The sequence below is a fragment of the Chelonia mydas genome, chromosome 9 (assembly GCF_015237465.2).
Source record: "Chelonia mydas isolate rCheMyd1 chromosome 9, rCheMyd1.pri.v2, whole genome shotgun sequence".
Lineage (NCBI taxonomy): Eukaryota > Metazoa > Chordata > Testudines > Cheloniidae > Chelonia > Chelonia mydas.
Window position 1 is genome coordinate 57,156,346 of NC_057855.1, and position 118,182 is coordinate 57,274,527.

General features: G+C 47.6%; 1 protein-coding gene across 2 annotated transcripts; it reads right to left on the minus strand.

The window, feature by feature from the left end:
• Positions 1 to 582: 582 nt before the first annotated feature.
• On the minus strand, positions 583 to 80,368 carry F8 (coagulation factor VIII). 2 transcript variants are annotated; one of them, XM_007056233.4, is made up of 26 exons: positions 79,774 to 80,368; positions 61,481 to 61,605; positions 59,161 to 59,283; positions 58,232 to 58,444; positions 57,097 to 57,168; positions 54,217 to 54,312; positions 52,364 to 52,585; positions 50,581 to 50,848; positions 48,026 to 48,200; positions 42,750 to 42,843; positions 39,510 to 39,721; positions 36,765 to 36,915; positions 36,202 to 36,411; positions 27,064 to 30,445; positions 25,425 to 25,590; positions 22,222 to 22,434; positions 20,772 to 21,000; positions 20,352 to 20,534; positions 19,193 to 19,309; positions 15,825 to 15,896; positions 14,756 to 14,841; positions 11,650 to 11,805; positions 10,694 to 10,838; positions 9,586 to 9,734; positions 8,317 to 8,493; positions 583 to 2,634 (listed from the first exon to the last, which is right to left on the minus strand). In XM_007056233.4, exons 1-26 carry the CDS (start codon positions 79,932 to 79,934, stop codon positions 2,479 to 2,481), a joined length of 7,353 nt encoding a protein of 2,450 aa, XP_007056295.2. In that variant the 5' UTR covers positions 79,935 to 80,368; the 3' UTR covers positions 583 to 2,478. The 2 variants fall into 2 exon arrangements, with proteins under 2 accessions (XP_007056295.2, XP_043378444.1); XM_043522509.1 differs by lacking the exons at positions 583 to 2,634; positions 8,317 to 8,493; positions 9,586 to 9,734; positions 10,694 to 10,838 and adding an exon at positions 11,370 to 11,471 and having other exon boundaries at positions 79,774 to 80,302.
• Positions 80,369 to 118,182: the final 37,814 nt, after the last annotated feature.

Consider the following 118,182-nt stretch of genomic DNA (forward strand, 5'->3'; position numbering starts at 1 on the left):
TGCTGAATTGGAATCAATTTGCAAATTGGATACAATTAACTTAGGCTTGAATAGAGACTGGGAGTGGTTGAGTCATTATACAAAGTAAAACTATTTCCCCTTGTTTATTCCTTCCCCTCCACCCCTCCACCCCCCCCCCCCCCCACACTGTTCCTCAGACGTTCTTGTTAACTTCTGGAAATGTGCTGGAAATGGCCCACCTTGATTATCACTTCAAAAGGTTTTCTCTCCCCCCACCCCACTCTCCTGCTGGTAATAGCTCATCTTAAGTGATCACTCTCCTTACAATGTGTATGGTAAACATCCATTTTTGCATGGTCTGTGTGTATATAAATCTCCTCACTGTATTTTCCACTTTATGCATTCGATGAAGTGAGCTATAGCTCACGAAAGCTTATGCTCAAATAAACTGGTTAGTCTCTAAGGTGCCACAAGTACTCCTTTTCTTTTTAAAAATATTTTGCTGCTAAACTTTACTCGGGGGTGAGAGCTTTTATGTGGTCTGCATTGCTGGCATTGGCTTCCAGTAGCGAGTGCTTGGATTGGTCGCAAACCCTGAAAGCAAGCACAGTGCCATCTGGCTGGAGTCTGGACTTTATTAGGATTACATCAGTAAGATCGATTTTATTTTTGTTCAGTTCAATTTAAACAATGTCTGTACAGTTTGGGGATTTGGTAGTTGTAACACCCCAAAAAAATGTGCCGGGGGAAGAAGTGAAAAGGTCATTGTAGGTGGGCACCCATCTGAAAACACCAGAACCCACACCAGGACCATAATACTGAGGGGTCCATGCCTGCTCTTTGACTGGCTGTGCTCCAGAGGTGGGGTCAGTCCGTCTCTGTGCCTGTCACAGGCTCGCAGTGTTTGACTGAAATACTCCACCCTGGTGACCCTGCTGGGAAAGGGTTAATTGTGTTCTGCTGAGTCCCCAAGGCAGGTAACTCATTACCCCACTTGGCTATAAGGGAGGTAGGACGGGCCCTCTGGGGACCAAGAATCTGGGGTATAGGCTGAGTAGTCAAGAAGGAGGAGCCTTAGGAGCAGCCAAGCCAGGGGAGAAGGTTTGAGCTGAACATTATCTTATTGTGGCCTTGTTAATAAAGCCAACTCTCAGGAGGCGGCGAGTTTGGATTCTACACAGTGTGTGGCCAGTGTCTATAGTGCAGCCTGGGAAAGGGACTGGATCACAGCCTGGCAGTCTAGTCCAATCATAGAGCTCCAAGCACTGTTGTTTCTAATATGCTGGCAGCAGACACTAGCATAAGCCGAGGTGGGCCCAAGTCCCGCGGTTTGGATCCAGGCCCAGTCTACCTAAAATTAATGGGAAAGCAGCCACTGGGTTCAGCCAAAGCAGAGAAAGAGCATAACAGCCAAATCCAGCTCCCACTCCAGATTCCCCTAACGTACGGGGCTCAGTGTGAAGAAGCAATCTGGGCTAGATGGCCTTACTGTAAAATGTCCCCAACCTCCAGTGGCCCCTGGCCTGACAGAGCCTCTGGGCGGGGGTGGGTATATGTGTGCGACAGGAAGTATCCTTGTTTGTGACAATCTGAGAGCCTGCCTGGGCTGCACTCTACGTGGTGTCGGCATGAAGGGCCAAAGTCCCATAGCAGGCTACCGAGAGCACAGAAAGGGAGAAAAGCCCCAGGAGGAGGAGGGTTTGCTCCAGGAGATGACTGCCAACAAGAAAGCAACTTGCTGAAGACAGAATGGTGGCACTGGGCCATGACAGTGCAGGAGCACTATTGACTCAGCAAAGGAAGGGAAACAAAAGGGCATGTGGGGCAAATCCCACAGCCCTGAGTCAGGCTGCATGGCTGCTGGCTTCAGGCATTGCGCCAAGCTAGCACAGCCCCAGCCTGGACTCTGGCAGGGGCCACTGGGTGTGCTGAACCCCAGCTGACTGCAAAACGTGGCCCTTGGGCGACGTTCTTATCTCTCCCTCCAGACCACACCCTCCATCACTTGTGCTGGGGCCATGGCCAGGGCCAGGTCACTGAGAGTTTATGGAAAATAACAAAGCAGATCTCAGCGGCTAATTAATTATTAGCTGCTATGAATGCTGACTCTAAGCCCCATGGGGATTTCAAGGCTGGCTGAGCTGGGGAAGACAGGGGTGGGGGTTGGCGGCAGATGTTTGCTGGAAAATTACTGTTTAATTATTTAGTGCTATGTTCCGATTATATGGCACACAGTATATGAGAAAGAGAAAGACAGGGGAAGGGCAGGCGACCCATAAACCTTTGCAGGCCCCTTTCTTCCGACCACTCGGAGTGCTCTGTGCCACATTCCCAACCCAGCTAGTGTAAATGCATAAAACTCCACGGAAGTGAATGGTGCTGCTTCTGCTTAGACCTGCAGTGAATGTAGCCCTTCATATGGGCTTTGGAAGATCTTCCTCTTTGGATCGCTCCAGGCTTGGTGATGGTTCAGTGTCCAGCCAAAGCTAGGTCCTTTAATCCAAAGCTATCAGCCCATCAGTATGTTTGCTGGGCGTCGCAGCCTAAGAACTCCATCCTCAGGGCAATGTGGTTTTGCCACCGGCGGGGGTGTATCCTTAGATACCGGGCAAAGAGCGGAGGATCCAGGGAGTTCACCACGGTGCTGAAGTGATTTTGGTTGCCCTTGAAGATCTGAAAGGAGGAAGAAATAGTTGGCACTTTCTCTGCTCTGCCATGTCAGGGCTGCTCACTCCCCCAGTGGGGAAAGATTCAGAGATTCATCCCAGGAACCAGCCCCTGGATGTCAGTGGAGTTACTCTAGGTGGGAATCTCACTCAGCTGAGGGTAGAACAATGCTAAGGAAGGCGATCCCTGTATCTGAAGGGCACAGGAGGGGAATTATTTCAGGTGGTGCAAGCAGAGGATATACCTGGGAGGAGTGGGAAGAAAGGAAGCAAAGAAAGATCACAGCGGAGGGGGAGGGTTCTAAACAACAGGGTCTATCAGATTGCAGCAGAGATTCCCAAGGAAAGGGGTAGAAGCTTCATCACTTGGGAAATTTAAAAATAAACAGGACAAAGATCTGGAGAATAAACTAGAGGAATCAATTCTGCACTGGCTTGGGTGCAGACAGCTAATTGCTCTAATAGGCTTTCTCTATCATTCTGTTACAGCCCAGGTCTACTATATGGGGAGGCAGTGTATGGGGTGGTGTTTAACATCTTTATTAATGACTTGGATGTAGGTATGGAGAGCATACTGATGAAATGTGCAGATGACTCAAAGCTGGGGGGCGGGGTGCCAACACTTTTGAGGATAGAGCTAAAATTCAGAAGGATCTTGATAAGTTGGAGAACTGGGCTATAGACAACAAAATGAAATTCAACAAAGACAAATGGAAGGTGCTGCACTTAGGGAAGAAAAGCCAAATGTACAGATACAGAATGGTGGATAACTGGCTTGGCAGCAGCACTGCTGAGAAAGATCTGGGAGCTGTGATGTATCACAACCTCAACATAAGTCAGCAATGCAATGCTGTTGCAAAAAAAGCAAATGCAATTTTAGGTTGCATTAACAGAGGCATAGCATGCAAGTCACGGGAGATGACAGTACCGCTCTACTCGGCGCTGGTTAGGCCTCAGCTGGAGTACTGTGTCCAGTTTTGGTCACCAATGTATAGAAAAAAAAGGAATACTTGTGGCACCTTAGAGACTAACACATTTATTTGAACATAAGCTTTCGTGAGCTACTTATGCTCAAATAAATTTGTTAGTCCCTAAGGTGCCACAAGTACTCCTTTTCTTTTTGCGAATACAGACTAACACGGCTGCTGCTCTGAAATGTATAGAAAGGATTTAGTGAAACTGGAAGGGATCCAGAGGTGAGCGACAAAGATAATCAAAGGGATGGAATGTAAGCTGTAGGAGCACAGGCTGCAGGAACTGCATATGTTTAGTTTGGAAGAGAAGAGATTGCGGGGGGGAAGTGATTGCGGTCTTCAAATATTTGAAAGCTGCCATTAAAAAGATGGAGAAAATTTGTTCTCTCTTGCCACAGATGGCAGGACAAGAGGCAACGGGTTCAAACTACAGCACAGCAGATTTAGATTAAGTCTCAGGAGAAACTTCCTAGCTGTAAGAACAGTAGGACAATGGAACAGACTCTTCGGGAGGTTGTGGAAGCTCTTTCACTGGAGGTTTTCAAAAGAAGGCTGGATAGTCTTGAATGGGTCAGACACAACAAATCCTGCATCATGGTAGGGGGTTAGATCAGATGGCCTCTGCAGTCCCTTCTAACCCTCTGGGTCTATGATTCTATGATTCTTAGACACAGAGGGAATACACATACTAATAGACTGTTGCTGTATCATGAGTTCTTCCCATCTCCCAGCTGCTGCAGTACACACGGTAATCAGTTCTCCTCCATTATCCCCATCCCCCAGGGCCATTGCACAGTCAGGATTTTACAAAGCCCCTTATTCTGGCCTGCAGGTTTCTAATTTGTGGGTGATGCGTGTTTTCAACAAGTCCCTGTACTTTGCTTTCTGACGGACCAGGTGGCACAAGGGCTGATGCAGTTACAAGCAGGCCTGATGGAATTCTGCGCCATTGCAAGGCTTCATACTGGAGCAAGCACCAATGGGCACAATGGCAGGAAACCATACCTTAGAGCTGGGTGAAATTTTTTGGACAAAACTCTCTCACCTCAAAACTCATGCATTTGTGTCAAATTCTCTGAATTGTTCTGGTCAAGAAAAAAAATGGAAAAAAATGGAAAATAGATAGTTCGATTCAAAATGACTTTTTGTTTCAAATTTTGCTTCAATTTTATTTTTAAAGGGTTAGAAAATCTTTGGAACAAATGGAAAAGTTTTGGTTGGGTGAGGTATTTTCAAATGGGGAAATATATGCCCAGCCCTGCAACAAGGCTATCCTCCCTCTGCCTCCAGCAGCACTGTGCTATGCTATCCACATGCAGGAACCACCCCAGGCACTCCTAGCGAGTGCAACTCAGGAAATGTTTGTTTGCCAAGTGGGGTTGCTGCACCTCTCCTTGGCTAGTGCCCTGAGAAGACAGTTTTGTTTCAATGGTAGAGCAGATGAATTACCGTAGTCCCATAGCACCCTGCAGCACACTCAGGCTATGTCTGCCCTTTAAAGCACCATAGTGCATCAGTGTAGACAGCACCTTCACTGATGGGAGGGGCTCTCCAATCACTGCAGTAAATCCACCTCCCTGAGAGGCTGTAGCTAGGTCGACGGAAGAATTCATCCATTGATTTAGGCCTGGTCTACACTACAGAGTTAGGTTGACACACACAAGGCAGCTTGGCCTAACTCTAAGCGTCTACACTAAAATTTTGCTCCCATTGATGGAACTGCCCCATTACACTGACTCCATGAGAGGCGTAGAGTCAATGTTGATGTAGTTAGGTTGACGCAGGTCAGTGTGGAGCTTACATTGACTGTTACTGGCTTTCAGAAGCCATCCCACAATGCCCCACACTGACAGTACAATTGGTACAACCGCTCCTGGGGAGGACATGCACCGCCAACACAAGGAGCAAAAGTGATTTAATTACTGTGCAATTACTTGGTACATAACTAAGGCTTGGTCTACACTACATCAGAGGTGCAAGTAAGCCAGTACGCCCCGGTACAGCCTACCGGCAAGAGCTGGTGCACCGTACCGGGGTGGATCGGCTTCCCCAGGCGCAATTTAAAGGGCCTGCAGCTCTCAGCAGCGGCTGGAGCCCCTGGGACTTTAAATTGCTGCCAGAGCCCTGGGGTAGTGGCGGCGGGGCTGGGGCGGCGATTTAAAGGGCCCGGGGCGGTAGCAGGCTCTGGGGACGATTTAAAGGGCCCGGGGCAGTAGTGGCGGCTGGAGCCCTGTCCCCGGAGCCCTGCTGCCGGAGCCCTGGAGAAGCGGTGGTGGGGCTCTGGGGACGATTTAAAGGGCCCAGGGCTCGGTCGCCGCTACCGCCCTGGGCCCTTTAAACCGTTGCCAGAGCCCCCGGCTGCTGCTGTTACCCCGGCGGGGGGAGGGGAGGGGGAAGGAGGCACTTACTGGTACAGGGTGGCTCGGGGCTGGCTCTGACCCCCCAGTCCCGTCCCTTCCGCCTGAGGCCCTGCCCCTTCCAGGGGCCAGAGCCGGCCCGAGCCCCGTACCGATAAGTCCCTAGACTTACTTTCACCCCTCCACTACATATTTACTTCAATATAACTACGTGAAAAATACACCCGCCCTGAGTGACGTAGTTCTACCAACCTGTGTAGACAGGGCTATGTCAAGGGGAGAGCTTCTCCTGCCGACACAGTGACCACCTTTCACGGAGGTGGAGTTATTAAGCTGACGGGGAGCTCTCTCCCATCGGCTTAGAACATCTTCACCAGACAGGCTGGAGCTGCGCCAATGTAAATTTGTAATGTAGACTTGCTCTTAGGTCGACATAAATTTGTAGTGTAGCGCTGTCTACAAAGGGACTTTTAGATTGGCTTAACTGGTCACTCAAGGATTTTTCACACCCCTGAGGAACGTTTGACTAATTTTCGAGTGTAGACTAGCTTACAGCTGGCTGAGGGGGGCTGAAAGCTACTGATGGCTCTGACTAATGAGTCTGATCCAAAGCAAATACAGATCCTGGTAAAGCCAATGGTTGTCCCAAGCGCTCTTTTCTAGGCTCAACGGAAGGAGCAAACAACACCCTTTATGCAGCAGAGACAATGGAGGGCTTGCCCAAAGTACTTGGCAGTTCAGTGGGCTGAGTACAAACTCAGGGGCTAGGAGACTGGTTTGGAAGCCTGTGTGTGTTAGCGGAAGAAAGCCAGCAGGATGACTGGAGAAGCTGTGAGTGTGATCCTGAGAGGAAGCTGAGCTCACTGGAGGATAAGAAACCAGCTGTCCAGTATTAAACCAGGCAGTCCTGCTTTTCTAGGGTATGTGCCACTTCTGCACAGAAAAAAACGGACTTGGTTTTGTTCGGATGGGGGACGCCCTTCTGAAGAGCAGTGTGCTCTTAACAATGGCCTGTCCCCCGCTGCCCCATGCAGCATGACCTTGTGTGCACTGTGCGTCCAAGGTCCGACCAGTGCGGGTAGGGTCATGCTGGCAGGGGCAGGGTCACGCCATTCCCAGAAGTACTGGAATGTCCAGTATTCAGGAATGAGTGAGTGACCCCCTACTGGAGGGGCAGACATGGGAATTTTACAGCCAAGAAACTGCTTGCTGTTGTTTCTTTCTACCTTTTGAGAGAACCAGGACTGTGTGTGCGTTCTTGGTAGATAAACAGGATTGCACCAAGAACAGACCTGACTCCTAGCACCAACTTCTCATCCTAGCAGAAAAAACCCTGCAAGGCCCCAAACACTGACTAATTGCTCCATCCAAAGAGACACCATCACAACCCTGGCAGCACATCACTGCCAAGTGGTCCTTGAGTTGCCCATGACAAAAGACCCAGGAGTTGCTGTTGGTTAAATAAAGGATACAGAGGGGTTGCAAGCCCCTCTCCAAGTGTGAGCCAGCAGGGCCATCCTTAGGATTTATGGGGCTCTATGCAGTATTATTAAACTGGTGCCCTATGCCCGATGGCAGCTAGGGCTTGCATATATATTTTAGAAAAGGTGGTCTTTTGAAGGATTTATTAAAAAAATTATATGCCTGAAGATCCAAGCATTTAAGGCTAAAGATGAATACCAGATTGTGCATCTAAAAATATGTGCAAGGATTTTTTAGAGATGTGATTTTATAATCTTCAGCAACACACTAATGAAATATTTTTAAAGCAAATTTTAAACTAAGGTCCTGTAGACTAACATGTTCTGAGTAAATATTACAGTAATGCACAACTGTTTTTGTCAGTAAAATTCAGAAATTGACAGTATATACCTGGGGTTTGGCAAATGCCTGTTAAATTGCTTCATTACCACTTGAATGGCTCTTTAACAGATTCAGTGTTGTCCTAATAGGTCTGGCAGGCTGGAAGGCTTTTCATAGAATCATAGAATATCAGGGTTGGAAGGGACTTCAGGAGGTCATGTAGTCCAACCCCCTGCTCAAAGCAGGACCGATCCCCGACTAAATCATCCCAGCCAGGGCTTTGTCAAGCCTGATCTTTTTCACTTTTAAGTACTAGATCCTCTCCAGAGGAAGATTCACCAGGCTGCAGCAGCCAGCTGTGGTCAGAGCCTGCAGGAAGGGTCAGAACAGGGATAGGAAGAGGTAGCGGGTGGACACTAAAACCCAGGGGTGCCCCATATTTTTGGATGTCCTATGCAGCATAGCTGGGTATGCCTAAGGACAACCCTAAGTACCAGATTCTGTGATCCCTTGGGCTTTCCCTGGTATCCCAGGCACCAGCCTGGATCTGTTTACCTTCTCCTCACCATCCTGGAGAACTGGAGTCCAACGCGAGCCGTCCTGACTGCTGGAGACAGCAAACTCCTTCACGAACATTTTACTGAAGATGAATTTGGCGCCCTGGGTTACAATTCCAGTGACTCTCATGATCTTCTCAAAGTCCACCTGCAGCCACTCATTGGGGCTGTTCACCTGGGGAATGACACACCAGCCTTCATGTCCCCTTCAGAAATACCCACCAGACACAGTGCAAATGGTCCCCTCAGCTCTCAACATGTCAGAACTTTTACTTAGCCATGTCCAGTCCCTCCCACTACTCTCAGAATATCTTCAGCTCCAGGGAGCAGACAGGCCAAAACCCTTTCTATGCTGTAACCTTGAACCAAGTTGGTAACCATCTCTGGACATGGTTGGTGCTAAAACTTCGGAACAATCTCAGCTAACCAGGTGTTGCCCTGCTAGACTGGCACATAGCATGCTCCTGGAACCAAATGAGGACACTTATTTCCTTGTATGGGTAGGATCTCCTGACAGCATCTGTGTCACCAGGTTGGCCAGCCCTCCTTCCCAGACTCTTTGCAGTTGGGCATCCCAAAATGCATTGCTTCATGTGCTCCGCTGAGGCATTGTGGGATAGCTACCCTGATTTTCCCACAGTGCCCTGATACAAACATGGCAAGGAGCATGATCGGTGCAGATACACAAACCCATTGGAGACACGTGTGTTGCGAAAAAGGCTGCTGTGTGGACACAACTCAGCCTGGTGTGTTGTAAGCATGGCAGACAAGAGTGTCGCAGTCACAGTTTACTTGTATTGTGGATGGGGCCTTAATGTTCTACAAGGAGCTGCTGGATCCAAAGAGACTTTGAACTGAACTGGCCTCACTCTCAGAGGGGCTGAGCCTCTGCAGGTCCCACTAATGTCAGTGGGAAGGAATGGTGAGTGCTCAACATTTCTGAACATCAGGCCAGGGATCACAGCTCATGCTAAGTGCACTCACTGTTCCTACTCTCATCTCTATAGCGCATCCTGCTTGGAGAGGCCAGAACTGGAGTAGTTATGATCTGACCCACAGCCAGACCTCCTGCACCCTGCCATACAGCACCTCCTGCTCAGACTGGAGCAGCTATGATTGACCCACAGCTACTGCTCCTCTACCACTCTCCACAGGGACTCCTGTCAGGAGAGGTGGGGAGTGTGGCGAGCCAGTGCTCTGTCACTAGCTCAGTGCTCCTGTGGGCTGGGAAACCCCCATTTAAAAGTGGGGCACGCCCCATGGTTACCTTTGGCTTCCAGGCATTAGTCCTCTCCTGCAGGTTAAGTCGGGCTTGGGAGGGAGCCCAGCTGGAGAACATGTTCTCACTGTAGGAGGAGGCGGAGATCTGCTGGTTGGAGATACCTTTGTTCTCCATTCCTAAAGGCATGGAGCAGCCTGGAAGAGAGTTGAAGCAATAGAAACCAAGATGCCTTCTGATTGCCCATACTCCCATTTGGTGGCCTACTGGCCAACATATAGGAGGCAGCATCTGTTATCACATCAAGACCACCTGTCACAGTCCTGCTGTGCACGTACCTTACCTGGCTATATTTCAGCTTCTGCAATTCCCTGCCAGCCCAGCTCCCATATCTCCAGAACAGTCCTGTGCATGGGACACACACCCAATACCCAAAGCAGCTCCTGCTCCCTCCAGCCTGCTTTCGCCGGGAGGGAGAGGGGGTCTGTTCTCCTTGAGTCACTCAGGAGGAAATAGAACAAGGAGTACTTGTGGCACCTTAGAGGGTACTCCTTGTTCTTTTTGCTGATACAGACTAACATGGCTACCACTCTGAAACCTGTCAGGGGGAAATGTCCTTCACTCCCCAGCGTGCCTCCACATATCCAGCCCCAGTGTGTGTGGGAGGGGGGGACTCCATCTGCTCACCTGATCCCCATCACTCCCCTAGACTGAAATGGCAGCTGACTAAAAACCAAAAGCAAACAGGGTTCCTTAAAACAGGTGAGGATCAGACACTCTTTCTAGGAGGGCACTCTCAGCGTGGCTAACACACCCACCCACAGCTGCAGCGTCAGCACCGAGACTAGCTCTGCGCTCTTCCCAGGATCGCCATAGCCCTCAGCCAATAAGGAGATTTTCAAGCATCACTTACCTACCAGATGTCACTCCCTCTTCCTGTCCCCTGCAGCTAATCTTGGTGTGTCTGGTGCCAGCCCCACCACCAAAATGCTCTAACCCTGCCAGGCCCTGAGCACCCTCGTCTCTCACTGAAATCAGCAGGAGTTGAGAGTTTAGCGCCTCACAGGTGCAGGCCCCTGTCCCCCTCTGCTCCAGTGTTAGATTTTAGAGGGCATGAGGAAGAGCCAGGAGCAGAGGGCCTCATGGTGGGACTTACTGTTCAGATCACAGCCAATGAGTTCCATGCGCAGAGTGGTCCGAATGCTGTAGTGTGTGGGGTGGAGGCGGATATACCGGGCTATGATTGGGGGATTGAAACGATTATCTTTCACCCCTGTTGCATCCACATTCCCAAAGAACACCTGCAGGAAGGGAACAGATGGGGCCCTGTTTCTCCAGCGCTTGCGGAAGGAAGAGGACAGAGGTCTACAAAATAATCATAGCATCATAGAATATCAGGGTTGGAAGGGACCTCAGGAGGTCATCTAGTCCAACCCCCTGCTCAAAGCAGGACCAATCCCCAACTAAATCATCCCAGCCAGGGCTTTGTCAAGTCTGACCTTAAAAACCCCAAAGGAAGGAGATTCCACCACCTCGCTAGGTAACGCATTCCAGTGCTTCACCACCCTCCTAGTGAAAAAGTTTTTCCTAATATCCAACCTAAACCTCCCCCACTGCAACTTCAGACCATTACCAATAATGAGTGGCAAGGAGATGGTCACTTCAGTCTGGTACTTATTAACTTTACCAGCTTCATAACACAAGAGTAAGGGCTCAATGAAATAAATATGAAACACCATCCAAATGGATATTAATAAATACTATTATACACAACCCAAAATTAACCTCTGGAACTCACTGCCACATGATGTCACTGAAGAGTAGGTTTACAAATGGTCAGACACTTATATGGACAAAAACATCTGCCATGACATGAACTTGGATGCAATTACTGGAGCAATGAATCCTCATGCTTCAGGGTAGAAATGTGTCACCTGCTGGGATTAGGAAGATATTTACCCCCTGAGACAACATTGTATAATTATATGAATTGAAAGGGGTTCCGGCCGCTGCAGAAGACAGGATGCCTGCCTTCATCACATCCTGGCCTATCAGTCAGTTCTAGAAAGATGCAGCATCCTTTTCAGATCCTATCCTCTCTCCTTTACTCACCATCTGGGAGCTGGTGGCATTCCCCTTGTATCTCTTCCACCTCTCCCCATCAAGACCATAGAAGATGATAAACTGGGAGATGTAGAGGCTGGAGAACTTTTGCCGGGCCCCCTGGGTCTTTATGCCATGAAGGATCATGGGACGCAGCAGATCCACCTACCGAGGGAATATAGAGATTCTTTTCCCATAGGATGATTGCCATTTGGTATCCACTCCCAACAATAGTGCAACTTGCACACCGGGTTTGACTCCTCCCAGGTTTGGGGTTGGGGAGGAGCTTCCCTCCCTGATATATCCTGGGAGGGTGTTGCAGAACCCTGGCTCATTGAGCAAGGATAATTTGTCAGGACCAGGCTGGGGTATCCCACACCATCAGTGATTGCAGGGGCCACTGGGAGACCTCAGTCCACCCTCTCATCATCTTCCCCTCTGCTACTCAAACCAAAACAACCTTCTGCAATGGCACTGACAGCCCCTAAGAAATGTGCCAATCTACCTCTCTACATGCACCTGCAGCCCCAGTGGCCCCAGTCTCTCACAGCCAGCACGGATATTAACCAGCATTAGGAAAATCACACCCACCAGTATGGGTTGAATGGACCAAAGATTACTACCGCTTTTGGGGAAAGAGGAGCCTCAAAGGGAGGGGACATGGTCTTTGGGTTTAAAAAAACAGGGAAGCGACTCAGGACTCATGCTCTACCAAACCTGCGAGTAACCATAGGCAAGTCACTTCAAGCCTCGGTTTCCCCATCCATACAGTAGGGATAATATACAGGGTTGCTAAAAGGTTGAATGATTATTTGTGAAGCATTCTGAGATCCTTGGATGGAGCATGCTATAAGAGTATTATTATTGTGTGTGTATTGTCAGGAGATTATCACAGACACTGTGCTGGCACATTACAGTTTTATTTGCTTTGTTATAATTATCTTAACATGACAGTGACTTTTGTGGGTTTACATTTCCCTTCACATTTTCACAGAATAGTTTTGGGCACTCAATGCAATTGAAAAGGGATGAATTTAACACTGGTAAAAGGAAACAGTCGATCATTAACCTTTGGAACTCATTGCCACAAGATACGATGGAGTCCAAGTGTGTAGCAGGATTGATAAAAGGATTAGACATTTATATTAATAATAAGAATACCCAAAGTTATATTAGATGGGATAAAATAGTATAAGGAATATCAACTTTGAGACTTCAGGGCACAAGTCAACCCCTAACTGATAAGGGTCAGGAAGATTCTTCCCTTATGGCTAGGTTATTCCAAAGCTGTCTGGTAGGGGATTTTGCACCTTCCTATGAAGCAGCTGGTACTGGTCACTGTTGGAGACAGGATACCAGGGGGAGGGATAGCTCAGTGGTTTGAACATTAGCCTGCTAAATCCAGGGTTGTGAGCTCAATCCTTGAGGGGGCCATTTAGGGACCTGGGCCAAAAATTGGGGATTAGTCCTGCTTTAAGCAGGGGGTTGGACTAGATGACCTTCTGACCCCGATATTCTATGATTCCTGTTTACATGTGAGGGTTGATCTGGTGTTTATGTGAATCGGGGATGATTAGTGCTGACTAAAGCAAGGCTGGCTACAATACTTGTCAAGATTTTAACTATTAAAGCTGGGGGATTGCTCCCATTCTTAGGGCTAGCATCCTCACACACAGCAGTTTGAGCTGAGAATCCACTTTGAGGGTTGCAATGTTACAGTGCACCACTTAACCACTGTTATGCATGTTACATCAATGCAGGAAAATCCACATTAAAAATAAACATGGAGGGCAGCTCATCTGTTCTGTTCATTAATAGGAAACTTCTCACCAAAAGGGAATCTGCTATTTTTCTCTCTGTGCAACATGAAATATTCTTGTTTTCTCCATCCGAGGGAGGCAGATACTACTGACTTCACCAGCCTGCGGGTGAGATGCTAGGCACAAGGTGCAGGGAGGGAGTAGGCAGGGGGAGGGGACCCTTTCTGAGGCACTGGGAGTCATGTGCTATTTCTCACTCCAGCAGCAGACCCGTCTGGGGGCACTGAGGTTAGCTCCAGAGGGTGCAGAACATGCGGCACCAGACATTGAGGTCAGAATGGGGGCACAGAGTCTGGCAGGAGGGGACAAGTGGGGAAAAGGGTAACCTGAACCTGCAGGGAAAAGTGTGCGTGTGTGTGTGTGGAGGGGGTTTGGAGGGGTGTGTGTCTATGTGTGTGTAGGGGGTTTGGAGGGGGGTGTGTGTGTGTGTGTGTGTAGGGGGTTTGGAGGGGTGCATGTGGGTGTGTATGTGTGGAGGGGGTTTGGAGCGGAGTGTGTGTGTGTGTGTAGGGGGTTTGGAGGGGTGTGTGTGTGTGTGTGTAGGGGATTTGGAGGGGTGCGTGCATGTGTGTGTATGTGTGGAGGGGGCGTGTGTGTGTGTGGAGGGGGTTTGGACAGATGGATGTATATGCATGTGTGTAGGGGGTTTGGAGGGGTGTGTGTGTGTGTGTGTGTGTGTGTGTAGGGAGTTAGAGGGGTGCATGTGGGTGTGTGTGTGTGTAGGGGGTTTGGAGGGGTGCATGCATGTGTATGTATGTGTGGAGGGGGCATGTGTGTGTGTGTGTGTGTGTGTGTGTGTGTGTGTGTGGAGGGGGTTTGGAGGGATGGGTGTATATCCGTGTGTGTAGGGGGTTTGGAGGGGTGCGTGTGTGTGTATAGGAGGTTCGGAGGGGTGCGTGCATGTGTGTGTATGTGTGGAGGGGGCTTGGAAGGGGCGTTTGTGTGTATGTGTGTAGGGGTTTGGAGGGGCGTGTGTGTGCGTGTAGGGGGTTTGGAGGGGTGAGTGAGTGTGTATGTGTGTCTGTGCGTGTAGGGGGTTTGGAGGGGTGTGCTTGTGTGTGTGTGTGTAGGGAGTTTGGAGGGAGGGGTGAAACATCCCAGTCTGGCAATGGCCTGAATAGCCTGAGGGCACTGTAGATGTGGTGGTGGATAAACTGAGGGGCTTGCCCAGACTGAATTGCTCACTGCCTCTTTCTGTAGCTCATCCACAGCGCAAATGGCTGGTGCCTGCAGGCATCAGAGGCTACTATTAATTTCACTTAACAATGTCTCCTTCCTCCCTAAGTGAAACCTACCTGAATCCAGGAGTTGCCGCTGTCAGTGCTCCAAGCATTGACAGACCCAGAATGATCTAACCGGGCCAGCCTAGGCGCCCATTGACCTGTGGAAGAACACAAGAGAGATGAGGAAGCCATTGGGTGAGTTCACTCACTGACATGGACAGACAGGTGTGATGACTACAGCACCAGCAGCAGAGTCAGAGCACGTCCCTCAGTGGGCCTGTCTGCCTGCCCCTCACTGTTCAGACCTGGTTCACTGTCAGATGGGAAGTGCAGGTATCAGAGAGCTCTGCGCTGGTAAAATCTGGGCTCAGATTAAAAAGACAGAGAAACACAGAGTCTGGGTAACCCCACTCAGGCATCCTTGTGTGACAGAGACCTACTTCTCCCGTTTACCCTCTCTTTAACAGTGGTCACCATCCTGCCAAGGGACAGGGTCTCCCTGTGTATCACATGCTGTCTGGACTGTAAGGGGCCATATCTTCTTGTGTAGAGAAAAAAGCATCTTGGCCACACTTCTGCTATAACAATGGCTAAAAAATGGATTCCCACTGGACTCCTCTGGGGGCTGGAGGAGGTTGCTCTCAGCTGACAGAAGAGGTGTTCGCTGGCCACCGCAGGCAGGGAGAGCTGAACTTGAGATGAAGTAGTGAACTAAACAGCAAGGATGTTTTAAGGCACCAGTCTATTGCAGATGCCTCATCTAACTGTGGTTACAATGGAATCATCCCAGGCATAGAAGGCAAGGGATAAAATCACCAAGGCAAAGCAATGCAGCATGTTGAGGCCTCTAGGAATCAAGAAAGGGTTTGAAACCCAGTTGAATGGGCCCAGGGAAGAAGGCATTCTAGAGCTGGGCCCTCAGAGCCAATGGTATGGCCTTTGCCAGCCCGTCTGCTCCCTCCACAACTCCTTCAATGCCGGGATGGTATCCGGCGGGAAGCAGGAACGACTCCATAAAAAAGGCTTTGTCTCGACTAGGAAAGTTGATTAAGTAGGTCAGGCCTTGCCAGCATGTGTTGGCTAAGCCTGATGAAAACTTGACCTTCTTCCTGGTCACAAGGCCAAAAAGTCCAGCACTCACCATACTGCCCTGAAGCTGTGATCTGAGCATCCGCAATATTCCCGGAAGCTAGGCCAACAGGGTTCTGGCACTCTGCAACAAAGGGGAAGAGAGAGGAAAAAAGATTTATGGGCTATTTCATTTGGCCTTTGAAGCTAAGGCCTAGGTGAGCCTTCAGTCTTGGACGCTGAGTTAGGTTCCCAAGTCTGGTTTGGCACAGCAGCCAGGGAGCCCACGCAGCACTGCCTTGGAGCCTTCCCTGGGGCTGGTGGCCATTGTACTCAGGTGACATCACCTGCCATAAGGGCGCTCAGTTAGTGCTGGGCCAGCCTTTCAGAACAAACCCACAACCCAGGACAAGTGTGGGCTTGTTACCAACCCAGAGGTCAGGCCAGGCTTGCTGAAAGGTGCACCAAGTTCTGTGGGGCTTCGTGTGAACCTGGGCCAAGTTTCCAGCCACTGCTAGGCTTTGGGGGTGGGCCGTTCAAGATCTGGAGAGTAAATCACATGATACCTAGTAGTTTCAACTAGGAACCAGGCCAACTTGGCAGATTCAGTTGAGCATCATTGAACTTCTTGATTCACTGAAACCTGGATTCCAAATTGAAACTCAGGATGTGGGGACCCACATGAACCAAGACAGACAACGGCTTGTGCCAACACTGGAGAATTCAAATGGCCAAGTTCCCCCCCCATCTCAGTTCTGACCAGGTCCTGCTATCTGTGACCTACCACCCTGCGCAGCAAGGGTATTGAAAGCATCCCAGGATGGCAATATCCTTAGAGCCAATGCCACTTCATTGTGCTACAATGTCGCCATGTGACGATGCGATGCTGCAGATCAATTGTATTAATAGTCACTGTGCAGTGCAGATGTCAAGAGGCATCACAGTGCAGTGACATGACAAGTCTCTCCTGGAAGTTTTGACAGGTGTTGAATTTAAACATAGTGTCAGAGATCTTAAACTCGCTTTAAAGGGGAGATAGAACCATGAACCCTGTTTTTTTGCTAGCACCGTAGGGACAATCCTAAATATAGCAAGAGCTGCAAAATGAGAGAACACCTCCATCCAGCCTTAGCTGTTAGTGACCCTAACTGCTACAGCTATCACAGGAGGACTCCAAAAGCCTGAACTCAGGTACTGGCATGTAAGTAAGGCAGGAGTTGATTTTCTAGCATTTTAAAAAATTCTTTGCAAATTTTTAAATCTGCCCTTACAGACCCTTGTTCCTAATTTTGACGCTTGCGGGTGATATCAGCTTTTATTATTGGTTTATAAGCCAATCCGGGATGGTATATATTACAATTCACAGCCGCCTCTCAGAGAGTCCTCTGATACATCTCCTCTCTTTGGGTCACTGGTGTGACAGCTGTGTTGACAAATGTCTCTTCTGTGTACTGATGTCTGGCTCCCAGGCCTGTGTTGCTAGGCAGTGTCTTTTAAACACAAATCTTCATGTTTCTAAGAACATCTTGGCTGACACCTCCTATTTTTTAAAGTCCCTTTGCTGATCTGTGGAGCACTGGGCTGTTTATTTCCATTATAACTTAGACTCTTAAAAAATCATAGTACTTGACACTGTCTTTTCACGTCAAGCCCTTTCTAGTAAAAAGTGGATTTTGAATCTTAAGCGGCTTTTTAATTTATCTTTAAACAAAGCTTTTCTGGCTCACATTTAATGCTCCTTTAAGAAGAGGAAAAAGACCTTTACTATGTAAAGCCAACTATCCTACATCTTGGCAGAAGGTTAGACTAGATGACCCTTGTGATTCTATGATTCTCTTAAGTATAACAAATCAATCCTTTCCTTCTGTTTTGAAACTAGTATTTAAAATGAGGTGGAAACTGATTTACACTCTTGAGCTGGCAAAGATTTTACTGCAATTCCCAACAGATTTTGCACCACTTTACATGGTAAAGAGTGTTGCTGAACATGACCACCTGTGGCCAGCCTCTGTGACCCTTGGCAAGTCACGTTGCCTCTTTGTGCCTCAGTTTACCGATCTACAAATGGGTATTTCCCTATTCCGTTAGCCAGTTGGGTGGGCGCATGCAGGCGTGATGATAAGAGTATGCACATTTTTGTGCGTGGCCCATAGCGTCTTAGGGTTTGAAAATCAGGCTGCTGGGGGCAAATTTTTCAAGGTGGTTCAAGCCGGCCTCCAGTTTTGCACCCACAGTCACATGCCCCCTCTTAGATGGGGGTGTAATTCACTGCAGGTGTGAATGATGGCAGTTAGCTATCCTGCTGTCTCTTCCGTAGGCTTGGTCAGGTGGTTCGATTGTTCAGCGCTGTAACTCTCATTCGCCCAGAGCTGACTGAGGGTGAAAACCGGTGTGTCCAAGTTTGAGGGCCATGAGGGTAAAATTTTCAAAAGCACCTAAGTGACCGGTGTTAGGATATAGATATTCAGGCCTGTCTGTAAAGGCCTGTACTTTAAGAATTTAGGGGTATTCTTATTACTTGGCTAGTTCTAGAGGTATAAAAGAAAGAATCAAAATCACTGTCTGCTGGTGTAAGGGCCTTCTCTTACTGTGACAGTTTGAGGCCCTGTTCTTAGGCTAAGGCCTTTGGCTAAGCAGCAGAGGCAGCCATAAGCCAGGAAGCGAACAGTCACATCCTCACATTCCAAACTAGCCACATTGAAAGAAGGTGCTATTGGGCTGTTAGGAATACAATCCTGTCCTGAATACAATCCTGTCCTGATAATTCCTATCACCTCCAAAGAAAGGGAAGTGCCTAGAAAATGTAAAAGGAAACTTAGTTTGATAGCATCCTGTCTGGCAAGAACTCACTTATCAATAGCTGGGATGTGAAATCCTCACTTCTGTATTGTTTTCCCACTTTGCTATTGTTTGTCTGTATAATCTCTGTCTGGTTCTGTGATTGTTCCTGTCTGCTGTATAATTAATTTTGCTGGGTGTAATCTAATTAAGGTGGTGGGATATAATTGGTTAGCTAATCATGTTACAATATGTTAGGATTGGTTAGTTAAATTTCAGTAGAATGATTGGTTAAGGTATAGCTAAGAATATTACTATATAAATTAGGGGCAAACAGGAAGTAAGTTGGGATTCGAAAATAAGGAAAAGGAACTTGTATTTAAGCTTGCTGGAAGTTCACCCCAATAAACATCGAATTGTTTGCACCTTTGGACTTCGGGTATTGTTGCTCTCTGTTCATGCGAGAAGGACCAGGGAAGTGGGAGAGTGAAGGAATAAGCTCTCTAACAACCGGAGGAGCCTGAGCCCTGTTCTCCAGAGTGCCTTAGGCGGGTACTTCTGCACCTGTGAAAATGCTGCCCCCAGCTGTCTAACATGAAATTCTCGGGAGCTGAATGAAGAGTCAGTGAAGGCAACTGTAGAACAAGGAAAAGAGTCACTCACTCGGGTCATACACAAGGAACAGGGCGCTCATTCCAGCCTGCTGGTGCTCTCCAACCTCGCATTCCACCCGCCAGATCCCCGGGTGGGAGGGGCGCATTTCCACCGTTCCAAAGACACCTGGGTGAGAAGAAGGGGAGGGAGGGCAGAACAAAGGATTATTTATTTCTAGCGGTTAAAAGAGAAGCCTGTGGTGGCTACACCCACTCCTGCTTCACTCATGCTGAGGGCAGATTGTGCCGCCATGATGCCAATTGCACTGGACTACTCATAGAGTAAAGTACTGCCCAAGGTGGGTATGGGTGCCAGGCTGCTTCCTGAGCCTTAACAGCACACTGACTGGGTCAAATTGTTCCCTGGTGTAACTTCATCAAAGCCGGTACCGTTAGACAGGAATGAGTTTGGCCCAATAAATGCACTTGAATTTGATAATAATAATTAACAAAAATATGAATTGTTTGTATTACTTTGCACTTAGGAGCAGGGGCACTGGAATGGGAGAGCCAGGGGGCCATGGCCCCATCACTTTTTACCAGCCGTAGAGCTGAGCAACAGGGGCAAGGTGGTGGAGAGGAGTGAGTGTGGGCTAGGGTCTTGGGGGAAGAGGCAGTGCAGGGGAGGGGGCAGTGTGAGGGCAGGGGCTCATGGAGAAGGGACTGTGTGAGGGTGGGGCTTCGGGGGGAATGGGTGGTGCAAGGGCAGAGCTTCGGGTGGGAAGGGCCGGTGCAGGGGCTGGGCCTGGGGGTAGTGCAGCTCTGGGATGGGGCCATGGTTTGGGGACCTGTGGCCCGCCCCACTTTTAGGACACTTCCACCACTCATTCCTAGGAGCCCTAGTCACGGACAAGGAGCTCATTGTGCGAAGTGCTGGACAAACAGAACAAGACTCTTCAAAGCCAGTAAGGCGTCACTAGCTAATGGCCATTTGGATCCAACTATTTGAGGCAGTGTTGGTCCAGGGCTATTTCTCAGGCTGAGAGGCACTCGTCTATTTAGCTACCCTTTGATGTCAGGTTGATGCCATGTCCACCCTAATCAGAGTGCATCAGCTGCGCTAAGCTAGGTGGGCACTCTTTGGAGCTAGGCTGCTGGCATGCCTGCTTCTCCTGCATCAGTCCTCTCCAGGAGACAGGTTAGCTCCCAGCACCTGGGTCAACTCTTACCGGGATAGAGGTTGTAGACTCCCATTCGATACTCATGGTTCGTCCTAATGGCAAACAGTTGCCCATGAAAATAGACTGAGTGGATGTCCTCAGTGCCGCCCACATTCAGCAGGTACCATCGCACCCTTTGGTGCTGAGCCATCACCAGCCCAGGCAGTGCGTCCATCACGTAGCCGTTGATAGCTGGAGGAGAAGAGCACACTTGGGACATGCTGTGGCAGGGGAGAGGTTCAAAGTCTGCAGACAGCAGTAGCCATGCTGGAGTGGGCTGAGGTCACTCTTGCTGTTACCCAGGGGATGGGCAAGGAAGGGAATTCTGAAGCCCTTGATCTGAAGCTCTGCTCTAACAGCAGACCCTACAGAGTTTCCCTTCTATGTGGGATGGCTGGGTAGGGAGGGGAGAGGAGCTGGAGCTCTTACCAGGGAAGCAGCTGCTTCTTCTAAAATCAGGATCGTCTGGCTGGATCTGGCAGAGGGGTGGGCAGTTCCTCTCCATGTTCTCGGCGAGGTACCAGCTTTTGGTCTCATCAAAGATAGTGAAGAGCAGAGAGAACTCCTGCACCGCCAGCTGCCTCCCGAAGGCAGGGCTCAAGATGCCGGGGCGGCAGATAAGCAGTGGCCCAACCAGGCCAGAGTGCAGATCCTTCTCCTAGGAGGGGAAAATAACCAGAGTGTAATGGGAATGTAGAGTCCACTCCTAACTTCCACCCCATCCACAATGCCACAATGTGGCTACTCAGAACAACATTAACCACCGTCAGGCAGGACTTTGGAAGCGTGTGCTTCGTCCCAGGGCAGCTCTCTCTGTGCCTGTCAGACTCCAGCACCGCCCTGTGAGTGCCAACCACAACTCCAGCAGCATGTGTGGCCTCAGACTAGACAGACAGGGGAAGAGGCCTTGGCTATGAATGCTCCCAGCTCACAGCTGAAAAGCCAAAAATGAGAGGAGCAAGGTGTGTGCAGAGCCTGACACTGGTGCTGGGAGTTGGAGAGGCATGCTGGGTTTCAGAAGGGGGCAGAAGCCCCCTTCCTCTCTGATCTCAATCTGACATGGGGGAGGAATGCACACTTAGAATTGCTCTGATTTGATTTGTAGTTCTGACTCGCTGGGTTCCCTTCCCAGCTCTGCTGCTGACGCAGTGCCTGACCTCGGGCAAGTCACTTAATCCTGCTGTGCCTCAGTTGCCCCACCTGAAACACTTTGGACAACGGTACAGGATGTTGTGAGCATTAGTCAGTCTGTGGCTGAGAAGGACTAGATTTTTAAGTCTGATGGCTGTTCTATCCATAGCCTGCATGGGGCCAGTCACATCACAGACTGCCAGGGCATAACGATGCCCCAGACATCCCCCCTGAGTGGCTCTGCACTGCCTAAGGCATCACCAAGGCAGGGGCAGTTTTGTACCTCTGGGTCCCACAAGCAGCCAGAGAGGGGCTGAGGATCTGGCCTGTGAAATGAGACTTATCCAGGTGGTAGGAAAAGCTTTCTAACTCTCAGGGTGATTAAGCTCTGGAACAGGCCCCCATGGGAGGTTGTGGGATCCCCATCACTGGAGGTCTTTAAGACCAGGTTGAACTAACACCTGATCTAGAGTTCCTTGGTCCTACAGGGGCCTGGACTTGATGACCTGTCGAGGTCCCTTCCATCCCTACATTTCTATTTCTATACACTCTCGGACCCATTCACAAATGGCCTGATGAAAGCCCCCATCAATGTGTCACAGAAATATCCTATGCAGTAGTGTCCCAGGCACCAATCCCGTTGGGTCTGCATGGAACAGGGGAGCTGGGATTCTGGTTGAGAGGCAGCTGAGGGCAGAGATGGCTAGCAGAGAGACCAACAGGTTTCTCATAAATGGTTCCCACCTACCAGGTTAACGCTGGAGAAGTAAGCCCAAGCCTTGCAGTCAAACTCATTGACAGTGGGTGCCATCTGGGGCAGCACCTTCCAGGAGTATTCGCGGAGCTCGCCAGGCTGCACGGCTTCCTGGCTGGGTGTGCTGTTTTCCCCCAGGCCTCCTTGGTAGGGCAGGAGGTTGGAATGGAAGGAGTAAGGCCGGGAAGCTAGGTTCTTGAAGCTAACCTGCACCGTGGAGGGAAAGAAGCAAAGAGAAGGGTTACATTCCTTGTGGGGGGAAAACTTGGAGCTGGGGCCCTGCCTACACTCCTTCCCTGGGTGGGGCACTGGCTATGCCCGATACCCTTCCTGCTGTTGTTCTTTAGTGAAGCTCAGTGAGACAGATCCTAGCGTCAGTTCTGCTTGTGCATCCCTCACTGGAGTTGCTGGGAAAGGTACATGTGTTTTTATGGGCAAGATGTGTGTTTTCTCCACAGTGTCAGTCAAACACAGGCCAGTCCTTGCCATTGCCTTTTCCCCCAGCTCCAGCCTTCTGAGTCCATATTATCTGGTCTTTTCTTCCTCCCCAGTTCAGGGTTGTGCCACCCCCTATTGTATGTGTAAACAGAGTCTGAATGAACTCTCCCCTGACATTTAGTGGTGAGCTGTGGAAAAGGACTTCAGGAGCTGATCTCATTTGCATGGACACACCCACCCTGCCTAGGTGCTCAGCATGATGTGATCATGGACTAGATGACCTCCTGAGGTCTCTTCCAACCCTAATCTTCTATGATTGCTTGTCCAAATGATCACTTGTGGCTGGTGTTGGATCCCCAGTCTCCTTGTTATTGGGGCAGGAGTAATAAAGGACTCACTCTCAACTCAACAGCACTTGCTAGGCAGGGAACATGGCTTCCAAAGCCCAAGGAGTTGAGAAAGGGTGGTGAGAGGTACTTGTATTTGGTGGTGTGGGTCTTGTTTAAACGTCCTAAGCACCACTTGACCCTTTTTTTCTCCCTGGTATAATAAAAGAGCTAATTTAGACTCAGTTGAGAGTTTTATTATGTGCTACAGAGCTGAAATCACTGATACCTAGGTCTAAGTATTAGACCTACTTTGGGACAGTGTCTCTAAAGACTGCCCAGTGTGCACCAGCAGTGATGCCCTCCTGCTAACAGCTGAAATCACTGAGAGCTGTGTTAAGTGGTGGGCCCTGAAGATATCTTGGTGAGTGGCCAGCTGGGTGACTGGTGGAGAGGCATGGAAAGCAGCCAGCAGTGTGGCTGGCAGAGAGGACCAGAGCAAAGCCCTGCAGAGAGGTGTGGCAATTGGCTAGCAGGGTGACAAGCGAGTGCCTGAGCAGCGGAGCGTGTAAGGTGCCTCCTTATCCCCCCTTCCACCCAGGGTGGGAGGTAAACTCTGCAGATGAACCTCTGAACTCTGAGGCTGCACTGGCCAAAAGACAGCAACTTGAGTGGGGTGCAGAGAAGGGACGAGCATGTTAAAGGGACTTTTGGGTTGCTGGACTTGAGAACCTGAGGGAAAAAGGACACTGCCCAACTTACTTGGAGGTGGGTCTTTTGCTCATGGTTTATGTTTATGAACCCTAGTTGTGGGGTTTTCCCAAATTAAGGCTGAGTTACTTCCCTCCTTTTATTAAAAGTTTTTGCTACACTCAGAGTCTGTGCTTATGAGACAGGAAGTATTTCCTCTTAAAGGTGCCCAGGGGGTGTTGTGTAATTGTCCCAGGAAACGGGTGGGGGCTTGAGATGGTTCTTTGTTGTATTGTTGAAAAGGAACCCCTAGATACTGAACCTGGCACACACCTGGTTGCTGCTGGCTCCACCTGGCAGAAGGGTTACATATGCTAAGAACTTCCCTCTTCCTTGATACATATGATGAGTACAGGTCCAATCCACACTGGACTGGGGTGTATCTTTGGACTCAGTTTCAGCCGGTCAGCAAGAATGGACCCCAGCCTGAGTCCCAGCTGTGCACACTGCCCAGCCAAACTCACACTATCACCCAGCTCAGCTGGAGCTGTGTGGGAAAAGAGGCCTTGTCTGCATGAGCAAATTGTACTGTTTAGCCTAAGGTGTGAACTGAAGCTGATCCAGTTTCAAACTCTTTTGTGGATGCTGTTATTTGGTTTTAGCTTGAGTCCAGTTGGGACAAGGAGCTGCTAAACTGAAACAGGCCCCTCTCAAACCAAAATAAGAGTGTCCACACAGGAGTCTGCATTAAATAGAAAGGTTTAGCAATCTATTAAACCGATGCAGTTTGCCATGGGGGGGAGGGATAGCTTAGTGGTTTGAGCATTGGCCTGCTAAGGGTTGTGAGCTCAGTCCTTGAGGGGGCCATTTAGGGATCTGGGGCAAAAATTGTGGATTGGCCCTGCTTTGAGCAGGGATTTGGACTAGATGACCTCCTGAGGTCCCTTCCAACCCTGATAATCTATGATTCTATAAGGCCTGAGTTTATACACAGTTCCTCAGTTTGGTCTCCTGCTCTTTAGGGAGGATGAATCAGAGCCTGATTGAACTTGGGGACTCGTGTGTCTCCCGTGGGAGCCATTCTGAATCCCAGTTAGCTTTCTTCCCTTCCCACCTCCTTCTGCATTTTCAGAGGCTCTTTCCCAGAAGTGCCATGTGGTATTTCTACAGAGACTGCTTTTGTGATGAGGAGACCCTCATCTGTGACTTGGACCTGCTAAATGATCTTGGCTGAGCCACTTCCCTGCTCTGTACCTCAGTTTCCCCTCTCAGCCTTTGTCTATGTGCATTGTGAGCTCTTTGGAGCAGGGACCATCTCTCGCTCTCAGCAGCACAAAGGGGCCCTGATCTCAGCGGGGGCCTCTAGGTACCACAGCCCAGCTCCTCACAGCTATCTAGGTGCTGATCAATGGGAGTTAGGTGCCTGAACACCTTAGGGAGCTGGGATGGTGTTAGCATAAATAATAATTCCCCACAGAATATCCTTGCATTGTCAGTGCAATGAGAGACAACATACCCAAGGAACCACAAGGGAGTCAAGTGAATGTGACAGATCTCAGCCATGGCCCTTAGTTGGCAGTTTTCTAACTGCAGCCTATGGTATAAGACAGGCCTTTAGTGCTAACGGGTCCCAGCACAAGAGGTAGCAGGAAGACCCACCTAGAACTAGAGGGGCAGCTTTGCACTGGGAACGTCCTAACTCCTTTTAAGGAAATGGGGATTTTCCTTTTCAGTCTGACTCACCATTATAACATCATCAACTTCCGCCCTGATGTATGGCCCTAGGATTCCCAAGTGTTCGTCCAGCTCCCCACGTGCCAGCGGCTGGGTGAAAGAGTTGTCCAGGTACCCTCGGAAAACCACTTTCTTGTATCGCTGGAAGGGCTTCCTCCAGCCCCTACTTGGGCCTCTGCAAGAACAAGAAAGGACCACATCCTGTGGGAAGGCACCAGCCATGCTCACTGAGTGGAAGGCTTGAGGCATGGACATTGGAGTCTGGGCTCTAATGCCTCTCATCACCCCAACTCCTATCACCGCTCTAGTCCCTCTGCTAACGCCCCAAATGAGCACCTCGGTTGGCATCGTGATCTCAAGCTACATACCTGCTCAGGCAGAGAGTCTGAATGTAGAGCCAAGCCAGGAGCCACCAAAGGGCTCCGACTGGCCTTCAAGAGGCAAAGCATGAGCTGACTGTGACAGAGAGATCTATGTAGCTGCCAAGACATATTGGTAGAGCCCTGCAAATCTGTGGATATCCGCTTTATATCCACGGACTGTTTTGCGGATACAAATTGTATCAGCACGGAGCTCTACATGTTGGCATAGTCTCTCTGGTGCAGCTCTTCTTTGACTGGACCCCATTCAGAAGCCCAGGGGCTGAGGTACAGCCAGGTACTTACAGAAGCTCCAGCCTTTGCTGTCTTGGACCCTCTCTAGATTCTTAGTGTTTAGTGCTCATAGCCATGCTGGAGAGCAATCCAAGTGGGGTAGCACTCAGACTGAGAGCAGAGGAGGTATCTGAGAGTGCCCCTATCTTCATCTCGCTGGCTCCTCCTCTGAGTTGATTATTTTGGACGTGGCTGTGGCCAGCTCAGCAGCCACACAGCGCTTCACGGACGATGGTCCCTTTGGAGTCCCCCAGCAGTGTGGACAAACTGTCAAGTAGGGGACTAACCACAGACCAAGATGTTGGTCATTCCTCTCCTACATCTCCTTAGCACTGCCAGGTCTATAGGAAGCCAATGACTAAGTCTGTGGCTCCAACTCCTGCCCCTCACCTGGTAAGGCAAACTGATATTGCAAACCACTGGGAGGACACATTAGAGCCAGAATCTTTGAGATCAAGCTAGGGAGGACCTGAACTCCTCAACACAGTGGAGTAGCAGGGCACAGCTCAGTTGACTGCTGCCAGCTGGGCTGCTACACTTCGAAGGAAGATCAAGGACTCAAGAGGAAGACAAGACTCTACTGGGGTGGAGCGCTGTAAGTAGGACAGGCTGGGCTGGAATTCAATGTCTGTCTCGTGGTGAGGCCTGTACCCTGGATGGATCTAAGTCCGTGGTTCTCAAACTGGGGGTAGGGACCCCTCAGGAGGTCTCAAGCTTACTACATGGGGGGTCACAAGCTATCGGCCTCCCTCCCAAACCCTGCTTTGCCTCCAGCATTTATAATGGTGTTAAATATATTAAAAAGTGTTTTTAATTTATAAGGGGGGGTCACACTCAGAGGCTTGCTATGTGAAAGCGGTCACCAGTACAAAAGTTTGAGAACCACTGATCTAAGCCTTGTCTGTTCATCCATGCTGCTCTATAGAAGGGAAAGCAATCAGTAGGGTGGGAAAGATGTCTCGTGGAAGGGGAAGGATGTGTCTGGTAAAACTTACTTCAATTTTAGAAAGTGCTGGGGTCTCTGGCTCTCATATTCCCACAGCACCTCGACAGCTGCAATGAAATACTGCTGGACCCTCCCAGTGAAGGTGCGCAAATCTTGGTTCTCCTCCCCATAGATGTCAAACTCGTCAGTGTCTCTCTCGGGTTTGCTGTAGTCGTCATAGTCTGATTTTTCCTTCTGGGGCATTGAGATGTTGGACTTGACCATGTTGTTTAGGGCATTGGGTTCTCCAGAGGTGTCAAAATATTCTTCGGATCCAGGAGAGGAGCTCCTGTTCTTTGCTTTGCTGATGCTTTCCCTGCTGCTCTGTGTCCCATCTACCCCCTGCACCACCTCCTTCCATTCTGGTGTCTGTATTTTACTACCTGAGAGGGGAATGGCATCTTCTTCTTTAAACACTTGATTTTCTTGCTGGCTGTGCTTCAGCTTCCATTGGTCCCCTTTAAGAGTCTGGTTGAGAGCCACGCCATCTTGGGGAAGTGGATAGTTTTCTTTGGAGGCCCGTTTTGTCAGGATCTCTGAGACCTCTTTGCTTGCTGGAAAATCCCTAGATTCAGTTCCTAATACTTGGTCCTTAACAGCACTAGATTCAATATCCTGCTGCAGTTTACTGAAGATCCACATTTCCTTCAGCTCCAGCTGGTCCAAGGTGCTCACTTCCCCATCTGTCACATTTCCCTTGGGCTGCAAGCTCAAATGTGCCTCCCAATCAACACCCCTTTTACGCTGCATTGCAGTTACTGCAGGTGTCTTAATTCCACTCACTTGCCCCACAACCTGTGTTGAGATGGGGACCATACTTGTTGTTCGCTCTACTGCTGATGCAGTGGGCTTTGTGTCTGCCTCAGTTCCTACCTCCTGTTCCTCTTTGGTAGTTTTCTCACTTGAATAGGCAGAGGTAGTACTAGTTTTCTCCTCCTCTGACTCTTCCACCTTCAGAAAGGAGTTACCTCCTCTCTGAGCTGTAACACTTTCACCTTGGTTGTCCTGGTGTCCCTCTACTGCTGGTGGCTCATGACTGCTGGCAGGGTATGATAGTGCATCCGCCAGGCTAGGGCTTGATGGAAGAGAGGCTGACACACCCCTAATGTATCCTGTGGGGTTATCAGTGCCAGTTGCTCCATGATCTCTTGCTGTTGTGTCTACCAAGAGTGGCCTAGCAGCAAGGTGGTTTGCTCTGTCATTGTAGATTATCTTGATAGTGGCTCTGAGCACATCTCCAGTTCCTCCTGTATGTTTACCAGAGCTCTGCCTTCCCTTCAATGCTCTGGCTTTATCCTCCAGTCCTTGCTGCACCTGTGTTTCTTCCAGTGAAGTTCCATGTGATTCCAGGGACCTCTTTTTTACATGAGTGCTGCATCCCTGAGAGTTTTGATCACAGGGCTTGAAAGCTGTCCTTTGCACTAGCTTTCCAGGGGTCTGGCTGTCCGAGTCCAGCTCCATTCTCTTACTTTTATGGAGTGTTCCTTCTTTGTCTGATGAATTGGCCTCCAGGAGATGTGTACCATTTATCAAGTCCACTAGCTCTGCTGGAGGCACTTTCCCGTTGAGATAAACTTCCTCATTATCTAATAAGCTGTTGTCTTCATTTGTTGGCCCATCTAAACTTAGCACAGTAACCTTGTGTTTCAGAAATGTGTCCTTGCTGCTTTGTAAAGGGGCCTTTTCGAGCTTCCTCTCGTTGGCCATAACATTTAATTTGAGTAAGTCAACATTCTCCATTTCAGACATTTCTTCGTTTTCTGTAGCTTCTTGAAACTTTTCCCCCAATATTAATTCATCGCTTTCTTGTGTAGTAACATAGCTGGTGGCAAAAATGTCATTGCGGCCCAGAAATGTTGTTTCTAGAAGCCTTGTACCATTGGTAAGTTTATCTGGGGCTAGCCTGATGCTACTTTCTGCAGACAAGGAATGTTCTACATTTGAAAGACCCAGGCCATCACCAGATTTATCCTGTCCTAGTGATGTAACACTCCTTGTCTCATGGTCCAATGGATGGTTTCCTGCAAGCCTCAGATCTGCTGTATCATTGATATCTAACAGCGATACGTTAGTCCTACCAAGGAGAAGATCTTCCTGATGTGGTGCAGGGGTCCTTTGAATTCCTGTATCATTTGAAGACTTCTCTACAGTCTTTTCAAAGAATACGTCTCCATTTGTAGTGGATGTGTTCTCTTGAAGCATGGTATCATGTGCTGGGCTATTTAACTTTCCTTCTTGAGAAGTTTCATAAAAGCCCAGCGAAGCCTCTTCTTGAAGCCTGGTGTCATTTTCTAACCTAATCGGTGCACCATTGCTTTTAAGAAATGCTTTCCCATTGTTCACATAGGTGATGTCACGTATACGTGTGTTATCTGCTAACTTGTCTAATGATGCTGAAGTACTATTCCCTTTAAGGAAAGTGTTATCTGTAGTTATTGTATCATTCAGTGGTATGTGTGGCTTTAAAGATGTAATATTCAATTCTAGAGGCATTTCTTCATCTAATGGAATCCTTTCTTGAAACCTAGAATCATGTTTTGAGTCATTCAGTTGCAGTGAACTATCATTCCCTTGAAGACCAGTTTCTTCAGCATTAAAGGAAGGTTCCTGATGGCCCATCACACGTGCTGACTCTTTTAATTGTGCCAAAGTAATATTCCCTTTAAGAAATTTTTCTAAGCTGGCTAATGGAGCAGTTGGTTGGAACATTACATTGTCCACTGACTTGTGCAGCTCTAAATTCTCTTTAACCATCTCTACAGCTTGAATTGGTCTACGCTTTCCAAAGAAGAGAGCATCTCCTTCTGGATATGAGCCAGCTGCTGCAGCGCTGGCTGAGCGTGTGTTATGATGGACTATGTCACTTAAGCTTGTTGAGTTTCCTTCAGGAGACGGGTGTCCAAATTCTTGGTCAGGGCTGATCATTTCTGACAAACCTGCCTCTTCTGAGAAGGAATCATAAGATACTGGCTCAAAGTTAGACTCTGTTTGAGAAGATAGTGAAAGGCCATGTAGATCGGACAGCACTGATGTGCTGTTGAAAGAGGGGTCCATGGAATTATTCCTGCTGTTTTGAAGTCTGTTATTGAATTTGAGGGGCTGGCTGGATTTTCTCAAGCAGAGTGTTAGCTGCGGGTTAAGCGTCTCTGTTTCCTTTTTGGGAGAGGTGACATTATGATGCTTCCTCAGACACAGCCTGCGCCATCTCTTATTCTTGGGGAAGCCCCTAGGTTGAAGGCCATTGGCCTCATTTGTCAAGTATTCCGGTATCAAATCATAATCTTCCCCATAGGAATACAGTTCTGGATCAGTGTTACATTCAGAGACTGTGAACTTTGCCCACATTCCTCTGTCTCTGAAGTCAGGATTCAGGCATGCCAGCATCCATACGCCTATCCCAGAAAAGGACAAAAGAACAGCATTAGTTCAACATACCAGGAAATTTCAAGAGTTATCACCCAGCTGGTGCTCCCTCATTAGCAAGTTCTGTATTTTAAGAATGCTTCCGACATAAGCCAATTACATTCTTGTTTCCACTCCCACTGAAATCTATCACACACTGGGTTCACCTGTCATGCATGTCTCCATGTGCTGCAACATTTCTGGCAGTGTTTAGAATTATCCCTGGCAAGGATTTTTATCTGCTTTAATGCTCCCTAACACACCTAATGAATTGAATGCATCCCTGGTACCATCACCTTTACCTGGTATGTCCCCACAATGGCTTCAGTGGAGAGTAGCTATGAAGTGGCCAATAAAATGGCTGCAACTTTACATGTAAGTGCCAGTGGGATTCCAGAATCAACCCATCAAAGGTTTGGTTGGTGCTGTCAGATACGCTATACTGGTTCTATGGTATAATGGTCACCATTCTGGATTTTGAATCCAGTCATCTGAGTTCACAAATCTCAGAAGAGCCAATACTTGGTTTGTTGTCCATGGGTGGCAGTGGATTCTCCATCACTGGCAATTTTTAAATCAAGACGGTCAGTTTTTCTAAAAGATCTGCTCTAGTTCAAACAGGAATATTATGTGGCAGTTCTCTGGCCTATGTTCTGCAGGAGGGCCTTTGAATCTGTGGTGCAGAATGTCTTCTGCACATGCTGATCTCTTGAGTCCCAGTCACCATTTCTCTCCTGCTCAAAGTAAAAGACATCAAAGCCCCTCTATCACAACGCCCCTCTTCCCACCCCTCTGCTCTGACCAGCTCATTCCTGCCTGGTCAACTCTGAACTGTCAAGACTGGATATATCAACAATAATCTAGGTTTAGATAATTCTCCCCATGAACTGTTGATTTCTGGGTTCCCCCTCCCCCCTTCACTAGAGAAGACAGGGCCTTCTCTTGCTTTCGGGGGCTGTGCTCATCCTGGTCACCAAATAGGCTGGTGCCATTCACTCGTTCTAAATTCACTTACATAAATACAGTTATGCCACTTTCTTACTCTCCCCAGGGTGGACAAAGGGCCAAGGGTTAAAGCCACAAGCACAACTCTGAGTTGCCAGTGCCCATGTGGCTGTTTCAAATCAGAAACAGGAAAAAGCTCAAGGGCAGCTGTCATTGATTGCACAGCACACTAGCATCATAACAGGCCTAACCCAACTCCCATAAAACTCTGTGACTAGACTCCTCTGGGAGTGTCTGACCCAGCGAGTGTGACAGGCAGGTTAGGGATGAGGACGAAGAAAGGCCAGCAGGTAAATTCTGAGATTAAACGATTGAGTTAAATATGTGGGCTGAGATCTGACTAGTTGCCTACAGGATGTGGACACTGGATTGGCATTCATTCCAATGGAACCTTGGTGTGGCTTTGGCAATCTCAGCCATGATCCATGATGGGGATTATAGTTACTACATTCAAGCTGTTCAGTGACTTCTATTTTAACAGCTCAGCAGATACATTTCATCTGTCAGTGTATATGGAGGAAACTGGACTGCAGCGCCGAGATGCACCAGACAGAATTAGGCTCATTCCACAGAACTGTTCCCAGCAGTGTTTCCATCCCTCGCTTTGAGTGATTTTTCTTGACACCAGCAGAAAGCCACAGGCCCAGCACGTTGGGATTCACTATCATTTGGGAACTGGGTTGGGAGGCTGGAACAAACTTGACAGAGCGTATATGGAAAGATTTGCATGCATTATAACAGAACAAAAACACTTAAAATCTCAACTGGGCACTAAAATATAGTCTGTTCTCCAGCCAGACATATTGTCAGTAAGATTTGTTCTGAGTTTTTAAAAGGCAGCACCCAACATTCGTGCAGCCTTTTAAAATTTAAATCTGTGGACATGTGCTATGCTGGGCTGATCTCCCTGCAGTGTCATGCAATGGCATGACTCATACCGGTAAAAATGTGGTGGTAATCTACCTAGGCTCTGCCCACAACTACAGAAAAGCTGAAATTCTGCTAAAACGATCAGCAGTGAAACAGTTAATGATGCTGGCCTTGCAAAACCAGCAGAAACCATAGCTGACTTTAAAAACTTCAAGGCCTTCTCTATAAATGATAAGGGGGGGGGGGCGGGAAGGCACAAGCCTAATTTTAAAAAGAATAATGTGCAGATCACTTTGACAAGAAACAAACAAATTATTGAATAGAAACAGCACCCCCTGATGGTGAAACCTTGTCTACCATGACTCAGTCCAGATGTATTTTTTAAACCATTTTTAATACAGTTTTAAGTACATTTGATGGGGGTGAAAGGTGCCAGATTGACAGCCCTGGGAATTGAAGGCCTGTATTTATTATAGACAAGATACAGTATAGGCAGAGGCAGCATATGCTTCTTCCACACTGTCCTTGTCAATGTATCCCAGAGAGGCGCCCCTAGAAGGGAAAGGTATGTTCATTCTTTCCAGCTCATTTAGGCCCTGATCTTGCCAGGTCTATGTGGGCAGATTCTTACACCCTTGCATAGTCCCAGGGAAGTCAATGAGGCTGTGCACAGACAGAGCTCCTCCCTCGTGGATCAAGGCCTGAGTCATTTGTCTCTGTGCTCAGATGGCCACCAAGGAGGCTAGTGCTGAGGGTAGCTTTTTATTGCCACTAGAAATGGGACTGAAGCCATCTGGGCACTTCACATAGGACAGCAGATCACCATTAGATGGTGTCATAAACATACAGCTAAGGGTAGCATAAAATCCTTCCTCCACCTGTAAGGGGAGGGATAGCTCAGTGGTTTGAGCATTGGCCTGCTACAGCCAAGGTTGTGAGTTCAATCCTTAAGGGGGCCATTTAGGGATCTGGGGCAAAAAATGGGGCTTAGTCCCGCTTTGAGCAGGGGGTTGGACTAGGTGACCTCCTGAGGTCCCTTCCAACCCTGATATTCTATGATTAAGCTCAAATAACCTGGTTGGTACCGGACCAATAAGGGAAGAAGAGCCTTTCAAATCTGTGGGGTGAGGTTTTGTTGGGCTCTCTTTGTTGCTCTCTCCAGGACAGAGCCGGAACCAGGGCATGAAAAAAACATCTCCTAAAACCCTACCTGAAATAAGCATCTAAGATTACAAAATTGTACGTAATAGCGAGGAAATGCATTAGATTATCTTCTGGTTTAGCTTGTGAATTTTCCCTATGCTAACAGGGAGGTTTATTCCTGTTTTTTGTAACTTTAAAGTTTTGCCTAGAGGGGAATCCCCTGTGTTTAAATCTAATTACCCTGTAAAATTACCTTCCATCCTGATTTTACAGAGGTGCTTCTTTTACTTTATTATAAAGAAAAAAGTTCTCTTTTTTAAAGAACCTGATTGGTTTTTAGTGTCCTAAAAACCCAAGGGTCTGCTCTGTGCTCACCTTGTTTACCTATTTGGTTGGTATATTATTCTCAAGCCTCCCCAGGAAAGGGGGTGCTTGGGGGGGGGGATATTTTGGGGAAACAGGAACTCCAAGTGGTCCTTTTCCTGAATCTTTGTCTAACTCACTTGGTGCTAGTAGCAATACCGTCTAAGGAGCGGGAACAAATTGTGCCTTGGGGAAGTTTTTAACCTAAGCCGGTAGAAATAAGCTTAGGGGATCTTTCATGCAGGTCCCCACATCTGTACCCTAGAGTTCAGAGTGGGGAGGGAACCCTGACAGATGGTAACAGTATTTACCATGTCAAACCAGTCCCCTTGAGGAAGAAGGCTCTGCGTCCCATCACCCATCCCACATGGGATTCTGTAGGAGTGGAACAGTCTAGTTTTGCAGCTCAGGGAGTAGTGATGGCAAATTAAGGGTTGTAATGATGCTGGTTCTGGTGGGACCCAACTGAGAGTGCCAATTCAGAACAAATTGCTTAAAGCAGGGCAGTTACAGTCCAAGGCTGGGGTTTCTATGCACACCAAGGCAAACCAAACCAGCCAAACAGAGAAGGCTTTGGTTTTACCCCACTGGCTAACCACAAGTGTCACAAGCAATTCCCTTAGACACTCCAGTTTCCCAGTATCACCACCAGTACCACTTGTTATGGGGACAAATGGTTATGAAAACCAATACCCCAGTAAAAGAAAAAAGGTTCTCTTGATCCCAAAGGATCAAGCCCCTGACCCAGATCAATATGCAAATCAGATCTTACTCACAAATCATGCTGTTGCCAATCCTTTAGAATCTAAAATCTAAAGGTTTATTTATAAAAGGAAAAAGATATAGATGAGAGCAAGAATTGGTTAAATGGAATCAACTACATACGGTAATGGCAAAGTTTTTGGTTCAGGCTTGCAGCAGTGATGGAATAACCTGCAGGTATAAATCAAGTCTCTGGAAAACATCCACAGCTTGGATGGGTCTTTCAGTCCTTGGTTCAAAGCTTCAGTGTAGTAAAGTTCCTCCAGAGGTATGAAGCAGGACTGAAGACAAGATGGAGGAGCTGCAGCAGCTTTTTATATTCTCTTGCCATGTGGTCTTTCTTTCTTTGTTCCAAAGACAAGCTGTCCATGACATGGCCTGGAAAAACCTCAGAGTTCTCTCCATAGGCATGTCCCTGCATACCTTGCTGAGTCGCAAGGCGTGTCTGCCTTCTCTCAATGGGTCATTTGTATAGCTGATGGTCCTTAATGGGACATCAAGCAGGCTAGGCAGAGCTGACACCAACTTATCTGGGGTGTCACCCAGGAGCATAGCACAAGTTTGAAATACAGACAGTATAGCGCCGATATTCATAACTTTAACTACAAAAATGATACACACATAGACAGCATAATCATAACCAGCAAACCATAACCTTGTCTTAGACACCTCATTTGACCCCCTTTATAAAAGGTTTGGTGCCACTACAGGAGCTGGGTTGCAACCATGTTCTATATGGTCCCAGTTCAAGTCAATAACTTGACAAGGGTGCTTGTTGCATTCCATAAGGGGGGAATTAGAGTGGCCAAAAGAGAGATTGTGGCTCTTTTAAAGTCTTTTGGGAATGACCAATCAGCTTCTGCCTCTGGCACCTGAATAAAATACTGTGGGAATTACTCTGAGTTCCTTGTTCAAAAAAAAAAGTTTAAAAGTTTAACTATTTTTTAAATTTAGAGTTTTTATAGGGGTAACTTCACAATAACATTACATATCTCAGCATTCTTCACATCATTCGTTAATGTCCAAAATAGGCACAAAATGTGAACGTGTCTTGTATTTCTCAGCTCTGCTCTCTTGTTTCTCTGGAACAGGTCACACCCAAGAAAGGTTTCACAGACTGGAGATGAGGTCCTTCTCTGAATCTATAATGTGTAGGATTTGACTGTGGGTAGCACACAATACTGAATATGATTTTGCTTCATCTATACACTGGGCACCAGGTCATGGTCAGCATCAGGCCAGCAAGGCTGATTCTTCACAACCATGTTCAAACGTGGCAAACTTCTGTAAGATAGCCACACCGTAAGAGTTTGTTCTGATGATGTAACTTGATAGCTAGCTGGAGAGCTCTGTTGCAGGGGGAGTGTGAGTGGGGGTGAGGAACCAGATGCACCTGGAATTGCCATTTACTTGCTCATGCAGTTTCAGTTGAGTTTTGATTCATTTATCTCTTTTTCTCTTAATAAAGCTGGTTATTTTTCTAGCTGATCCCTACAGTCATGCACGTAAAATGCTCCTAACGGAACATGCTGACCTGTCTTTGTCAACATATACTAAACAGCAGCTGGGCAAAGTAATTTATAAAACAACTAAAGTTACTAACCTGGCTTTTCCATGCTCATGAAGACGGTTTCTCCAGAAAGTGGAAAGAGGGTGAGTGTGTCCTTAAAGACCATGTTGTGTTTGAAGGTGTTTCCAGAGAAGAAAACAGACAGGAAGTCTGTCTGGGCACCGACACTTAAGACATACCAGTACACCACTTGATGCAGGCAAAGTTTCAGGTGCAGGTTGTCAAAGACGTACCCATTAATACCTGGAAGAGGCATGGGGTGTGAGAAGTTTTATCAGTGCTTTGGTCTCACATGACGGCTAACCTTTTATATTTTAGTTGGGTGTGACAATACAGTTAAGACTTCAGTTCATTCCCTGACAACAAGCAGGTGTTGAACACATTCCCGCTCCAGAAGGAGCCCAGATCACGACAGTCACGACCAGCTTACAATCAAGAAAGAACCCAAGATCAGGTCATTCATTGCTAGCTAGTATCAGCTAACACTGATCTACCATAACTGTGCTGAGTCAATAAATCAGATAGGTCCTTATGTATGGATAATCCTGTTTTTTCCTTCAGTCCTTCACTTACAGCTCCCACCCTGGGATACTCACTGTGCATAACATTTGAAGCATAGAATTCAGGATCCTGGGGGTTCACTGTAGCTGCATCTGTGCAGAACCGCTGTATATTTTCTTCCAGGTACCAGCTGTGGTTTTCATCAAAGACCGAAAACAGCACAAACCTCGTCTCATCTGACATCATCTGGGAATCACAGAGGAAGGGGGTTATTCATAATCTGGGATGGCTCTGGCCAGAATGTAAACTTATACTCAGAGGTCACAGTGTGCCTGCCAACTACCACGCAAGACTGGGCAGGACGTTGGTACTGCACCCAGGCCCACCAGGTGGCAGCCTTAGCTGTTGTGCCCAGCAATGCATTTAATCCCTTCCCTGACCAACAGCCTGATTGCTAAAGGCCTACGGGCCCCTGATTGGAGGGACAGGAGAACTCTCACTGGGTACCTGGACTGTAGAAAGGCCCCAACAGGAAGAGGAAGCTGTCTGAGCAACATACCATTGTCTGCTGGTTGCTGCCTCACGCAACCCTGCCTTGTTGCCTTGCCTGACCTCATCTCCCCAACCCACTGACCCAGCGCTGGGGCTTGGCTCTTTCGCCTACTGACCCCCAGAAAGCTCTGACCATTGTCCTGGCTGCCTCTGATGCAGTCTGACCTGCCGCTACCCCATCACCATGCACACATTTGACTCCAGCTCTGGCCTGCCCCCTTGCTGCCTCAGCCAGTGGGCATGACAGCGCTCTCAGCCAGCTAGCGGAGTCCTGTGGCTGCACGTCCTGTGCGTGCATGTATCCGGCATATGGCTGCTGCCAAACTCCAACCTAGAGCCTCACGGTATGTAGGCAGCAGCTATATTAGGTGAGTTCAGAGATGGTAGATTCCAGAGTGAGCCACAGTAGCCAGGCTGAGCATGATTCTTCTTTGTGTTCTTGTTACAATCAGGGTTGGGAGAAGCTCTTTGCAGAAAGGACAACTCATGCCTCAACCCAAAGAGAAGCACTGGAAATGCACCGTGAAAGCTTGTTCTTGCAAGTCTCCTTGCCCAGGAGTGGGCTCTGGAGGAGCAGACATGTGCTAGATGCTCATCCAAAGCAAACATCTGAACCTTTGGGGCCAAATTCTACCTTCACTGACACCAATGCAACCCTGGCAGTAGCCAAAAGCCCTGTCACTGACCATATGTATTGGGGATTTAAGAAAACGTCAATAGATTTTGTTGTCAGAGCTCATTAATTTTAACTCCCAGTGTCTTAAAAGGGGTCAGCACTCTGTAGGACTGGGCCCTTGCTCAGGGCCACAGAGACAGAACCAGAACAAAAACAAATCCTCTGTCTCATGAACAGGGTATGTGATACTCTGGGGAGATGGGGCCAGCCCCACCTGTGCGATAAGGGATTTGCTGCTTCCCAGCCTGAGGGGGCAGGACTCAGGGGGCCAGGTGACAGTGGGCCTCATCAAAGGGTTGACAGAGCTCAGTCTGGGATGTGCAATCCCAGGGAGTGGTATGGCCATGAGCCAGGGTTTGCAGAAGGCCGGGTTCTCCAGGGGCACCAGCCTGGGACCGAGTGCCCTCTGTTGGAGCAGGGAAGACACCAAAATAACCCAGAAAGGGGCTGGGACCAGGACGCAAAGAGTAGGCTAAAAAGACTCCCATGGAGGGCAGAAGAACCTTTTTGTTTGTTGGGACTTTTAGCTGGATTGTTGTTACCCCGGAAGGGGTCATGTTCATTGTGACACGGCTGGAGGGCCAAGCCCCACATCTCCAGCATAGACCTATGTTGGAGAGCTGAGGAGATCCACCTCAGGGAAGGAAACTGAGGCAGGGAGTGCTGGCAGTGCCATGCTTGGGCAAAAGGGAGTGCTATGGGGTGGTCATGCTTTATAACACACTCCCTCGCTCTTAATGTTGCTGTTACACTACTATGCACCTGGTGCCATGGATATGTTAGTGACCTATGCACTTATGAGGCTGTTTCCTCTCAGGCAGTGCAGTCTAGTGGACAGAGCACTAGACTGCAATTTAGGAGATCTGGGTTCTTTTCCCAGCTCTGCCACTGGCCTGCTGGGTGACCTTGGCCAAGTCACTTCCCCTCCCTGTGTCTCACTTTCCCCATCTGTGCAATGGGGATAATGATCATGACTCCTTTGTAAAGTGCTTTGAGATCTATGGATGAAAAGAGCTAGGTATTATTATGATTATTATTCCAGAATCATTGAGATCCTTCAGTGGCAGGAGAGCATAGGTGTGAGTTACAATATGAATCATTTCATATAACCCAGCTGCTGCGTTTCTGTAACCTCAGCTCTGATCTCAAATATAAGGGCATCCCTTAGTAATGTAAGTTACCCATCATATGGATATATGACCAGGCACCTGACAGCAGAACCAGCTGTTCAGAGCAGGTAACCATATGTCTACACTGAAATCCAGGGGACAGACACGTGTTTTGTCAGTTCCGATTAATATTGGTGTCATGGAAAGTAAAGACTAAATTCTGCAGCCCTTTAACCAAGCAAACCTCCCACATGAGCCAATGGGAGATTTGCCTACATAAGGGCTTTGGGATCTGTCCCTAAGGATGAAAAATTAGCAAGCAATGATGCATTATCACCATGGGAAAATTCAAATGTTGGGAAGCTGTGGTGCAGTGTCACTATGTCGCACTGCAATGGCTCTGTCCTGCAGCTCAAACAGACAAGGAATGGGACTCCAGCACACTTTGGCCACACCTCCACCTCCGCAATGGCAAGTGGTTACGCTGAAAGGGAAGAGCTCACCTGATTCCCTCTCTGATCCATCGATTCTTTAGAGCAGATCAATAGGGGGCCGATGAGCCCCGAGGCCATGTCTCGGACTGGGTTGATGGAGCTGTAGTAGAAATGGGTCAGGCAACGAGGATCTGAGCCAGTTGGCCCATCCTCAGTCGTCACTTTCCAGCTGTACTTGAATGACTGGCCAGGCTCAATAGGTATATCCTTCACATCTTTATCTGGTAACAGACAACCCCCAAAAGCAATTCATTAGCATTTATTCGGTGGAGGGGGTAATCCTACTTATAAAATGGGCTGCAGGAAGGAAGGGATTGAATGGGTCAAGTAGGAATCAAGATCATACAAGCATCCTGTAGAAGCAACAGAAGGTCAAGGACGAGCATCTAGGTCCAGAAGCAACAGTGCTTAGATTCCATGATTGGGGCTTCTTTTGTGGGGACTGCTGGCCCAACCCCAATCAGAGCTCCTGAAATCTCATGAGAAAGCCTGATCCCACAACACTTTCAGCCCAAGGCCATGAGCCAACAAAGCACTCCCCTTCAGGAAGGGCACTTAAAGTTCAGCACACGCTTTGGTGCTTTCCTGAATCAGGACCACATTTGCAAACCCAAAAGGCCTGTACAGTATGGCGGGAAGGTATGGAGACTTCTCTGGAGGTGCTAGTACTTGCCTGAGCCAAACAGAGCCAGGGATGAAAGGGAAGGTTTGTGCCTAATTTTGAAACCGCTTATGAATATCATGGGCTGAATCTGATCTGAACTCAAATTTATCTGGGTTGTGTCTTGCTGAGTGGGGATTATAGGTGAAATGGCAAGGGAATAGATAGCGTGAAGAGTGATGCAGAGAAGGACAGAATGACAAACAAATACAGAATAACTGTGAGAAAAGAAGTTTGGCTAGAAGACAGAAAACGCTAACATCAAATAAATACCGTGATGATACCTCCTCAGGGCAATTGCTTATGCCCAATATGCTTCTGAAGGGGGCTCATCCACTCCTAATTAAGAGCCCAACTTCCTAGAAAAACTTGGATTTAATTGATCACCCTTAAATTATGGCACAACAATTGTTAGGCAGAGATCCACAAAGATAGGTGAGTGTTCTGCCAAATTTATAGCTGGGGAAACGGAGCCACCAAGCATGGACGTGACTTGCCAACAGTCACGCAGTGAGTCTGTGGCTGAGCCGGGAACAGAACCTAGCTGTCCTGGAGGAAGGCACTAGCTTAAATTAAATAATAGGGGGGGAAAAAGGGGGGGCTTGCAAATCTGATCTAGTTTTATGAAACCTGAAGCCACTGGTTCCTCTCCTCTTCTTGGAGGTTCCCATCCCAGCTAGAAGCAGCAGCAGAGGAGCTTGTTCATGCACTGCGATTGTTGCCCTAGATAGTTTTAATCCTTAAGGAAGAAAGAGGAAGGGAGACAGAAGCCGCATGATGCCCACCCAAGAATCAGGATGGTTCCTAAGTAACAGTGTCTCCCAAAGATTCCCACCAGGCAGCAGTCCAGCAGTGGTTGGAAGGCCAGGTGGTAACCTAGCAACTGTACAGAGGAAAACAAGAAGCAGTACCAGGAGGATAAGTTGAACCAGAGGGAAACCCCAAATTAAAGCAGAGCAGGAGAGCGCTTGTGTGCCCAGCTCACCCATCCTGGCAGCATCAGAATGGAGGATTCCTGCCCAGGGAGAATTTCACTGATGCCACAAAGGGCCTGATTCTGCCACCCTCACACTAACTTTACAACAGTGTTACTCTGCTGACTTCAGTGCAATTACTCCTGATTTACACTGGTATAAATGAAATAAGATTCCAATCCACTGAGCAGCATCTGACTGCGAAGCAGTCCTGTTGATTTCAGTACTGGTCACTGGGAAGGTGGCATAACTGGGTGGTTGTATTAAGTAAAATGGCAGGAGGAGGAGGATTAGTGATTATCATTGTCCCCAGTCAGATGGTCCAGCAGCTAGGGCACTAGCCAAGGGCTTGGGAGACCTTGGTTCAATTTTGCCACATATTTCCTGGGTGACCTGGGGCAAGTTGCTCAGTGCCTCAGTTTCCCATGAGTACAATGGGGATAATAGCATGGCCCTGCCTCACACAGCTGTGTGCAGTTAAATACATTAAAAACTGTGAAATGCTTTGAGATCTACTGCTGAAAAGAGCTAGGCATTGATTATATAATAAAAATATTGCATTATCCTACAGCAATGGCTCAAAACACTGCAGCTGACAGCCATGTCACTACCTTACTACACCACTGCTAATAGAGCAGTGTTTTATGTTAAGGAATGTTGTGATAAATGCCAATTGATCATTCAAAACACTTTTAGAACTACACAAGTTTATTTAGTTGACTTTGCTTTAAGCTACCATTTAAACCCCATTTTATAGCTGTGTGGTTCCAGGAAGGTTTTTGGAAGGGCTGGTCAGTACGAAATGCCCAAGGAATGAGGAGAAAGTGAAATATACAAGGCATATGCTGATCACTGTGCATGGGATGGGAACGAATTCCCCCAGTGCACGTATCCGGCATCGCTCAATAGAAGGTGCATTATAGCAGTGGGTATTTCCTTCCTACGAAGCATTGCTGGCCACAGCCAGAGGGGGATACTGACTTGGATGATCTGATATGCTAAAGAAATCCTGTGTAAAGACAAGGACGTCTGAGGCTCGGTGATTCCTCTGTTACTGATGAAGAACAGCAGCAGAGGGATCGGTTCTGTTGTCTGGAAACATCATGAGGGAACATGAGACCATAGACTGATCGTACATTGCAGAACCTCTGCAGAGGCAAGAAAACCCCATGAGGTTCCCTTTGTACAGCCTCCTCTGAATTCTGCCGTTGTGGGGCAGGGTTGGCCTCTCAGTGGAAGCAGCAGGAGATCTGGACTCCAGAACATGTAGATCTTCTCAGATCTTGGGGGCCCTAGAGAGGCCAGAGCTATCTGCATGAGGGAGGACTCCACACTGCCTCCTGGACCCCTTTGGCTGACCCTCAGTTCCCTGTTCAACAGGACCTCTCCTGTCAGCCCCTGTCCTCAAAACCTCCCTGTAAGAGAGGGTTCCACAGTGCAGAGGGGTCTCTCCCCAAGAGTTAATGCAGTCTGAGAGGACATAAGTACCCAAGTACTTCGAATAGGTAAAACAACCCATTTACTGTGGGCTTCACAAAACTCTCCTGTTCTGAGGTATGTGATCTTTGTCAACAGCTCTGCTAAATTCCAGTGTCCTTCCTCAGCCAATCTCACCTTCAGAAGACTTCACTGGGTGATAGGAACTTATGCTGGTGAGCCCATGAGGGTAGATGTTGTAAGGCCGACTTGCTAGATTCTTGAACACAATCTGAAATGACAACACACAACAATAACACTTAGCCCTCTATAGCCCTGTGTCTTCAAAGCTTTCCTTGTGGTCATTCACAGGCTCTGGTTCTAATGGGGGACTTCAATCACCCTGACATCTGCTGGGAGAACAATACAGCAGTGCACAGACAATCCAGGAAGTTTTTGGAGAGTGCTGGGGACAACTTCCTGGTACGAGTGCTGGAGGAACTGACTAGGGGCCGTGTGTGACGGGTTGTATCACAGAAATCCCTTTGGGACTGCCACCTGATGTGCTTAGCCTACTTCAGAGCCTGTTTTCCCTGCCAGCTTGGGACTTCAGTGCCCTGCCTGGCTTGAGCTAGACATGCTAACCTGTTACAAACACAGACCCAGGTCTGAACTACGTCCCCCAAAAGCTGCGGGCTTAACTAAAAATAGCTTAAGAAGTGCTCCTGCCTCCAGCACTCAGATACTCAACTCCCAATGGGGTCCAAACTCCAAATAAATCCGTTTTATCCTGTATAAAGCTTATACAGGGTAAACTCATACATTGTTTGCCCTCTGTAACACTGATAGAGAGATATGCATAGCTGTTGCCCCCCCCCAGGTATGAATACATACTGTGGGTTAATTAATAAGTTAAAAATGATTTTATTAAATACAAAAAGCAGGATTTAAGTGGTTCCAAGTAATAACAGACAGAACAAAGTGAATTACCAAACAAAATAAAATAAAACACGCAAGTCTAAGCCTAATACAGTAAGAAAGTGATTACAGATGAAATCTCACCCTCAGAGATGTTCCAGTAAGCTTCATTTACAGACTAGTCTCCTTCTACTCTGGGTCCAGCAATCACTCACACCCCTGTGGTTACTGTCCTTTGTTCCAGTTTCTTTCAGGTATCCTTTGGGGGTGGAGAGGCTATCTCTTGAGCCAGCTGAAGACAAAATGGAGGGGTCTCCCAGGGCTTTATATAGTTTCTCTCTTGTGGGTGGAACCCCCTCCCTCCCCCTGTGTAGAATCCCCTCTACAAGATGGAATTTTGGAGTCACCTGGGCAAGTCACATGTCCATGCATGACATAGTTCTCTACAGGAATGTTCCCAGGAAAGCTCAGATGTGGATTGGCATCTATCAAAGTCTATTGTCAGCTTAAGTGTTTCTTGATTGGGCACTTACTCAATAAGCTGAGCAAATGCTTCACTGAGGCTACTTAAAACAAACAAACAAGTACACAGTACACAGCTAATATTCATAACTTTAAATACAAAAATGATACATACATACAAATAGGATGAATATATTCAGTAGATCATAACCTTTGCAGAGATATGTTACATGGCATACGTAGCATAAAACATATTCCAGTTATGTTATATTTACATTCATAAGCATATTTCTACAAAGCATTATGGGGTGCAACGTCACACTGTGCTCCTCTTGAGTAGGAGAGTAGCAAAATATGGACTCTGGACTTCAGAAAAGCAGACTTTGACTCCCTTAGGGAGCTGATGGGCAGGATCCCCTGCGAGGCTAATATGAGGGGGCAAGGAGCCCAGGAGAGCTCGCTGTATTTTAAAGAAGCCTTGTTGAGGATGCAGGAACAAACCATCCTGATGTGAAGAAAGAATAGGAAATATGGCAGGAGACCAGCTTGGCTTAACAGTGAAATCCTTGCTGCTCTTAAATACAAAAAAGAAGCTTACAAGAAGTGGAAGATTGGACAAATGACCAGGGATGAGTATAAAGATATTGCTTGGGCTTGCAGGAATGAAATCAGGAAGGCCAAATCACACCTGGAGTTGCAGCTAGCAAGAGATGTTAAGAGTAACAAGAAGGGTTTCTTCAGGTATGTTAGCAACAAGAAGAAAGTCAAGGAAAGTGTGGGCCCCTTACTGAATGAGGGAGGCAACCTCGTGACAGAGGATGTGGAAAAAGCTAATGTACTCAGTGCTTTCTTTGCCTCTGTCTTCACGAACAAGGTCAGCTCCCAGACTACTGCACTGGGCAGCACAGCATGGGGAGGAGGTGACCAGCCCTCTGTGGAGAAAGAAGTGGTTCGGGACTATTTAGAAAAGCTGGGCGACCACAAGTCCACGGGGCCGGATGCTTTGCATCCGAGAGTGCTAAAGGAGTTGGCGGATGTGATTGCAGAGCCATTGGCCATTATCTTTGAAAACTCATGGCAATCGGGGGAGGTCCCAGATGTCTGGAAAAAGGCTAATGTAGTGCCCATCTTTAAAAAAGGGAAGAAGGAGGATCCTGGGAACTACAGGCCAGTCAGCCTCGCCTCAGTCCCTGGAAAAATCATGGAGCAGGTCCTCAAGGAATCAATTCTGAAGCACTTAGAGGAGAGGAAAGTGATCAGGAACAGCCAGCATGTATTCACCAAGGGAAAGCCATGACTGACTAATCTAATTGCCTTCTATGACGAGATAACTGGCTCTGTGGATGAAGGGAAAGCAGTGGACGTGTTGTTGCTTGACTTTAGCAAAGCTTTTGACACGGTCTCCCACAGTATTCTTGCCAGCAAGTTAAAGAAGTATGGGCTGGATGAATGGACTATAAGGTGGATAGAAAGCTGGCTAGATTGTCAGGCTCAACGGGTAGTGATCAATGGCTCCATATCTAGTTGGCAGCCGGTATCAAGTGAGTGCCCCAGGGGTCGGTCCTGGGGCCAGTTTTGTTCAATATCTTCATAAATGATCTGGAAGATGGTGTGGATTTCACCCTCAGCAAGTTTGCAGATGACACTAAACTGGGAAGAGTGGTAGATATGCTGGAGGGTAGGGATAGGATACAGAGGGACCTAGACAAATTAGAGGATTGGGCCAAAAGAAATCTGATGAGGTTCAACAAGGACAAGTGCAAAGTTCTGCACTTAGGACGGAAGAATCCAATGCACCGCTACAGACTAGGGACTGAATGGCTCGGCAGCAGTTCTGCAGAAAAGGACCTAGGGGTTACAGTGGATGAGAAGTTGGATATGAGTCAACAGTGTGCCCTTGTTGCCAAGAAGGCCAATGGCATTTTGGGATGTATAAGTAGGGGCATTGCCAGCAGATCGAGGGACGTGATCGTTCCCCTCTATTCGACATTGGTGAGGCCTCATCTGGAGTACTGTGTCCAGTTTTGGGCCCCACACTACAAGAAGGATGTGGAAAAATTGGAAAGAGTCCAGCGGAGGGCAACAAAAATGATTAGGGGACTGGAACACATGACTTATGAGGAGAGGCTGAGGGAACTGGGGATGTTTAGTCTTCAGAAGAGAAGAATGAGCGAGGATTTGATAGCTGCTTTCAACTATCTGAAAGGGGGTTCCAAAGAGGATGGCTCTAGACTGTTCTCAGTGGTACCAGATGACAGAACAAGGAGTAATGGTCTCGAGTTGCAGTGGGGGAGATTTAGGTTGGATATTAGGAAAAACTTTTTCACTAGGAGGGTGGTGAAACACTGGAATGCGTTACCTAGGGAGGTGGTGGAATCTCCTTCCCTAGAAGTTTTTAACGTCAGGCTTGACAAAGCCCTGGCTGGGATGATTTAGTCGGGGATCGGTCCTGCTTTGAGCAGGGGGTTGGACTTGATGACCTCCTGAGGTCCCTTTCAACCCTGATATTCTATGATTCTATGATTCTATGATTCTATGAACTGGGCTTGTTTAGTCTGCAGAAGAGAAGAGTGAGGGGGGATTTCATAGCAGCCTTCAATTACCTGAAGGGGGGTTCCAAAGAGGATGGAGCTAGGCTGTTCTCAGTGGTGGCAGGTGACAGAACAAGAAGCAATGGTCTCAAGTTGCAGTGGGGGAGGTCTAGGTTGGATATTAGGAAACACTATTTCACTAGGAGGGTGGTGAAGCACTGGAATGGGTTACCTAGGGAGGAGGTGGAATCTCCATCCTTACAGGTTTTTAAGGCCCGGCTTGACAAAGTCTTGGATGGGATGATTTAGTTCGTGTCGGTCCTGCTTTGAGCAGGGGATTGGACTAGATGACCTCCTGAGGTCTCTTCCAACCCTAATACTCTATGATTCTATGATCTTCAGCATTGTCTCCATCTTTTCTGGATTGGTCTTAGGCACACTTTGCCTTGCTATTGCAGGGGGCCTCGGGCACTGGTGCACCTCAGTCCCTCCTGTTCTCTGTCTGTGGCACATAACAGTCTAGTCTCCTGTGGGCTGTGATACTTTGGTCTCATTTCAGTTGTCGGGTTTAGTGTGGGAGCGCTGGGTGGTGCTGGTGGCCTCTGATGGCTGAAGGTCAGACTAGATGATCCAGTGGGTCTCTTCTGGCCTTAAACTCTATGATCCTGACTTTCTTTGAGGTCCCAGTTTCAGTCCATCCGTGGAAGAGCATGGAAATGGCAGAATTATTAGAGGGTAGGTAAATATTATTTAGACCCTATTTTACAGATGGGAAAAGTGAGCCCCAGAGTGGCTGAGACTGATTTTTTAAAACATGGGTGCCCATAATTGGACACTGAATTCATAAGAGACTTGAGTAAGTGGCCTGATTCACAGAGGTGCTGAGCACCCACAACTGCCATCCACCTCAAATGGGTGTGTGGCGTTTCTGAACATCTGCCCAATCAAATAAATATGGAGATAAGTGCCACCCGAGTTTGAAGTCTTTGGCCTCAGCTCCTTGCGGTCAGCTACACAGCAAATCAAAGAGACTAGAACTAGAATCCGCTGAATCATAACCTGTTTTCACCAGAAACCCACTCTGCCTCTTGCTAATGATAAACAAGTCAAGCAGCTGGATAATAAAAGGGTACAGTGAGATAGGCTGTGCATATAAAGCAGCCTCCCCCAGGTACTGTACATCCTAAATTACCCATGCAATCCACACATAGCTGGAGAAGACTGAAGGAAGGAAGTGAACTGTTGGCAGGCATGTACCATGTATGGGTTAGGACGATTACTAAGCACAGCTGATTGCATTAAAGACAAGTCAAGAGCGTTGGGCCAAATCCATCCCACGTATATTTCCACTGAAGTCAATGAGGCTTTTACTTCTAGATTTCAGTAGCAACTGAAGGAAAGTCCTCCTCTCTGGTGGACTCTAGCCACTACAAGGGATTCAATACAGAATCTGTGTTGGACCATAGGCATGAATAGGGAACCAGGAAGAAGAACAGTAATGAATCTTCAGAGTTTACCCTTCCCATCCCTCTTACCAGAAAGCCGTCTCTCTCTTTTTCTTACCGTAAATTGATCCCCAACTTCTCCTTTAAGGACAGGTCCCAGAAGTCCTGTGTCACGTTGATCTGATACCTTGCGGTTCTTAAAGGTCCCATCCCCATATTCCACAAACATCACCTTCTTATACTTTGAACCAATTCGCTGAGGACCAGCTTCCAGAAACTGACTTGTGTAACTTCTACAGGGGAGAGAGGGAAAGGAGAACTGAGTGAGCCCAGGCAGAATTGCCAGGGGTGGGCACAGGAGCTGATTTTTTACTATTATCACCATCATTATTATTATTAATAATTGTATAATAATAAATTTGTTATCATGGTAGTGCACACAGGCCCCAATCATGGATCAGGGACACATTGTGCTAGGCATTGTACAGAAACAGGATGAAAAGGAAGTCCCTGCCCTAAAAAACAATGCAACAAAATACAACTTTTCCACAACCCTAAGACTGGATTCAAATGCAGGCTATCACTTCTATAAGAGAGGAAGCCTACACCAGATGGAGTTGTAGGACAGTGTTGACCAATATACAAGGGGCTAATTAATATATATATATATATATATATATATATATATCACATTATCAATATACATTATTCACACCACATGTATTAATATGCATTAAGCACACAATATCAATATAACATTATATTGTATATATATAGTTCTAGCAGTTATATGGCCTAAATTGGCCTTTGTCTTTCTATAATCCTGTTCACTTATGCTAAGTATCCCATAACAGTTTGCAAAGCTGAAGTCAGCTTTGGAGTTAGAAAACAGCAAACTTGTCAAAGGCAAAATCCATTAATGTTCTGCCCTGGTACAGATACCTTCTTGGATCAGTATCTGAAGTGCTAGTATCCACAACAAAGATAAAGAAGGTACAGAACAAGTTAAGGAATGGGGACAAAATGATGTTTGGGTTTTAGTGAAGTGTGAAGGGGTTTGTAACCTCTAAAATCATGCAAAAATACTACTAGCTAAAACATGTAGCTCTGGGAGCATACCTTCTATGTAAGGTGAATTTAACAACAATACGGCATCCCAGAAATTGGTATTGTATTGAACCATTTTTCCGGTATTGGCTTTTAGCAATAAACCTGGCTGATAATGGTTACTGGACTCCTGAGTCTATTTCATAACAGACCCAAGTGTGGGCACGCTATTGACTACACAATTTAACAACAAGAGGTTTGTTAACGGTGTCCGGTCCTGGCAGCAACTGGTTACTGTAACAAAGCAGTGAGCGTGGCACTTGCCCACATGTGCTGGGGTCACTGCCAGATGTGCTAAAATCACATGACCGAGTAACTACTTTGTTTGGCCAAGGCAGCAACCTCTTACTGCCCTGACAGCAAGCCTTGACCCTGATCTGGAAGGACCCCCTCTATTAGCCCATTCAGCCCTCGGCTTCCCTGCAGACAAGGGGCCCAGTCAGTGCTAACTGGGAAAGTGAGTTTTGAGAGGTTGATACTTGTCTTTTGGGGGCTGGGCTGAGACTCTCCATGGGAAAGCAAAACCCTGTGACCCTGCTTAATACCCAAGCAAGCTTGCGTGAGTAGAGCGAGTGGGATGAATGGTGACAACTGTCACTACCAGGCAGTGCTGAGTAAGACACTGCTATGATAGAATTCTCAGATTACTGCTACCCAGAAAGAAGTGGAGCATCATTAGGGGCTAATCTTGTCTTGTATCTAGTACAGATCCATCCTCTCAGGACAATGCAATCACATCTCTCATCTGCAAAAATATAGGGCCAAAGGGATCCCTGGTGTATCTCCATTGAAACCAGCAGAGTGGTAGCACAGGAGCACACATGGCTCACCATGGCACCCTCACAGTTTAAGAGGGCAAGGTGAGATGGGTATTTCAGCACCAACTACAGAACCCTCTGTATGGAGGACTTGTACCTCACAGTTCCCTCCAGAACTCTACCTGTGCTACTGGTAAATGGCTCGTGGAAAGCTAATGACTACTGGTACAGTAGATCAAACAATTCCCTTTCTCCCAGGAGCTGACTGTGTCGTTTCCACACCCTTCCCAGCCTTTGGCAAGGGACCAAACGGAGCCCCATGCTCCGGTACTGTGCATGCTGCCTCGGGCTATATTAGATTGCTCACCCAGCCTTTATTCTGGGGTAGTCCTTTTTGCCATGATGTTGATGGTATTGTCTAATATAATGCACCCTCAGATAGGATTCTTAATGACAACAGTTCCCTTTAGATCAGGTTCCATGGGCAGAAAGTAAACCACATTATGGCTTTGGTGACTTGTATGGCTCAGCCTACCATCTGCCAGCAGCAAGGAATATGGCTTAAATATAAGGGCCAAACTCAGCTCTCACTCCCCTGAGGTTGGGCGGGTATACCTAAGAGAAGAACTTAGCCCACTCTCTTCTTGTCCTGAGCCTAATGAGGAAGAAGTAAGAGGCTATTGGAAAGGGTCTGGTTGAGGCTTCATGGTGGTTTGAGAAAGAGAAAGAAAACTCAGAGGGGGGAAAAGGGAACAGCTGGCCAAGCCTGTACTCGCCCCATTCCCTGGCCATGCTAACATGCTCTCACCTGTCCAAATAAGTGGGCATTATTGGAGCATAGTCCCAATCCACCTCCTCAGCTGCAATGTAATGGATCCAGGTCACAGGTTCCTGCTTGGCGAAAGCACGTGCGCCAATCGAGGGGGAAGAGTCACTCTCATCAAACATAATCACTGTGTTGTCCAGATCATAGCTGTCATCATAATAGTCTTCCTCTGGTGCATCTATGGCCAGCCTCATCTTCATCTTGGGCTCTTCCAGGCAGACTTCCACACTGATGTATGCTTCCATGCCAGCTGGATTCAAATGGGCCAGGCAGAAACATCAATGTCTGTCTGTCTGTCTCACTCACTCACAGCTCTGGATATTGTTTCACTAGTATCCCCGGTTTACCTGCCTCTACATCAGATGGACATACAGCTATCTAGACCTATTATATCTGTCTTGGTAAGTAGGTTGATGTGGAGAGACAGATGAGGATAGTGATTAGGAGAGGAATTAGATAGGTTAGTAGAGGAGGGCAGGGATTTATACGTATGTATCCGTAGATGACATAAGACAAATGTACAGCCAACAGACTCCAGTGCAGCCAGATGGGAGAGGCATTACAGCCACTACGTCTGCAAAGACAGAATTAATTACACCAATGATCATTTAAGGAGCTCTATAACACACACTCTACATTGAGGCCTGGGTTAGCTTCCAATTAATTGCTGCAGACTTCTGGAGAAATTTGTGTTGTTCTTTTTGCTTCTTGAAATAACACAGGAAAAAACAAATCTGGGACAGATTCTGGACCAAATTCAGAGATGACGCTAAATAATTCCAAGTGGCCTCAGTAATTCTCCTCCCTCTTACACCTGTATTATACTGGTACAATACCACTGGCATTCATGGAATTACTCCTGATTTATCCAGTGTAAGGGAGAGGACACTGCTTTAATTTTACAGCCATTAGACTTCTAAGATGTGCTTATTTCCTGACTTACACATCCACTCATCAATTTGTAACCAACAGCAGAAGTTCTGAGTTTCCCGCAGGCCTAAAGGAGTCGAAGATGGCAAATCTCACAAGTCTAATGGCTGGAAGAGAGGATGGTAGCAAGAAAAGCAGTAGGCAGGGGTAAGAAGGTGCAGAGGCACCGACTTCCTGAGTTCCTAGAGGGTGCTCAACCCTGCTCCACTCCAGGCCTAGCCCCCACTCCACCTCTTCCCCCAAGCCCTGCCCCCACCCTGCCTCTTCCTCCCCGTTCCGCCCCGCCTCTTCCTGCCCCCACTCTTTCCCCTCCTCCCCAACGCCTCCTGCATGCCGCTGAACAGCTGATCCTCGGCGGGCAGGAGGCACTGGGGAGAGGGAGAAGAGCTGATCGGCAGGGCTGCTGGCGGGTGCTGAGCATAGGGTGACCAGATGTCCTGATTTTATAGGGATGGTCCCGATTTTTGGGTCTTTTTCTTATATAGGCTTCTATTACCCCCCAACCCCGTCCCGATTTTTCACATTTGCTGTCTGGTCACCCTAGCTGAGCACCCATTTTCTTTTTTCCGTGGGTGCTCCAGCCCTAGAGCACCCACAGAGTTGGTGCCTACGAAAAGGTGTAAGTTAAATAGCCCCACTCCCACTTTCAGCTCCTCAGTGTGCCAATTACATCAACCTTATATCCCCTTGCAGATCAATAGAGGGGGTGTGACTGGGTCTAGGCGAGTCTAACTGAGCATGAGGGAGCTGTGAGTCTTGTCACCTCACACATCTCTGATTCCAGCCCATCCTCTCTCTTCTGATCCCTCCCAGTCTGATGGCTGGTGGATGTTACCTTGCTGGTGGGCCGGGATTTGACAAAACATTAGGAACCTGCCGCTGGTGGTGGGCATGGTCTGAGCGGTGAGGAAGGTGGCCGGTGAGATTTCTAAGGTTGTATGCCGGTGGCTCCTCACCAAGAATGTGTGGCCCTCAAAGAAAATAGAGTGCACTTCCGGGGCAGTACCCAGCCCAATGACGTGCCAATAGACTGGTCTTTTCTGGCACAATTGGAGATCTGCCAGGAAGGGAGGGGAAATGCACCAATGAGAGAACAGCTCATAGAATCACACAGTTATAGCCTCCAGTCCACCCAGAGACACCAATGGGCCAACCCCTGACAGGTGCTAAGCTCTGGAAACCTGTCGTGCCAGGATCTCTGACTTCTGTTGGGTCTTATGCAGGAGGTCAGACTAGATGATCATAATGGTCCTTTCTGACCTTAAAATCTATAAACTTTTGCTTTTAAAGAAATTTTGCATTCTGGAGCAGTTATCCAGCAAAGGGAAGACTCTGCAATCATGAAATGTATGGGGCCCTGCTTATGATCCATTTTGCATCATATGGCACATTGTCCAGCAAGGGGAACATACCACATAAAGTGGCTGTTCCTTGACTCCTCCCTCCTGCTGACCACCCTCGCAATCACACAGAGGTCAGCTCATGCATTGCCGGCCACCATTTTTTTGAAGCAGCTGGTACTGGTCACTGTTGGAGACAGGATACCGGGGGGGGAGCGATAGCTCAGTGGTTTGAGCCTGCTAAACCCAGGGTTGTGAGTTCAATCCTTGAGGGGGCTATTTAGGGACCTGGGCCAAAAATTGGGGATTAGTCCTGCTTTGAGCAGGGGGTTGGATTAGATGACCTCCTGAGGTCCTTTCCAACCCTGGTATTCTATGATTCTATGAACTGCAGATGCTCAACACCTCTCAGAATCTGGCCCAGGGGAGCAAGGACTGAGCAAAAAAAGAGGGACCAATCCTGAAGTGAATGGGAGTTTTGCCATTGACTTTAATGGGAGATGGGGTCAGGCCCTGATTAGGGACTTCAAGTTCTGGCCCGTAGGAATTAGGAATGGTAAGGACTCTCCATCTGGAAACAGTTGTTGTTCCTCTTTACTTCTCCCCCTGCTTTTTCCTCAGGCAGACTTTTGGGGTACAATTCTTGACTCTGCATCGGTAAAGACACCTGAGCACTTTGCCGCTAACTACCATGGGAGTGTGACTGGGCCCTTCAAGATGGAATCGAGATAAAATATTGCTGTGTTGTCTACTCCATCCCTGGTCAGTGCTGGATTGTCCCCTGCTATATTTCCTCAGTGCTCCCTTTACTCTAGTGTTAGAGATCCCCAGCGCTGAGACTGCCACCTGTTCATTAGTATAGTACGGAAAGACTACAAGCAGGGCCCAGTGTGCTACACTCAGTGCAAACTCTAGTAGGAGACAGTCCCTGCCCTGGAGAGCTCCCAGGGTAAATAAGACAGACAAAGGGATCCCTAGGGAGGCTAATCCACAGCCTCGCAGATCACAGAATATCAGGGTTGGAAGGGACCTCAGGAGGTCATCTAGTCCAACCTCCTGCTCAAAGCAGAACCAATCCCCAATTTTTGCCCTGATCCTAAATGGCGCCCTTAAGGATTGAACTCACAATCCTGGGTTTAGCAGGCCAATGCTCAAACCACTGAGCTATCATTCCCTCTAGTCTCACCCTTAGGAATTTTTTCCTGGCTTCCAGTCTAAATATCCCTTCTCTTCAGGTGACCCTATAATCCTGTTGTGCCACTCTAAGCAATCTCCCTCCTGCACTGCTCCCAGACCCTCCTTCTCCCTCATCCTCCTTTCACTTCCCCCACTCCTCAGCATCCAGTACCGGGCAGAGAGCCGTTGATATAGCCGTTGATAGCATGCAGCTGAGCCAAGGACCGAGGAGTTCCTGTGCGGTTGGGCTCTGGGTACCAGCTCTTCCCTGGGGAGAGAGACAAAGAAGTTCAGCTGGAGAGTTTTTAGCCAAATGCAATTCATGGTGTGTGATCTACTGCGAGAGCCTTGGAATCCTGGAGTGGGCAGCAGTGTGCTCTCGGGTGAGAGCCCCTCACGCTGGCACTCAGTCCCTCAACTGTTCATTCTCCTAAACTGGGGGCGCCAGGTCATGCGGCCAGGCCTTTCCAGGTCACAGTCAAGCTGCTGGTCAAACACTATTTTTTTATTCTGATTGATTTATCCTGTCTGATTGGATGTGCTGGGTCCAGCGTGTTTCTGTGAAGGACAGGGCTCCTTCAGAGCTCTGCCTTCAGTATATTTGGAGTGACTGCAGCACAGCACCTACACACTGTTGTTCTGGGTGCTAATCAGTGAGGCCTTGATGCAACAAAGCAACTCAAGGACATGCATGACTTGCAGCATGTGATGTCAGTGGGACAAGTTAAAGTTAAGTGTGTACCAAAGTGCTTTGCTGGGTCAGGGCCTTAGCACTTGGATACTGTGATGATGTGTGGATTCCAATTCCCTGAGATAGCGAGATACTTAGATTACATAGAGGCAGTGTATGGGGGTGGGGGGGTATGGCACTAGATAGATAGCTAGATGCAATTTGATAGGGTTGTCAAGGCTGATTCCCCACTCTGGCACTTCAAGTGCAGAAGGTGGGGGCCCACAAGGACCCTAAAAATTAATACTTGCCACTCCAGGCTTGTATTAAACTGCCAAGGTTACAGCTTTTTTCTGAGCTTGGATTGGTAAACCACCCAAGTGCAAAACCACTCTGATAAACCAGGAAGGCGCACTTGGGAATTTCTTCCTGTGGGGTACCCTCAAGCCCTTTCAGACCCTCCTCCAGGGAAGAGCTGAGGAAGAAAACAAAGAAAATCAGCTGTTGCCACCAGCTAATAAAAAACATGTGCACAAACCTCTTAAGACACAGAACTCTAAACCTGTTCTTAAAAAAGGTAAATTTTATTAAAAAAGAAAGAAAGAAAATACATCTGAAAGCTCCAGCTATTGCTAGATTTAAAAAGAGTAAATACAAGAATTAAGCATTAAAAATAGCTCTCTTGAGGTCCAGCTTAAAGGTTACAAGCAAAACAAAAACACGTGGGGTTAGCACAGAGGAATCCACAAGCCATAAAAAATAAAAGGAATAAACCTAATCCCGTCTTTCTAGACGCTTCCTAATCTACTTACATATCTGGGGTTTTAGATGAGTAGTTTCTAGGTATGATACTGATGATTTTTCATACCTGGCCCAAAGCTTCTTACAGCATCACTGCTCCCTCTCTGCTTCTCCCCAAGAACAACAACAGAGAGATAAAAGGGGAGTCTTGTTTCAATTTTAAAAAGTTCTAGCCTTCCCATTGGCTCTTTTGGCCAGGTGCCCACTCACTTCTTTTTACCTATGCATCGCAGTGAGACTTTTAATCCTTTACAGGTAAAGCAAGTAGAGAACGGCAACCGAGAGGGATTTTATAGCTAACTGGTTGGCTGGGTCCATAAAAGGGAGTCCCCCCACACTTCATTTATCACAAGGGTGTATGGCACTAGCTAGCTAGCTAAGATAGATAGATAGGGGGGTGTACGGGGATAGATACATACAGGCATACATAGAGGGGGTGCATGGGGATAGATAGATAGCTAGATAGATAGATTAGATTAGATTAGATTAGATTAGATTAGATTAGATTAGATTAGATAAGATATGTGGGTGTGTATGGTGATAGATAGATCCATCCACCCATCCATACATACATAGAGGGGTTGTATGGGGATAGATAGATAGATAGATCGATAGATTAGATTAGATAGATACGGGGGTGCCTGGGGTAGTAAGGGGCTGATCCTGAGAGGTGCTCAGTTTTCATTGCAAAGTGCTAAGTACTTTCTATTCCCACTGAAATCAACAGGAGTTGAGGTCGCTCAGCACCAGTAAAGCTCATCACAATCTAGATTTCCTCTACGGGTTTGACTGCCCTGTTGTCTGAAGGCTGTTTTTTCCATATGCTAGGGGGAATGCGGGGGCTGACAAAAATTCTTTGCACCTGGACATCTTCAAGTGATTTAGAGTCATGAGGGTCCAGCTCTGAGAATAAAACCAGTGGCCCAGTACACTGAACCTCATGGCCAGGTGGAGGTTATCTTCCAGAGCTGTGATGCAGGAGACCAGATTTCAAATACCAGTCCTGGTGTCTCACCCCTCTGGCAGAGTGGGGAGTTTAGACTGCAGTCAGAGGTGGGACTGCAGCGTAGGGATACAGACCCACACTAGCTTTGGTCTAACTAGCTCGGGTAAAAATAGCAGTGAATCCACAACTGCCAGGGTAGCAGCTTGGGCTGTACAACCTCACTCAGGACCCTGGGTACGTGCTCAAGCAGCAAGTCTGTGCTGCTGTGGATTCATTGCTTATTAGACCAAAGCTAGCTCTGGTTTATCCCATGTGCTGCAGTTACACCTCCGATTGCAGTGTCAACACACCCAGTGTGTTCAGACTCAGCTCAGGAGGCAGCTCTGCAGCCAATCAAAAAAAGAGACTTTGTTCTCCAGGGCCGCCCATCCAGCACCTTCTGCCAGCCTAAAAGCAAATAAATACATCAAAGAAGGAAACACCCAGACCGTGAACTCCAGCTACGCTAAGGTGCGTTCGGCCATGCTGGCTTTGTTTGTAATATTCCAGATGTGGCACAAATTCTCCCAACCAGCAGAATCTGACTACCCTAAGCCAGGATACAGGATCTGGCCGCCCTCGTACCATGTACTTACCTTCATCAATCACCGAGAAGAGCAGCACGAATTCTTGCAATGTGCCCTGGGTTCCGTCTTTGGTCAGGGCTCCTACAAGCAAGAGGAGAGAAAGAGATGACGCTACTGTTAAAGAAACAGCAAGGGTGGTGTTGTATCTCGCTCTTCCCCTGGAGACCTTTTGTTCAACCTTTTGGAGGTAGCGAAGCCATTGCCAGGGCTTGCATGGGTTTGTGCTGTCATGGCTGATCTGGGAGGGGTACTCAGGAGGGAGCCTAATTCTTGCCTGCCATTGCTCATGGTCTTTGTCCAGTGCATGGAGTGATAAGGAAGTCCCCTTATCTGAAGAGCCAGTGCTGTGGCCTGGTGATCCTAAGGAGAAAGGCTCCTAGGGGAAAAGCAAAGGCTGTCACGAAGGCTCCCTGGACTAGGTACTGAAGGGATAGTTCAATATGTCCTATCCTGACTTCCTCTTGACCATACAGGATTTTATTTAATCACCTGAAACAGCCCATCTTATCTAGATCTGTGCTATGTTGGCATCACTTTTTGCTCCTATGCACTTCAGGTACTACTGGGAACCAAGTTTTAGTCAATCTCCATTCTGGCAAAAGGATCATGCATAGAATAGGCAAGAGTATCCTAAATTTGGCTTGGTACTACACATCCTACATCATCTGTGTGTGATCTTTAAATCCATGCTGGCATGGCCCCATCTGTATTTGGTCTTCCAAAATCAACTTATCTGTGTGAAAAAATACCTAGACTTACACTGAATAATCATGGCATAGGTGAAAGCATCTAAAAAGATGGACAAACATTCACACCCTGATACCATTGCCTCAGTAACTGCTTAGGAATCTCTGGGAAATACAAGAAATTCTTTGAGGGAAACAGATGACCAAGTTATTTCCAGCATGGCACTCGAAAATGTGTTAACTTTCTGGATTGGAAATGGATAAAGGCACCCTTTGGAAAATGTGTCAACCAGAAAATCTGTCAGTCCACAACAGATGCTGTTTCTCCCAGGGGTCCTGCCTTTGCTTCATACCCAATTTAAGGAAGATTCCAGTTTTCTTTTCAGTCATGACCAAATACTAAACAGTTGATTGGATTAAACCACCCACTTACTTTTCCGATTCCCCATGCCCCTCACCTGGCCTGCAGACAAGCAGGGCTCCGATCAAGCCAGAGTTGATGTCCTTCACGCTGTCAGTGTAAGAGAAGTAGGAGTAGGTCAGACATGACGCGTCAGACTCTGTTGGTCCTTGGTCTTCTAGGATTTCCCAGACATATGTGTGGGTCTTACCAGGATCCACCTCATCATCTTCTTTCTCAGCCTGGCTGGTTTCATCCTTATACCCTGCCCCTAAAGCCAAAAGAGCAGCCCACTCATCACTGATGACCTCATCTCCACTGCACCAATGACCTGTCACCACACAACTGCCCTTTGTTTTATTATTATCATTCTTAAAAACAGTCTGGGCAGCCCGCAGCTCATCTCATTCTCTGTGCCTCTCTCCAGATTCAGCTGGTTACTATCTGATACCTCTGTCTGACAGCTAGTTTTAGTGCAAACAGAAGATCAGTGTTAAATAGCCAAGTAATGGGTTAGTTCATTATCTGAATACTTGTTTAGTTTAAACCAGCTTGTTACTGGATGGACAGTTTCTGTTTGACATTTGCTGATTTCAAACTGGTGCACTAGAAATCCTGTGATAATTTCCCTTAACCATCCAATCACCTATCCATATATCTACCCAACCCACCTGCCTATGGTCCTAATCACCGTGGTCTCTGAACACCCACCAGAAGTTAAAAATATGACAATGCTCTCTCTATTTCTCTCTTCCCTGCCACCAGGAATCTGGCTGGGTGGTAAGGTGAGGTTTTGTTGTTGTTTGTTTTTAATGCACCCATGAGAATGAGGTTTATGACGGGAAAACCTGGGCAAAGAGGTTGCTTTTCCATTTAGCTCTGAATGCAGCACAATATTCTTCTGCTCCCTGCTCCCACATCTCTGCCTTCCTGCAAACAAGCACTGTAAAAGCTGTTACAGAGCCAGAGATAAGAGGACAGACCTACCCTCTGATGCTTTCCAGTATGTCACACCCACAGCATGGAGGCTGAAAGGGCGGGAAGCCAGATTCTTAAAGGTAACAACCACCATGTCATACACTTCGGCTCGGATGGTGGGGCCCAGGAGACCTAAAAGAGCAAGAACACTGCAGGGTAAGTGCTGTATACACAAGCAGCTGAGCTAAAAACAGAGACACAAGGGGAGTAGATCATATCCTGGAGAGGGACAATAGAGGCCCAGGAGTGTGTGGTACTTGATAACTGGAGAAATAGCCAGAGGTGTGGGGGCATCACGCTGGGAGGTCTAGAAACTTAGGACTGGAGAAGGGACTGCTTGAATCAACAAGTCCAGTCCCTACTATCACATGCAACCCGTCATAATCTTATCATGGAGGCATCATGGAGTCATCAGAGCTCTCCAGGCAGAATTGAACAGGCTACCCTCCTGCAGCCTCCGGTTCTGTACATTATTTGGATGGACATTCTGTGTAGTGTGTGGGTACTGGGTGGATGGTGGCCTGAGCTATACAGGAGGTCAGACTAGATGATCTGGTAGTCCCTTCTGGTCTTGGACTCTATGATGCTACTACAATGGCGTAACGTGCTGTTGAAGCAAAGCCAGGCAATCCCGGCTAGTACTCATGAGTCTATGAATGAACATGTCACGAGCAGAATGTGAGTTACTCTGCAGGTCCCAGGCCAAACTGTCCCAACAGGCAGGGGTCAGTTAGGATGATGTGGTATAAATCTTCCCTAGTTACTAAGGTGGTGTGAGGCGGAGGACACTGGCAGGAAGCCATGTGCAGCCTTCCAGAGCCAGAGCACATGTCACAGCATCCTGAGGTGTTTATGGAGACTGGAGAAATTAAAAGCAAATTCAGGGTGATCCTTGTGGCTCTGAGAGGGAATTGAAGGAGTTGTGCCCTTAAAAAGCATATAAAGCTCAGACGCAGGGTAAAATTTTCAAAAGCACCTGACTTAGGAGCCTAAGTCCCATAGACTTTCAATCAGACTTAGGGTCTATCTACACTGCAATTGAATGTGTGATTGCAGCATGTGTAGACATACCTGAGCTAGCTGTAATCGAGCCAGCTTGGATGCCAACAGCAGTAATGCTGCAGCAGTACCAACTAGTTGCCTAATACATACCCAGCGTTGCAGGATGGCTTTTACAGCCCGCACAGATGCGGCTTCACTTCTATTGGTGTCCGAGCTAGCTAGACCAAAGCTAGTTTGGATATGCCTACCCGTACTGCAGTCGCACCTCTGATTGCAGTGTGCACAGACCCTTAGACTCCTAAGTGCTTAACTCAGTTCTGAAAATGGGGCTGGAGCTTTTTGAAGATTTGACCCCCAAGTCCAAAGGAAACAAGATCCCACTTGTCCTCTGGAGCTAGAAAAAAATTATCTGAAAATAAACATTGAAGGGTTTTTTTTAAAGAAAAAACACTCTTTAAAATAACAGCAATATCAGCACCGCTGTAAAGGGAATATAATTTAGCAATATGCTTGTAGAGGCTTCAATTTACTGAGCACTTTTAATAACCTTAGAGGCTACATGTCACTGACTTCAACCTATACTGTGTCAAAAAAGACCCCAAAAGACTCCAGCAAGATACGAGGGAGACAAAGTGGATGATCAACACAGTTATAGTAACACTGCACCCAGCGAGACATGGCATGTGAATAGATTTCTTGCGAAGCTTGTCCATCATGCTAAGGATGAGCAAAAACCAGATCAGTTGGAGAGGAAGAAATGCATTCTTCCACTAAGAAATAAACATCTTAAGGTTTAAAATAATTGTTTCTTTTTAAGCAACTGAAAGTTGTGATAGTTCAGAAATGTTACTATACAGGAATAAAACAGTAGAAATGTTGACTTGGACCAAGAAAAATTGAGTTGAGAAGATACTGCATCTCCTTGTGCCAGGTTTGTGTTGTTCAGATTGTAGCTTGGTTCCCGGGGTAATTTATTCCCCATTGCCTCATCACGGGGACTTGCTGGTACGTTGCAAAACTAATGCTGCAGTGCATTGCAAGTCATTACTATATTTTGCAACAGAGATGGTTGCATTTTGATGGTGTGTGAAGTGATCACTATGTATAATTTGTAAGGGGCTTTGGGATTCTTTGGGATGAAAGGTGATCTATCTATCTATCTATCTTCATCATTGTAGTATATGATATAGTATATCCCCAGTTAAAACTATATCTGTCTAGATCCCTGTACCACTCTCCTCACCATACAATCTAGTATAAATAAAGACCATTAGATGTATTTCAAGCTATTGATCATTAGACTATAGATAACAATCATTCTCTTTACCCATCCAGGCTGGTTTGGGCTTAGTTTGCGTGAACGAGGAATCAGTATATTCCACAAACACCGCCTTCTTGTACCGAGTGGAAATGCCAGACATAGGTGACTTTTGACCTTGGACCCCTGAATCTCTGCATTAAAGAAGGAAAAAATTAGCACTGGTTGTACAGATCCATCTATAAGGTGTTTACAAATACCCCTTTCCTCCCTCATCCCCAAAATATCACACCCTTGTGTCGGTTCTAGTCAATACCTGCCCTAATACATGTATAAAAAGATCTTCTGTACTTTCCACAGTATGCATCCGATGAAGTGAGCTGTAGCTCACGAAAGCTTATGCTCAAATAAATTGGTTAGTCTCTAAGGTGCCACAAGTACTCCTTTTCTTTTTGCGAATACAGACTAACACAACTGTTACTCTGAAACCTAATACACCCTGTAAATTTCCTAATACCCGCTGCATGAGTTTTTAAACTGTTATTACTAAGTTATCTGTAATAACATAACATGATGTGTCATTCTGGATTAAGATGCATCATAATGAGACTTCTTACCACTTTATACAATACACACATGCTGACAAGATCCACTGATGAGTATGATTGATCGATTGATTGTGAACATGTGAATCTATCTATCTGAGGTGGTAAGAGTTTGATAAGAAACATATCCTCTGTATGGTCCTTTATCCTGCATAATACAAGGACCCAATTTCCTCAGACATTTATGTTTACCTCTTTTCAACTGCAGGCACATCAGATATACTGTACCAGCTCAGAGCACCTAGCCCATCTAATCTAGCACCCTTTTATCTGTAGGAGCCAGTCTCTCCTGCTTTACAGAAAAGTAAAGTTCATAATGCACCTGCTCAGCTGTGGAATGCTTTTCATAAGTACCTTATTCATCCAAAGAGAAAGAACCTCACAATGACTGACATGTGGATTAAAATCATGGATTTCCTTCATGCATTAGACTATAGGGTTGTGGGGACAGAGCCCTTGTCTTCCTATGTTTGTACAGTGCCATGAGTTTGACTGGGAATTTACCACTGGGTTATAATTAGGGTTGGAAGGATTAGATTTTTATCTGTAAATGTCAGTAAATGTCAATGTCAACATACTCACACAAACCAAGGCCAAAATATTTCCATTGATAATAATCAAAATGTACATATAAGCAAAGTAAAAAAAATGCTGCTTGAGAACTTATTAGAGTTTCATTTAAGGCTTTTTACTTTGTATATTTTGACATGTGATGTTGACAATTTGTGTTCTAACATTTATAAAGCTTTAACATTTTTTCTTCTCAACATCTACCATCATTAAATAATTATTGCCAGACTCTCACCCCATAATTTCTGTGAAAATGTAAATAGATAAAAATAGAAAAAATGCATAAAAATAAACATTGATATTATTTGTCAAAATTATTTTTTGAAAGATCAACTTCTTTCAAGCCTTTTTATACTGCAGCCCTTGCAAACCCCACATGCTAAGCCATGGAGCTGCAGTCCCTGTGGCCAGTATATGCACAGAAACAGGTTGATTTGCAATCAGGGGCTGTCAGGCACAGAATTTTTCGTTGCCGGTTCCACATGGTGAACTTTGCCAAAACACATGTATGTGGTTGTCTGCCCTCTACTGGTTGCAAAGTGTCAGACCTTCTCATGGGGAGGTGAGCTTTGGCGAGCTTCCCAATGAGCTTGCTCAGGAGAGGGAGATTAGATGCTGAGTATTCAGATATCGAAGTCTGTTAATGATGCACGTCATTTCTGACCTGCAGCACCCTGTTATTGCAGTCTTTGGCACCCCAGATAGCCATGCCCTGTGTCCAGTGCCTTGGCAGTACAGTATTCCTGCTCTCGTCCTCTCTGGCAGGGAGATCAGGATAGATTTTTGAACTCTGCTTAGGGATTAGAGTGAGGTCCTGAAATTCATTTAATTTATACCTGAACTAGGATTTGCACCCTGGTCACTTAGCAATGAGATGCGATCTCATTGTGAGATGGAAGGCAGCTTTAATGATTTAGCACACTGACTGCACCACCTAGACCTACTATTGATTTTTTTTAAGCTGCTTAATAAACTCATTATACAGGAGAAATCCAGTAAGTTTCTCAGGATAACAAAGCTTTGAATTTCTCCAGGGATTGTAGAGGATGCCTTATCAGTCTCAGCCCACAGACCATTTCCAGTCATGAATGCTTTCGCTGATTGCTGCAGGGTGTTTTCTTTGGAACACAAGCCAGTTCCTATTTTTCCCCTTGAAGAAATGGAAGAGATTTCTCTCCCTTATGACTAATACTTCATTTATAATAACATTAGCTGGCTTAATTTTTCCTAAAGGGGAAATGAAGGGGGACTGAGTGACACAGAAAACTGGGAAGGGCCGGGATTATAGACACATTCAATGAACTATACGTCTGAAAAATTTCCCCGAGCTCTACTGATGAGTGACTGTCTCCTGAATCCACAGAACAAGATAGCAGCAGTGCAAGCATCTCCATGCCACCCAGCCAATATGCCTGTAACCTGGTCTGGACAGATTGGAGAAAATTAGATGAATTTAGTCTCCACAGTTTATTCAGTCAATGGCCTCTTTACTGAATTGCCCAGTTAGTTCCAGTTATAGCTGTGATTTCTGTTGCTCCTTGCCCACTGGCAATTGAGACCACCACACTCATTTCACATTAGCCACAGTACTGTCATTAGATTGTACCATTTTGCACTCACTGGGTGATGTGTCCCAGATTTGAGCTGGTACCCCAGAGATAAAAGGCTTTGGTCATTCCACTGAAACGAGTCAGACTATTTGAATCTTTATGCCAAGAAAATCTGTTTTTGGTGACAACTGAAAAAGCATTCAGCGCTGTAGGGCCTGATTCTGATCTCATGCGTACTACTGTAAGACAGCAGCCACTCCATTAGGCCAAAGGAATGGCACCAGCAGGAAACTAGCATAGATTCTGGTCCTTAAACACTGTGCCCAAGGGGAGTCAGTTATGCACGGTGATGCTGCTGCTGCACAAATGCTCCTTTTGCATTCCCTGCAAGCATCATTGTTAGGATATAGATATTCAGGCCTGTCTGTAAAGGCCTGTACTTTAAGAATTTAGGGGTATTCTTATTACTTGGCTAGTTCTAGAGGTATAAAAGAAAGAATCAAAATCACTGTCTGCTGGTGTAAGGGCCTTCTCTTACTGTGACAGTTTGAGGCCCTGTTCTTAGGCTAAGGCCTTTGGCTAAGCAGCAGAGGCAGCCATAAGCCAGGAAGCGAACAGTCACATCCTCACATTCCAAACTAGCCACATTGAAAGAAGGTGCTATTGGGCTGTTAGGAATACAATCCTGTCCTGAATACAATCCTGTCCTGATAATTCCTATCACCTCCAAAGAAAGGGAAGTGCCTAGAAATGTAAAAGGAAACTTAGTTTGATAGCATCCTGTCTGGCAAGAACTCACTTATCAATAGCTGGGATGTGAAATCCTCACTTCTGTATTGTTTTCCCACTTTGCTATTGTTTGTCTGTATAATCTCTGTCTGGTTCTGTGATTGTTCCTGTCTGCTGTATAATTAATTTTGCTGGGTGTAATCTAATTAAGGTGGTGGGATATAATTGGTTAGCTAATCATGTTACAATATGTTAGGATTGGTTAGTTAAATTTCAGTAGAATGATTGGTTAAGGTATAGCTAAGAATATTACTATATAAATTAGGGGCAAACAGGAAGTAAGTGGGGATTCGAAAATAAGGAAAAAGGAACTTGTATTTAAGCTTGCTGGAAGTTCACCCCAATAAACATCGAATTGTTTGCACCTTTGGACTTCGGGTATTGTTGCTCTCTGTTCATGCGAGAAGGACCAGGGAAGTGGGAGAGTGAAGGAATAAGCTCTCTAACATCTTGGTGCCGTGACTCGGATACATCGCATTGGATAGGTGAGTGGCAGCCTGTAAGTCCCCCTCCCCAACAGTCCGCGCAGCTGCTTGGAGGGGGTATGGCGAACTCTCGTGATGGTAGTTGCGGGTTCTGGCAAGCTGGGGTAACGGATTTTTTGAACAAATGGATAAGGAAGAATCAGGGCCCATACCAGGTGCAGGGGTTCACCTGGGATGAGATTGAGAAGGAGATGGGAGAGGTTTTGGGAGACCCCAAGGGAAAGGAGTGTAGGAAAAAGGGAATGGTATTACAAGGTTTGTGTGCTGGGATGGCATACTGGGTAAAAAGGGAAGCTGATCTCCTCCAACACATTAAGGATTTGGAGGGGATTGTGGATCAGCAACGCATTTTAACAGAAAAATCTGTGTTAGCAGTAGAGGTAGCGGATTTGAAGGCACGGGATGCTGCACGGACAGAGGAGTCTTGTGAGGCAATCTGGAGAGAGAGGGACGAACTGCTGGGGAGAGTAGGAGACTTAGAGGAGGAATTGTATCATTGTAAACATGGGGGCAATGGACTTGGGGACCCCAAACCATCCGCCCCACTAATGGAACTGAAGGAGACACCTCCACCACCCTACCCTGAAAAAACACTGTACCCACCACTGCCAGTGGACGTTGTAAGCCGGCGATCCACAGTTACAGCCCCTGCGAGAGAGGCTACCCGGGAGGAGCTGCAGGAGGCAGGAATAGTGGCCCCGGTTGCAGGGTGGGGGGACCAGGCCCCACAAGTAGTAGAACAGGCAGAAATCCGCCCCTTGTCCCTGAAGGACCGGGAGGCAGTACTGGGTCGTTTGGGAAAGGTACCCCGGAATGACTGGGATCAGTTTGTGCTGTGGCTAGTGGAGGTGGACAGGGAGATGGAGGGTCTAACTCGTGAGGACCAGGTGATCTTATGGCGTAGTCTTTTGGGACGAGGTACCTTGGGAATCGATGTGGCAGGAGTGGCACACCCATTTCTAATCCCCGGACAGGTGGCAAAACACTTGTTTGGGGTGTACTCTCGTACTGCGGGGATGAATAAGATGAAGCGAATCCCTGGGGAAACAGGGCGGGATACACTTAATCGCATAGAGGCATGGGCACGGTGCTGGGTGAATCCCCTGGATGGTCCATGGGTGTTGCCACAGGCAGGGGCACCGGGACCTGGTGGGGGTGTGGAGCAGGGTAGGGGTGTGGAATTGCTGGAGAAATGGTTGGAGCTGAGCAATCCGCAGTTCGTGGGGCATTTAAGGTTGCAGCACCCTGAACTTGCTCCCAATCAGCTACCCCAGTTTCTGGAACAGGCAGATGTGTGGAGGCAGATGCATCAGGGGGAAGAGCCAGTCCATGCTATTACTGCGGGGGATCAATACAAGGTGGAAAGGAGTGGGTCAGCCTGGAGAGGAGGAGGTAGAGGGAGAGTTCGTGGCTTTGGGAGGGTAGTCAGGGACGAGCGGGCAGCTATAGAGCAACAGATCCAGAGACTGCAGGCTAAACTGACTACCCATGATTTTACCAGATCAGGGGGAAAGTGGTCCCGGAGACCAAGGGACTGGGACTGCCTGAAATGCCAGACACACAATTTTGCATGGAGACAGGAATGTGTTCGGTGCCAGGACCCCCGGTCCCCCCATGAACCAGTGGGAGGGACAGAGGTGGGTGCTGCAACTTAGGGGTGCCCTGGGAGGCGTCCTGTCCATGTTCTCAGTTTAGGACGGGATGCATCTGGTCGCCCCACGCTCCAGGGGGCAATCGAAGGGAGTCCCATGAGGGATTTTTTGATAGACACTGGAGCAGCCATCAGTTTAACCACATGGGGGCAGGGGAGACCCTCAGAAGGGACTGTGACAATTGTAGGGGCAACAGGAGGGGAGACACAGTTAACCCTGAGGCGGGGACAAATCAAAGGAATCTGGGGGGAAGGGGAGATTATGTGGGGTTGTAATGATATGCTTAATCTGTTGGGGGCAGGAGATTTACACAAACTGGGACTTGTACTGGATTTAGCCAATTGGGTGTGTTTACTGGGGCAAACGCAGGACGGTCAGGGCTATACCATTCCCATGGGGATAGCCACTATGACCATTAAAGCGGCACATGCCCTCCCACCACCCCCGGCTGGGTGGGAACACATCCCTGTGTGGGCGAAGGATAACCTGGATTGTGGTAGGGGCAGCATGGAGGTACTGATGGAGGGAGGGGACCCTCCCCCACAGAAACAGTATCCTATTCCTCGGGAGGCATTGGCAGAGGTGGGGGCAACTATTGGGGAATTGGAACAGAGGGGACTGATTCGGGCAGTTGCATCCCCTTGTAATGCTGCTGTGTGGCCCGTGAGGAAGCCAAATGGTACCTGGCGCCTCACTGTGGATTACAGGGCACTAAATGCTCTGGCCACTTCGCCAGCCTCAGTGGTGGCAGCGTACCCTGAAATGTTGGCCCGTATTGGACCCCAATTCCGAATTTTCACTGTTTTGGACATAGCTAATGGGTTTTGGTCTCTGCCACTAGCTACCTCATGTCAGTATAAAACTGCATTCACATGGGAGGGCAGACAATTCTGCTGGACAGTCCTACCCCAGGGATATAGGGACTCCCCTGCAATTTTTCACAGATACATGAGACAGGCTCTGGAGGGGGTGGATTCAGCAAGGTGCATACAATATGTAGACGACCTGTTGCTAATGTCAGGGACAGAGGAAGAAGACAGGGAACTAACTGAGCAGGTCCTGCAAGCTTTGGCAAGAGCAGGATTGAAGGTCAATGGGAAAAAGGCTCAGATGGGACAGACAAGAGTGACCTACTTAGGAGTGGAAGTGTCTCAGATGGGAAGGGAAATCGATAAGGGACGGGTGCAACTGATTCAGTCCCTGCCACTGCCTACGGATGTTAAAAGCTTGCAAAGTTTTCTGGGTCTAACTGGATTTTGCAGGGATTTTGTGGCCAATTATGCAGAAATAGCCCAGCCTCTATTTGACCTAACCCGAGCCTCAACTTGGGAATGGTCAGAAGAGTGTACTGAGGCAGTGAGAGTGCTGAAGGAAAACCTGGCCAGTGCTCCAGTGCTGGCCTCCCCGGATGGGGAGAAATTCTTTTATCTGTACCCTTTGGTATCAGACACTACCATTGGTTGTGCATTAACACAGGAATATGGAGCAAAGGACCGACCTGTGGCCTTTGCCTCTCGACTTTTGAGTGCTGTGGAATTGAAGTACGGATGGTGTGAAAAGGTGCTGTTGTGCACCTACTGGGGGGTAGGGAAATTTAAATACCTTACGGGAATGCAGAAAGTAATAGTCCGATCTCATCATGACCCCCTGCGGCTGTTAAACATGCACACTATCTTACAGGGACAAGTGAGTGGGCAGCGTATTGCTAAATGGTTGCTGGCTCTACAGGCAGAAAACATTACAGCAGAGGTGTTAAAGGAACCCACAGTCTGGGTAGCTGGATTACATCTGGCTGGCACCCCACACCAATGTGAAGCCAGCCCAGGTAAAACCCAACATCAGGTGTTTCGGGCGGCTAACCCCAATCAGGTAAAAGAGGGGACACTGGTATGGTTCTTGGATGGAAGTTGTAGGTATCAAGGGGGACGGAAAACTGCAGGCTTAGCTGTTGTGGGAATCAGAGGCAATGAGACAGTCAGCACGATTGGTTTCTCACTAGAAGCAAAGTCAGCTCAGGAGGCAGAACTGGCAGCCTTGCTAACAGCTTTAAATGAAGTGGATCCCAAATTTGAGCCAGAATGTTGGGTGGTGGTAGATTCAGGTTATGTATTTCGTGGTGCCACATTAATGCTGAGATGGTGGGCAGATAATCATTTCAGGGCAACAGACGGCTCCACAATCAAGCATGCTACCTGGTGGAAGCGAGTGGAGGAGCTGAGTCACTGTTTTACATGGATCAATGTGGTAAAGGTAAAGGCACACAAGAAAACAGGACCCCTAAGCAAAGGAAATAATCTGGCTGACGTAGAGGCCAGGCGGGCTGCAACAGAGGCACCCCCATGGCCCTGGGAGCCAGAAGAGAGAGTGCCTGTAGCAGTGATAACAAGAAGCGGGGTGGATACAGATCGGGGAGGGCGAATTCGAGAGTTGCAGGAATCCGACCCAGGACTGGAAGGCATCATGAAACTTGGGGACAGGCATGTGCCAAAGGTGGAACTAATGGAAGGGATTTGGTGTGTCTTAACAATTGAGGGACCAGTAATGTTGTGCCCTCAGGGAAGTCGGACGGCTTTCTTAAGCTGGGTGCATGGAAGCTTGGCAGGGGGACACCCTGGGTTTGAGGAGGCACTGGGAACTTTAAAAAGGTTGTGCTGGTGGCCAGGAATGGCAGCTGATTTAAAATCACATCTGGAACGTTGTTTGGACTGTGCCAGGCACAGCCCACCTCACAAGGTGCTAAGGGGAGAATTAATGAGACAAACCCCAAGGGGACCATGGGAAAGAATACAGATTGATTACACAGGACCCTTACCACCAGATCACAGGAAAAACCGATTCATGTTGGTGGTAGTGGATGCTTTCAGCCGGTGGGTGGAAGCTTTCCCCACAAAGTATCAGACTGCCCGGGTAACTGCTGCAATACTGGTAAATGAGGTATTCACTCGCTGGGGGGTCCCAAAGGTGATTGACTCAGACCAAGGAGCTGCTTTTCGGTCAGATCTGTTAGGGGAGCTATCAGCCCTCACTGGAATCACACAGTTGTTCCATATTGCTTATCACCCCCAGGCTGCGGGGCAGGTGGAACGCATGAACCGCACCATTAAAAGTGAGCTAAGAAAGGGAGTGGAAATCGGAGGAAAAAACTGGTCACAGTTACTGCCCTTTGTCTTAATGAGAATAAGGGCCCGAGAATCAAAGGGCACCGGATTTTCTCCATATGAAGCTCTCATGGGAAGGCCTATGGAACGGTGGGAAAATCTACTTACCCCAGTACTGGGGAAGTCACTACACATGGCTTAACACAAGAATGGATTTTAACTTTAATTGAACATGTAAAACAAGTACAGCAGGCGGTGGCCTGGCGAGACGAGCAAGGAGCAGCAAGAGTCAAAGCATGGTATGACCTGCCTGGGGAGCGTAATCTACCCATGGTGGGAGATCTAGTGATGTACAAGATTCCAGGTCAACACCATCCATTCCCAGCTCCTAAATGGAAGGGCCCCTATCTTGTCCTTGACCAATTAGGGCCCAGTCTGCTATTACTGGGTACAGAGAATGGAGGACGGGAGTGGGTTCACTGCACGCAAATAAAAAGGTACAAACAGGGGATTGGGAAAGGGGACGTGTAAATTTTGTTATGTGTGTATTACAGGTTAATTCAAAAAGGAGAAAAGGATGAAAATTCCCTGGCCCTGGATGGAACAATTACTAGTGCTAATCACAATTGTCACATTTACAAATTCTATTCAGATCCCACGATGTGAAGTGTCAAAAGGAGGAAACACATGGACGGCTACACATGCAACCTGTGGTAATAAAGCTAATGAAGACTATGAGAATCTCCCCATAGAAAGATGTACCACTAATACTCCAACAGGAATTTGGCAGTGTCGGTATATGGTTTATGGATTAGATGGGGGAATCCCAACCAGGTGGAGAATATCAAATTTATCAGGAAATATCGCATGGTACTCCCTGGGTGCTGCCATGATTAACGATAGCGGAAAACACAGTTACCCAGCTATGTGGTTTGTTACAGAGGGTCCAAAGAATATAACCCTCTGGTCCCCTGGAGCAAATGAACCCTCTTGGGAAAATAGGGCCCCACATTTAGGGTGTGATGTTACCATATGTAACCACAATGGTACTTCCATGGAAGATAATCCCCGAGGGTGTGATTGTTATGTACATATTACATTAGGTGTAAAATCCCCTTTGGGACGCTGGGTGTACAATGAGTTAACCATTTTACAGAATGTAACCCTACAGGTGATATGGATGCCAAGTTGGAAGAATCCAAATTTAAAGTGGCCACAGCCTGGAGCCAAGAATATTCCCCAACGAGCAAATGTCTGGGAGCCATTGTGGGAGCAGGTGCAGCCAGCACTTTTTAACGTGTCCTTTCACTCTATTACATGGGTGGTACGCCCCAAGGAATGGTGGGTGGACCAAATCCATCCTAACTGTAGTATGTACATAAGAGGATTGAAACAACAATTCAATGCATGGGTGAGGGGACACACCTGGAATCGTCGTCGGAAAAGGGGATTGTGGGCAGCTGGGAACACTATGCTGGGTACATGGAATCTGGGGGACGAGTGGGTAACCAAACAATTAGTAAGCCAAAATGTGAAATTTCAACAACAAATTAATGAATTAATGGCACAGCATCTATCAGCAGTTGCCACAGGGTGGAGGACAGCAGTAGAGGTAAACTTGCAGTTAACTCATTGGGCAGGGGACCTGGTGACATGGGTAGAGGATGGCTTCAGAAGACTAACATGGGGAGAAGTGTGCGTAGGTATTCAAAATGCTCAGTTAATAATGTTAATGGATATTATGAGAGATGCTTGGTCAGAACAATGGCCTTCAGTATTAAATCGGGAGGCTAGCCCATATCTATCCACAATTGCAAAAACATACCCATCTACCTGGAAAATAACATCCCCGACCTGTGGGGAGAGTTCTTGTGTAATTGTTACTATGATACCATGGGAAGGAAATGCAAATAAGGTGGTTCCCTTGACCCCTATGGGAGTAAGTAGGGAAGGGGGAGCACGTTGGGAGCCACTAGGGAATAGGTGGGGGGATGGAATGGGGTAAACTGGACTGTCATCACATTAAGCAGTTGTATATCCAGAGGAGGAATATGGATGTGCCCCTCTCCTATGACTATGGAGGAGCAGGATCAATGGCCTATTGCAAAGGGGGGGCATTTAGGGGTAATGTATATGGGGTACGGTGTATTCTGTTGGGAATGTATCCAATCCTGCAATATAACACTAGGAGGCAAAATCCTTCCAGTGTATGACAAAATTATGAGCTTCTATACACTGCCACCTGGACTATGGTGCACCAATGGATCAGTGGACTTAATCGTTGTAAACAATCGAACCAGCACCTACTACCCCATACCGTACCAAGTAGTTGAATTGGTTTGGACAATACCAAATTTCACTGTGGATATTCAATGGACACACAATATGGACAAAAGTACACAAAGATTACAAGAGCAACTTGCTGCAAGCGCCAACAGTTGGACACACTTACAATACACACTACAGGATGGCGCTGACAAAATTTAACCTTATCAAAAGGAGGAGAAGCAGTGTTTTTGGTGGTGGCCAGGATGTTGGACCATACTGCAGGGGTCAGGACTCTCGGTGTTGCTGTGGATTATCATAGCAGCTGTTGTATTGTTAATTATATGTGTGTTACATTGCATATGGAAACGATCAAGGGGGGCACAACCCCCTAGAGAACAGCCACTAATTATAACCTATAAGTAATGTAGTAAGCCCCCCCAAGTGTACTAGACAACCCGGACCCAACCTTCTCGGGCCCACTATACTGGGAAGTCTGGAACACTAATTGGAATAGGTGTAGTATGCCCGTACGAGAGAAGGTGCAGGGCATGGTACTACACAAGGGGCAGTGGGACAGATGGAGCGTCGACACCTTCCACCTTGATGCCTGGCCCTATCAGGAAATGTGTCGCCATATGTCCTATGCTTTTCCAGGGATACCTGGGCAGGAGGATCCCAAAAGAAAAAGAAGAAAAAAAAGGGGTGGAGTGTTAGGATATAGATATTCAGGCCTGTCTGTAAAGGCCTGTACTTTAAGAATTTAGGGGTATTCTTATTACTTGGCTAGTTCTAGAGGTATAAAAGAAAGAATCAAAATCACTGTCTGCTGGTGTAAGGGCCTTCTCTTACTGTGACAGTTTGAGGCCCTGTTCTTAGGCTAAGGCCTTTGGCTAAGCAGCAGAGGCAGCCATAAGCCAGGAAGCGAACAGTCACATCCTCACATTCCAAACTAGCCACATTGAAAGAAGGTGCTATTGGGCTGTTAGGAATACAATCCTGTCCTGAATACAATCCTGTCCTGATAATTCCTATCACCTCCAAAGAAAGGGAAGTGCCTAGAAAATGTAAAAGGAAACTTAGTTTGATAGCATCCTGTCTGGCAAGAACTCACTTATCAATAGCTGGGATGTGAAATCCTCACTTCTGTATTGTTTTCCACTTTGCTATTGTTTGTCTGTATAATCTCTGTCTGGTTCTGTGATTGTTCCTGTCTGCTGTATAATTAATTTTGCTGGGTGTAATCTAATTAAGGTGGTGGGATATAATTGGTTAGCTAATCATGTTACAATATGTTAGGATTGGTTAGTTAAATTTCAGTAGAATGATTGGTTAAGGTATAGCTAAGAATATTACTATATAAATTAGGGGCAAACAGGAAGTAAGTGGGGATTCGAAAATAAGGAAAAAGGAACTTGTATTTAAGCTTGCTGGAAGTTCACCCCAATAAACATCGAATTGTTTGCACCTTTGGACTTCGGGTATTGTTGCTCTCTGTTCATGCGAGAAGGACCAGGGAAGTGGGAGAGTGAAGGAATAAGCTCTCTAACAATCATTAACAGGCCAGAATCCAGAAATTCAAAGGAGAATCCGGTTGGCTCTGGATCAGAGATGAAGTAAGAGTTTGGATGTCCAAGCATTTTTGCCAGGACTTCTTATCAGATCAGATCACAGTGGAATTCTTACCCTAAGAGCAGACTAAGTGAAGGCAGATAGTGCCTGGAACCTTTCATCAGCATTGTTAGGCTTCCTTATCTATTAATTTCTTCAGAGTTCTGAGGCAGCCAAGGTAAACAATCTGCACTGTTGTCATACTAAAAACCTAAATTACCACCCAGTCCTCCTTTGCCAAAAGGCTTGGAGGCTGAGAAGAGATTCTCAAGGCTTTGATAGGACACACAGAGACCCTGTTCCCCACTCCACTCAACCCCAGGAAAGGGAATGCCTGTCACCCACCAGGAGTCACCAAATAGATTTAGTCTCTTGGAATGCAGGGAAGGAATTAGAAACAAGGGAAATAAGTAACAGATAAGAAGTTCTGTGTGTTTCCATTAGATGAAGTTAGTTTAGATAGCAGCAGGCTAGTGTATCTGAGCAGTTTCAGCCATCAAAGTCCTTCAGGAACATAGCTGGGAGAGGACAGAGCACAGCCATCTTCAGGGACCCACTCAAACCCCCAAATGGGCCATGAAAGCCGCCAGTGTAATTGGTGAACACTTCCAGTCATCCTGCCTCCAGAAGGGGTAACTTCATCGGTTGCCAATCAGCACTCTCAGAAGCATAAACGAACTAGGGAAATACAGCCTAGATGGAGTTACTATAAGGTGGGTGCATAACTGGTTGGAAAACCATTCCCAGAGAGTAGTTATCAGTGATCCACAGTCATACTGGAAGGGCATAATGAGTGGGGTCCCGCAGGGATTGGTTCTGGGTCTGATTCTGTTCAACATCTTCATCAATGATTTAGATAATGGCATAAAGTTCCTGCACTTAGGACGGAAGAATCCATGCACTGCTACATGCATTGCTACAGACCTAGGGACCAAGTGGCTAGGCAGCAGTTCTGCAGAAAAGGACCCTAGGGGTTACGGTGACGAAAACCTGGATATGAGTCAAAAGTGTGCCTTTGTTGCCAAGAAGGCCAATGGCATTTTGGGATGTATAAGTAGGGGCATTGCCAGCAGATCGAGGGATGTGATCGTTCCCCTCTATTTGACATTGGTGAGGCCTCATCTGGAGTACTGTGTCCAGTTTTGGGCCCCACACTACAAGAAGGATGTGGAAAAATTGAAAAACGTCCGGCGGAGGGCAACAAAAATGATTAGGGGACTGGAACACATGATTTATGAGGAGAGGCTGAGGGAACTGGGATTGTTTAGTCTGGGGAAGAGACTTGATATTCTATGATTCTATATGTGTCCTGGACCACTTCTTTCTTCACAGAGGGCTGGTCACCTCCTCCCCATGCTATGCTGCCCTGTGCAGTAGTCTGGGAGCTGACCTTGTTCGTGAAGACAGAGGCAAAAAAAGCATTGAGTACATTAGCTTTTTCCACATCCTCTGTCACTAGGTTGTGTCCCACATTCAGTTCCTTGCGTTCCTTGACTTTCTTGTTGTTGCTAACATACCTGAAGAAACCCTTCTTGTTACTCTTAACATCTCTTGCTAGCTGCACCTCCAGGTTTGATTTGGCCTTCCTGATTTCACTCCTACATTCCCGAGCAATATTTTTATACTCTTCCCTGGTCATTTGTCCATGCTTCTACTTCTTGTAAGCTTTTTTTTGTGTTTAAGATCAGCAAAGATTTCACTGTTAAGCCAAGCTGGTCGCCTGCCATACTTACTATTCTTTTTACACATTGGGATGGTTTGTCCCTGTAACCTCAATAAGAATTCTTTAAAATACAGCCAGCTCTCCTGGACTCCTTTCCCCCTCATCTTATTCTCCCAGGGGATCCTGCCCATCAGTTTCCTGAGGGAGTCAAAGTCTGCTTTTCTGAAGTCCAGGGTCCGTACTCTGCTGCTCTCCTTTCTTCTCTGTGTCAGGATCCTAAACTCGACCATCTCATGGTCACTGCCTCCCAGGTTCCCATCCACTTTTTCTTCCCCTACTAATTCTTCCCAGTTTGTGAGCAGCAGGTCAAGAAGAGCTCTGCCCCTAGTTGGTTCCTCCAGCACTTGCACCAGGAAATTGTCCCCTACACTTTCCAAAAACTTCCTGGATTGTCTGTGCACCGCTGTATTGCTCTCCCAGCAGATATGGGGGTGGACTGAAGTCTGCCCATGAGAACCAGGGCCTGCGATCTAGTAACTTCCGTTAGTTGCCAGAAGAAAGCCTCGTTCACCTCATCCCCCTGGTCCGGTGGTCTATAGCAGACTCCCACCATGACATCACCCTTGTTGCTCACACTTCTAAACTTAATCCAGAGACTCTCAGGTTTTTCTGCAGTTTCATACTGGAGCTCTGAGCAGTCATACTGCTCCCTTACATACAATGCAACTCCCCCACCTTTTCTGCCCTGCCTGTCCTTCCTGAACAGTTTATATCCATCCATGACAGTACTCCAGTCATGTAAGTTATCCCACCAAGTCTCTGTTATTCCAATCACATCATAATTCCTTGACTGTGCCAGGACTTCCAGTTCTCCCTGCTTGTTTCCCAGGCTTCTTGCATTTGTGTATAGGCACTTGAGATATCTCGCTGATCGTCCCTCTTTCTCAGTATGAGGCAGGAGCCCTCCCCTCTCGCGCTCTCCTGCTCGTGCTTCCTCCCAGTATCCCACGTCCTCACTTACCTCAGGGCTTTGGTCTCCTTCCCCCAGTGAACATAGTTTAAAGCCCTCCTCACTAGGTTAACCAGCCTGCTTGCGAAGATGCTCTTCCCTCTCTTCATTAGGTGGAGCCCGTCTCTGCCTAGCACTCCTCCTTCTTGGAACACCATCCCATGGTCAAAGAATCCAAAGCCTTCTCTTCAGCACCACCTGTGTAGCCATTCGTTGACTTCCACGATTCAATGGTCTCTACCCAGGCCTTTTCCTTCCACAGGGAGGATGGACGAGAAGACCACTTGCACCTCAAACTCCTTTATCCTTCTTCCCAGAGCCACGTAGTCTGCAGTGATCTGCTCAAGGTCATTCTTGGCAGTATCATTGGTGCCCATATGGAGAAGCAGGAAGGGGTAGCGATCCGAGGGCTTGATGAGTCTCGGCAGTCTCTCTGTCACATCATGAATCCTAGCTCCTGGCAAGCAGCAGACTTCTCGGTTTTCCCGGTCGGGGCAGCAGGTAGATGACTCAGTCCCCCTGAGGGGAAACGGGAAATGACTGCCTAGAAAGGAGTACTGCGGAAAGGGATCTGGGGGTCAAAGTGGATCATAAGCTAAATATGAGTAAACAGTGTAACGCTGTTGCAAAAAAAGCAAACATCATTCAGTGATTTATTAGCAGTATTGTAAGCAAGACATGAGAAGTAATTCTTTCATGCTACTTCACGCTGATTAGGCCTCAACTGGAGTATTGTGTCCAGTTCTGTGTGCCACATTTTAGGAAAGATGTGGACAAATTGGAGAAAGTCCAGAGAAGAGCAACAAAAATTGATTAAAGGTCTAGAAAACATGACCTATGAGGGAAGTTTGAAAGTTTGAAGTTTGGGTTTGTTTAGTCTGGAGAAGAGAAGACTGAGAGGGAACATGATAACAGTTTTCAAGTACATAAAAGGTTGTCACAAGGAGGAGGGAGAAAAATTGTTGTAGTTAACTTCTAAGGATAGGACAAGAAGCAATGGGCTTAAATTGCAGCAAGGACCCAATTTAAAAGAAACTGTGCAAACAGCTTGAAAGCGTATTGACCCCCAGTTTGGGTCAGCCGCAGAGTTCGGACCTTTAGCTCCTTGGCACAGATCTCTGCTACTTGAGCTAGTAGAGTAATTGACAGTAATAGCAGGCTGAGTATGTGGACCAGGCATCAGAGGGGGATGAGACACACTCTGCCAGTGGGTTTTACAGACATCTGCTAACAGCGGAGGACTGGAGAGATTTAGGTCTCCTGGGTTCAATTCCAGGTTCTGGAGGGAGTGTGCTTTAGTGATGGGAGACTCTTCTGCCCCCTATCCTCCACACCCCCATCTGCTCCTATCTTCCTTGCCCCCACCCCTCTCTCTGCTCCTATCCAATCCAATCCAATCCCCTCCCCTGTTCCTGTCTTCCACTACTTCTCCCCACTTTCTGGCTCCTGTAATCCCCCCTTCCTGTGTTCCCCCATTCTCCACCCCAATTCCTCAGCCCTCTGCATTCAACCCACTCCCTCCTCCATGCTGCCTGGGCGCCAGCGGGGGGAACACTGAGGCAACAGGAGGCACAGCCAACCTGCTCACAGCTGTAGTGCCTGGTACCAGGCCCACCTGGCATAGCAATTGCGGGGAGAGTCCTGCAGCCCCCAGATGCAGCATGCTCAGTCGCTCTGAGGGGGATGGCGCATATGCAGTCCAGTCACACGTAGGAGTTGTGAGGGGTTGGAACGTGCTCAGTGCAGATGGCATCATCGGATAATTTAGCTGTCAAAGTCTAACAAATCTCTACAGAACATGTGAAAACTGCAATTTTTCAAAGACTCAGACTTGGCCAAATTTGGACAGATTTTCCCAGGAAAAGCAAAAAGGCACATCCCTGAGTTCAGGGCAACTCCCCCGCCAAATGTCCTGTCCTGCTGCAAAGTACCTGGGTGCTAGAACTTCTCAAAAAAATTCTTACAGTCAATTCATTCACATGGACAAAACAACATATTTTCCCCTAATCTCATTCTTGGAAACGACCAAACCACTTCTGCTGAAATGTTTAAAAATATTCCACTTGAGGCAGACATCAAGCTTGGAAAACTTCAGCCCAAACAGTTACAGTTTGGCAAAATTATAAGCAACTGAAAACAGTTCTAATGGGAAGTGTTGGCCAACCTTACCTAAAGGTGTCACGATGATATCATTTGTAACTTTGGGACATGGAAAGCACAGTCCACAGCTATTAACTCATCAAAAAGCAAATCAGAACCTTACTTAGGGTAGAGTGAGGGAAGGGTTACTCATCTGGTACCAGCCGGAGAAGCAATTCTTATCTTATCATACAAGGTCTCAGTCACAAACAAATGAACTAGATTTGGGATGGAAAAATGCATAGGACAAGTCATAGTTAATAATAATTACCCTACATGACCGCAACCTAAAACTCCAACATCAAAGCAGTTCTCGCTGGCTACATGTGCAGAATTAACCCATGTGTCTAATTACACTGTGTGTGTGCCTGGATGAATGTATGTGTATGTCTGAGTGTGTGCGAGAGTGAGTTTGTGGGCCTGATTCTCCCTGCCTTGAACCATGTGCAATGATTTACACCTGTGAAAATGGAGTGCAAAGCAGGTGTGAGGATTCTAGTAAATCAAAATTCTCCACTCACCTGCACTGCTGGGAGCATTCTACATCCACTTTGCATAGACACCAGTGACGATGTAATGTGCAAGGCATTGGGAGAATCAGATTTTGTGTGTCCACATGTATACACACATACACACAATATGATGCGCACACACAAATATGCCCTCACACACATGCACACGCTCAGATTAAATCACACACGCACGGATGCACTCATGCACATTTAAACAGATATACCCCCACAAACAGATGCACACACACTCATGTACATACAGCTGCATTTACACACATATTTTATAGTTGCCATATTTCCCTGGGGGCCACCATCACCTCTGTGATGCAGGATCCACCTTCCTCAAAGCCAAGATGAGAGCTCCCTACGGACATTACATGACAGTCGGAACATTTACAGTACAAATGGCCTTACCCAGCTGGTGCCTGCAGCACAGAGAGCAGGCTGCTGTGCACATAGTCCCAGTACGTCTCCACGGCACCAATGTAGTATCTTCTGGTGATTCCAAAGCTCTCCTGAAAGAAACAACCCAGCAGAAAGCAGCACAGGACTCCTCCCGGCATGGTGCCCCTCATACTGGAGAGGCAGAAGAGTTTCTGATTAAAAAAATAAATTTCTGACAAGAAAAAGATTTATCTTCCATCCAGCAGCTTTAATCCACAGGAAAAAATGAGGGGAAGCCGGCACCCACTGGCTCAGTCAAACCTCTGGAAAGGTTTCTGAGGACATCAGGAGACGGAGTCATTGTGACCAGAGCAGTGCAGAGGGGAACATGCGTAAGTGACGGGATCTCCCTTCTGGGTAGTAGCAACAGGATGAGAGGAAAAAACAAAGGGAAAAGGGAGGCCAAGCAAAGCTTAAACGTTTCCTGGTCTGCAGCACTCCAGGTGCAGGGTGTTTATTTGTATTCCGAGGCATCCACTGAGTCAAAATCTTGGAGTGAGTTGTGAAAGGGAGGGGTTTGTTGGCCAGGGGAATTTAGTTGTGGTCTCTGCCTACTCCCGCCTTCTCTCTCAGCTGCAAAGGAAAAAAGCAAGGCTTGGGTCAAGTTCAGTCTCTCACAGTCCATAGACAGCAAGGTGCTTTACTCTCTCATAGCAATAAGCAGCCAGGATGCAGAGACTAGCCTGAGCTGCAAAATTATGATTCCATCTAGATATGAAAACTGTTCAAATCCAGGGCTTGGGTCCAGCCCGTTATAGATTCAGGGGCCAAGAAGGAAATTTGGACTCAAAGCCAAGTTCTGGTTCTGCAGCCTCTGCAAGTTCATGAAGTGCAGATTCAGGGGACAGTGTATTCCCAACATCGCTCTTATGGTATTGATACATATGGCTTATTGCAGATAGGCAGGGCTGTCTAGCTCTAGTGATCAACATAGCCTCACATGCTGACATCATACAGTGTAACCACACTAAAGATGGACCCAAAGCAAAGCTCCAGATCCAAATACTTCCAGACTAGTCATTGCCATCAGATGACTGTTGAGTAGCTTATACACAACAGTTACAGGTCTCTCATTCCAACAGCTGCTGTTCCAATAGGGAAGCAAAACAATGAATGGGCCATGGAGACTAACCCCACTGCTTATCGGGGAAATCCTTTGTTCATAGCAACAGCTGCCACCAGTGTATGAGGGAGTGGGTGAAAGTTGGGGTATCTAAAATCCCAGATCATCTGTGACTTTTGATGACTGAAGCTTGTTTGAATCTCAGCTATCCCACACCAGTTTGATCCAATGCCTTGCCTCAGTCTTTAATGAGGATCTTAGGGATAATGGTAGCATGATAAATGGGAATGGGACAACTGGAGGTAGATATTACCATATCTGAGGTAGAAGCGAAACTCGAACAGCTTAATGGGACTAAATCGGGGGGCCCAGATAATCTTCATCCAAGAATATTAAAGGAATTGGCACATGAAATTGCAAGCCCATTTGCAAGAATTTTTAATGAATCTGTAAACTCAGGCGTTGTACCGTTTCACTGGAGAATTGCTAACATTGTTCCTATTTTTAAGAAAGGAGAAAAAAAAGTGATCCAGGTAACTACAGGCCTGTTAGTTTGGCAACTGTAGTATGCGAGGTCTTGGAAAAAATGTTGAAGGAGAAAGTAGTTAAGGACATTGAGGTCAATGGTAAATGGCACAAAATACAACATGGTTTTACAAAAGGTAGATTGTACCAAACCAACCTGATCTCCTTCTTTGAGAAAGTAACAGATTTTTTTAGACAAAGGAAATGCAGTGGATCTCATTTACCTAGATTTCAGTAAGGCATTTGATACGGTGGCCACATGAGGAGTTAAATTGGAAAAGATGGGGATCAATATGAAAATTGAAAGATGGATAAGGAATTGGTTAACAGGGAGACTACAACGGATCCTACTGAAAGGTGAACTGTCAGGCTGGAGGGAGGTTACCAGTGGAGTTCCTCAGGGATCGGTTTTGGGACCAATCTTATTTAATCTTTTTATTACTGACCTTGGCACAAAAAGTGGGAGTGTGCTAATAAAGTTTGCGGATGATACAAAGCTGGGAGGTATTGCCAATTTAGAGAAGGACCAGGATATCATACAGGACGATCTGGATGACCTTGTAAACTGGAGTAATAGTAATAGGATGAAATTTAATAGTGAAAAGTGTAAGGTCATGCATTTAGGGATTAATAACAAGAATTTTAGTTATAAGCTGGGGACGCATCAATTAGAAGTAACGAAGGAGGAGAAGGACCTTGGAGTATTGGTTGACCACAGGATGACTATGAGCCGCCAATGTGATATGGCCCTGAAAAAAGCTAATGCCGTCTTGGGATGCATCAGGCGAGGTATTTCCAGTAGAGATAAGGAGGTGTTAGTACCGTTATACAAGGCACTGGTGAGACCTCACCTGGAATACTGTGTGCAGTTCTGGTCTCCCATGTTTAAGAAGGATGAATTCAAACTGGAACAGGTACAGAGAAGGGCTATTCGGATGATCCAAGGAATGGAAAACCTGTCTTATGAAAGGAGACTCAAGGAGCTTGGCTTGTTTAGCCTAACTAAAAGAAGGTTGAGGGGAGATATGATTGCTCTCTATAAATATCTCAGAGGGATAAATACCAGAGAGGGAGAGGAATTATTTAAGCTCAGTACCAATGTGGACACAAGAACAAATGGATATAAACTGGCCATCGGGAAGTTTAGACTTGAAATTCGATGAAGGTTTCTAACCATCAGAGGAGTGAAGTTCTGGAATAGCCTTCCAAGGGAAGCAGTGGGGGCAAAAGACCTATCTGGCTTCAAGATTAAACTCGATAAGTTTATGGAGGAGATGGTATAATGGGATAACATGATTTGGGCAATTAATTGATCTTTAACTATTCATGGTAAATAGGCCCAATGGCCTGTGATGGGATGTTAGATGGGGTGGGATCTGAGTTACTACAGAGAATTCTTTCCTGGGTATCTGGTTGGTAAAACTTGCCCACATGCTCAGGGTTCAGCTGATCGCCATATTTGGGGTCGGGAAGGAATTTTCCTCCAGGGCAGATTGGAAGAGGCCCTGGGGTTTTTTCTCTTTCCTCTGCAGCATGGGGCACGTGTCACTTGCTGGAGGATTCTCTGCACCTTGAAGTCTTTAAACCACGATTTGAGGACTTCAACAGCTCAGACATAGGTGAGAGGTTTATTGCAGGAATGGGTGGGTGAGATTCTGTGGCCTGCACAGTGCAGGAGGTCAGACTAGATGATCATAATGGTCCCTTCTGACCTTAATATCTATGAGTCTATGAGCCTATGAGAAGTTTAACCTTGATACCTCTTGATGCCAAGGTGTGTGTGTGCCGGTGCGCATGTGCCAAGATCTGGGTATCAACTCTGTCTGGCAATATCCTGAATAAAAATCGCTTCCCAGTACAATGTGCTTTGTTTATGCCTGATAATAGTGAGCCCGGTCCTGAAGACAACAGGAGTTTTGCTTTTTGTGGGAGGAGGACCAGACCCTACACAGAGGGTTGTACATACTAATACAAGGCTAATCAAACTTCACGTTTTTGGGCATCAGCTAATCACCATAAAGGACATTTCTGTCCATGGAATAAGGCTGCACTATTGAGTAAGTACACTCTGGATTTATTTTCCACTTTCCTCTGGAGCATTAGCCAGGTTGGATGCTGGTCTACATAGTCTGAACCGCTATAGCAGGGGTGGCCAACCTGTGGCTCTGGAGCCACATGTGGCTCTGCAGAAGTTAATATGCGGTTCCTTGTATAGGCACCGACTCCGGGGCTGGAGCTGCAGGGGCCAACTTTCCAATGTGCCAGGGGGTGCTCACTGCTCAACCCCTGGCTCTGCCACAGGCTCTGCCCCCGCTCCACCCCTTCCTGTCCCTTCCCCTGAGCCCGCTATGCCCTCGCTCCTCCCCCTCCAAGCCTCCAGCACCCCACAAAACAGCTGATTGGGAGGTGCGGGGAGGGAGGTGGAGGCGCTGATCGGCGGGGCTGCCAGTGGGCGGGAGGCACTGGGAGCGGGAGGAGGGGAGCTGATGGGGGGCTGCTGACGTATTACTGTGGCTCTTTGGCAATGTACATTGGTAAATTCGGCTCCTTCTCAGGCTCAGGTTGGCCACCCCTGTGCTATGGACTATCCTACATACCAACATGGGCAAAAATCACGTGGATTAGCCTCATACCACATCCACCACAATTACAGGCTCAAGGGAAATCCCTTTTCTGGGTGTTACAGAGGACCACAAGACGATCCACAAATGTCTCCTACGTGTATGCCACCCCCCTTTAAACACTTCCATTCCACCACACACTTTCTTTAAAATCACCCCCAATGGGGAATCCATTATGAACACACCCACTTGGCTGGACCCAAATGGAGTGACAGAATGAAAGAGAGTTGGAAACACCCCATACCACAATGCCTAGTGACCTTCTGCATGGCAAAAGCAAACAACCTTCCTCTCTCTGAGTCTAGGAGAGCAGCTCAGAAATGATTCACCAAAATGTTTTATGCAAATCTTTCACTATTTTTAAGTTCACATTTTTCTTTCTCGTTTTTAAGGACCAGAAAATTCTCCCCCCACTCTGAGTTCATTGATTTTTTTCTCTCTGTAAACAAATAATAAAAGGCAGGAAGAAGAGGAGTGAGGGTCCTGCCTTGCTTTGTCCTCTGCTATGCAAATGAGGTGATGTGGGAAATGCTCCATGAGTCATTCCCAGGAAGCCTCTTCTCTGAAGTAATGCACATGCAAGGTGAACAACTCCTTGGCTGCTCCTTGAGGCACCTAAGGGAGTGGGGGGACTGCAGGGAAGAGGCCAGTGCACTGTGACTGCTCAGCTGAACCCCAGTTAGGCTTAAGAGAGGCCACCTGGGACCTAGAGGGAAGGAGCTCGGGTCATGGTTACTGGAACAATTCTGATAGTGTGGGTGCTGAGAACCATTGAACCAAAATGTGTGCTGGAACAATTTTGATAGTGGGGGTACTGAGAACCATTGAACCAAACTGTAAACCCTGTATATAATGGAAACCACTTCAAGCCAGGGGTGCTGCAGCACCCCCGGCATCCCTCGTTCCAGCACCTATTGCTGGGGTGAGTCAGAGCATGAGAGGAACCAGAAGGAGGAGGTGTCTGAGACTCAGAGACAGGATGCAGCAAGGAAGAGCTGGCAGCAGTTGCTTGGGAGAAAGCAGTAGGAGACGCAGTAGAGAGAGCTGAGTTCCCACAAGAGCTGGAACGGGAGTATTGGTGAGAACTGGCTACAGCTGGGGGAGCTGATGAGCAGCCCCCAGGAAAAGGGGAAGAGCCATCTTGGTCAAGGGAAGCCGAGCCTGGAAGCAAGAGGATGGCTGCTGAAGGGTGGATCCCTGAGCCAGGGTAGGATGCACAGGCAAGGAGGTGTGGGGAGGGGAATGCTGTGGGGAGCCCTCTTGCAGGAGACCTGACTTGGGGACTGTGTAGTAAAGGAGTTGTGAGACTGATCCCTCAGGCAGGGAAGCCTCGAGAGTGGGGCCCTGCATGAGGAGGAAAAGGATCTGGGAACACAATGCTGCAATTGACTCTTGGGTAGGTGACGTCAGGTGATCTCCCCAGAGAGGGGAATGGAAAACCTGTTGCATCTTGGTATGTTTATGATGGGAATTGGAGAATGGTTTTACTACAAGGGTTTTTGGGAATCACTGCTCTGGTGTAGTTGAATAAATTAAGGCCGGAGGCGGGCTTTGTGTCAGATACTGAGAGATATGGTCCATTTGTGGGTGGAAGAAAGGGGAAACTGAGGCAGGACTATCTGTTGTGCTGCAGCCTGACACTGGAGGGTGCCCCACAAGGGGCTAGCCTGCCACAGGGGGAATTTGTATTCACAAAGGCACAACAGATTTAATCACGACAGATCTCTGCTTTCTTCTCCCTCATAGAAAGACATCTCATTGTCTTCTAATGATCACCAGTGCTACAGGCTCAGTTCAGAAAAATGCCACACACAGAAGCCAGGCTGGGAATCTCTGGCGAGCAGTGTGTGGGGGAGCTGACCTCTCCTGTGCTGTTCCTCTGAGGTCCACCGAACTTGTCCTCCATGACAGGAGTGCAGGCTCTTCCTGGATTGGAGCCCAGTTGTGGGGTACACTGGCTCACACTTACACAATTCATGTCCTGGCAATGGCATCGAGGTGCACACGATGTCCCCACTGGATAGGTCCAACATTCAGGGCTCACTTACCACCCACCTCCCCCCACCCCAGAATAAATTAGAGCAGCCCTGAGAGATACCTTTGTCCCTCAGGTCCTGGGTCAATCACAGCTTGGCTGGCCCTGGGGACCCTGGGAGCCAGGGAGAGCATTTATCCCACAGTCCGTGGTAGGTGTGGGTTTTATACTCAGTCACACGCATATTTATTCGTTAAGGCCCTGCTCATGGGTACTGAGCCAATAGAAGCCACTGGATGGAGCTCCTCCCAGGAGCTGAGCCCCATGGCAGCACTCACAGCACCGAGCCCCAGCTCCCTGAGTGGAAGGAACAGGAATCCAGCCCAGCCCTTGTCTCCCCACCAGACACCAAGAACCTGCCCTTTTCCGCAATGGAAAATATTTTCTTCCTCTTTCTTTCCGTTTTCTGTTCCCCTTCATGTCACCCTTTGAATCTCCTTGGCACTGATGCAAATTCTAAAAGTGAAATGCAGGGAATAAAAAACTGAAAGAAGGAAAGAAAGAGGGAAATCTAGGGAGAGAGGGGAAGGAGGAAATTAACATGAGTCTCTGACCAGCAGTGGTGGATTAGCCACTGGGCCGACAGGGCCTGTGCCCAGGAACCCTGGCCAACTGGGGGGCCCTGGCAAAACTCTGCCACCAGGCAGCGGAAGCGCGGAGTCCAAACCGCCGGATGGGCAGGGCAGAGGAAGCCCCTGCACCCCAACTCCACTCCCTGTCAGAAACCACAGGATGGGAGAAGCCCGCCTCAGTGACCCCCAACCCTGTCCCCAGCAGGGGAAGCCCCCGTGCCTGTTTCCACTCTCCGGCAGAAGCGTCGGGCAGGTGGGGTGGAAGAAGCCCCAGCGCCCCCTCCCTGGTCTCCCGCAGAAGTACAGAGGGCAGAGGGGGAAGCCCCAGCACCCAAACCACTGCTGCAGCCCTGGGACTGGAGGAGCTGTCACTCCACACTGCACCCCTAGGGCCACGGCGTGGGGACAGAGCTTCTCCAGTCTTGGGGCCGCATGGGGTCAGGTGGGGAAGCAGAAAGGAGCAAAAGGGGCTGCGGGGCTGCAGAGGGGGGCAGAATGCGGGGGGGGGACACTAGCTGGAACACGGGCTGCCCGGGGAAGGGGCAGAAAGGGGTGGGGCCATTGGTAGGGCTGCAGGCAGAAGGGGCGGGGCAGGGCTGCAGGTGGAAGGGGTCGGGAGGGACCCTCCACTTATTCTGGCTCAGGGCCCCAGGAAACCTTAATCCGCCTCTGCTGACCAGACCTGGGAATTCACCTCTTGGGCTCCAGCCTTGCAGCCCCTCTGAGAGGCAGAGCAGCATTATCCCCCTTTTACAGGTGGGGAAACTGAGGCACGGAGTGGGGAAGTGACTTGCCCAAGGCCACACAGTGATTAAACAGCAAAGCTGACATCAGAGCAAGGATTTCAGACTCCAGGTGCTGCTGTGATTGTTCCCCAGGTCTGAGCTGCTTCTGGAACTGCTGGGTAGGGCTCAATCTTGCTTTACCATTTCCCCCATTCAGCTATCCTGTCCTCTGCAATATAGAGCAGTTTGATGTCATTTGGCTCCCTTCCCCCATCCTTGTGTGCTCCCATCATGATGTGCTCTGGGCCAAATCCTCAGCTTAAGTGACTCGGCAGAGCCCCATCCGTAGTCAATGCAGCAATGTCAATTTACCCCAGCTGCTCTGTCCCTCCATGGTTTTGCACCACTGTTGACACTGTGGGAGTGAAGAAGCCACCCAAGGCATCTCGGGGGGGGGGGTGAAGGAAGGAGGGGCAGAGAACCCCTTCTCTTCCCAGCATAACTCCCTCCCATTGTGAGTACATTGAGTTTGGCCACTTTAGGGGAAAACCTTCCAAGCAACGATACTATCTAGCAGGGCTCCTGCTACGGATGCAAAATTTTCTAGGGACTCTCCCCTTTAACAAGTGAAAAAACCCAGCCCTCTGGGGGACTGCCCACTCCTTCCTTCTCGTTATCTAAGGGGATGGCTGACACAGCAGCAAGCTCACAACCTGGGCGGAAAACACTCTCCCCACAGCTCAAAGCCGAGAAATTAAAAACTAGCAATTCCTCAAGTTCAAGTAAAAGCTGCAGCAGCTTTTCGCCTTGCGTCCAAGGGGTTTGCTTTCTTTAAAAAACATGTTTTGCAGCAAACATCTGACTAGGGCAAAAGCATTTAGTGGGCATTCCCACACATCCTGTCAACTCTGCATCTGTCTTGGTGAGGCTGTATATACTCCAGGGCAAGGGCTGTCTGTGTTATATCTCTTGTAAAGTGTTTTTAACAACTAAGAATAATACCCAGCTGTCTGGAACTTTTCATTCATAGATCTCTCAGCACTTTACACAGGCGGGCAGAATCATTATTCCCATTTCACATATGGGGAAACTGAGGCACGGAGCAAGAAAGTGACTTTGCCACTGGCCTGCTGGGTGATGTTGGATAAGCCAGAAATAGAATCATATGGAAAAATCTGGAAAAATATTTGTTTGGGTTTGATTCAACATGAAATGTTTTCATTTTTCTCAACCACAATGAAAAAAATTGTTCGACCCAAAACATTTTGCCCCTTTTTTCATTTAATTTAGTTTTTTTATCTATTCTTTTTAAATAAATCTAGCAAAATTTCAAAACAAGTGATCATTTTGTAACAAACAGTCAAAACAGATCATTTTGACAATGTCTAAACAAAAGGTTTTGATTTTTTTTCTTCTTTTCCCCCTCAGCTGAACCTCTTGGCTGAATTTGACTTGGATTTGTGAATAGTTGCACTCACCCTGTAACTAATAGTTAATTTGCCAAAAAAATGCAATCTGCAAAACTTTTCCCAGCTCCACTCCTGATCTCTGATTGGGCCCTTCTGCACAAATAAATAAAACAATAATAATAATAATAGCAACTAAAGGCTGGAAGGTGAAGGAGTCATCTTGTGGTTAAGGGAGAGACTGTGGAGTTGGGAGAACAGTGTGCTGCTGTTCCTGCCTTCCCCACTGACTCAGTTTCTGGCCTTCATCAAGTCACTTAACATCTCTGTGCCTCATCTGTTTCCCCATCTGTGACACTGAGGTGATCTTAATCCTTAGCTGCTATGCTTGTAAAACATTTTGAGATCCTTGGACAGAAGGTGCCTCAGCAAGGAACATATGGATTCCCTTCAAGAGGGGCAGAGCTGGTAGTTTTGCACAACTCTAGCCAAGATCCATTATGTGTATATCAGTACTGCCTGGGGAGCCCAACCAAGGACCAGGGCCCCTTTGTGCTAGATGTTGGGCAGGCAAGCAACAGAAAGAAGGCTAGTATGGGAGGCTAGTTAAACCAGACTCATTCAACTGTGCTGGCTTGTGCTGGAGCTGAACCTCTGCCCCTGCACAGAGCTGAGTAGCAGGATGGGGTGGAATCAATGGGACTCCTCATGGGAGTACGGGGACCAGGGATTTAGCCCTGAATTTGCAACCTAACTGGCAAATTTTATATGAGCTGGAAAATTCTAGCAACTCACAGCCACTTAAAGCAAGCCTCACTGGGAAGTGCTAGACAGTGGAGGAACTTTGCTGTCTGAACAGGAGTAGAGCTCCTGCTCTCTCGCCTTCCTCCTCCTATAAGCTGGGTCCGAACCAAGCCCTGCTCCAGCCTCAATGTTTGGGGTGATTGAAATCTGGGTCCGGATGGTGCACACAGGCTCATCACCACTAATTTCTGATGGTGATCAACACTGCGGGGTCCTGCAGCACTGGGCCTGCCCAGTGTTCCAAGTGAGCAGAAAGGGTTCCAGTGGGTCTGGAGTCTCCCGGACCCAAAACATCCAATTGGTCTGGGGGAGGGAAGTTCCCCTCTTCTCTTCACACTCCCCTGGCCACTTTCAGGCTCAGCTTGCTGTGTTCAGCGACCAGCTCACCAGCAATGTCTCTTGGAGATCGCAAAGGGGGAATGAACTGGCCAGAGGCTCCATACCCCTCACCTGATTTTTGCCCTCTTAATTAAACACATTTAAGGACAACATTGAAAAGATGCCCATTGAAACTGTGCCTTTAACGAGGTGCCAGTGCTCGCAGCACAATGTTCTGGAAGCTTTCTGTCTGAGTCAGTGCCACTCACTGAGCACAGTCACATGCACCAATGTCAAAGAGGGCGACATTAACCGTAGACACAGACCCCAGTACCCATGTATGCACAGAAAGCCCGGCTCGTTTCCTGCAGAGTGTGTTCTCAGTTACACAGAGGGTTTGTAGGGTAAACATTATTCAGAAAAAAGTGAACCACGTCTAATCTCTTCTATGTAAGTGACTCAGGGGCTGCCCCTTTCTACCACCTTCTGTCTGTATAGACTGTGAACAGTTTGAGTCAGGGCTTGTCTCTAATTATGCTTATGAACAGTGCCTAGCACAATGGGGCCCTGAAATTGGATGCAAGCTATTGTGCTACTGTAATAGTGCACTCCATTTATAAGAATCATTGATATAAGAATCAACCACATATAGTGATTGAAACCACTGGGACAAAATTATTCCTACACCTAAAATACTCCGCTTATAAGAATCAAATCATGCAGGATGGATGTGATTCCTATAAAAGGAGTGCACTGTAATAGCAAAGCTTCAAAGGTTTTGCCCTGACTCATTTTCCTTTATTCCACTGTTCTCCAGTCTCTACCTCATGCTTCATTTCAACCCAGATACCTTCCAACAATGTAACTAAGGATCTTGTCAGCCCCCACGCCTCCCCAGGCTTGTCCAAAGGGGGATTTTATTCATGCAGCTGATGTTTATCATACAGAGGGTCAGATCCTCAGCTTGGTGTATGCCAGCATTGCTTCACTGACGTGAATGGACATATGCCAATTTACATTACCTGAGGCTCTAACCCTTACTACCTACCTTAGAGGAATCACTTTTGGATCCTGCTGACTAATTCTGAGCTGAGCAATAAAGAAAGAAATGAGATTTTGCAAATGGATGCTCACTAGTAAGTGAGCACAGAATCAATACAAGGGAATTCTCCCTTGTGATGTTAGCCAAAAAGTTGTTTTCAATTTTGGAAATTAATAAAAAAGTTTTGTCTCTTGTTTCTTTTCTCTCTCCCTTTGGCATAAAAAGTAAATCCATTTGGGGTGCTACACTGTAAAGAAAGTAAACCCAATCCTTTACTTTGATTTCAGAGAGAGAGAGAGCCCGTTCTCTTTCAGCTGAGATACATGACCATACCATGAGGAAATTTGCTGGGAGAGCCTTTCCCACTGGAAAGTATTGTTAATTATCACTGTAGTGCCTAGCAGGGGACTGTCATGAACCAGGGTCCCATTATGCTAGGTGCTGTACAAATACAGAACAACAGAAGGTTCTGCCCCAAAGAGCTTATGATCTTAGTCATAGAATATCAGGATTGGAAGGGACCTCAGGAGGTCATCTAGTCCAAACCCCTGCTCAAAGCAGGACCTAATCCCCAACTAAATCATCCCAGCTAGGGCTTTGTCAAGCCTGACCTTAAAAAGCTCTGAGGAAGGAGATTCCACCACCTCCCTAGGTAACCCATTCCAGTGCTTCACCACCCTCCTAGTGAAAAAGTTTTCCCTAATATCCAAACTAAACCTCTCACACTGCAACTTGAGACCATTACTTCTTGTTCTGTCATCTGCCACCACTGAGAACAGTCTAGATCCATCCTTTTTGGAACCCCCTTTCAGGTAGTTGAAAGTAGCTATCAAATCCCCCCTCATTCTTCACTTCTGCAGACTAAATAATCCCAATTTCCTCAGCCTCTCCTCATAAGTCATGTGCTCCAGCCCCCTAATCATTTTTGTTGCCCTACGCTGGACTCTTTCCGATTTTTCCACATCCTTCTTGTAGTGCGGGGCCCAAAACTGGACACAGTACTCCAGATGAGGCCTCACCAGTGCCGAATAGAGGGGAATGATCACATCCCTCAATCTGCTGGCAATGCTCCCACTTATACAGCCCAAAATGCTGTTAGTCTTTGTGGCAAGAAGGGCACACTGATGACTCATATCCAGGTTTTCGTCCACCATAACCCCTAGGTCCTTTTCTGCAGAACTGCTGCCTAGCCACTCGGTCCCTAGTCTGTAGCAGTGCATGGGATTCTTCCTTCCTAAGTGCAGGACTCTGCACTTGTCCTTGTTGAACCTCATCAGATTTCTTTTGGCCCAATCCTCTAATTTGTTTAAGTCCCTCTGTATCCTATCCCTGCCCTCCAGCATATCTACCACTCCTCCCAGTTTGGTGTCATCTGCAAACTTGCTGAGGGTGCAATCCACGCCATCCTCCAGATCATTAATGAAGATATTGAACAAAACCGGCCCCAGGACCGATCCTTGGGGCACTCCGCTTGATACTGGCTGCCAACTAGACATGGAGCCATTGATCACTACCCATTGAGCCGGACAATCTAGCCAGCTTTTTATCCACCTTGTAGTCCATTAATCCAGCCCATACTTCTTTAAGTTGCTGGCAAGAATACTGTGGGAGACTGTATCAAAAGCTTTGCTAAAGTCAAGGAATAACACATCCACTGCTTTCCCCTCATCCACAGAGCCAGTTATCTCATCATAGAAGGCAATTAGGTTAGTCAGGCATGGCTTTCCCTTGGTGAATCCATGCTGACTGTTCCTGATCAATTTCCTCTCCTCAAAGTGCTTCAAAATTGATTCCTTGAGGACCTGCTCCATGATATTTTCAGGGACGGAGGTGAGGCTGATTGGCCTCAGAGTGATCCAAGACACAACAGATGGATGCCCCACACTGATGGGGGACCAAAAGGAAACAGTAAGACAATAATGATGACGATGCCATTAGTTCATTAGTGTTCTATAAAGATCACCCTAATCAAGTCAAAAATATATTCTCTGCCAGATATGGGTTATCTCCCCCCTTCCACATGAAAGATCCCCAGATCAGACCATGCTGGCTAACACCCACTTATCATTGTTACAGCCTTCTACAGGAGCCCCAGACTGGGATCTTCCCTGCCAACTCACAGGAGGTTTCATACAACAAGCCAGATCTTCAGGTGCTTCAGTGTTTTCAATGGAGCTACACTGATTGTGACCCAATGTTCTAACCTCAGGACCTTCTTCAACACCCGATGAAGTTAATAGAACTCTCCCTGACTTCTTTGAGTATTGGCTTGAACCCTGAATGAGCCACTTAATCAAGCGTTATCTTTTACTAAAACCCCCTAAAACTTGCCATGTCCTTTTTCTGTGCTTTCTTCTGAATCACTACAGTAACTGGATCAGTAATTTCTCCTTTCTAGTTTTTTTTCTCACATCTGTGGCATTTCTGAATGAATCAGGCAGATAGATACCTAGGATGACATAGGTGGAGAACAAAGACAAAACTCAAGACAAAATACTTTCTAACCCACAGAAGTGTATTGTGCAGTAGAAGCAAGATGGGACATGCATTCTGGGGAGAGAAGATGGTGTGGTGCTTTGCTTTATTTTATAAGGACCCTATTAATTTGGACTTGTCCCATAAAATGTAAGATTAATGCAGATAACTTTTATATGGGAGTGCAGATCATCAATGGCTCTCCAGTGTTGCCAACCCATTAGTAAAATTTTCCCACAATCACCTTGATGCTTTTTCCCACACTGCCCCCTATCTCTGGGAGTAGTTCCCTGTAATAATCCACAATGACACTGCATCCTCCTCCTTCAAGTCTCTCCTTAAAACTCACCTCTGCCAGGATGCCTACAAAAGACTCAGCTGGTGCTCTGTGACAAGTGCTTATTACACTAATCATACTCTTCTCACCTTTACCTTGTGCTCTTCTGGCCTGTTTCATTGTATCAACCTGATTTCTCCCATCATACACTTAAATTGTAAGCTCTTTGGGGGCAGGGACTATCTTTTTGTTCTGTGTTTGTACAGCACCTAGCACAGTGGGTCCTGACCCATGATTGGGGCTCCTATGTGCTACTGCAATACAAAATAATAATCTTTAAATTCCTGAGGCTACTCTAATTTATGCCAGGGCCCAGAAAGAAGCCTGCACAGCTTCACAATACAGTAAGTACAAAAATAGCTTTGCTCTCCCCGTTTGCTTCCTCCATCTCTGCTTTTGGCAGAGTGCTGAGAGCTAACAATTGTCCCAGCACTCTGGTCACTTAAGCTCTGGTTAGTTCCCCCAGCCCAGAGAAAACTTGACTGAGGAATGGACTACTTAATTACCTGACCAGATTGTGGATTGGGGGCTCTAAGGAGCTAATTGTCCCATCAGCTGGGAGTGGTAGTTAAAAAAGCACAGGAAGCAAATGTAGAGGGAGAAGGGCATCGCAGGAGGATGAGAGCTCTCCTGTTCCCTGAAGAAAGGGCTGATAGAGTGTTGCAGATAAAAAGGCTGTATGGGATTGTGATGGTGGTGATAACATGAATACATCACATAAAGGCATTAACAAATGAGGAAATCAAGACTGTGTTGTTATCTATCAGCTCTGTGTTCTTGGGGAACCAGGGCGCAGTACCCAGCCTGTCTGACTCACAAAAGACCTTCCCCCTCCCCACAACAACCTCTGCTTGAACCAAAGCTGATCAGAAGAAAGAATTACAAAAAGCAATGAAAAGGCAAGAAGAGACACACCTAAACCCCTTGGACAAGAGTGACAGGATTAAGGAAACTCCCCTAGCTTCATTTGCATTAGAGATGGGACAGGGAGGCATCCCCATTAGCATATAGAATGGAGAACAGAGATTCCAAGGCAAGAACTGCACTGAACTATGGGACCAGAAAAGCAGGAAAGCACTGCATGATGGGGGATCTCTGCTCCAGATGTTAATGAACCCACGCCTGCACACACCCAGCTCAATAGTTATCAGACCAATTCTAGTAATAAACCCTTTATTGGTATCCAAAATACTGAAGTTGCCTAATTGCATTCTGAGCTCCCTCGAAGAAACACCACCCATAGCCAGGAATGATCAGCTCCTATTGTCTAGCCTGAACAAAACACCTTTAGTATACTCCCTTAAACCATCACTTTACCTATAAACAAATCTAGTGTTCTCCCTTGAGCCATTGTTCTTTCCCTACAAAAATCTCTGCCCATGCTCAAGTAAGTGCTCTGATGCCTGGATCCAAAATCTGCATCAGTTTCATTGGGACTTCATCTTCTCCTGACTGATCATGCTGGAGGCTCTGCCTGTCTCCAGCACTCTGGACCCTCCGGACCCTCTGCACCACCTGGGACCCCCGATCGATTCAAGATTCACGGAGTGGTAAGAACCCAGCTCTCTCTCTCTCTCTAGGTATAGCCTTCTGACCCTGACTTGTGTGATCAGGTTATAGTTTTCTAAACCTGACTTTTATAATCAAATGTAAGTTAGATTTAATATTATCACTGTTTTGTTTGTTTGCCTCCCCTTGTATGGTTATTACCTGGCAATAAATAACTTTCATGGTTAAGCTGGTTGCCTCTCTCTCTCCCTCCCCTCCACCCCCATTGTGGGTGTTTTTTGGCTTCCCCATTCGCTCTGCAGCAATGCTCCTTGTACCTAAGCTTAAGATCCCTGTAGTGCCCAAAAACCCTGTGGAATTTGCTCATCAAGTGGGTTACTACCAGAACAATTGTAATGTGAAAGTGGGGATAGGGATGTGCTGAGACCAGGGGCATATGAGGGTGGCAGCTTGGAAGTGCTGCTTGACCCAGTCTGCTGAGTCCAGGGGCATATGAGGGAGGCAGATTGAAAGTGCTGCTCGACCCAGCCTGCTCAGGCGTGCTCTATGCTGGTACGGTGCCCGTGGCACCCGGGGGTGACAGCTGGGAGGTGCTGTTCGACCCACCTGCTGAGTCCAAGGGCCTCTGAGGGTGACAGCTTGGAGCTGCTGCTTGACCCAGTCTGCTGAGTCCAGGGGCATATGAGGGAGGCAGATTGAAAGTGCTGCTTGACCCAGCCTGCTCAGGCGTGCTCTATGCTGGTGCGGTGCCCGTGGCACCCGGGGGTGACAGCTGGGAGGTGCTGTTCGACCCACCTGCTGAGTCCAAGGGCCTCTGAGGGTGACAGCTTGGAGCTGCTGCTTGACCCAGTCTGCTGAGTCCAGGGGCATATGAGGGGTCAGCTTGCGAGTGCTGATTAACCCGGTCCTCTCAGCTGCACTTTGTTAATGTCTGTGTTCATCTGATTCTGGGGCTCGAAGAACCCAGCCCTGGGGAACCTAGGTCCTGCAGGATAGCTCCATTGGGAGGGAACCTGCAGAAGGGAGAAGTAGAGCTCCATATGAGAACATAAGTGACACAAGCCGTACATTGATAGAATTATAGAACACCCTCTCCCAGAAGAGTAACCCTAATAAATGAGCGTACCCCAAAGTAACAGGGAAATCTGGTAACAATATGGGATGGCAGGACAGTGACCATGAGATGGTTGAGTTCAGGATCCTCACAAAAGGAAGAAAGGAGAGTAGCAAAATACGGATCCTGGACTTCAGAAAAGCAGACTTTGACTCCCTTAGGGAGCTGATGGGCAGGATCCTCTGCGAGGCTAATATGAGGGAGAAAGAAGTCCAGGAGAGCTGGCTGTATTTTAAAGAAGCCTTATTGAGGGCAAAGGAACAAACCATCCCGATGTGCAGAAAGAATAGCAAATATGGCAGGCCACCAGCTTGGCTAAATAGTGAAATCTTCAGTGAGCTTAAACACAAAAAGAAAGCTTACAAGAAGTGAAAACTTGGTCAGATGACTAGGGAGGAGTATAAAAATATTGCTAGAGCATTCAGGGGTGTAATCAGGAATGCCAGAACACAACTGGAGTTGCAGCTAGCAAGGGATATGGAGGGTAACAAGAAGGGTTTCTACAGGTATGTTAGCAACAAGAAAAAGGTCAGGGAAAGTGTGGGACCCTTAATGAATGGGGGAGGCAACCTAGTGACAGATGATGTGGAAAAAGCTGAAGTACTGAATGTTTTTTTTGCCTCAGTCTTCACAGACAAGGTCAGCTCCCAGACTACTGCACTGGGCAGCACAGCATGGGGAGTAGGTAAGCAGCCCTCAGTGGTGAAAGAACAGGATAAGGACTATTTAGAAAAGCTGGACATGCACAAGTCCATGGGTCCAGATCTAATGCATCCAAGGGTGCTGAGGGAATTGGCTGATGTGACTGCAGAGCCATTGGCCATTATCTTTGAAAACTCTTGGCCATCGGGGGAGGTCCCAGACGATTGGAAAAAGGTAAATATAGTGCCCATCTTTAAAAAAGGGAAGGAGAACCTGGGGAAATACAGATCGGTCAGCCTCACCTCAGTCCCTGGAAAAATCATGGAGCAGGTCCTCAAGGAAACCGTTTTGAAGCACTTGGAGGAGAGGAAGGTGATCAGGAACAGTCAACATGGATTCGCCAAGGGAAAGTCATGCCTGACCAACCTGATTGCCTTCTACGATGAGATAATTGGCTCTGTGGATATGAGAAAAGCAGTGGATGTGATATAGGTCGACTTTAGCCAAGCTTTTGATATGGTCTCCCACAGTATTCTTGCCAGCAAGTTAAATAAAGTATTGATTGGATGAAGGGACTATAAGGTGGATAGAAAACTGGCTAGATTGTCGGGCTCAAAGGGTAGTGATCAATGGCTCAATGTCTAGTTGGCAGCCAGTATCAAGTGGAGTGTCCCAGGGACCGGTTTTGTTCAACATCTTTATTAATGATCTGGACCATGAGATAGATTGCACCCTCAGCAAGTTTGTGGATGACACTAAGCTGTGGGGAGAGGTACGTATGCTGGAGGCTAGGGATAGGGTCCAGAGGGACCTGGACAAATTGGGGTATTGGGCCAAAAGAAAACTGATGAGGTTCAACAAGGACAAGTGCAGAGTTCTGCACTTAGGAAGGAAGAATCCTATGCACCGCTACAGGCTGGGGACCAACTGGCTAAGGAGCAGTTCTGCAGAAAAGGACCTGGGGATTATAGTGGATGAGAACCTGGATATGAGTCAGCAGTGTGCCCTTGTTCCCAAGAAGGCTAATGGCACATTGGGCTGCATTAGTAGGAGCATTGCCAGCAGATCAATGGAAGTGATTATTCCTCTCTATTCGGCACTGGTGAGGCCACATCTGGAGTATCCCCGGAAAAATCATGGAGCAGGTCCTTCCCCGGAAAAATCATGGAGCAGGTCCTCAAAGAATCAATCCTGAAGCACTTACACGAGAGGAAAGTGATCAGGAACAGTCAGCATGGATTCACCAAGGGTAGGTCATGCCTGACTAATCTAATCGCCTTCTATGATGAGATTACTGGTTCTGTGGATGAAGGGAAAGCAGTGGATGTATTGTTTCTTGACTTTAGCAAAGCTTTTGACACGGTCTCCCACAGTATTCTTGTCAGCAAGTTAAAGAAGTATGGGCTGGATGAATGCACTATAAGGTGGGTAGAAAGTTGGCTAGATTGTCGGGCTCAACGGGTAGTGATCAATGGCTCCATGTCTAGTTGGCAGCCGGTGTCAAGTGGAGTGCCCCAGGGGTCGGTCCTGGGGCCGGTTTTGTTCAATATCTTCATAAATGATCTGGAGGATGGTGTGGATTGCACTCTCAGCAAATTTGCGGATGATACTAAACTGGGAGGAGTGGTAGATACACTGGAGGGCAGGGATAGGATACAGAGGGACCTAGACAAATTGGAGGATTGGGCCAAAAGAAATCTGATGAGGTTCAATAAGGATAAGTGCAGGGTCCTGCACTTAGGACGGAAGAACCCAATGCACAGCTACAGACTAGGGACCGAATGGCTAGGCAGCAGTTCTGCGGAAAAGGACCTAGGGGTGACAGTTGACGAGAAGCTGGATATGAGTCAGCAGTGTGCCCTTGTTGCCAAGAAGGCCAATGGCATTTTGGGATGTATAAGTAGGGGCATAGCCAGCAGATCGAGGGACGTGATCGTTCCCCTCTATTCGACATTGGTGAGGCCTCATCTGGAGTACTGTGTCCAGTTTTGGGCCCCACACTACAAGAAGGATGTGGATAAATTGGAGAGAGTCCAGCGAAGGGCAACAAAAATGATTAGGGGTCTGGAACACATGACTTATGAGGAGAGGCTGAGGGAACTGGGATTGTTTAGTCTGCAGAAGAGAAGAATGAGGGGGGATTTGATAGCTGCTTTCAACTACCTGAGAGGTGGTTCCAGAGAGGATGGTTCTAGACTATTCTCAGTGGTAGAAGAGGACAGGACAAGGAGTAATGGTCTCAAGTTGCAGTGGGGGAGGTTTAGGTTGGATATTAGGAAAAACTTTTTCACTAGGAGGGTGGTGAAACACTGGAATGTGTTACCTAGGGAGGTGGTAGAATCTCCTTCCTTAGAAGTTTTTAAGGTCAGGCTTGACAAAGCCCTGGCTGGGATGATTTAATTGGGGATTGGTCCTGCTTTGAGCAGGGGGTTGGACTAGATGACCTCCTGAGGTCCCTTCCAACCCTGATATTCTATGATTCTATGATTCTATTGCATCCTGTTTTGGGCCCCCCACTACAGAAAGAGATGTGGACAAATTGGAGAGAGTCCAGCGGAGGGCAACGAAAATGATCAGGAGGCTGGGGCACATGACTTATGAGGAGAGGCTGAGTGAACTGGGCTTGTTTAGTCTGCAGAAGAGAAGAGTGAGGGGGGATTTAATACCAGCCTTCAACTACCTGAAGGGGGGTTCCAAAGAGGATGGAGCTAGGCTGTTCTCAGTGGTACCAGATGACAGAACAAGGAGCAGTGGTCTCAAGTTGCAGTGGGGGAGGTCTAGGTTGGATATTAGGAAACACTATTTCACTAGGAGGGTGGTGAAGCACTGGAATGGGTTACCTACGGATGTGGTGGAATCTCCATCCTTAGAGGTTTTTAAGGCCCGGCTTGACAAAGCCCTGGCTGGGATGATTAGGTGGTGTTGGTCCTGCTCTGAGCAGGGGGTTGGACTAGATGACCTCCTGAGGTCTCTTCCAACCCTAATCTTCTATGATTCTATGACAGATAGTGTTAGACAGCCCCAGGCTTAGTGATGAAGTAACTGAGAACTAAGCCCTTTATCTTTAATCCTGGTGTCTAGCATATACTGAAAGGAGAATTAATTTACCCTTTGCAAGAGCCAGGCAGTCATCTCACCAACTTGGTTTTCAGCAAGCCAAAAAAGGGCTGTATTTAACATCAGGTTTTTAATGTGATTCCACAGGGAAAGAAGCTCCAAAGATACTTGGATGTCCCAGAAAAAAAATATTCCCAACCAATATTTAAGGAGAATAAAGGAGGTAGAATGAGTGAGTGAGTGAGAGAGAGAGTGTGTGTGTTTATGAGAGACAGAGGGAAATGCTCCCCTCCGGTGTTATCCGGACCGATGATCTGCTAGGCCATTCCAATCCTTGACTCTGGGAGCCAGACTTACCTTGCTCTGCTGTGAGGACCCCCACTCCTGGGCTGTTCATACACAGCCTCTGGCATGTAAGCTGCTCCCAGCTACTTGCAAGCGAATGATACTAGCCAATGTCTCCGGCCCCAGACACAACCCTAGGAACCTCCGTCTTGCAGTGTCCAGTTATGGCCACTGGACACTGCAAGCTTATACAAGTTTGTCAATTTAACAAAGAAATTGAAATGTACCAGGCTTGTTCTCCCAAGGGGAGCCTCTGACATGGTTCAAACCAAACGCACTGCTTCAGGTAGAATAAACAAACAGATTTATTAACTGTAAAGACAGATTCTAAATGATTCTAAGTCAAACCATAACAAGTCAGATTTGGTCAAATGAAATAAAAGCAAAATGCATTCTAAGCTGCTCTTAACACTTTTAATGTCCTTACAAACTTAGAAGCTTCTCACCACAGGCTGGCTGGTTGCTCTTCAGCCAGGCTCTCCCCTTTGATCAGTGCTTCAGTTGCTTGGTGGTGGTGGTGTCTGTAGATGTAGGTGGAAGAGAGAGAGAGAGAGCATGGCAAATGTTTTTCCCTTTTTTTCATGTCCTTTCTTCCCTCTTGGCTTTGCCCCCCGCTTCAGAGTCAGGTGAGCATTACCTCATTGCAGTTCCAAACTGACCAAAGGAAGGGGGGGTGACTCCCTCAAGAGTCTAACAGATTCTTTTGTTGCTGCCTAGGCCAGCGTCTTTTGTTCCTGTGAGGCTGGGCTTGGTTTGTCCCATACCTGCCCTGATGAACTGCCTCTCTGCTCTTGGAGAGTTTTTGTCTGGGCTTACTTTAAGCCATGAGGATACATTTTCAGTCTCATAACTATATACATGAAATTATAACCTATAACATCACTATAACAACAATGCTCAGTACATCATGAGCCTTCCGAAGACACCCGACAAGACAAACTTTGCATTGGATACCATGCAATCGTTTTATAAGGATAAACATGGGGGGTGCTGGGTGTTCCCTCAAGGTACAGCGTGTCACAATGTGCACACGTGCAAACCTATACTAATAGCTATTGGGGTTCATGATTTTAAGAACTGATAAGCTGGAACCTACCAGGACTAGACATTAAAAGGGGGATCCCAGTCTCTTTCCAGTGTGATTAAACACCTGTTGCCAGCCTGATCTGTTCATGAGATATTCAGTTTTTAAATCTGTCGCTGGTTGTCAAGGATCTACAGGATTGGTGCTACACCCCCAGCTATGGAACAGTCTCTAGGAAGAACCCTGTTAGTGTGCCAGACCCCCAAGGGGTCTCCCTCTTCCTTCTGGTAGGCCATATTGGTTCACCACCTCCTTAGACTTTGCTTCTGGGCCTTCAGGTCCCTGCTTCACACTGTGAGCTCTGCTCAGTGAGTCCAACAGAAATAGACTCTTGTACACTCTGTGGGGATTAATGCAGCTCACCCAGCATTTGCAGTGACGTTACAGCATTGCCAAAAGTCAGGTTTATTAGGAACTGGAACACAGCACAGGAAGTCCTTAGGTTAACACAGAGGAATGAAGGTTAATGCATAGTCCACTCTGGGGAGCCCAGGCAAGCTGTAGTGAACCCCATTGTTCTAGCTTTGGTCCCTCGTTGGTCAGACTCCCGGTGAGAGCCCTGACTCCTTCCAGCAGCCAACTCTTATCCCTCACCTCACACCTCTGTCCTTTTTTCTCCAGCTGGGGATGTTGCTCAGCTTCCCTGCTGAGAGGTGAGGAAAATCAATATCCCCCTGGGTCATTGGTTACTAAGTGTCAAATGTCCTGGTTATTGGGTTTGTCATTGTCTTCTCAGGTGCTCCACTGATATGGCGACTAAGGCCAGGCAGCTAGGGGACATCCATACCCATGCCTCCTAGCATGCCCTGAGAGCAAACAGTTCCTTTCCCCACTTGGTAACAATGCAGCATTTAGGGGAAACTGAGGCACATATAGGCTTCATAAAAATATTACAGAAAATTCCCACTTCATCACATCAGTCCAGGGCTGGATTTTGTGGCAAGTTTTTTTATTTTTGCATTTAGCAACTGTTTGAAGTAGTTCCAGTGGGCAAAGTGCAGGTGAAACTGGTCAAAGATGCAGGGTGCAGATACAAAGTATCACATGACTCAGCAATTTTGTCATAGATTTTTAAGGCCAGAAGGGGTCATTGTGATCTTCTAGTCTGACCTCCTGAATAACACAGGCCACAGAATTTTCCTGTATCAATTTCTGCTTCAGGTCCTTTAGCTATACGTGAACTACAGCATATCTTTTAGAAAAATATTGACTATAACATGGATATCCCTTGCACATATATAGTACGTGTAAATATAATTATACTTAATTAATAATGCACTTTTCAACTCTAGATCTCAAAATGCTTGGCAAAAGAGATTATAATTATCCCCATTTTACAGATAGGGAAACTGAGGTACAAAGAGGCCTTGCCCAAGGTCACCTAGCAGGCCAACAGCAGAGCGAGGAACAGAACTCAGGTCTGCCTCTATTAATAATAAATGATTATTATTATTATTTACTATTTGTAATGCCTGAGGGCCAGTTTGCAGGAATCCTTTACTCATTTGGATGAGCAGCTACGCATTCAAGTAGACCCACTGAAATCCCCAGGGTTCCTTCCATGAGTAACTGCTCACTAAGAGCACATGGGAGATATGATCAGGCTCTATATGAAAACAACTACCCTTTATATGGATTTGCCAGGGTTAGGGTGACCAGATAGCAAGTGTGCAAAATTGGGTTGGGGGTGGAGGTGGGGGTAATAGCTGCCTATACAAGACAAAGCCCCTAATATCAGGACATCTGGTCACCCCAGGCGAGGTACAGTGAGGAGCAGAGGAAATGCCTGACTGGGAAATGGCCACGAAGCTTTCACTAAACCAGATCATCAGAAATTCCAGCTGTCAGTGCAAGAGGAGAAGAAAGTCCCTTTATTTGCTGAGTGGAAGTCGGGAAAGAGACAAACTAGGCTGTAAAGTCCCTACAGCCTATCTGAAAGTGGTCAGGGCTAAAAAGACGAGCCCTCGCCCCCACAAAGCAGTGAAACGCGCCAAATGGCATGAAAAACTGGAGACTGAGTGTGCTTCGTTTCCAGAAAATTAGAAGAAAGAGAGGGGGGAGGGGAGAAAACCCAGTAAAAATCCCCAGTTTCTTGTTTGATCTAAGAGGAGCCCTCGTCATTGCCCCAAACCTGTGGCGCAGGGACTGTCCCTGCTGGAGGTGAGTAAGAAGAGTATGAATGTGCCATCCTGGGGTAAGGGGAATTCAGAAGCTGCTTGCTGCAGTACTGATAAAAGCGGCAGCACCTCTGCCTCCATCCTGGCTCAACAGAGAGCAGCTTCGATGGCTAGAGGTTCACGAAGAAGGGAGCACAATAATGACCCAAACTGGGGATTCAGACCATGGGTTGTGCCCAGGCCTCCTTCCCACTTCATCAGCTGCCCTGCTACCTTTGGATTTTACTCTGAGGAAGAAGCTGTAAGCCCAGGGGAAGAAAATGAAGCTCTTCAAAGCCTTATTGTCTCTTCCTTTTTTTTTTTTTTCTGCACTTCTGTTTAATTTTTTTCTTCTGTTAAAAATGCTGCGTCTGGAATTGGGCTGGGGACACGTGGTTAGAAAAAATGTGTTTCATTTTCTAAGAAAGCATCCAGGAGCAGCATGTCTGGTGGACAAAGGGTAACCCTCACCTGGCTGAGCCCCATCTGGAAAAAACATTTTGGTTCCTGCTTTTGTAAAAGAGCAAACTTTTTTTTATGATTCACTGAGAGAAATGGCAAGGTATGGTGACCACGTCTGACGGTGCACTGATTGCTCCATGGGGACGACCCTGTAAGGTGCTAAGCACTGGGGCCCCGATCCAGCATATCACCTAAGCACATTCTTAACTTTAAGCAGTCCCATTTGAAGACAATGGGACTCACTTGCTTAAAGCTAAACACACACTTAAGTGCTTTGCTGGATCAGAGCCATAAGGTGCAGGTTCAAAGGCTATTTTCTTAATAATAGCTAATGGCTCCCCCGTACTGAGCTGTAGCCCAACTGAGCAAAACACTTAAGCACATGCTTAACTTTAAGGAACTTTGGTAGTCCTATTGATTTCAAAGGGAGTACTAATGTGCTTACAGTTAACCACATGCTAAAGTGGAGGTTGAGGGGCCGGTGACTTGCTAAGGGAACAAGTAGTTTTTGAGGTTTTATTTCTTTTTTAAAAATCAGATTTGTTCATCTTTCAAAGTTTTGCATTTTGCAAACCATTGTTTTCTGAGTGAAAATTTAATCTGAAGGGGGGAGAAATCCTTGTGCAGTATTTCTAATCTATGGTAGGAAAATGTTTCTTGTTTGAAAGTCTTGCTATGCTTTGAGGGTGATTGTGGAATAACCTATAAAAAAAACAGCAGCAGCAGCTTAGAGATGGCTTTTTGCCAGGCCTGAGTTCTACTGTAAATCTAGAATCCACTATTTCTAAGTGGCTTCTACATTTGGCAAAAATAAGATCTCCCATTCCCAATCTGTGTGTGCATGTGTGTACCCAAGTGTGCGTTTGGGTTCCATCTGAATGCCTTAAATGCTATATTGTCCCTATCTGAGTGTGCCTGTGTGCTCAGTTAATATGTATCTCCCTTTTATTGCACAGAAGTCACACAGATCTGCAGTGATGAGCCACCATCCCTGCAATAACAATCATGCTACAGTGCTCTGCAGTCATGCCTCAAGCATAGCAGTAAGCTGGAGCATTCTGGTGTATTGCTGGAGAACACTGTAGCCTTTCTGTTAGATCAATGCTGCACACCTCTGTATGACTCTATGTGTATTCAAAGCATTTCACCCCCTATTTTTCCCAGAGAAGGAAGTTGCGTGATCACCTTGTGCTCATCTCTCACAGCGATTGTACACATTTCACTCATCGGCTCGGTACGGCAGGAAGGATGGGGTAGCCACATCGCCTGGGAGGATGTGTAGCTGAGCACTCGTGCAAACAGGTGCAGTATGAACCCCGTCCAGCTCCGGGTGAGTCCCTCTCCTAAACGCTGCCTCTGCTATGCAGCTGGGGAAGACCCTCAGGGGAGTGGAACCACCCTAGCTCCATTGTGGCCAGGCTGGAGAGGCTGCACAGCAGGACATTTCACCCATGCACTCCAGAGCCTCTCTCTCTCTCCAGTAGCACAGGAGGAAGTGTGGGGGGTAGGAGCATGCCACAATGCAGACCCATAGGGATAAACTCCCGACACAGGGCTCCAACTGCAGCTACAGTGGCATTAGCAATATGGCTGCACAGCTGCTGAGGACCATGCCAGGGGCATGGAACAGGTACCCTCCCACACTGATCCCTGGTTACATCTCCTACTTATCTGAGCTTTGCATGAGGGCTGGGAGAGACACAGGTGTTTTCAGGCTTGTTTATTTCACAGAACAACTTTGCTCTAAGTGGAAGGTGGCTGGCCCTGAATTTAAAGTTGGTACTGGAACAATTGGGGATGTTCAATCAGCTTCTCCTTAGAGAGTTTCACAGGATCCCAGCTCATTAGAGGTATGTTAAGCCTGGAAAAGAGATTTCTTGTTGTTACTTACAAAAATGACAAAAGAAATAGTAAGGCTGAGAGCCAGGGGATGACTGCAGCTGCTGGTGAGAGACCTGATAAGAAGAGAAAATGCAGCAGTGGGAGAAAGCAGGTGTCCATGAGAGACAGGGAGGTGTGGGTGGGTTGATGGGAAAGATAAGCCGAAGGTAAGTTGATGAGGCCAAGAACCAGTGCAGAACAGCCCAGGTTTCTCTGTGGCTCGTCTTCAGCCACTTCTGTCCTAAAAGGGAAAAGCAAGTTCTGAAAAAGCAAGCTGAGCATGTCATCGGCCCCACTTCCTGCTGGGTTTGCACCAGCTTGCCACAACGGTGGAGTAGGGTGCGGTGTGGCAACACCCTCTACTATGTGAAGGCTGCAGAGAGTCAGTAGTGTGCAAAACATGCAGGCTGGTCAGCAAGAGGGCATGGTGAGGGCCGCGCTGATCTAGTGCTTCCTCTAAGTGGTTCTCTTATGGGACCCCTGGCTGTGTTTAAAGGGGCCCTGCTAGAAAATCCAAGGAAGGGCAGTGACTGTCCAGGCTGACCTGCATGTCCCCAGAGGCCTAGAGGAATTCTTGCTGCGTTAGCTAGGATTGCTCTGGGGACTTTGGCTGTTGTGTGCCCCCCCTTTCCAGTCCTTCCCTTCCCCTTCTTTCTTGATAATGTGACCCAATCTGGTCCCAAAACCATGTCAACCCCCCAACACAAACCTTCCTCAAGTGCTGTGGCACAGTCTGAAAAGCAAGGGCTTCGAAGTAACTTATGCCCTTTTCCTGGGGCAGAAGGGGAGTAAGTTAGTTCTACCACAGGATTAAATACCAAGGGTCGACATACATGGCTGGCCCAAAACCTACCAAAGCCAATAAATTCAGACCTCGCTCCTTAGCCCACTGAGGTAAACAAAGGGTAGTGGCCAAGTCTGGCTTTGGTCTCTCCCTTCTCAGGAGAGGCTGGGAGCAGCTCATGTGACTCAGCTAGACACTCCCCACTAGGCCAATAACAAGAGTTGTCAACAGGGTCCAAAGAGAGCCTGACTTGTCCTCCTTGGCCAGGAGAGCGGCTACAATGTGGGTGGCAGCATAAAGCAGTGACGAATTAGGAGGGAGGTGTAGGTGTGAACTGGGGATTCTCAAGACCCTGACTGATCCCCGTGTAGAAGAGAGATCTGAAACTCCTGAATGTGTGGGCTTAACGCGGACCTCTTTGCACTGCAACACTGGTATTTTTACACAGAGACGGGTGCATTTCAGGAACATAGGTGCCTGTATAGCTGCTTTTCATCCGGCGTCCTGCTTTGCATGTGGTCACCACCCTCCTGGGACCGTGTCTTGTTTTCACAGGGTGAAGATAGTACGCTAACAGTAAGCCCCACTTGGAGTCATCTCTTTCCCTTGAAGATATATGGAGAAGCAGGAGAACCTAGATGCAATTGGCTGCTCAGTAGTCGGTGTAGGATCTGTCTGACATTATTACCAACAGCTACATCTGATTACTGGGTCACCGATAGCATCATCAAACTGCAGCCAACTGGAGCTCTTCGACAGAGAAAGCCAGCGAGAGGGGAAAAGAACAAGGCTGAGAGCATTTGTTCATGTGAGAGTTTGACCCTGCATTTGTAGCTTACCCCAAGCCTGTTGACTCTAAAGGGCAGCATATCCCACATCCTCACAGGTATTTAGGCACCAAACTCCCATTTAATTTAAATCAATGGGAGTTAGGTGCCTAAATATTTTTGAGGATCTGGGCCAGTGTCTCTAAACGCCACAGTGTGTCTAAACGTACAGTGCCTGGTGGGAATTTCACAAGTAGCTTTCTAAGCTGAAAAGGAGTTAATAAATTTCCCATAGCACATTTTGGGTTATTTGGGTTGATCTCATTTTGCAGTTAGCCCTCTGGTCAGAACAGAGAACTGAACAGAATCCTGTTAATGGTTAGACATTCTTGTTTCATATGGGATTTGTTCGTTTGATCCAACGACAACCTGAACTGTCTTGTTTGGATCTCCCTCTCCTTAGTGTGAACAGCAAGGGTAGAGCACTATGTTCTGGCTCCCTGGGGATGTGGTTCACTCTTCTACTTCATCCCAATGGTGTATACTTAGCACGTGTTATTCCTGGCTGTACCATGTCAGGGGCACCTGATATTCTGACAGGGTTTTCTGCAACCAGCATGCCCCACCTGTTAGTCCCCAAGAGATGCATCTATGGTACACCAGCTATACCTAACCCAGTGCATCCTATTCTAGGGAGCTGTGCAAGAACAATTGTGGAGTTTTACCAGGGGAAAAAATAAAGTACTACGCCCTGCATACATCCTCCTCCTTCCAGTGCACACACTGTTGCAATCCCTTCTCCCTTTTCCATCTTCACAAACATTTTTAGCCTCTCCATATTTTTACCTATATTGCTCCTGGACTTAACAGCTTCACTGTTGTTTCTGTGTATATGAATGGGCCCCGTTATTGGGGCTCCATTGACATTAACAGATTATTTCAACCCAATGTATCCCAGAGACATGTGCAAGGCAGGTCTAGCTAAACACAGGTTATGTTCTAGGTATACTAAAAACTTTAATAAAAAAACCCAACAACCTGGTTCATGAAGAAAAGGCAGGAGTTACCAGTTATGCCTGAGGATACTTGCCTCATGATAAAGCTGAATCCAACCAGACATCAACACCCCTGAGCTAAAGGGGAGATGGCTCTGGACTTGAACTTTATAGTTCTGACCCATTTGTACTACTTCAGCCCAGAGCTGGTGTAGCCTTGTACTTCCTATTGGTACATGCATTTGAAAGGAAAAATAGTAAATATGAAACACTATTCATTACCATTGTAAGGACCAAGCCAATCAGATTGCAGCATTGTCCTCTTGATCACTCATAAGGCAAGACAGGATGGAAGTCCCACACTGCTCATGATCCTTCATCTGGCCTCAAAGATTTTATTTGGGGCACAAGAAGTCTCACATAGATCCCTGCCTTCTCTCTAATCTAATTGAGATGTTAATATTGAGCCAGAACTATCTTGGGTCAGATGACAGGACAGGAGTCAGGAGACCTAGTTTCTATTCTTGGCTCTGTCCTTGGCCTGCTAGCTAACCTCAGGTAACTGATGTCATCTGTCTGTGAGCCAGATTCATCTGTGAAATAGAAATAATGATACTTGTCTTGCAGTAGAAACTGCTCTGGAATGGAAGGTAGAAGAGTTAACTGTTTTGTAGTAGATAGATTTACCTGGCACATTTTTAGAATCAAGTCTAACCCAGAGCCCAATGAGGGAATGAGCCTAACGGAAGCAGTGTCTGCCTTACCCTTCTCCCCACCCCCCCCAACAAGATCCAGCCTATGGGTTGAGGAGGGTAGGTTACTGTACAGTATTTGCAGCAAAAATATCATCTTTTGTCATTCGATCCTTCCAATACATTCATTAGTGCAAGCCAGGTTACATGGGCGTCAGCTCCCTCTCCCTGCATCCCTAACATGGACTTATGTTTAGGAAAGCTCCAGGTTTGTTACATGAAATCTATCTGTACAAGAGAAGAAGACCAGTTACACCAGAAGCAGCTTTCAAATGCTGACATCTCTGCATGTCAGCCAGCTGGGAGAGCTGTTAGGTCCCTAAGACTCATTCTTTAACTAAGCATGCTCATGGTTAACAGTCACAATCTCCCACTCCCCAAGAAACAGTCCCCCAGCCCCAGTCCCACCTGCCACTGTGGAGGCAGCACAGGCCTCCTCTTGCTTTCCAGAGTTTTGGTTTCACAAAGCTCGCCCCATGTGCAGATTATTTTGGTTTCCCTTAATCAGTATCACAGGAAACACATGTGTTTGTGCACAACAGCCTAAATGACCTGCTACTTCTCTGAACACGTCCCTGTGTTTGTCTGGGAGGGGCAACATGATGTTAAATTGTTCATTAGCAGGATTTCCTGGGCCAAAAATCCTGCATACGTGCTTGATGTGCTTTGGTTTAATTTGTTTTCAGAACAAGTTACAATACACAGGCTCTTTTCAATCCCTGTTGTTTTCTTGAGGGTTTAATCCAAGAGTCTTTACTCTTCTGTGAAATGTGCTGGATTTTATTTCTCAGAGCCCAGTAGACCAAGGCTGCAAGAACTCAAGTAAGGAATTACTTGTTTGCTGAACTATCTAAACTGGGCTGCTAGGGCTCGGATCAATTCCTAGGAGACAAAAATGGTCATCGCCATCCTATGCTGATTGTCTCAGTAAGGGCATGTCTACACTACGAAATTAGGTTGATTTTATAGAAGTTGATCTTTAGAAAGCGATTTTATACAGTTGATTTTGTATGTCCCCACTAAGCGCAGTAGGTCGGCTGAGTGCATCCTCAATACCGTGACTAGCATCGACTCACGGAGTGGTGCGCTGAGGGTAGCTGTCCCACAGTCCCCGCTGCCCATTGGAATTCTGGGTTAAGCTCCCAATGCCTGATGGGGCAAAAACATTGTCATGGGTGGTTTTGGGTACATGTCGTCAGTCTCCCCTCCCTTCCTCCCTCCTCGAAAGCAATGGCAAACAATCATTTTGCGCCTTTTTTCCTAGGTTACCCATGCAGACACCATAGCACGGCAAGCATGGAGCCTGCTCAGCTCAGCGCTGTCATTGTGAGCATTGTAAACACCTCACACATTATCCTGCAGTATGTGCAGGACCTGGCTAGGAGACGCCAGCATAAGGACGATTGTGAGGAGGACATGGACACAGATGTTCCTGAAAGCACAGAATGTGTCACTTGGAACATCATGGTGGCAGTGGGGCAGGTTGATACAGTGAAACGCTGATTCTGGGCCCGGCAAACAAACACAGACTGGTAGGACCGCAAAGTGTTGTGGGTATGGGATAATTCCCAGTAGCTGCAAAACTTTCGCATGTATAAGGCCACTTTCCTGGAACTTTGTGAGTTGCTTTCCCCTGCCCTGAAGCACAGGAATACCAAGATGAGAGCTGCCCTGACAGTTGAGAAGTGAGTGGCGATAGCCCTGTGGAAGCTTGCAATACCTGACTGCTCCCGGGCAGTCGGGAATCAATTTGGAGTGGGCAAATCTACCATGGAGCCTGCTGTGATCCAAGTAGCCAAGGCAATCAGTGACCTTCTGCTCACAAGGGTAGTGACTCTGGGAATTGTGCAGGTCATAGTGGATGGTTTTCTGCAATACGGTTCCCTAACTGTGGTGGGGCGATAGATGGAACCAGGGGTGAAAGTAACTCAGGACACTTACTAGTACAGGGCCGGGGCCGGGCCTCAGGTGGAAGGGGCGGGGCTGGGGTGGGGGGTCAGCATCCCCCAGCCAGCCCTTCCGCGCAGCATGGGCCAGGCAGCCTGGGGCTCCTGTGGCAATTTAAAGGAACCCCACCCATTGGCGGCCGAGGGGGGGGGGGGCAAAAGGGGCAGGGGTGTTAAAGCGCTGCAGGGTCCTTTGCTGCGGCAGCGCTTTAATGTTGCCGGCTCCCCTCCCCCGTCGGTGGTGGCCCGGGGTGGGGGGCGCAGCAATGTCAAAGCGCTGCCACGGCAGAGGACCATCCCTAAAGCGCTGCTGCAGCAATGCTTTAATGACCCTGCCCCTTTTGCCTCCTGTCGGCGGCCCTGCCAGTACGGACCCTACCAGCACGGCCGCTGTCGGGGGGGAAGGGGCAGCGACGTTAAAGTGCTGCTGTGGCAGCGCTTTAAGGACGGTCCTTTGCCACGGTCCTTTGCCTGCCCGTATGGTGACACATCACACACAGCTGGGCAACAGAATTCGGTTTCCAGGCAGCCATGGTAAGCTAAAGGGTACGTGGGGTTGGCTTCTTCCGCCTTCATAACATGTGGGAATGGTTTCAAACTGCAGTGCCCTCCTTTCCCATAGCAAGCAGTGCCGGTTGGGTTTGCCGTTTAAAAAGAGGGGCTGCGGTTTTGGGCTGGATGTGCAGCACACTCCTCCCCCCACCGCGTGGCTATTCTCCGGGATGATCCCTTTTAGCCAAGCGCAAAGTAGCCCAGCGTGAACGGGGTCCTTTTACTGTTCCCTTACAAAAATTCACCTGTTTCAACCAGGTGACCGTGAATGATATCACTCTTCTGAGGCTGACACAGAAAGATAAAGATTGAATGTCGCATGAATGCGACCAAAAATCAGGACCATTCACTGCCATGCTTTGTGCTGCAATGATATCAGACTACTTGCTACTGGCTTGGCATGGTAAAGCGTCATATCGTAGAGGATGAAATAAGGCAGCCCTCCCCAGAAACAGTCTGCAAAGGCTTTTACCTCCAGGAGAGCTTCATGGAGATGTCCCTGGATGATTCCTGCTCCAGCCTCAGACACGTTAACAGACTTTTCCAGTAGCTGTACTGTCCACGAATGCATCCCAATTCTTCAGGGCAAATCAAACATTCAACACAATTGCTTTTAACTCCTGTAGCGTACTTACAACTGTGCACTCACCAGAGGCGCCTTCTCAGCCTTCAGGGTCCAGGAACCCACCTTGGGAGGGTATTGGCTCCAGGCTGATAAAAAGGTTCTGGCTACTGGGGAGAACGGATTCTCCGCTTGCCTGCTGCACATTCTCCTCCACATCCACAAAATCCTCCTCCGTATTGCGTGAGACTCCCCCCTTGCAGATGTCCACGGACAGTGGTGGGGTACTGGTAGGGTCTCCCCCTAGAATGGCATGCAGCTGATCATAGAAGTGGCATGTATGGGGCTCTGACCCGGAGTGACCGTTTGCCTCCTTTGTCTTGTAGTAGGCTTGCCTGAGCTCCTTAACTTTCACGCGGCACTGCTGTGTGCCCCTGGTGTAGCCTTTGTCCACCATGCCCTGTGCAATTTTGGCATATATATTAGCATTTCTTCCTTTTGATTGGAGTTCTGCCTGCACAGATTCTTCTCCCCATACTACAATCAGATCCAGTGTATCCCGTTCGCTCCATGCTGGAGCTCGTTTGCGATTCTGGGACTGCATGGGCACCTGTGGTGCTGAGCTCGCCACGCTGACCAAACAGGAAATGAAATTCAAAAGTTCCCAGGGCTTTTCCTGTGTACCTGGCTAGTGCATCGGAGTTGAAAGTGCTGTCCAGAGTGGTTACATTGGAGCACTCTGGGATACCTCCCGGAGGCCAATACCATCGAATTTCACAGTGCTGCATCTACAGTACCACAAATTCGACCCAGAAAGGTGAATTTTAGCGCTATTCCCCTCATTGGGGAGGAGTACAGCAGTCAATTTTAAGAGCCCTTTAGGTCGATGGAATGGAGTTGGTTGTGTCGCCGCATTGCTTACAAAATCAACCTAATACGGCTAAATTCGATCTAACCTTGTAGTGTTGACCAGGGCTAAGGGAGGGAAGGTGATAGACTAGACAAGCTCACCCCTACTGATGACCCTTTCAAGTTAGGGTGGATGCAAATTACCAGACAGAATAGAGCTGCTTGCCACACTGAAATAGGGGACTTTGTTCTAGGTCCAGGTCTAAATCTAGGACCTTTCACCAGTACTAAATTCATTTTAAATTAACAACATAAAATAAGACATATGTAGAAGCATGAGTCATCAACTGATATAGATTGCTGTAGCTCCACTGACTTCAGTGCCCAGCAAGAATAATATGATCAGAGTCATAATTCCCTCTTCAACCATTGCCCGAGAGAGCGCCCCATTAATTCCAGTCCGGCACCTTTCCCCTCAAAAGACAAAGAACAATGGTATTTGGGGATGTTAATCTAATGCAGAATTTCCTCATTTTTTTTCATGCCTACCTTTGCACTGCTAAGAAAAAATAATTATAATTTCGATTGGGCCCACCAAAAATAAAATGTAGGATCTGTGAAAAGCATTTAAAACCACTTCCCAGGAATGGCATACGTTCCTGCACGCACGCACTCACATAGAGAGAGAAAGAGAGAGAGAGAGTGCGCGCGCGCGCAACTGACCACATCCTCCCTTGAAACACTGCTCTTAGCACAAATGAGGAGCCAGACACAAAATCCATATCCCTTAGAATTTGTGCAAATAAACCGGTGGCTGCTCTTTCTGTTTTAACTTTTTCTTCTAAAAGCCAAACTATAAACTTCTTTGTTACGGATGTCTTCTGGGTCTGTAGGCACCAATTGTGATAAGTAACATAAACAAGACAACAGGCGATAAATCAGTTGATGAGTGCCTGTTCTGTTCATTCCCTCTGAAGCACCTGACTTTGGCCACTGTCGGAAGACAGGATACTGGGCTTGATGGACCATTGGTCTGACCCAGTATGGCTGTTCTTTTGTTCTTCAAAGAAAGAACATTAGCAAGCGGAAAATGATCTATAAAAATAAGGAACCAGTAAACTCAAGCAGAAATGCTGGAGGACTCCTACAAGGTTAAAATCTTTGATCTATTTTGCTAATTTGCTCAAAAACCTGACAATTGTCACTTTGCCCTGACCACACTAAAACCTGCAGGACAACCAGAGAAAGGATGACACCCTGTAACAACTCACAGAAGCTATCTATAAGTAGGGCCCTACCAATTTCACCAACGTGAAAAATGCGTCACGGACTGTGAAATACGCCCTTCCCTGTGAAATCTGATCTCTCCCTTGCTTCTGGGAGCACCCCAGTCAGGGGGCTCCTAGCTGCAAGTCCTGGCTGGGCTGGGGAGGGAGAGGAGGACTTGTCCTTCCCTGCTCTGGCTCTCAGCGGGAGATCAGACCAGATCCAAGTGCCGCCCCCGCTGCAGGAAGCTCCACCCGAGGAGGTTCCTGGCTCTGGAGGAGACTTGGGGAGGCGAGTCTGATATCCCCCTGCTCCTGGAAGCATCCTAGCCAGGGAGCTCCTAGCTGTGAGTCCCTGCGGGGCTGGGGAGAGACAGGACTTGTCCTTCCCTTGCATGGCAGGGTGGGGGGTGAAATTTCAGATGTAAACAGCTGAAAACATGAAGTTTACCAATTTTAAAACTCTATGACTGTGAAATTGATCAAAATGGACTCTGAATTTGGTAGGGCCCTACTATCTATAAGCAATAATGTACCTCTTAACATAGCAGTTAGGCGCCACCTAGGTGCACAGTGAGCTGCTGCATGTTAGTTTTCAAAGCACTTCTGCTTAGTTTTTAAGAAATGCTCACTTTGGAGTGACTGACGAATACAACAAAACATGTTAAAATGTTAGCCATGCAAAAAATTATCTCCAGAGCGTCAGTATGGCCAAGTGAATCACACACTGGCCTGAATTCAGAATAGGTAGATTCTATTCCCAACTCAACCACTAGCCTAGCAGGTACCCCAGGGCAAGTCACTGCCCCTTTCTGTGCCTCAGTTTCCTCATCTGTAAAATGCGGATAATGATACTAACCTCCTGTGTAAACCACTTGAAGATCTACTGATGAAAAATGCTATATTAGAGCTAGGTGTTATTTTCTCCTTCCCACTTTATGCAGCCATCCAGTTGGTGGTGCTGCTCCTACACTACTTTATATTTATTAGTTAAGTACCATCAGTGTGCTTGGCCCTATACAAAAGACAAACACCTAGCCTGCCCCAGAGTCAGTACAATTTAGACAGGCTACACTGGGAGGCCCAGTAGCAGGAGTCACATTACTTCACTGGAATTATTATTAATAATCTGATTATTTTATTTTTCTCCATGTTGTGCCCTGGCAGAACGAATGGGTGTTTGGGCAAATGTACAGCCAAGGGAGGAGTGCACAGGAGCAAGGGTTGGGCATCAATCTACACGGGCAGAAGATACCAGGTGGGTGCAATCAAGAGAGGCACTAAGAGCCTGCATCTCCTGCTGTCCTGTGTCAGCCATTCTATGGATCAAGTTGTGATGAAGCAGGACTGTTCTTAATGTTTCCTCCGAATATTGTGGGGGTGCCTCAGTTTCCCCTATGCAGTTCTTAAGTATCTAGGTGGTGGGATAAGGGTGTCTGATCGTTGCAGAGCCCTAGAGGGCAGGTGTGTGCAGGGGTCTGGACACAGAGAATGGCTAACACCCTGTTTCCTGGCAACTGATGGCCTGGCCCTTTCCCCCTGCAAGGTGAGAGCTAAAGGGTTGAAGACAAAGAGATCGGGTGACCTCCTGGACCGGGAAAGGGACAAAGCCCAGAGGAGGAGGGGCTGGAGAGAGTTTTCAGTTTGGGGCTGTCTGGGGACATGGAGTGAAGTGCAGATGTGGTTGTCAGGCTCACTGACCCCCAAAATGGACCCGGCTGAGGAGTCCTGTTCTCTCTGTCCCAGGATCTCACCACCCCAGGAATGTCTCCCCATTGACCATCACCTTCCGCTACCACTGGAGGTTCGAGAGGCCTGACCCCAGGAAACTCTACTCAGACATACAGGTTGGGACCAGGAGTGGGAGCCTGTCCACCTCCTCACCCATCTGGCTGATGGAGTCTACAGCCTTGGGACCCAGCAAGGGAGGTAGACACTGGGGCTTTTCCACAGGGTCCCCCTAGTTCAAATCACCAGCCTGCTCAAAGGCAGTGAGGTGGGCATCTACATCCTCCCCCCCCGTAACCAGGGGCAGCAATTTAGTCTCGAGGTTCCCTGCGGAACTGGCACCCTGGGGTCTATCCCCACTCACCCCTGCGAGGTCCCCTAAGCCTCACCGCTCCACCATCGCCAGTTCATGCTGCTGCTGCTGCTTCTGCAGTTCTTTCTTGGACTCTCGCTGTCTCTCACAGTCCTCTTGCTCTCTCGACTCAGCTCCAATCCCGTCCGTCTCTGATCCCCCGATGGGGAACCTGATCGTGAAGACCCCCGTCTGGTCGGTGACAGGAGTCTTGGGAATGCCTGGCTACCACTCCAGCTGCTCCCAGATCCTGCTATAGCCCCATTTGGGTCAGGAATATGTTCCTTAGAGCGGTCATCGTCCTCCAGTGGCACGATTAACTGTGCTTTGGTGAACTTTCCAATGTGCAACCCTCTCTTTTTGCACAGGGTTACAATGTCCTTCTTAAGGAGATGGTGACAGGCCATTACTCCACTCTTCCCAAGTTGTTGTGGACTCAGAGACCTGTGTGCTCTCAGCTCCCCATGGTTTCCAGGGAGAACCCCTAGTGTGCTAACCCTTCTCAAGGTCACCACCTCTTTGCCAGGGTCGAGCTGCAGACTCCTCCGCCCCTGGGACCGCTCGCTGCAATCCCCAGGGGAACCCTGTTACTGCAAAAGTCCTTCTCTCTTCCAGGGCCACCCAAAATGAACCCGGCTGAGGTGTCCTGTTCTCGCCATCCACGGGGTGCAGTACATCTCACCACTTCCACCAGTTGTCACGGAGTCCCCGGGCGATGCTCTGGAACTGTTCCTTACGAAGCCAGTCAGGACTCTGGGGGACTTGCGGGACAACAGGTTCCAAAAGGGCTTCTAAATTTAACAACCAGCCAAAAGTGGCGCACCCACGGGGAAAATTTGGTGGGTGCAGAGCATCCACCGGCAGCTCCCCGCCCCGAGCTCACCTCCACTCCACCTCTGCCCTTGAACATGCTGCCCCTCTCTGCTTCTCCACCCCCCTGGCTTCCCGCGAATCAGATGTTCGCGCGGGAAGCCAGGGAGCGCTGAGAAGCAAGCGGCAGCTTCGTGCTCAGACCCAGGGAGGCGGGGGCGGAGCAGAGGTGAGCTGGAGCGGAGGGGCGCAAGGGGAGCCTCCTGCGCCACAGCAGGTAAACCGGGGGGCACGCAGGGAAACCGCTCCCTGCCCCAGCTCGCCTGCGCCTCCCTGGGCCTGAGTGTAAAGCCACTGCCTGCTTCTCAGCCCTCCCCGGCTTCCCACGTGAACAGCTGATTTGTGGGAAGCTGGGGGCAGGGGGCAGAGAAGCAGGGCGGGATGGCACGTTCATGGGAGGAGGCAGAGGTGGTGCGGAGGTGAGTTGGGGCCGGGCTGGGAGCTGCCGGTGGGGGCTCTGCACCCACCAAATTTTCCCCATGGGGGCTCCAGCCCCAGAGCACCCACAGAGTTGGTGCCTAAGGCGCCACTTTTGATGTGATCAGTGGGGGGAGTGGCTCCTCCCCCTACTCCCCCCCAGCTATGCTACCCTGCACCTAGGAGCCAGAGGGACCTGCCGGATGCTTCCCGGGAGCCGCCCCAGATAAACATCGCCGGGATTCCCGACCTCGTCCTCCCGCAGGTCCCTCTGGCTCCTAGGGGCGGGACGGGCACCTACTACAGTGGCCCACGAGCCCCTCCTGCCCGGTTCTGGGGTCGGACAGGGGACGGGAGTGGATGAGGT

What these genes read in the sequence shown, in the direction of transcription:
- F8 (XM_007056233.4), bottom strand. Translation starts at nt 79,934, where the DNA reads ATGAGGGGCACCATGCCGGGAGGAGTCCTGTGCTGCTTTCTGCTGGGT. An exon ending in AATCCCGGCCCACCAGCAAG is followed by an intron (nt 50,849 to 52,363) that starts GTAACATCCACC and finishes ATTTGAATCCAG; the next exon opens with CTGGCATGGAAGCATACATC. An exon ending in CATGAGCATGGAAAAGCCAG is followed by an intron (nt 30,446 to 36,201) that starts GTTAGTAACTTT and finishes TTTCTGGGATAG; the next exon opens with GCGTATGGATGCTGGCATGC.